Source organism: Mauremys reevesii, linkage group 1 (genome assembly GCF_016161935.1).
Source record: "Mauremys reevesii isolate NIE-2019 linkage group 1, ASM1616193v1, whole genome shotgun sequence".
NCBI lineage: Eukaryota > Metazoa > Chordata > Testudines > Geoemydidae > Mauremys > Mauremys reevesii.
The window spans coordinates 122,305,746-122,416,438 of NC_052623.1; the positions used below are offsets into that span (position 1 = coordinate 122,305,746).

At 43.6% G+C, this 110,693-nt stretch overlaps 1 protein-coding gene across 3 annotated transcripts; it reads left to right on the forward strand.

Moving 5' to 3' along the window:
- The first annotated feature begins 13,062 nt into the window (after positions 1-13,062).
- Positions 13,063-100,710, forward strand: CRACDL (CRACD like). 3 transcript variants are annotated; one of them, XM_039520712.1, is made up of 12 exons: positions 13,063-13,167; positions 50,663-50,894; positions 60,737-60,813; positions 62,204-62,372; positions 65,497-65,632; positions 66,371-66,535; positions 67,217-67,285; positions 70,671-70,901; positions 73,603-75,217; positions 96,012-96,214; positions 98,377-98,524; positions 99,046-100,710. In XM_039520712.1, the coding sequence occupies exons 3-12, from the start codon at positions 60,747-60,749 to the stop codon at positions 99,186-99,188; spliced, it is 2,946 nt and encodes a 981-aa protein (XP_039376646.1). In that variant the 5' UTR covers positions 13,063-13,167; positions 50,663-50,894; positions 60,737-60,746; the 3' UTR covers positions 99,189-100,710. The 3 variants fall into 3 exon arrangements, with proteins under 3 accessions (XP_039376646.1, XP_039376648.1, XP_039376647.1); XM_039520714.1 differs by lacking the exon at positions 67,217-67,285; XM_039520713.1 differs by lacking the exon at positions 50,663-50,894 and having other exon boundaries at positions 13,087-13,167.
- Positions 100,711-110,693: the final 9,983 nt, after the last annotated feature.

The window sequence follows — 110,693 nt, forward strand, 5'->3', positions numbered from 1 at the left end:
CAGCAGGGCTAAGGCAGGCTCCACGTCCCTGCAAGGTGGGAGTAGAGGCAGGGGTCTCTGCGCACCACTCTGCCTGCAAGCTCTGCCCCCGCAGCTCCCATTGGCTGGGAACTGCGGCCAATGAGAGCTGTGGAGTTGGTGCCTGCAGGGATGGGCAGCGTGTGGAGTCAGGTGCCCCCGCCAGGGGTCACAGCACAGGGATGTGCTGGCAGCTTCCAGGAGCAGTGTGGGGCCGGACAGGTAACGGCTACCTGCTGGGAGCCCGTACCCCAGCCCTGAGCCCCCTCCCAGAGCCAGCACCTCTGTACCCCCTCCTGCACCGAGCCCCTGCCCCAGCCCTGAGCCCCCTCCCAGAGCCAGCACCCTGTACCCCCTCCTGAACCCCTGAGCCCCCTCCCAGAGCCAGCACTCTGTACCCCCTCCTGAACCCCTGAGCCCCCTGCCCCAGACCTAAGCCCACATCCCAAACCACCTCCTGCACCCCAGCCCAGAGCCCCCTAACTCCCTCTCAGAGCTCGCACCCCTCACCTCCTCCTGTACCCCAGCCCCCTGCCCCAGGCTCAGCCAGGAACCCACACCCACACTCCAAACCCCTCAGCCCCAGCCGGTGAAAGTGAGTGAGGGTGGGAGGAGAATGAGTGATGGATGGAGGGGGGGATGGAGTGAGCGGGGTGGGGCCTCAGGGAAGGGTAGATTCTGGATTGCACTTAAATTCAAAAAGTGATCTTGTGCTTAAAAAGGTTGGAGACCACTGTTCTAGAGACAGTTCAAATTCTCCTGCTTGTGCTCAGCCAGCTTCTTTTAGCTTCAGCTTTTCACCAGATAAAATGCCCACAGTCTAGAGATTACTTTGGTAGCAGAATTCTGATGCCAGAACTAGGATGTCTACATCTCACCAACTAGTCCAGCCCAATATTAATGCACCTTCCTTCTGAGTACAAACTATAGAGTGTAACATAGCAGCAAGGCCTGCAGCAGCAAACAGGGCCACTCCAGGTAAGGTGCCTCTTCTTAAGCCTATGGAAATAGAAATATGTTTAGTTCAGAAATGAGATTTTTCAAGCCTTAAAACATGTTTTTTAAGAAAGCATTCATGAATGCATGGGGAAGGGTTTAAATGAGGGTTAATAACATGATATGGAAGGGGAAGCTATCTCAATATGAATAAAATTGTTTTAACAAAAAGACTGAGAATATATTATTGCCCTTATATAAATCCATGGTACGCCCACATCTCGAATACTGTGTACAGATGTGGTCTCCTCACCTCAAAAAAGATATTCTAGCACTAGAAAAGGTTCAGAAAAGAGCAACTAAAATGATTAGGGGTTTAGAGAAGGTCCCATATGAGGAAAGATTAAAGAGGCTAGGACTCTTCAGTTTGGAAAAGAGAAGACTAAGGGGGGACATGATAGAGGTATATAAAATCATGAGTGATGTTGAGAAAGTGGATAAGGAAAAGTTATTTACTTATTCACATAATACAAGAACTAGGGGTCACCAAATGAAATTAATAGGCAGCAGGTTTAAAACAAATAAAAGGAAGTTCTTCTTCCAGTCAACTTGTGGAACTCCTTACCTGAGGAGGTTGTGAAGGCTAGGACTATAACAATGTTTAAAAGGGGACTGGATAAATTCATGGTGGCTAAGTCCATAAATGGCTATTAGCCAGGATGGGTAAGAATGGTGTCCCTAGCCTCTGGAGGATGGAGATGGATGGCAGGAGAGAGATCATTTGATCATTGCCTGTTAGGTTCACTCCCTCAGGGGCACCTGGCATTGGCCACTGTCGGTAGACAGATACTGGGCTAGATGGACCTTTGGTCTGACCCGGTACGGCCTTTCTTATGTTCTTATGTTCTTATATACTTGATATCTAGCACCCCAAGGGCTTAAGGAATTACATACACTGTCTCACTGATCTGTACTAGAGGATCTGTGAGGAGTGAAATCTTTAATTCACAACTACTTTAATTACACAAGATGTAGGGCATTTGGGGAAAGTATATTCTTATATATTAAACAAATACTTTTATATGAACCTCTACAACTTCTAGCTTATCCCCAGCAGAGACACTGTATAAAAGGGAAGTGAATGAATTAGTAAATCTGGTGGCGGCAAGAAGTGTGATTGCCTGAACATGTGGAAAAGGATTCCTGCACCAGAAAGTTCAAGAAGGGTTTTGAGTTTGGGACATTTTTCAAAAGGAAAAAAAATTACTATCTGGATGAGTTGAAGAAAATATTCTATTTTTCTTATGTCATGGCACATGTAATTTGGGTTGGATTGGATTTAAAAACATGTATCCTTAGCTGACACATTAAGTCAATGTCAGTAAGGCTTTAATACAGTTGTGTCTTTCAGAAGGTAAAAAAGTAAAAGTCTGTGAATGTATACACTTAACATTTATAAATAGAAAAATTGAAAAAGTTATGATATATAATGTTTCCATCTAAAGACCTCCACTGCTAGATGGTCTTTCTTTCTACCATATTGTAATTTGCTTCCACCTTGGCTCTCTGCGGCTTGAGGTCTGATCTTACTCCCACTGAAGTCCATGAAACAATTTTGCCACTGATTTCAGTAGGATCAGATTGGTCCTGAAATTAGTCTGAGGTTTCCTACCTCTGCCTTCTCATATGGGAATGGTTAGCAATTGACACTCCCAGTGTTTGTTTTTTCCTTTGAGGTGTGAGGAAGAACAAATGTATTCATAACTGATTAAATATATATCCCTGCAATTATATATAGAACATAAAGAAAGCAAGAATCTTCTTTGTTGTCAGAGTTGCCCCGCAACTTGGCTGCTGAGCAATGTGCTTCTCAAGTTTACCTTTCTCTTAGATCTTCTGCTCCCAGGTGCAGGACAAGCAGATCCAGAGAAAATGGCAAAATAAACAGAACAGGGAATAAATAGCAGCAGTGAAGGTTTTCTGGAGTTGCTATTCATGTGATTTTTCTTTTTATTGTTATACTGTATTTTTGCAGTTGTTTCTGTCAAACTTAATTTAAATTGGCAAAGCCAGTTTTTGCTTGAACAAAGCAGTAAATAAACTTGCACCTTTTTATATTTTTTCTGTTGTAAAGGCTGTCTTAATTTGGCATATGCATAGTTCTTAATGAAGCCTTTTGGGGAGAAGATTGTCTGTCTGAATATGGATGAGCTAATCTACTTACACTACTGTAACATTTTAAATGTGGCTATTCCAATGGGCACCTGCCCTTAGACAAGATTGTGGCTATTTCCTATGCACTTTAATACTTTCTTTTTAAATGTATGGCCAGAAGAGTGACTGTGTAAAAAACGTAACTATTCCTTACTCAGCAGAACTGCTTTCTTGACTCATCTTTTGATGTGGCAATAGGGACGCCACAGTAAAGGTTGGAGCTAGTTTCTTGTTATGACTGATTTTTAAATGCTCCCTATCTTTCCCAAAAAGAAAACAATATCCCAGAAGGTAGAGCTGGGGCAGAATTGGGGATGTGGGAGGAGCTGTGGCTAGAGCCGCAGCTGGTCTGGGGCAGACAGGAAATGAAGGCAGAGCTGGGCTAGAGGCAGAGCAGGGGGTGGAATGGAGCTGCAGCTGGGGGCGGAGCCAGCCTGGGGGTGAAGCAGGGACCGGAATAGAGCTGCAGCTGGGTTCAGATCTGGTCTAGGGGCAGATAGAGACTGTGGGCAGAGCGGAGCTGCAGCTGGGGCATGGAACTGATCTGGGGGCGGGGAGGGAATGAGAGGAGAGCCTGGTGGGAGGAATGGAGCTGTGGCTTGGGTCACAGCTGGTCTGTGGGTCAGGAGGGAATGAGGGCAGAGCTGGGCCTAGAAGCACAGCTGGGGCCTGGGGGCAGAGCAGGGCTGGAAGTGTAGCACTACCTCCCCACCCCTGTGGAGGCTGGCTCCAGCCCTGCCCAGGGGTAGGTGCACCTCACAGTTTGGGAACCACTGATTTATGTGGTGCAGCATGTATTTCTACACCTCAGAGATATAGAGCATTGTGCAGCCTCAGTGTACTCACTGGCCCATCATCACGTGGACATGATGGTTCAAGCACCAACTCAGGTTTTGTCCTCCCTGGACTGATGGATAGAACTTATGAATATTTGTGAGGGAGTTAATTCATTCACAGGTCACCAGGAGTGATCTCTTTGACTGGATGTGTGTAGGTCCATTTTCCAGCAATGGGGAACTTCCTAGATGGACCTGTTTGTCATATTTTTGTTTTTGCATAGGTCACTGCCTGGGTTCACTGACATGCTTTCCTCTTTCCCTGATCAAAAGCCTGTTCCTGCCTATAGTCTTATCCAAAGTCAAGCAAGATTCCATTCACCTTATTCTAATAGCCCCAGCATGGCCTCATCAACTTTGATTTTTGACTCTATTAGCCCTATTGGTCAGACCTCTGTTGTTGCTCTGAAGAGAGATGGATGTGATCTCCCAGGACTATGTCCTTCTCCTTCATCCCAACTCTCAGGTCCAATACCTGACAGTGTGGTTTCTTTACCATGTGGGCTGTGCATGCAGCTGCCTATGTATTACATGGGCTGCATCCACACAATATATATAGTACCTGTATGGCCCTGAGGATGTCACATGGGCTGCAGCTGTGTGCCGATTGGACTGCAGATTGAGAACCACTGACTTACCTTATTAAATGGAAGAGATTCTCTATCTGATCCATACAAACAGGCATCCTCCCAGGTCAAGCTCTGATTTGCCATATCTTTCTGAAACAGCAAAGATTAGCTGTTAGTTCTTCTTTGAGTTCTTCCCGTGAGTGCTTCACTTCAGGTGTTGGTGTGTCCCTGCACCTTTGATCAGAGAATTTCAGCAGCAGTGATTGTCTGGGTGCATGTGCTCTCCCTGTCTTGCGCTGTTGTCAGCGCCTATCTAGTGCCACATGACCAGTCCCTGCTCAGTTCCTTCTCAGCTGTCCTCTGCCTGAGACAGAGCTCCCAGCAGTGTTAAGATTGATAGCTATACTTAGTGTTAAAATAGTTGAGAGTAGTCTTTAGTACCCTAGTTATATTTACTCATCCTTTTCTCCCCATTTATTTTTCTCCCCTTTTTACTCCAAGTTTGAATACCCCTTAGCTTAGTTACTGTTCATGGTTAGGGTTGAACCGCTATGACTTGAGCCATGCCCAGTTCACTGGGCTTCAAGTGTTGCCTTTCCTGCCGAGAGGTGATCTCAGTCTTGAACAGGCACTCTGTATCTGGTGTCTAGGGGAGACACACGTTCCTCAAAAATCCTCTCATACACCAATCTGAAGGACAGAGACCTGTGTCTCAAACTTCGGTTAATGGAGGCATCTGCAGACACCCCCTCCAATTCCCCTGGACAATGTTCCCCAGTGACTTCACCTGCCTCACAGCAGAAGGCTGACTCCTCCAAAAAGGTAGCGAGGAAAAGGGCTTTGACTTCTCCTCTTAGGGAGCCGACAAAAAGAACAGTCTCCAGCCTGCTCCTCATCCTCAGTACTGACCACACCACAGCCAGTGACCCTAAGTGGGCAGGCTTAGAGTTGAGGAGCAAACAGAAACTTATCTCCTCCACTACCACACCAACAAAGCTTCCTAAAGATGTGACACTGAAATGCTCCGTGCACGTTAAGGCATCACCTCCTGTCCCAATAGCACAAAGCACTCCAATGCCAGCACCAACAACTGCGACTACAACAGCACCGTTGGCACCGACCACCTTGGTACTGAAACCATCGGCACCACACCTTTTCCTACATCATGCGGACCTCCATGTCTCATCGATGCTGGAATCACCCCTCTTTGGCACCAATGTTTCTCCAGCATGCATGGCACCATGTCAGCCCACTTCACCTCTGCCCCTACCATACTCTTTCAAGGAAGAAGATAGTGAAGAGGAGGGTGGGTGCCCTCTCATATCACCACTCCTCTCCCATTCAGTCTACTGCAGTGCTGGGTCCACCTGTACAACCTAAAGCTCACCACAGGGCTGACACCCAGACCTGGTATGGCCTTCCCATGGATGCCACTGCTTATACCATTCCTCACTCAGTGGCCCTACTGGAACCCCAGGGGTGGGGGGCATACAGGTGACACTACCCCAGGCCCTTGAGCATATACATGGAGAGATTTAGATCTCCCCCACCACACTCAGTTACTGTACCTTCAGAGCCCCCTTAGGAAAGCTTTGAAAAACAGGAGGAGGCCCGGGAACAGGACACACCACCAACAACCAACATTTCTTCCTTGTCCCCAAAGGAGGACATAATGCCTGATCCCCTGGAGATCCCTCTAGAGGAGGTCCCAGAGTCCAAGCACAAATTAATGAACATACTCCATACATCCTCCTCATCAAAAATTGCACTTCCCATAAATGACACACTCCTGGAGCTGGTCAAAAACATATGGCAGACTCCGGCTACGATACCGCCCCCCTGCAAGAGCGTGGATTAAAAACAGATACATTCCCTCTAAAGGACTAGATTTCTTATTTTCTCACTCCACGCTGAACTCGCCAGTGGTCGATGCTGTCAACCAACAAGGCAAACAACGAGCCAGATCCCACCCTATATGACAAAGAGTGGAAATGTCTGGATCTCTTTGGCCGCAAGGGCTATTCATCCGTCACACTGCCCTAATGGTCAAATATGAACACACAAATTATTCAAAACTTGTTGAATTTATTGACATCTTACTGGAGGACAAAAGAGACCAGTTTAAGTGCATCATTTCGAAAGGCTAACTCCTATCCAGAACCACCTTACCGGCATCTCTAGATGCGACTGATACAGTGGCACACTCCATGGCTACTGCCATAGTTATGCTCTGGACTTTGTGGCTCCACCTCTCTGGCTTCCCATGGGAGGTACAATCCATCATGGAGGACCTTCCCTTAGATGGCCAGAAGTTTTTCATGGCAAAAATGAGTCCCTTCATACCCTGAAAGACTTGAGGGTGACACTTCGCTCCCTGGTTACATACACACCTGCACAAAAAAGAAATCAGGGTAAATATTATCCCACTCAGTGTGCCAGGTCTGTCCTGTATGCCTCACAACTGAGGCACTACAACACACAAAGGCAAAGACAGAGGCCTCTAAAGCATCACCAACCTCCAACTCAATCATCAACATCCCGCCAGCCCTCTGCAAAACATAAGAAGATAAGAACGGCCGTACTGAGTCAGACCAAAGTTCCATCTAGCCCAGTATCCTGTCTACTGACAGTGGCCAATGCCAGGTGCCCCAGAGGGAGTGAACCTAACAGGTAATGATCAAGTGATCTCTCTCCTGCCATCCACCTCTGACAAACAGTCTAGGGACACCATTCCTTACCCATCCTGTCTAATAGCCATTAATGGACTTAACCTCCATGAATTTATCCAGTTCTCTTTTAAACACTGTTATAAAACAATTTTGAGGGTTTGGCTGAGGGCCCAAAAGACCTCCCCCATTCTTCAGTGCTGACACCATCACTAACCATCCCCCATTTTGGATACCACTTGAACCCTTTCAATGCAGCGTAGCAATCCATCACCATGGACAAATAGGTTCTAAAAATAATCCATTCAGATTATATACCATTCATCTTCATCCCACACATCCACCCTCCCTCTTCAGGGACCCTCTCATGAACACCTTCTACAGAAAGAAGTAAACCACCTCCTACATCTGGGTGCCATGGAACAGGTACCATCATAACACAGAGAGAAGGGTTTTTACTCCCACTACTTCTTAACCCAGAAAAAGAACGGCGGATGGAGGCCTACTTTTTAGACCTCTGAAAACTCAATAAATTCGTAAGGTTCCAATGGCTCAGGATGATCACATTAGCAACAATAATACCAGCACTGGAACAGGGGGACTGGTTTTTAGCCCTTGACCTCCAAGATGCCTATTTTCATGTAACCATGCATCACACACACAGGAGGGTCCTCAGATTTACTCTAGGGACAGAACACTATCAGTACAAGGTTCTGCCGTTTTGCCTTTCGACAGCACTTCAGGTGTTTTCAAAAGTGCTCATGGTAGTGGCCGCACACCTCCAGAAACATGGAGTGACAATTTTTCCCTGTCCAGACTATTGCCTATTAAAAGCACCACCCAGACAGATGCCATAGACACTACACACACAAAAATCACCCTCCTCTTGTGGCTGGGACTACAACTTAGCGTACAAAAATCAGCACTGACACCTGTGCAGAAACTGGACTTCATTAGGCAGCATCTCAACGCTCTAGAGGCCACAGTGTCACTATCACAATCAGATTTCTCATCATAGTCAATCTGATCTCCACCATACTGAACAGCCCACAGGTATCAGGACAGACCTGCCTCCAGTTGTTAGGCCATATGGTGGCAACCACATTCATGGTACGACATTCATGTCTTCACATGTGCTGTCTTCAAGGTTGGTTAAGAACCATCTGCATACCACACAAACACAGCCTAAACAGAGGCCTCATAATGCCACTCAAAATCGAAGACTCATTAAACTGGTGGACGCAACCCAATAATGTGTGTGTGGGAGTCCCTTTCAAACAGACTCCAACGTCAATGATTCTCGCAACCGATGCCTCTTTGATAGGCTGGGGAGCTCACCTATAATATCAAACAATTCAGGGCAGGTGGTCTCCTACCAAGACATTGTTACACATAAATAGATCATCCATAGACCTCTTTGTGACTTCCCAGAATTGCAAATGTCTGCAATTCTGCGCGAGAGCAGGGTTGTGCCCCCCTTCCTTGGATGACGCCTTTCTCTTCAAATGGGACGTGCCTCTGCTATCAAAGGTAATACATAAAATAAGAGCCAACAAGGCCAAAATCATCCTGATAGCCCCCACATGGCCCAGAGAAACTTGGTACTTGTACCTGTTGAGGATGACTGTATGTGCACCATGTACTCTTCCACTCTTGCTGAATCTTCTCTCGCAAGATGCTAGATAGATTTACCTTAGAAACCTACAGAGACTTCACCTGAGAGCATGGCCCCTACTAGGCTACAGCACGACAAACGGATCTGCTCAGAACAGGTGAAAGACTTGTTAGTAAACAGTAGGACAACCACATGGAATACTCACCTGCATAAATGGAAGAGATTCACCATCTGGTGCCAAAACAAATGAGCCCAACCTGTTACTGCCCCCTTGCCAATGATTTTAGAATACACGCTAGAACTAATGAACTGCGGCCTATCCCTTAGCTCACTTAGAGAACACCTCACCGCTATTACTGCTTTTCACCACATGGTAGATGGGATATTGATATTTGCCCATCCTACTGCCAAATATTTTCTATGGGGCATCAGAAATGTCTACCCTGAAATACCTACCCCACCTTGGGATTTGAACTTGGTACTATGCTGCCCTACTGGGGCCCCATCGAACCATTAGCAACATGCTCTGTCAATGAAGATGGCCTTCTTAGTCACAATCACATCCGCCCAACGAGTGGGAGAGTTAGGAGCCCTCATGGCGCACCCACCATATAACATCTTTTTCAAAGATAAGGTCACCATAAGACCTTACCCTAAATTTTTACCTAAAGTACTCTCCTCTTTCCACTTGAACCAACCAAACCATCTTCCCTCGTTCTTCCCCAAACCTCACAGAAGCAAACGGGACTCAGTATTTACACACTCTGGATGTCAGACACACACTAGCATTCTACCTTGAAAAAACCAAGACCTTCAGAAAGTCACTGATATGTTTTATTTCAACTTCGGAATGATCTAAAGGTTCTGCCATTTCCAAGCAGAGACTGTCCAAATGGATTTCTGGATGCATTCACCTTTGCTACCAACAGCATGACATACAACCCCCACTAGGGATCCAAACCCACTCTACCAGGTTATTATCAACCTCAGTAGCTTTTCTCAACAAGGTGCTGATCATGAACATTTGTAAAGCAGTCACTTGAGTGTCCGCACACACATTTACAAAACACTATATGATAGATCAGAGCTCAAGATGGGACGCATTGGTAGGACTTAATGTACTATTGTCAATTACCCACGCAACTCCAAAGCCCCTTCAGTCCACCAAGGGGCACTGCTCCTCAGTCACCCAAAGTGGAGCACCCCCAGGGACAATCCTTGAAGAAAAGAAGGTTATTCACCCTGTGAAGTAACTGAGGTTCTTTGAGATGGTGTCCCTGTGGGTGCTCCACTACCCACCCTCTTTCCCTCTATTTCAGAGTTCAATCGATGGATTTGGTGGTGATGAAGGAACTGGGTGGTCTGGTCACGTGGCACTAAATAGGCACTGACAATGGCGCGAGATGGGAAGAGCACATGCACGACCCAGACGAGCACTGCTGCTGAAATTCTCCGATCAAAGGTGCAGGGACACACCAACATCTGAAGTGGAGCATCTCAGGGACGCCATCTTGAAGAACCTCAGTTACTGCACAGGGTGAGTAACCTTCTCTTCCATCAGAGTCCATTTGGTGGCTGTCTCCTCAGCTTTCCACCCTCCCATGGATAACGAATTAATTTTTTCAAACCCTATGTCCATCAGATTTCTAAAGGTTTTGCTTAGATTTTACCCATGGGTTCATAACCCGGTTCCACAGTGGAGCTTAAATTTAGTGTTAGTCCCCCCTGTGAGTCCCTAGTGACTTGTTCTCTGTTACACCTGTCTATGAAAGTGGCTTTCCTGGTTGCTGTAACCTCATCCAGGAGAGCAGGGGAGCTGTGAACTTTAATATCAGAGCCTTTCTATACACTTTCCTTTAGGGACAATATTTTCCTTTGACCTCGCCTTAAATTCCTGTCTAAAGTGGTTTCCAAATTTCAAATGAATCAAGTGATTTTATTTACTGAATATATTTCCAAAGCCCTTTTTGAGTAAAAGGGAACAAAAGCACCATACTCTAGATATTAGAAGAGTTTGGGCTTTTTACCTGGATTGGACTAGACCATTCAGGTCTTTGTCTCAATTCTTTGTCACAGTTTCAGGCAAAGTAAAGGGACACCCGGTATCCACCTAGAGCAGGGCCATATCTGGGTATGGAAATTGTATGGCGGGCCATTAATGCTCATGAAATTGGAGGTTGAGGTGTGGGAGGGGGGGAGGGCTCTGGAGTGGGGCCAGAAATGAGGTTCCCAGCCAATGGCTGCTGCGGGGGTGGCACTTGGGATGGGGGGGAGCGTGTGGAGCCCCTTGGCTGTCCCTACACATAGGAGCCGGAGGGGGGACATGACACTGCTTCCAGGAGCCACGTGGAGCAAACTCTGGATAGGTCCCCGGCAGGAGCTCAAGGGCCAGATTAAAATGTCTGAAGGGCTGGATGTGGCCGTCGGGCCATAGTTTGACCACCCCTGACCTAGAGGATGTCTGCCTGGATTTCTAGCTGTATTTGCTTATGCTACTGATTGGCTGATGTTACACCTCTGAGTAAAGCGGTGGCTCACCCAACCAGGTTCCAGGCAGCTTCCGTGGCCTTTCTGGATATTTATAGGGCAGCAACCTGGCCGTAGCACTATATATTTGCCTCTCACTATGCCATTCCCAGCTTCTGGTAAACAAAGGCTAAGGACACCATCCCTGCCCATCCTGGGTAATAGCCATTGATGGACCTATCCTCCATGAATTTATAGAGTTCTTTTTTGAACCCTATTATAGTTTTGGCCTTCACAAGATCCTCTAGGTGGCAAAAGTTCCATAGGTTGACTGTGCCTTGTGTAAAGAAATACTTCCTTTTGTTTGTTTTAAACTTGCTGCCTATTAATTTCATGTGGTGACCCTTTGTTCTTGTGTTATGAGTAAATAACATTTCCTTATTTACTTTCTCCACACCAGTCATGATTTTATAGACCTCTATCATATCCCTCCTTAGTCATCTCTTTTCCAACCTGAAAAGTCCCAGTCTTATTACTCTCTCCTCATATGGAAGCTGTTCCATACCCCTAATAATGTTTGTTGCCCTTTTTGGAACCTTTTCCAATTCCAATATATCTTTTTTTGAGATTGGGCGGCCAGATCTGCACACAGTATTCAAGATGTGGGTGTACCATAGATTTATATATAGTGGCAACATGATATTTTCTGTCTTATTATCTATCCCTTTCTTGATGATTCCCAACATTGTTTGCTTTTTTGACTGCTGCTGCACATTGAGTGGATGTTTTCAGAGAACGATCCACAATGAATCCAAGATCTCTTTTGAGTGGTATCAGCTAATTTAGACCCCATCATTTTATATGCATAGTTGGGATTATGTTTTCCAATGTGCATGACTTTGCATTTATCAACATTGAATTTCATCTGCCATTTTGTTGCCCAGTCACCTAGTTTTAGACTGAGCCGTCTCTAATGGCAAATACCAACTGCAGCTACCTGCCCCAAACACCCAACCAACAGCAACTACAAAACTCTAACTCAGCAGATTAACCACAAGGAGAGCATCAAACATGATTGAAGGCAAGGCAAGAAACTGGGTTTAATCTGCAGCAAGAGAGTTTTAGGTTAGCTATTAGGAACAACTTTCAAACTAGAAGGGCAGGCTTCCAAGGGAGATTGTGAGGTCATGTTACTTTTACCTTGCTACACTGCTGTAGTTACACCCTGAAGACGTTACACATGCCAGAAATCTGAGTGCAAAAGCACCAGCTCAGAACTAGCCTTTTCCTTTAAAACGGTCGGGCAGCCCGAGTCCCTGGCTTGGACTCTCCCGCTGCTAGGATTAGCGGCGAGGGTAAAATCCCGCGCTCCTAGCTCGGCCGACATTCCCACTGGACTTTGGGCCCAGCCCGGTTGGGTGCACGGGGACGGGGGCTGCCAGACACTCCCCAGCCCCCGCCGCTTTTCGAAGTAACGTGGCTGCTGGGCCGGTGCCTGGCAGAGGCTCCCAGGTTTGGCTCGCACAGAGGGAAGCGGCTTCCCCCGCGCTCCTTCCAGGGGAGGCTGGAGCCCCAGTTCTGCAGCCTTTGCTCCCGCTGCGGTGATTGCCGCCGCCTCCCCGCCCACAGCCCTCCCCGGGGACTCCTCGTCCCTGGCAGCGGCAGCTCCGCTTCCTCCTTGGCCCCGCTGCGCGGGCGGGGCAGGTTCTCAGGCTCCAGCGCGGCGAGCTCCCCACGCCCGCGGGGCGAGCCCGGCTGCCGCTCTCCTGCCCCCTGGAGGGCGCGAGCCCCGCGCGGGACGCTGATGCTGGCGAGGCGGCAGCCTTGGTCTGACAGGCTGGAGGCAGGTGAGTGCCGGCGCCTTCCCTTCCCCTGAGCCGGGTGACCCAGCTGCTGCTGAGCCGGCCGGCTCCCTCCCAGCACTGAACTGGCCCGGGCTGAGCAGGGGGCTCGGCTTTGCCACGCCACCCCCGATATGCTCTCAGTGGCTGGGCCAGAGCCCCTATGAGAGTCCCCCTGTCCCACCCCCCCCCCGCCTCTGTTCCTTACCCCGATCTGGTTCATGTCTCCCCATCGCTAGGGAGAGGCGGCTGCTTGCCCTGAACCTCCTTAGCCTCCAACTGTTGCATGGCCCTGTGCAGTCAGCAAGGGAGTTACAGCCCAGCCTGCCAATCCGGCAGAAGTGCTGGAACTAGGGGTGCTGCAGCACCCCCTGGCTTGAAGTGGTTTCCATTATATACAGAGTTTACAGTTTGGTTCAATGGCTCTCAGCGTCCCACTATACAAATTGTTCTAGCACCCCAGCTCTCTGGGAAAGCTGTAATGCAGGAAAAGTTGTGGGAGGGGGTGGTGAAACTTTGCTATATAGGGCTCTGTCTACCTTAGCACTTGTCTTGATATCTCCCACTGTTGCACTACCTGCTCTGAGCAGGACTGGGCATAGACAACATAGTGGTTACAATACCAGTGGGTGGGAGACTAAGAAAAATGTGTAGAGAAAGGGCTTAAAATAATGCCACTGTAAGAGATTGTGTCTGACGTTTTTTTCTGGAGTTGGTTATGGGGGCAAGAAAATAATGCAGCAAAATTGTTTACAAAGGGGGTGGTGTGGGAATTGCAGTTAATTGGAGAGGCTTTCTGCATTGTCAGAGGGTTTTTGTGTGTCCTTCTTGAGCACTTGCTGGTAACGCTCAGAACAGATGCTTTGGAAATGAACCACTCCTGTCTTGCTGCCTTTGTAATCATGTATACTTGGGGAAAGAGAGTGTAAGAGGCTACCAGTCTGATCTTGTAGCATTTTATACTCACCTGTATACATGTGAATGAGTGCATGAAGAGCAAGGCAGCAAAGAATGAGGTTAAAGCATATAGAACACTTTAAAGCCTTTGGGTCAAATTACTCCCTGATGTAACTCCTTTGAGAATTTACCCCTCTAATGTACTGTATAGTTTTTACATTGTCTAATGTATGCCTAAATTTAATTTATTTTGGAAGGATAGTGAAAGAGAGCTATATATGTTTATGACACTGATTCTGTGTTTCTTACAAACCTGGCACTTCCAGAGATTTCAGAGGGGGCGGAGTACAAGAAGTGCAGGCTCATTTGTAAAGTTTCCAGGAGGCCAGAAAGATTTTGTATTTCCTATTCTTTGTATGTAGCCAAAAGGCTTCAGGGTGATGGTAAAAGGTTTTTTTAATGCAAAGCATATAGTGAATGAGGTACTTACAACATTCTGAATTGCAACAGACATTTCAATTTAAGGTGTAGAAGAGACACCTCTTGCAAGGTACCTACAGATTTAATTTTCCATGTATGTAGAAGATTTTGGAGTAGTTTATATTTCATTGTTAAACATTCATAGTAAACATTGAAAGTTAATTTGTATGAGTCTATACTTCTGCTAAGTTTATACCTTCATCAAATGTTCTACATTTCGTTTAAACTGTGCAAGATATGTACAGCTCTGAGGTTTGTTTTGTAGCGCTGAAAAGCTATGGCTTTCTCGTGTTTGTATAACTACTTATAGAAAGAGTAAGTTGCGAAAAAAATTTACAGAAAAATCTGCATGTATCCTGAAACTGCCCTATAAGATCTCAGAGGTGGTTGTGTGCATGCATTGTGAAATATTGCTAATCAAGTCACTATTTCACATTCTTAAATTATTTTGGTGTGTCAGTTGCTAAAACCACTCACTTTTTTGTAATAAAATAAAAGTATGATGTAATTTAATTGCTATACTTAAATATTGGCTATGGTAAATGCAAACTATCTGTAGACAAGTCTGTTAGAACTTCCAATCAAACTTTTAAAAAATTCAGTGACAGAGGGTTTCTTTAAAAAAAACAACCTTTCTATCTTGTAACTATTAACATACATGAACAGCAAAAAAATCATTTAAATTATACAGATTTTTAACCTTATTACCACTCAGATAATAAATTCACATTTCCACCCAAGGATTTTAAATCATATTCATAATAATCCCCTTTTAATTCCACCTTTTTTAATCTGCAGAATATAATGAGGGTCTCAGGTCTGTAGCTAGTGACAATATGAATACCAGATTAGAAGGTCTAGTCTGTAGTCTTCTGCACACTTCATCTAAATGTAAATAGTTACTCTAATTTACACACATGAGACCTTCCAGAAATTTTCCCCTTCTACTTTTTTGCCTCTGTAAATCACATAATAAAATCACATCATAGCAGCAGGTTGTGTATGTTCCTTCGGATAGGAATCATGTGCCATGCTTCACTTCTATTTATTCCCTGTATTTGCCACCTTTAAAACACCCATTTATGTTTGGTCAACCTCATATTACTGTCTGTATATTTATTTTTTTCAAACTCCAAAAATGTTAACCATATATTGTAAATTCTGTTAGATAACCTTATATTAGGATCAATCATTTCAATTGCAATAATTTTCCAGATCTTGTTTCTCCATGCCATTAACCTCAGGGGGGATCAGTCCTGTTCCAAAAACAAGATATGGTTAGTTTTTATTTAAATTTCAGAGTAGAAGTAAGCTCTCATCAGCAGTTTCCACAGGGCAAAGATTAGATTAGCGGGGAGAAAATTTGCATTATTATTACAGGCACTTGCCTTTTAGCTTTTTAATCATTGAAAGAACGCAATTTCATGATATCTCTGTAGCCTTATCATAAGGAAGGGAGCAGGTGCATTATGTTGATTGGGCAATGAAGCAAGAATTCTGCTTGCTTTTATTGCTAGGTAATTGATTTGTTTGACTGTTATAAATATAAAGCAAGACACAATAGAAAATTTGCATTTTTGTTTCTTTGTTGTTGTCATCTTGCAAGCTCTCCTTTTAAATATTCTTAAAAAAACTTTTTTAATATCTGTATATATTCTTCCAAGTTATTGGGCCTGATAATTCTCTCACAATGATGTAGCCCGGTTGGCTTTGGTAGAGTTACTCCTGATTTACACATGCAGGAGGGTGGGAGTGGGAGGAGAATCAATGCCTCCTGATTCATGAACAATCTCCACCACAATAGAGGGGTTTGCTCACTTGGTGCTCATTGCAGGATCAGAGTACTAGTGACATTGCAAGCCATTCCCTCCAACAGGAGGGGATACCACCAGCATATCACATGTTACATAATTTACAGATATATTATTTGTAGTCATGATGGAAGTTTATTAAACAATTGATAGAAAAGAAGATATGTCTATAATGGCAAAGACTGAGTATCGAACTGTTGAAGAAGCAAAATATGATTAAATAATCAAAACATCTCAGCCAAATATTTATTGTAGTGACAAAGCTGCATTATAGATGCAGCAGTGTTAGTGTGGTATCATCCATAGCTAATGATATAGGGCCAAATTCTCCCTCTTTGTGCTAAGACTGAATACATGGCCATTGTGTATGAGTTCTCCAAAGGCATCAGATGATGGAGTCATAAGAACATAAGACTGGAAGGGACCTCCTTGGACATCGGGTCCAATCCCTTACTATCGCAGGCAACCACATCATGTAATTCCACCCATGCTGTCCCATTTCAGGCTGCAGAGTACCAGCAGGAGCTGATCTGTGGCATCCCCACACCAGCCAAAAGCCAGCTCAGAGCTACTGTGGATGGAGATCCTTCGGAGTGTACAGAGGGTGAAGATTCCTTCCCCCACCCCTGCATGGACCTTCCGCTGTCCAACCCCCTGCACAGCTGTAATGCATCAGTTCTGCTGCCCTTTGGAGTCTGCTCACTTGGGGGCAGGGAGCTAGATTTGGCTTAAGACAGATATCTGTCCACACCAAAATCATTTATCTTTCTGTATTCAGATGTCTAAAAGTCCCTTCTCCAGGCCCTAAGTGCTGTTGAACTGAACATGTTTGTTTTGGTTTGCTGAGAAACATTAAGATACAGTAACTCCTCACTTAAAGTCGTCATGGTTAACGTTGTTTGGTTGTTATGTTGCTGATCAATTAGGGAAGGGAACATGCTCGTTTAAAGTTGTGTAATGCTCCTTTCTAACGTCATTTGGCAGCCGCCTGCTTTGTCCACTGCTTGCAGGAAGAGCAGCCGGTTGCAGCTAGCTGGTGGGGGCTTGGAACCAGGGTGGACCGGCAGCCCCCTATTAGCTCCCCGCTCCCCTAGGTTCTCTGTGCTGCAACCACCCAGCAGGCTATCAATTGCCAGCAGGTCAGCTGTCCCTCCCCCCAACTGCCATGTGCTGCTCCTGCCCTCTGCCTTCGTGTTGCTCCCCGAGACTCCTGTTTGCTGTGATGGGGGAGAGGGGAAGAAGAGGGAGGGCTGTCAGAGTGTCCCCCTCCCCCCTGCTCCTGCACCCCGCTTACCCCATTTCCATAGAGCAGGGGGGACACACGAAAGGGCTCAGGACCGAGGGAGTTTGCTAGCAGCAGCTGCGGTCTCAGCAAGCTGATCTAATTAACAAGGCGGTATACTTAAGAGTAGGGTCAGCATACTTAAAGGGGAAATGTGCATCTCTCTCTCACACACATGGTGTGTGTCTCTGTCTCTGTCTGAGATGCTGTCTCCCCTCCCTACATTCGTGCTGCCTTGTAGAGTGTGAGAGTGTGAGAGTTAACGCTTGAGGGCTCAGCCAATTGCTAGATCATAATTTAGCATATTTAGCATATTTAAGGAAATATCCCACTCTCTGACTCCTCCACCTCAACCAAGCTTCACAATCATCATCACTGTGTACCAGTATTAAATTGTTTGTTTAAAACTTATACCGTGTGTGTGTGTGTGTGTGTGTGTGTGTGTGTGTGTATATATATATATATATATATATATATATATATATATATAGTCTTTTGTCTAGTGAAAAAAAAATGACCCTGGAACCTAACCCCCTCATTTACATCAATTTTTATGGGGAAATTGGATTTGCATCGTTTCGCTTAAAGTCACATTTTTCAGGAACATAACTACAACATTAAGTGAGGAGCTACTGTACGCTAATTTGAGCACAATTATTCTTGACTCAAATCAACAGACCAAAGCTAGTTCTCGCTAGGATTTTAACACATTCGTTTACTACACCAGTCTACTTCTATAACTTTGCAGACTCTGTAAATAATCCCAAAGTAAATGCAAACTTAAACATAAGTTAATTTACTGCGCTTCCAAAAATCACTGTGAAACAGCCCACAATATTAAGTATGTCTCTTCGTATTGTAGGGATTTAACGTAATGCACTATTACATAGAAAATAAAGCACAGCATAAGCTCAAACAAAATGTTCAGTGAAGGAGATCACTTTGGCACCCTTTTCACTATCATGTTTCTTAGGGTTAACTGTCCCTTAAGGAAGATAGATATATAGATATATGGATTTCCTGTAGACCTCTGTTTACCATCAGGCCAACAGAACTCATTTTGAATCTCCTCTCCATCGTGCAATTTTGGGCTCTGGGGATTTTATTTTCCTCACTCCACCCTTTAAATAGTGGGTGTTTAACTAATAGCCCAGGCCCAGTGCACTCAGTAGCAAACTTGATTTGAACTCTAGAGTTAGGCACTCTGGATTCTACTACACTACAGTGCAGAAGGCTAGAGATCCACTGACAGCTTCAGGTAAATTTAAAATGGAGGTTTTTCAATTGAATATAAATATGTAAATTAAATATAAATACAATCATTGTAGTAATCTCTGTGTAATTTAATTTGATATTAAATTAATTTTCTTCTACCCATCCATTTTAAATGTCCATTGTAGTGCAGAATATTGAACTGAAAATGCCTACATCTGTTGGATAAATTATCACAGAGGCAAGATGGAAATCTTGGCAGCTAAGTAAGGACCGTTGGGGGTCTCCTAGCACCTGGAGAATTGTGGGAGGCAATTTGGAATTGTGGGATTGTCTCATAGAAGTCAGTGGAACTATAATTGGTAATAAACACAATACCCAGCGATAAGTATTTGCAAGACCAGCAGGGGTGAAAATAACTTACAGGATTTACCTGTACTGCTGGAGTCCTGAGGGGGGCGTGGCCTCAATCGGAAGAGGCGTGGCCTCTCAAGATTTAAAGGCCCTGGGGCACCAGCTGTGGCTGGGAGACCCAGGGCCTTTAAATCAACCAGGGGCTCCCCGCTGAAGAGGTGGCTGGGAGCCCCCCGGGGCTCAGGGGCAAATTAAAGGACCCAGGGCTCCGGCCACCGGGGGGAACCCCGAGCTTTGCGGGGCTGGGGCAGAGATTTAAAGGGCCCAGAGCTCCTGCCGCTGAGGGGAGCCCAAGCCCTTTAAATCCTGGCCCCAGCCCGGTGGCCAAAGCATTGACCAGGATTCAAAGGGCTCTGGGCTGCCCGCAGCCGCGGGGAGCTCTGAGCCCTTTAAATACCGGCCCCAACCCGGCCACCAGAGCCGCGGCCGGGATTGAAAGGGCTCTGGGCTGTGCGCAGCCTCGGGCAGCCCACAGCCCTTTCAATCCCGGCCGTGGAAGTCGGTGCGGTTTAGCACGGCGCACTGGCTCCTGCCGGTACACCGGACCGGACCGGCTTACTTTCACCTCTGAAGAACAGGCCCTTATTCTAGAGCATAATAATTACATTACGGAAAATGTGCATACATTTATATTAGGGCTGTCAGTTAATGACAGTTAACTCACCCAATTAACTCAAAAATATTAATTGCAATTAAACAAGTTAATCGCCATTAATCGCAGTTTTAATTGTACTGTTAAGCAATAGAATACCAATTAAAATTTATTAAATATTTTGGATGTTTTTCTACATTCTCATATATATTGTATTCTGCGTTGTAATTGAAATTAAAGTATTTTTTATTACAAATATTTGCACTGTAAAAATTATAAACAAAAGTAGGTATTTTTCAATTCACCTCATACAAGTACCTAGTGCAATCTGTTTGTCATGAAAGTGCAACTTACAAGTGTAGATTTTTTGTTACATAACTGCACTTAAAAACAAAACAATGTAAAACTTCAGCGCCTACAAGTCCACTCAGTCCTACTTCTTGTTCAGCCAATTGCTAAAACCAACAAGTTTGTTTACATGTACAGGCGATAATGCTGCCCTCTTCTTATTTACAATGTCATCAGAAAGTGAGAACAGGCATTTCCATGGCACTTTTGTAGCCGGCGTGGCAAGGTATTTACGTACCAGATATGCTAAACATTCATATGCCCCTTCATGCTTTGGCTACCATTCCAGAGGACATGTTCCATGCTGATGACGCTCATTAAAAAAGTGTGATAATTAAATTTGTGACTGAACTCTTTGAGGGAGAATTGTATGTCCCTTGCTCTGTTTTAACCACATTCTACCATATATTTCATGTTATAACAGTCTTGGATGATCGAGCACATGTTGTTCATTTTAAGAACACTTTGCGTTTTATGAAATCTGCAGTGAATGTGATATTTTTTAAGATGGCTACAGCACTCAACCCAAGGTTTAAGAATCTGAAGTGCCTTCCAAAATCTGAGAGGGACGAGATGTGGAGCATGCTTTCAGAAGTCCTAAAAGAGCAACACTCTGATGCAGAAACTACAGAACCTGAACCACCAAAAATAAAATCAATCTTCTGCTGGTGGCATCTGACTCAGATAATGAAAATGAACATGCGTCGGTCTGGACTGCTTTGGATTGTTATCAAGCAGAACCCGTCATCAGCATGGACGCATAGTCCCTGGAATGGTGGTGGAAGCATGAAGGGACATATGAATCTTTAGCGTATCTGGCACGTAAATATCTTGCGACAGCAGCTGCAACAGTGCCATGCAAACACCTGTTCTCACTTTCAGGTGCCATCGTAAAAAAGAAGCAGGTAGCATTTTATTTCCTGCAAATGTAAACAAACTTGTTGGTTTTAGCAATTGGCTGAACAAGAAGTAGGACTGAGTGGACTTGTAGGCTCTACAATTTTACATTTGTTTTATTTTTGAATGCAGTTATTTTTTGTACATAATTCTACATTTGTAAGTTCAACTTTCATGATAAAGAGATTGCACTACAGTACTTGTATTAGGTGAATTGAAAAATACTATTTCTTTTGTTTTTTTACAGTGCAAATACTTGTAATCAAAAATTCAGTGAGCACTGTACACTTTGCATTCTATATTGTAATTGAAATAAATATATTTAAAACTGTAGAAAACATCAAAAATATTTAAATAAATGGTTTTCTATTATTTAACAGTGTGATTAATTGCAATTACTTTTCTTAATCGTGATTACTTTTTTTAATTGCTTGACAACCCTAATTTATATCAAGGAAAGTTCTTACATATTTTGTTGTTAATTAAGTTTAAAAGACCCTGGGTGAAATCCTGGTCCCATTAAAGTGGATGGGAATTTTGATCTCTCTGGAACCAGGATTTCACCCCATATTCACTTGGGGCCATATTCTAAAACTGTTGTTCATGTTGAGTAATAGCTTACTCCATCTGGAAGAGTAAGGCTGGACGTACTGTTGGAGTAAGGTACTAGTCAACATGATTAAGGGTTTCACACTCAGACCCTTAGATAACTAGCCAGGTAGGGTACAATAAAAATGAATAGATACATAATATTAACATCCACAAAATGGGAGGTGGGGTTGTTCTGCTCTGATATTTAATGTTTGATATTTAATAGCCAGTTGAATTGTAAACAGTTTCCCAATTAACCTATATTACAAAAATAATTTTTTTTAACAGACAGGTTCATTGGTTTCACACAGTGGGAAGTTGACTTCCCAAATAAAAAAACAACGTCGTAGAGCTCTTGAGCAGCAAGTAGGGCATTTTTTTAATAGCATCCATGATCTTGTAGAACATATTTACAACACAACCAGTGGTACGCTTCTCTTTATGTAGTTGAACTGGTTTAAATTCCTCCCTCTTTTGTAATAGTATGATTTAAGTGGAAAATTCAACAATGCACATTCAGATATATAATGGGCATGTCTGGGGTCAGAGTAATACCTATCTCTTTGTTGAAGATCAGATACTATTGTTTGAGATAATTCACGTTGGTAATACAAAATAGGGAAAATTATAACTAGAGAGATTAGGCAGTACAAAACTTTGCATTCTTTATATATAATTTGCAGCTCTATTATAATTAATGAGGGCTCAGTTCTTCATTAAACCAATTGTTAATTCCTGAGAGCATGAAATTTTTCAGTCAGTCCATTGTCCCTTCAGGGGTAGGGGTGGTTAAAGGGGAAAGACAAGTGTGTATATCAAGTAGTCATTTGTAGTATTTTTTTATTCCTATGGTAGGTATGTTTATCATAACATTCAAGAGTCAGCTGGAGCTGTGACCTCAGCAGCTACTTGTGCCCTGAATAGAGAATCCTTTCTTAAGTGTAGTCAAAGAGCTGCTCTATGCTCCTGTACTGGGCAGGACTTTTCAAGGACTACATTATATCCAGTCACAGAAAAACAAAATTGGGAAGAGGGAGAGGGGCTTGGAAACTCTAAGGTTCACTGTGCAGAGTTTCTGGCTAATCTTCCCCTTGTAGCCAGGGGTTTGAAGAGCAATAGTGAGGGCAAAGGTTGCAGCCATCAACTGTTTTACTTAGGCCTTATCTACACTGCAGAGTTAAGTTGACTTAAGTTACGTTGACATACAGCCACCACTGTAATTTAACCACTGTTGTATGTCCATACGACACTCCTTGTGTCTACACTGACACTGTCGCCCTGACTACATCGACCTAAGCGCTACACCTCTTGTCGAGATGGTTTTATTAGGTTGGTGTAGTGGGGAAGTAACGGTGGCGGGAGGAGCACTGCAGCGTTTACACCTCCATAGTTAGGTCAACATAAGCTGCTTTACATCAACTTAACTTTGTAGTGTGGACAAGGCCATAAATATAACAACTTACCTTTACTTAACTTCCCTGACAGCCCCTTCGTTAACCAATGTGTGGGCTAAAGTAACTTTAAAAATTCAACTTAAAGCAGCAAAAGTAGAACTAGAGAAAGCAATTAAAAGGCTATACAAAATCCTTCAACAATCTGGAAAGGCAGTTCAGAGCAGTTACCAATATTGTTTCAAGTACTAAAGAAAGCTTGCTACAAAAATATCTGCCATCTAAGTGTGTTTAGCCCAAGATTTAGTGTTTATTTTCAAGAATCACTAGTTTTCTGTGGCAATCAACGATATTTTTATCAGCACATCTGCATGGGTCTAAAAAGCTATTAGATTGTATTTGTAGTTTCTTCCTCCAATTTTTAAAACAATTTCTTTTTTTTTTTTAAAAAAAGTCCTCTTAAAAACACAGAATCAAGTTTAGAATCAAATACAACAAACATGATTCTAAATCCTGAACAGCTGACTCCATTGTATCAAATGATGATTTAGGAAGTGAGAGAGATTGTTCTCACCTCATTCTTTTTTTCTGTCAACAGCAAGAATAGACTCTAGGGCTGCTGTGACAAGAGGGGAATGAGATGGTGATGGGAGAACAAGGGAATCCCTCAATTTTACCCCAGGATTTTTAGGCATTGGAGATATCCACAGCTTTTTCTCTACCCAGTGCTTTCTTGAGTTTCAGATTATAAGCAAAGCGAGTCATTAGTTTTTCAAGGAAACGATATTACACTATGCTCTTCAAAACATGTTTATTTTCAAACAAAGTAATTCCTTTGCTGTTAAAGAAGAGCAGATATTGTATAGTGCTACCTGTAGAATTTAGGAAATGTATACTGCATGGGTGCAGTATTGTTCATGACCTAGAGCAGGCCTGCACAACATGCGGCCCACGTGCGCTCACTGTGCGGCCCGCGGGGGGTGAGTAGGCAAGCAGTGGGTGAGGGAGGGGGGCTGAGGAGGTGAGTGGGCAGGTGGGCAGTGGCAGGGGCTGAATAGGCAAGCCGGGGCAAGTGGGGGGCTGAGGAGGCAAGCAAGGAGTCAGTGGCTGACCTGTTCTACTGATCTGGTCTGGCTCTCATCCCCTCTCCAAGGGTTGCAGTTGTCTGGAGGTGCTGCCTTCCACGCCTTCCTCATTCATTCAACAGGACAATCGATTACAAAGTTGGGGGAAGATCTTATTCTACTTGTAGCAAAAAGACATTTTTCTTTTACCTTAATTATACTACCTTAGGGGCTCACTATAACATATTACCAAGGTTCAATACCTCTGTTTCGGTGGGGCAGTGCTGGGGAAGGAGGGTTTGTTTCCACGGGGCGGGCGGCGCTGGGGGGGAGTATTTCGGGGGGCTTGGCGGCGCTGGGGAGGGTGTTGTGTTTCGGGGGGGCTTGGCGGTGCTGGGGGGGGTTCGGCGGGGCCGGGGGTTCGGCCCTCAGCTGCTTTCTTTGGAGTAATATGGCACTCACTGCTTTACGAGTTGTGCAGATCTGACCTAGAGCCTTGAAATGGGCAAAACTGGGGAGGTCTTTAGAGGTTTAACTGAGAGTCACACAGGGGAAGGGTGAAGGGGAGGATTAGCTCAAGATAAATCTTGAACCTAGCTATCTTATGGGGGTAAGGTAGGGGTTATTAGAAGGTAAAAATGTCATTTTTATATTAAAAACAAGGAGGAGAACTTGCTAAAATGTACATGGTGTGTTGTGGTGATCAGCAAAACTAAGATAGTCTGCAAGCAGCACCAACATATAATGCAGTTCACCTAGAGCAGTGGTTTTCAAACTGTTTTTCTGGGGACCCAGCTGAAGAAAATTGTTGATGCCCGTGACCCAACGGAGCTGGGGACGAGGGGTTTGGGGTGTGGGAGAGGCTCAGGGCTGGAGCAGAGGGTTGGAGTGCGGGGGTGAGGGCTGTGGGATGGGGCCAGGAATGAGGGGTTCAGGTTGTGGGAGGGGCTCAGGGCTGGGGCAAGGGGTTCGGGTATGGGAGGAGGTCAGGGCTCTGGGCTGGGGGTGCAGGCTCTGGGCTGGGGAAGAGGGGGTTGGAGTGGAGGAAGGGGTTCCAGGTTTGGGGGGGCTCAGGGCTGGGGCAGAGGATTGGAGCACAGGGTTGGGGCCCAGACTTACCGGGGTGCAGAGGCAGGCTTCCCACCTGTCCTGGCACCGTGGACCACGCTGCACCCCCAAATTGGCCAGCAGCAGGTCCGGCTCCTAGGCAGAAGTGCATGACTCTTGCCTGCAGGCAACGCCCCCCAGCTCCCATTGGCCAGGAACCAGCCAATGGGAGTGTGGAGCTGGTGCTCGGTGCAGGGTAGGGTGAGAAGCCCCGTGGCCCCCCTGCCTAGAAGCGGGACCTGCTGCCGGCCACAGCGCGGTGTCGGAACAGGTGGGCACTAGCTGCCTTAGCTGGGCAGCACCGCCAACAGGACTTTTAACATCCCAGTCGGTGGTGCTGACCAGAGCAAGGTGACCCAGCGCCTGACATGCCGCAACCCAGTACTGGGTCACAACCCGCGGTTTGAAAAACACTGACCTAGAGATTGATTAAAAATTCTTTCAACAGCAAGTATCCTGTACAAACACATAAAAAGGAAATCAGAAGGGCAGATGAGAAACACGTTGAAGTTAATCAGCTGACACTGACTAAGCAAACTACTGTAATCAGTCAGTCAGTCTCCAGGTCAGTTTAGGTGTCCTGATTTTTTCAAGCATGGATGAACATGCTCCTACCTCACAAATAGGCATGGCACAGAGGGAAGGAAGGGAAAGGCAAATACCCTCAGTCCTTATTCTGTTTTGCTTCTTTTAAAGCAGTTCAGGCATTTCACCTTAACAGCTCTGTCATTTGCACATAAATCTTGGTCTTTGTATTCTCTCTCTAGCTGTTTTTCTGGTGAGGGTGGAAAATGTTTTCAGTGCCCTCCTTCCCCTTGAGTGGCTGAGCCGAAACCAAAAAACATACAGCTAGCCAATCAACAGAGGGGGGAAAAAATCAGAGTGAAGTTGGTGACCACTCTCCTCGCCCACCCCTAGAACTGGCCCTGCCTCTCTCTTGCCTGGTCCATTCACACTCGGTTAGTGATTTTTTTGGGTCCCCTGATTTTTGGATGCCCAACCAGGAATTTGAGGCCTGATTTTCAGGTGGTTGGTGCTCAGTACTTTCTAAAAATCAGGCCCCTTTCAAATGTCTCAAGTTGGACCTCCAAAGTCACTTCTGAAAATTTAGGTTTTAACATACAAAAGAGTGTTAATTCAGTGAAAGATCCATTTTCCCCACTCATCATGAGCAATCTGTATGTGGTCACAAGTAGTGCCATCAGCAGTTGTATTTGTGTGCTGTCTTTCTCTCCAAGTAGTTGGTTTGTAGGAAGATGGAATAGTGACTCAAAGAAAATATTGTCCAATTCAGTGTTCTCAAAAATCCATGTCACATAAAGTTACGTGACTCGTTGCAGGCTGATTTCCAAGCCCTTCTAAAATAACTTGACAAAGATAATGTCAACAGGATCAACCTGCTGGCCTGTTCCCTCGCTTGCACCTTTATCAGTCACATTCTTCACAAATCTCAGCCCTCAGTACCCCACGAGGCCATAAACTTGTGCCTTTGTCTCATAGCTTTAGACCTTTTTCACTTATTTCCCCAAAATGAGATGAAAGTAGATGTAAAATACCTTACTGACAGTATGTTCTACTTAATTATATATTGCTCTATAATATCACTGAATGCTGAGCTATATTATAAGAAAAAATATTCTTTAAAATGTTTGCTTTATTCCCCTAATACACAAGTGAGGCAATCAATGTACATGATGTTTTACAGTGTCTGAATGTTGAGAGTACAGAATGCTGAGTATATGGATCAGTGACCCTGTTCTCTTTTATGACTGGTTGTCTTTCCGTTACTTTCTGAAAAGCACTTCTACTGTGTGCCATTTGGTGTAAGTTAAACTACTTGGCCCCACTTCTATCTTCTGACCAGTTCACACTGTCATTTAAAACACTGCAGAATTTGGCTCAGAGGTTTCCAAGGGAGTTGTATTTATTTGCTCCAGTCTGAATTTGAATGAAGACCTTCAAGCAGAAATATGTGAAAATTATTAACATTTTGATTCTAGGGGAATTATTACATTTATGACATTTTAATCTTCTTATTCCATAAAGTAACCAGATGGACTAGGGGGCAGATATTTAAAGGTATTTTAGGTGCCTAAATGCAGGTAGGTGCCTAATGGGATTTTCAAAAGCACATAAGTGGGATCAGTACCTAACTCTTCCTTAGGTGCTTTTGAAAATGTTAGTAGGCACTATCTAAATCTTTATGCACCTAAATACCTCTGAAAATCTGGTCCTATATGAGTCGCTGGAGGTCTCTTCCAACACAAGTGATTCTGTTATTATATTGAAAGATGTCAGCATGGCTGGAGTATTGTTTTAGAGGGGGGAAAATGTGTGTCAGAAATACCTTTAATTTTTCTGGAGCTCCAATAACTCCTGGTAATCATTATTTGTGTTTTATGACACAGTTCTGTTATGAGACTATTGGGATTGATGCTCTGCACGGACAAATGAGAGACCTGTGTGTGATTTCTCACTTGTTAGCAGGGAGTGATTCAAGTCATTAGAGCAGGAAAGACCACTTATTACTATGAACAGATATGGGAGAGACCTTGTGGATCTCTAAAGGAGTCCCAGCTAATATTTATTGGGCAGAAGGCTGGTCACAGTGATGTGGGATCTTAAAGGGTGGGGAATAAAAAGTAGGCTCCCTGGGACATACACTCATTCAAAAGAGAGCAGACTTAACATCAGTCCCATCTTATTTTGTTTCCTATTAGATCATAACCATAACTCTGAGATGATCGAGCAAAATTTAGTTCCCACAGCTGTTGTGAGCAGATGACATTCTGGGTGTAATCAGGCTTTCCATTACTGATGGCTGCTCATACAAATCTGATAAACTATTATGACAAGGTTTGTGGCTTTAAGGTTCATTATAGAAGGCAGATTGGAATCTTACTCACAGTGAGACCTAATAGAATTACCCATTGATTTTTCTGTAGCCAGGCCCCCCAGGAGATTTATTCATTCAGGGATTAAAATTGCTCCACGCTTGTCTGATTTGTTTAAAGATCATGTGTTACCCTTAATCAGAGACCGTCAGAGATACCTCAAAAAAAGACATAACTTTCCATAATCCCTAAATAGAGGAACAAACCTTACAAACTGTTAATAATCTACCTGTTGGAGGCTTTTATACCTCTAGTATTTCAAACAGTTCCTACTTCTGTCTCATCCTCAGTCAAAAATGAGTTGAAATATCTGCATTGTAAATTTGTTTAGAGTGGCAGAAAGTCCAGAGTTAGTTTAACAATGTTTTAGCTAGATGCTGAACATGGAGGCTTAGATTGCCTGGTTTTTCATTTTCCAGTTTGGCAGTTTTTTAGTAAGGCTTATACTGGGAGTAGGTCGTCATCTCCAGTGCCAGATCTGATCAGCATTCTGAATTTCCAGGGGGAATATGTTCTGCCTTTCCCAGTGAATGAATTGATATAATCTTCTCATAAGATCCATAGTCCTCAGATTACACTGATGGGCCCTGAGGATGACCCGAAGGCTTTCCTGGTAATGTTTGAATGAGTGGCAATGGCAGTCCGGTGGCGACCTGATCAGTGGGCCACCCTTTTGACACCTCACCTGATGGGACTAGTGCAGACCACATACTGTTCCCCTGTTGATACTTAGAAGGCTCAATTGGACAAGCCTGAGAGTGACAATCACCCTCTTTTCCCATCTCCTTTGTGCCATACCTGCCTGCTGCCTCTTCAGTTCCAGCTTTCTGTTTCTGTTAAACACCTGGCAGTGCTTGAGGCAAAGCCTGCACCAGCAACAAAACATGGAAACTGGCTATACTCAAAGTGCTGTCAAATGCACAAAGTAAACTAACTGAAAAAAGACAGTAAAAACCATCAAGGTTTCTTATCACTTTCCATCCTAATAATCTTATGGATTACTTCCAACAACAGTACACACAACAGCTTCAATTGGAAATGTGATTTTTCAGTTGACAGTGCCCCTCTAAGGGCTTGTCTGTACATAAAAGTTTTACCACTTTAACTATGTTGGTATAGTTAAAGTGGTACAACTCCTCCCCTTCCTCTGATAGGGACACAGTTACCCATATATGTACTTGTGTACAGCATATTCACATATGTGAATATTAGCCTGATATAATGCCCCTTTGTACCGGTACAACTGCATCCATAATAGGGCTTGTACTGGTAGATCAGTTAAAAAAAAAATCACCCAACATAGTTATACCACTACAGCTTTGAAGTGTAGACCAGACCTAAGATTCAGAGTGTTATCTCACACTTCTCTATTACATACGTTTTAAAAAAAAAAGTTTTAGCTTCTCAGATCAGCAGTAACATTTCATAATTTGCCTATGAATTTTGCATGTTTTCATTAACTATGATTGATGACAGAAAAAATCCAGGTTGTCTTTTACATGCAAACCATTAATGTGAAATAGACAAGACAGCTTGGGAATTTCAGCAAATTTATTTCTCAGGGCCACTCCCTAGATCACACAGAGGCATCAGATTACTATAAGGGTTGGAGCAGGAGTCTAGTTCAGTTCAGTAGTGAAGGAATTTGTGTTGCAAAAGAAATTAAATGTCTTGTTCATGGGTTGCACTATAATCTATTTGGGCCTGATTTACCACCCATTGAAGTAATTCCGAATCTATCAATTGATTTCAGTGGGCATTGGATAGGGTTACCAGGTGTCCGGTTTTCAACCGGATCACCAGGTTGAAAAGGGACCCTGGCAACTCTGGTCAGCACTGCCATTAAAAGTCCGGTCAGTGGCTCAGCAGGGCTAAGGCCGCCTCCCTGTCTGGCTCTGTGTGGTTCTCAGAAGCAGCACCATGTCCCCGCTTTGGCTCCTACATGTAGGGGCGGCCAGGGGGCTCCGCACGCTGCCCCGCCCCAAGCGCCAGTTCTGCATTTCCCATTGGCTGGGAACCGCAGCCAATAGGAGCTTCAGGGGCAGCGCCTACAGATGGGGCAGCGTGCAGAGTTGCCTGGCTGCGCCTCTGCATAGGAGCTGGAGAAGGGACATGGCACTGCTGCTGGGAGCTGCTTAAGGTAAGCGCCACCCAGAGCCCGCACCCCTTATCCCTCTCCTGTGCCCCAACCCCCTGCCCCAATCCTGATTCTTTTCTCACGCCCCAACCCCCTGCCCCAGCACTGAGCCCCCTCTAGCCCTCCAAATTCCTTAATCCTGGCCCCCTCCTGCACCTCATTCCCAGCCCCACACCGAGTCTGCACCCCCAGCCAGAGCCTTCACCCCCTCCCCTGCACCCCAACCTGGAGCCCTATCCCGCACCCTGAACCCCTCATTTCTGACCCCATCCTGGAACCTGCGCCTCCCCCAGCCCAGAGCCCATTCCCCCTCCCTCACCCCAACCCCCTGCCTCAGCCTGGAGCCCCCTCCCATACTCCAAACCCCTCGGCTCCACCCCCTCGCCTGGAGCCCCCTCATGCACCCCAAACCCCTCATCCCTGGCCCCAGCCCAGAGCCCACATCCTCAGCCAGAGCCCTCTCGCATCCCAACCTACTGCCTCAGCCCGGAGCCTCCTCCCACACTCTGAACTCCTCATTTCTGGCCCCACTCCAGAGCCCTCACCCCCTCCCACACCCCAACCCCCTGAGCCAGCTCGCTGAAAATGAATGAGTGAGTGAGGGTGGGGAGAGTGAGTGACAGAGGGAGGGGGGATGGAGTGAGCGGGGGCGGGGCCTCAGAGAAGGGGCGAGGCAAGGGTGTTCGGTTTTGTGCAAGTAGAAAGTTGGCAACCGTAGCGTTGGATCAGGGCCATTGTTACCAAGGACATCAGACAACTGGGGGAGGTTGGTTAATAAATGTTATGAGCTGAGTTTAACCTTGTTATAGGTTCAGTAAAAACCTCATTGAAACTGGTGTATGAACTCATTGAAACTGATGCCCTTCACTTGAGATCGTTGTAAGAGACATTTAAGGGGGGCTACACTCCAAACAAGGCCTAATAGAGTCTGCCCAGAAAATTAGCACCATGTAGGCAGAGGGTTTGACAGAGCATTGTTCTGACCAGGGATGTATGTGTGACTGTATATGTGTGAAAAGAGAAGCGCAGGGGTGGGCAGGAGAGGTGAGCAGGCAAGAAACACAGAGACTCGGACCTGGTCTACATTTAAATATTAGATTGGCCTAGCTATGTTGCTCAGGGCTGTGAAAAATTTAGCACCCCAAGCACGGTAGTTAGGTCAACCTGACCACCAGTGTAGACGTGGCTAGGTTGACAGAAGAATTCTTCCATCAACTTAGCTACCACCTCTCACAGAGGTGGATTAACTACATCAGGCAACAATAATATAGCTGAGGTCAGAAGTCCATGGAAAATTTGAATCAACTGTGTAAGGTTCTTTTACCTAAATATTAAGAGATCTTCAGGGATTCTACTGAGGCTTCCCGTGTTGTTAACGTACTTTCACGTGTAATATAAAATTTACAGCAGTTACGCTGGACAGATGTCTATGAGCCACCAGAAAATACAGAAGAAAAAACAGTAAAAGACAATTTTATGTACTCCTTGAACCATACAGAGAAGCAGTCAGGTAAACCAGGATTTCTGAAGCATTAGTCTGTGGTTAATTTTGTGACTGCTGCTTGGGATAAACAGTAACTCTTTTGTGGCATGGAAATAGCACAGGAAGTGACTGCTTTTCTCTTCAAAATATCTGTTATGGGGACACCAATACAGACGCTCCCCAACTTACACAAGCTTTCCATCCCAGAACGCCTTGCATAACTCAAATTTTGCATAAGTCAGAAACGTATACCCACCATTACGCCCAACCCCCCCCCCCATTTCTAGCTTATGGAACTTTTTCCATAAGTGCAGATTTGCGTAAATTGGGTTTGTGTAACCCGGGGGGCGTCTGTAATGAAAAGATTATAAAGTTTAATTTTCAAGAGTGCTGTTGTGGATACAGTTTCTCTGAAGCCATGTTGGACCTTTTTTTCAGTTTGTGTCCCAAGTCTGTGTGCACAGCTGGGACAATGTCACTGAAAAGATCTGAAAGTGAAGTGAATAGCACAACATTTTTACCATTATTTATTTGTATTATAGTAGCCCCTAGAAGACTCAACCAAGATAGGGGCCCCATTATGCAGGAACTATATGAACACAAGAAACACATCCCTGCCCTAAAAGCTTACAATCTGAATTAACAAGACAGATAACATGCACATGGCATCCACTCAGTAACAACTTGGTTTCAGATCCTTTGTGCTGGCAGGCACTTAAAGAGTTAACATATTGGTCTCACTAGACTCAGAAGAATGGCTGACTGCAGCATCAGTTCTGGGTTTTCAATAATAGAGCACTTACCTCTCTTGGAGCCACGTGTGCCTTTCTGTGCTTCTTGCTCTGACGTGCAACATACCATGACTCCTCCACCATAAAAGGAAACACATCACTAATGGTTGTGCTTCCTCTTCACTGCCACTGGGACAACACTGTTTATTTCATCTAGATTTCTGTCCTTCACTCTGGCTTTATTTTTAATTCCCTCTCATGACTTTCCTTCTGCTCTCCTGGACAGCCACCTTCAGAGGACTGAGAAGAAGAGAATTCCCATTGCTGAAGCATAGCCTTGCACATATCTGCTGTCTGCCTGCCGCACCACTCAGAGGCAGAAACTATGATAAAAATGAATTAATACAGCTAGATTCAAAAGTATGTGGATCATTTATGTGATTGGACCAGCAGACGGCAAATGTAATGTAAAAGAATAAGTCTGAGGGCAAGGAACCAATCTAGGGAATATATGCTAAATTAAACCATCTGGCATATAAAAGATCATAAGGCCAAATTTTGCTCCCAGGTACTCACTACAACCACATTGAAGTCACTGGGAGCTCATCACCTCATATGAGGCAGAATTTGACACTTAGGAAGTTTTATGGAGGTTGAAACCATCAGCAGCATTAAGAAATCATAAGTAAAGCACTAGATAGCCTTGGTAGAGAATATGAAACAAGAAACAAAATTTGACTTTTTAGGCTGCTGGTTGTATCCTATATGGAGTGTGATATACAATATTGCTCACCCTAGCACAAAAATAATGTATAGGATGCAAATGTAATACCCCATCTGAAGAATCTAATTTATGAAGAAAAGTTAGTCATCTTCTCACTGGGGGGAAGAGGAAAGAAGGCTTGGATGTGACCTAGTATATTTTCAAAATTATGAAAGGGATTAGTAAAGCTGATACACATTTTTACACTCTTATCTTGAAGAAATATTTTTCAGTATTTCATTTGTCTGTTATAACAAACACGTAGGAAGAAAAGGGAAAAATTTAATAAATAAAAGGAATAAGTTGCTTATCATTGTTTGCTCATAAAATACTGTAATAGTTTTGTTACTTTTCATTCTGGTATATTTATTCACAGGAAAGGGGCAAGGTATTATTTTGTGTTTGAACTTTTAAACAAGAATTCAATGAGACAGGAAATTGTGTTTTACATGCGTGCAACACTTCCTATTCTTGTTGGAAGCTTGATTTCAGACCGTTTTATTTCAGTTTCAAGCAGTTTGATTTTGAAGCACAGGGATCTAGGGGAGATGGTTAGCATTTCTGTCATTTCACAGACAAGAAATACAACCAACTGCTAGTATGTCTTTTAAGTTGTCAAAACAAGAGTCAGGTTTTTCTTTAACTTTTATCTCATGCATGACCATTATATTTCTCTGCTATATTTCTTTTACATGATGAAGACATACCATGAATAGTACTGGAGAACCTGAATAGACAGTTTTATTGATGGAGCATATCTTCTTCACAAGTTATTCTATAATGGCCAACTGGTGAACATTTTACAATGTGAACTTTGTTTCCTGTTATCTGTACATGTAGCCTTAAGCAGTATAAAGCAGAAGGACAACAGTTCTGACCTCTATAAAAATCCAGTGCCAAAAAGAGCAAAAATGTACATTTGGTCCCTGCTTTGTTGCCAGTAAGGTTCATAAACATGTCATAAGAGAGAGCGTGACTAACATGGATTTTTTCATCACACTAACTACATTCAGACATTTACATTAATAATTATACCAAGATTTAGAATTAATCAAAACCATGCTCTTACTTTTAGTATTTTGCAAGTACCTAGTTCATTTCAGAGTCACATCTGTTGCGTTACTGGTTAGTTATCGTTGTCAACAAACTATGAGACAGTCTAGTCGTCTTTATTTTCCCCTCACATTTAATAACTGAGCTAACAAAAAAGACAATATTTCTGACCCATTGCTCAGATGAATAATTCATCATCCTGCTCTTCTTGTGTTAAGTATATTTGAAGTACTCCAGCTGTAAAGATTATTTATGAGACACTCACAGGCCAACAGAAATTTATTTGCTGCTGTCAAGCATGTCATCGTTTTATTGAGAGAGAAGCAACAGTCTATTTCTATTCAATTTTGGTTAAAGATTTTCCATATCTAGTGTTAGACTGGTGGAATTCCTTAATTAGGGTACTCAGAGTTTGGCAGGTTTTCAGTGCTATTCTTCTGACAACCAAGAGTAGCTATTCTTTCCAAGTCAGATTAACAACAGACTAGAGTGAAAATGTCAGTGTTGCTTGGTTACAATTCATCAGTGTGAATCAATGCTTCACACGGCTCATTCTGGATTTGAACAACCAGGAGATTTCTCAATACTGTATTAGCGATGTATGCTGGGATGTGACTAGATTATGTAATATCTCAATTTACTGTAAAGCTATCCCTTTTGATAGATATTTGGATGGCAGATTTTGACCTTGGAGGATAAAAACAGGCTATTTTAAAGGGTCTAGTTTTATGAAGCATTTATTTTAGTGAAGTATGCATGTTTTTTGAAAATGTATATAGAATCATAGGTCATCTAGTCCAACCTCCTGCTCAAAGCAAGACCAATCCCCAGACAGATTTTTGCTCCAGATCCCCAAATGGCCCCCTCAAGGATTGAACTCACAATCCTGGGTTTAGCAGGCCAATATTCAAACCACTGAGCTATCCCTTTGCCCTGTTTCATTATGTCTTTAACCCTTGCTTTACTTATCTACAAGTTTTATTCTTCATAAATATTTTCTTCTGGAAAGGACTGAAACCTCACTCTAACCTGCCTAATATTGTTTTAATGATTGTTACAGGAATATAGGCAGAGCTCATATGAGAGAACCATTTAACTGGCATGCCTTCTTTCCTTCTTCGAGTTGTCCCCCTATGGATGCTCCGCTGTGGGTGTATCTGCACCCCTCTCCCTCCAATCAGAGACTTTAGGTAGCAGTGTCTGCCTCAAGGCTATCTTGTACTGTGCAGGCAAACCCCCATCAGTTCCTTCTCAACTGCTCTTGGCCTCAAACAGAATGTGTAGCAGTCCCGTTGACTATTTAACTTTCTTTTTCTTGGTAGCCTATATATAGTTCAGCGTGATTCTTAGTTTCCTTTTCCTTTGTCGTACCATTAGGGCTTCTGGGTTTTTTTTATTTAAAAAAAAAACAAAAGCCTTTTTTCTTTTGACCATTTCCCCCCCAGCTTTTTGCTGTGGGATCACCCCTGTTAGGGGTATACCAGGTTCCTCCAGATTCAAGAGGTGCCTGTCCTGCAGGGAGGCAATTCTAGTGACAGTCAGACACTCTTGTTGAGTCCGGTGCGTTAGAGAGATGCACCTTCCACTGAAGTGCACCTTCTGCCAACATTAAAGGCTAGATCTCAAAAGACTCGGGAGCTAAAGTTAAAACTTCTCCTCATGAAGGGTGTTCTTAGGCCAGCATCTCACCCTGGCCCTGAATCCTCTTCAGGACAAAGATCTTCCCCAGAGCCTTCAATGTCCATAGAGATAGAATGTGCGGAGAAAGTTAACTGACTCCCTCCACAAAGCCTCCAGAAAACAGGCTGCAAGCCCTTTAGCTTAGTCCCCAGAATCACCAGCAGCATGAGCCATTTGGCTCCCGCACACCCATCAGACCCACCCTTCTCCAGCGAGGAGTCTGATAGTGACCAGGATGACAATGTCTCTCTGGTCTCACACCATAACCCACCATTACGACATCAGGGACCTCCCCAATTGCACCCACACTCCGACTCTCAATCTTCCAAGTACCTGTGGATTCTACCACCCATGCTTTTCCCCCACCCCCAGTAGTTGTCCTGGGATCCATGGGCAATCTACAGGCCCCACGTTTCTTGGGCATCGAGTGTGTCCCATAGAAAGTCCACTCCACTAGACATTCCCCTATGGCTTCTGTGTCCAGAGCCCCGGAACACGAGGAGGAAACTTTCAGGGAGCAGGAGGCCAGACTGGAGGTGGAAACTGCCCCACCGGTGAACATCTCTTTCTCCTCGCCAGATGAGGCAGTAATTAAAGCCCTGCATGGATAGAAAATTTATATCTACAGATGCAGCAGCAAAAGCAGCAGCATGTTGGACCACTGCTTGCAGGAGCCGGTGTGGCTCCGCCGTCCCCAGGCCTGCCCATTGGGGCGGGAACCAGGCTCACTGGCAGCTGTCCCTGGTCACGTTAGTGTGTGCAAGAGGCTCGCACGCTCCCGGACAGGAGTCCCTTCCATGCAGTGGTGTGCGTTTCCTGATTCCCCAAGACAAAGGAAGGCTAGAGTCCCATACTAGATGGGTAAGGGCATTAAACAGATACATGAAGGCACAAAAGTTCAAGATGGTCACACTAGCAGCCATTATTCCATCTCTGGAGCAAGGAGTTTGGTTTTTGGTCCTCGACCTACAAGATGTCTGCATCCACATTTCAATCCAACCATCTCACAAGAGATTCCTCTGATTTACCTTTGGGCAGGACCATTATCAGTACAGTGTGCTCCCATTCGGCATCTCATCCGCACTCAGGGTATTTTTCAAGGTCCTCTCCATCGTAGCAGCACACCTACACACATTAGGTATTGTCATCTACTCATACCTGGACAGCTGCCGTCTGAAGGCTTATTCTTTCCAAGATGCCCTGTTGGCCACCCGGACGACTGTGCACAGCTCAACACCCAGAAATTGACCTTGACTCCAGTACAATGTCTGGCGTTCATTGGGGCTGAACTCAACACAGTGCAAGTAAGGGCATTCCTCCTGTTGCACTGATCCAACACCCTAATGAGTCTCATAGAGACAGTCCAGGCCAGACCACAAATACTGGCCAGGAATTGCCTCCAGCTTCTCAGGCACATGGCAGTATGCATGATTGTGACTCCACCTGCCCAGTTGTTCATGAGATGTTTGTCGATGTGGCTCAGATCTGTCTATTCTCCAAACAAGGACGGGTTAAACAAGCCGCTATTAGTGCCCTCCAGAGTCAAACCTTCCCTGGACTTGTGGAAAGAACCATCCAACGTCCATGCAGGCATTCCATTTGCACAACCCCCACCGACACTGATTCTAGCCGATGCCTCTCTAATAGGCTGGGGAGCCCACCTTAGTAATTGCAAAGTCCAGGGCAAGTGGTCTCCCACAGAAGCAATTCTTCATATCAATCTTTTAGAATTAAGAGCCATCAGAAACGCCTATGCATGCTTTCTCCCATTTATCAGAGATATTCACACAAAAGTTGTGACGCATAATATAACCTGTATGTTTTACATAAATTGCCACGGGGTGTGTGTGTGTGCCAGATCACCCTCCCTTTGCATGGAAGCCCTGAAACTTTGGAATTGGTGCATCCACTATAATGTGCTCATTTCAGCTGTTTACTTGCCAGGGACACAAAATGTGATAGCCAGCAGTCTCAGTTGGAATGTCTCACATGATCACAAATAGGAACTGAACCATGCAGTGCTTCATAGCATATTTGACCTGGGGGGAACCCTGATAAAAGATCTGTTTGCTACTTACTGGAACAAAAAATATCTCTGCTACTGTTCAAGGGCCAGACTAGGGAAACAGTCCCTGTGGGATGCTCTTATCTTTTCATGGGACAGGGAGCTACTGTACGGCTTTCCCCCATTCCCTCTGATGTCCAAGATCCTGTTAAAGATACAGCGAGAGAAAGCAAAAGTTGTACTGATTGCCTCCTCCTGGCTGAGACAAGTTTGATATCCATACCTTGCACAACTGGCAGTATGTCCTCCGATTCCTCTTCAGACCGTTCCTCACCTGCTCTCCCAAAAGGATGGATGGATTCTTCACCCCCAGCTTATGGAACCACAGGTTCCAGGCTTAGATCCTTCTTGGTTCCAGTGCTTAGAGAGTGAATGCTCTGAGTAGATGCAATTCCAAACAAGTGGAACTGACCTCTTCCTCTCTCCCTCTAATTCTAGATTATATTCTAGACCTCAAAGGCCTGGGCTCTCTCTTATCTCTCTTAAAGTACATCTAATGTCCATAATGGCCTTCTATCATCCAGTGGACGGATGCTCAATATTCACCCACCCAACGACATGTAAATTCCTTAAGGGCATGGGAAACTTCTTCCTGCACATCAGGCCACCCATTCCAATCTGGGACCTCAATCTAGTTCTGAGAATCTTGACTTGACCACCCTTCGACAACCCTTTGGCCATTTGCTCTCTGTTGCATCTGTCCGTGAAGAGGACGTTTCTATTGGCCATTACATTAGCACAAAGGATAGGTGATATAGTGGCGTTGATGGCATATCCACCATTCACACTCTTCTTTAAAGACACAATCATCTCGAGGCCACACCCCAAGTTCCTCCCAATGTAGCCTCCATCTTTCATATGAACCAGCTAATTCATATCCCCATATTTTTTCCAAAACCACATCATGACAACAGGGAGTCAACACGTCATATGCTGGATTTTAGGAGAGCCCTGGCATTTTATTTGGACAGGACTAAGGTTTTTGGAAGTCCCTCAAATTCTTCCATTCATTTGCAGAAAGATCCAAGGGCTCTGCAATATCAGCTCAAAGATTCTCCAATTATATTAATCACTGTTACTGTGCACGTAATCTATTGTCTCCATTAGGGATCCTCATCCACTCCACAAGATCCGTTTCCGCTTCGGTCACGTTTGTTAAAGATGTCCTCTACTCAGAAATCTGTAGGGTGGCAACCTGGGCCTCTGCCCATACTTTCACGGATCACTGTACAATTATTCGGGACTCTTCCTCTGATGCCATCTTCGGCTCCACAATACTGTTGTCAGTAGCAGACTCTACTCCGAAGCCCCAGCCCTCCATGGGGCATACTGGAGTCACCTATAGTAAAGCACGCATGGGGACGCTACTTGAAGAAGTTACTCACCTTGTGCAGTAATGATGTCCCTATGGGTGCTCCGCAACCCACCCTCCTCCCCTCTACTTCAGAGTTCTCGCCAAGGGATTGTGCGGTGAGAAGGAACTCAGGGTGGTTCACCCATGCAGCGTTAGTTAACCTTGAGGCAGACCACTAAGAGGGTCTGAGGGAGGGAGCATGTGTGGGCCAAACGGACACTGCTACCTAAAATCTCCGATTAGAGGTGCCTGGGCACCTACAATGAAGCACCCATAGAGACACAACTCAAAGAACCATTGTTACTGCACAAGGTGAGTAATGTCCTCTTCTTCTCCTCTCATAATTATTCAGTACATTTGGCAAGATTCTCAGCTGGTGTAAATTAGAGTCAATGGAGCTATGCCAATATACACCAGAGTCTGATCTGACACATTATTTTTAATAAGAGCAATGGTTTTCCCCAATCCACCTTGTCTCTTCCCCCTCCCTTTCTTTAACTCAAGTCGTGAACATAGAAAATATTCTGATGGATGGAAAATAACAAATTCATGACATCAGGTGAGTTTCCCCTCCAAATCCTTTTGCTAATTTCTGTATAAATCACTTATTACTCAGTTGTTTTCATTGCTTTGCTGACAATTATAAGTTTTTATTCCATAAATCATTTTTTTTCTGTAGAAAAAAATGTTAAATTCCTTTTGGGTCTTTGTGGAATTTAGATTATATTTAAGCCTGGTCTACATGACATAATTTTTGTTGAAAAAACCCTGTAAACACTGAAAAAGCGCTATAATAAAAGTCAGTATTGCATGTTCACAGTATACTCCCTCTGTCGGCAGAGTGCGTCCACACTTAGGGCACTGTCATCGACAGTGCGAGCAGTGCACTGTGAATCCAGCTCAACACCTTCTGCCGCTAGGCCTTATGGGAAGGCGGAGTGGATTACGGCAAATCTTGGAACTGGGCTCAATGTCCCATGATGCATTGTTTTCCATCCCAGCATTCCACGGGCTTTCAGCTTTCTTTCACGGCATTTTTCAACTGCCCTTGTTTGCTGTGCACCCCGGCATCTCTGTGAAGGAATGGATCCTGCATTGATCTCCTATGCTCTGATAACTGTCATTAGCACATCGCAGACGGCAGTGCAGTGAATCATGAAGTTCCTAACTGAAGAAGACTCCCAGTTGCCTGACATGCTGTGTGATATGGATAGGAGCAACTTTAGATTTCCTTTGGCATTCATGGAACAGCTGCACATGATGGACCATCGCTTTTGGGGTCGGGAAACAAGCACTGATTGGTGGGATTGTATTGTTATGCAGGTCTGGGATGATGAGCAGTGGCTACAGAACTTTCAGATGCGGAAAGTCACTTTCCTGGAACTGTGTGCAGTGCTCACCCCAGCACTGCAGCTCAAAGACACCAGAGTCAGAGCTGCCCTATCCGTAGAGAGACACATGGCAATTGCAGTGTGGAAGCTGGTGACTCCAGACTGCTGCCGTTTGGTCATGAATCAGTTTGGAGTTGGGAAGTCATCCGTTAGGGCTGCATTAACACAAGCGTGCAGGGCAATTAATCGCATCCTGCTACCAAGGACCATGACTCTGGGAAACATGCGTGAAATCATGGATAGCTTTGCAGAAATTGGTTTCCCTAACTGTGAAGGGGTGATAGATGGTACGCATATTCCAATTTTGGCACCAGACCACCTTGCAACAGAGTACATAAAATGGAAGCAGTACTTCTCCATGGTGTTGCAGGCGTTTGTGGTTCACCATGGGCATTTCACTGACATCAATGAGGGGTGGTCCAGGAAGGTGCATGATGCACGTATCTTCAGGAACACCAGTCTGTACAGAAAGCTGCAAGTGGAGACTTTCTTTCTGGACCAGAAGATTATAGTGGGGGATGTTGAAATGCCCATAGTGATCCTGGGAGACCCAGCTTACCCCTTACAGCCATGGCTTATGAAACCGTACACAGGAAACATGGATAGCAGTAAGGAGCAGTTCCACAACAGGCTGAGTACATGCCGGATGACTGTGGAATGTGCCTTTGGCAGATTAAAGGCATGCTGATGATGCCTTTATGGCAGGTTAGACCTTAGTGAGGATAATATCCCCATGGTCATAGCCATGTGTTGTATGTTGCATAATATTTGTGAAGCTAAGAGTGAAAGGTTTGCTCAGAGGTGGAGTGCTGAGGTAGACCACCTGACTGCTGATTTTGAGCAGCCAGATATCAGGGCTATCAGAGGGGCACAGAGGGGGGCAATTTGAATCATGGAGGCTTTGAGGCAACACTTTGAGAACCAGTAATGTGTATCCCTGTGATTGGTGCTGCAAAGTTACATTACATGTAGTTTTCCTAGGAAGCAGTGGTAAAATTTGGGGCCTTAAATTCCAGTAAGCAAATGATTAAACTGCCTTTGCATGTCTTGGTAGAGCTTGCTATCTCAATTTGTAGGACACAAATAAAGATTAGTTATTGTTAAGGCTGTGAATTTGTCACAGAAGTCACGGATTCTGTGACTTTCTGCGACCTCCATGAAATTCTACAGCTGCAGCAGCCAGTTTGGCTGACCCCGGCTCTCAAACTTCTGAAGATTGTCGTATGTGGCTTGGAAGGCAGTAAGTTTGGCCACCCTTGGCATATACCATTTTACTAGCTGTAACTTACATTTAAATAACTATTCAGCTGAGTAATGATTAATTTTTTTTAAATGTTTGCATTTCTAAAACAATATACATTGTAAAATAATAATAATTTCAGTTGTTCTTTTACAGTGTGCACAAGCAAGTAATTTTTCACATTTCCAAAATAAGGCAGGAAAAATATTCATTTTTTTTCCTTAGGCTAATGATCATTTATTCAATTGTGTTGCTTTGACCAGCTTGTAGGTAATTTGTTAGTGAAACACAGAAACACTTAGGAGCAAGATTGTGATCATCTGCTGGTGGTGTCATAGCACTGGTGTAGCATCATTGGGGGCATTCAGGGGGGCCTCTGCTTTTGGGCTATTTCTATTCTTTTTTCATTGTAAACTATACTTTACTCCCTCTCCTCCCCAAAGTCAAATATCTTAAAGGCTAAAGTTTGAAACTGGATCTTTAGCATGTAAGTGGGGAGCATATGCTTTGCTAATTTTGAAAAAGGAAAAATGTTTTAAATTAACAAAGTTACCAGTGTTTGAGAACAACACAAACTTTTCACTTGCACTTCTAGATGCAAATGCATGCAAAATAAGATGAACACATTAAAAAAACACACAAGTTGAGAGCATAGCTGGAGTTTTTCAGACATAATCTGCACATCTCTGCCCCCCACCCTGCTAGCCCTCTCATACCCTTCATCAGAGTTTTTTAACTGTGTGATTATTAGCCCACACATCTAGTTACGAATCTTCTATGCCACAGAATATGCTTATGCATCTAGAGAGACATTTGGCTCTGCTGCCCTAGCTGGGGAATGGGTTCCCATACTAGCCTCTCTCCTACCCAGCTAGGAAATGGCTTTCTTGTTCTGGTAGAGAAAGGGTTTGCTTCCAAGCCCAGACCAGAGATGAAGTCCCCAGTCTGTTCCTGGGCTTCCTTGACAGAGGCCTCCGTGTGGTTCTTAAAAATACCAGACCATTCCTCCAAGGCATACTCCTTAAAGTCCACATGCATGAAGGAGCAAATCAAGTATTCTCCTCCACAGGTGCAGAAGCTTGGTTCTAGTCTATGGAACCAGTGCAGATCTCCTGTGAAATGAGGGAAATAGCTGGGTATGGGGATATGTAGTGTGTGTGGTGGGGGGGGAGGGGAGGTGTGGATAGGGCTGAAGAAATTGCTGTGTGAGGGCCATCCTCCTCACTGTGGATTTACTGTGTGAGAACCCATGAGGCTACTCCAGCCATTGGGTGGGCGTATTCTTCACTGAGAAGATACCTTCCTCTTTATATATTTGTGCAGTACACAGCTAGGTGGCTGGTTCAGGATTGGGGCGCAATTGTGAACTTCAAGGCATATGTGCTTCATAGAAGTCCTTTAGTAGCCCTTACAAGAAACATGCTGGTACATCTAGGAAAAAGGTAACTGTGGGGTTCTATTCCTCTTTTCTTCCTCTTCCTCTCATCTCTACCCCGCCCCTTTTATTTGTTTTCAACACACACACACACAATGAAATGAAATGAAATGAAAAATATAATAATACAGTGGTGAGATAATGGCTTTTAATATTTAAATGCATGAAATGCAAAAGTAAATGTTCTTGTGGAAACATTAATTTGTCTGCACTGCACGTATGCCGTATTCCAGAGTAAGAGCAACAAAGAATACTGGCTTACTATAGAGACTAACACACGCTCTGCAGCATGAGCTGTGGGTGGTCTTCCACCACTTTTTTTTCAGATGGAATCAAGACATCAATTTCATCTCTCTCTGATGAAAGAAGTGTGTATTTCAGTGGGTATCTCATGCTGCAGAACGCCTGTTGTCTGTCTAAGGTGCCAGTATTCTCTTTGTTGCTTTTACAGATCCAGACTAACACGGCTACCCCTCTGATACATATTCCAGAGTACAGCTTTAGAGTTTTAGAATGCCTTTTAACATTTTTTTTTTAGAATGAGGGCTATTTGGGCCAATTTATTTAGCAATCAGAACCTGTATTTCCTGATTTTTGTGTATTTAACTTCACTAGCGCAACATTGCGTTAATGTTGCATTCACATGGAGGGGTGTGTGGGCTTTTTGCATTTTCTGTAACAAAGTAATTTGGCCACCATTTAGATTAGTGAAGCAGAAAAATCTGATTATAGGATTAACACTTCCCCAACTTTTTTTGGCAAAGAAAATAGCAAATTCACCATAGATTTTTGCAAATTAGCTTAATGCTTTCATGAGTGGTTCCTTACTGTTACAGAGTGGTTTTATTGTTGTTTGCACCAGATTGTTTGTCTTTGCTGCTATCTTTTAAAAGTTCAGTGATAACATTTTTCTCTGGAAGATCGCTGTGTGCATATTTATCTCCTGTATTTTCAAGGAAGTCATCAGAACCTAAGCTTCCTGGGCAACATCAAACTCAGCTAAGAATTCAGGTCAGGAACTCCCTCCCTGTTTCCTAGCAACTCTGGGATAGTGATGCTTTCTCCTTTTGACTGAATTGTTCAGCGTCAGATATAGGGATCATCTGGTGCAGAGCTCAGGGCAGTGTTAATAATTCGTACTTTGGGAGAAGCTCATTGGCATAGCGTGGTGTCTGGTTGTTCCTGAGGTATATGATGTGTCACCCAAGTCAAATGGAATCAAGACATCTTCAGAATCCTTTCGCATGAATTTAAAAGTGCCTGTGTTGTTTTTGTTAGTGCTTAGATGTGTGGCTAAGTGAGGGATTTCTCTTGTTACACCAGCAACGGTTTGAATTAGATTGAATCTGGCAAAACAAGAACATATACAGGTAAGCAGTTAAAGTTCATGTTTGATTGGCTTGAAGGTTAATTTCCTTGTGTTGTAAAGTGTTTCTTGGTTACTCAGCTGAACAACATTAAATTGTGCAAATATTGCACTGTCTTTTTACTTATTAAAGTTTCATCAAGTGATAAGGAAAAATAGTTAGGTGGAAACATGAGCTGGCTCCCCACATTGCTCACTGCTTCTGTTTTATGAAGTGCAGAAAACAACCTTTAAACTTCTCTAGTTAATCTATTGTCAAATTTACTAATGAAAAATCCTTAAGTGATTGAGAGTTATTGTTGCCACGTCCTCACTGAAGTTGGCTATTATACATAGTAGCATGTTTACCGAATGAGAATTACTAGTTTTTCTAGCTAAGGGTTGTTTGCAGCCACTGACGTGCATTGCTTGTTGTATTTAAAAGCTTAAAATATGTTGCTGCTTTTTATGTCTATCTCGCTTGTGTACAAGTGGAAACTTATTAGTAAAGGAAAACCGACGATGCACTGTTCTCAAAATACCTAGGAACTAAATTATTTTGCCCGTCTTGTGCTAGTTTCCTTTCTTTTAAATTATTAATGTGCACTAAAGTCCATGAAATACATACCAGAACCCTTGTCCGTTGTTGATTCTTATGTGACTAGTCAGTGTTTTAAAGGACTGTTTCTCACAGAAAATCCTACTTTCACAAACCTGGAAACATATACCTCTAACTTTGTGCAGGTTAATTTTCTTTAGCAGCCTATACAGCTTGATCCGCAGCTGTTGTAAATTGGCATGGCGCCATTGATTTCAGTGGACGTATGCCAAGTTACACTAGCTGAGGACCTGGCCCTATATCTTTGGCGTATATGCCTTCAATATGTATTTGCAGTTCCTTTGCATGTGAATTTATAATGATTTCCATACAATCTGAGCAATGGATATTGAAGACTGGAAATCTTTAACTTGCAACCAATTTTTAAATTTTGGTCTCTAATTTGGGATTCCTTAATCTGAGTGCCTGATTTGAGACGTGTGCCACCTGATTTTCAGATGTGCTAAGTTACCTACAGCTCCTCTTTGCTTTTGCGGGGACTTTTGGTGCTCAGCAGTTCTGAAAGCAGGCCCAAGAGGTCTCAAATGGGGCACCAGAATAGTGGCCACTTTTGAAAATTTTGACCTGGATATCTAGATTCTGATCCCGGGGTCCCAAATCTTTCATTATCACTACAGTACATACTGAAAAGTTTAAGCATGGATTCCTAAGGCATATAAAATAACTTTTGTCTTTTAAAAAAAATACTTTCACAGGGCCTATCTTTTGCCATGACTTTTCTGTGTGTGAGAACATTGTTTACTGTAAAACAAACAAACAACCCCATCCCAAGTATGTAACTTCACACTGATGTGCGTCTGTGTTTGTAGTGACCGAGAGGAGGGAGGGGGAAAACTAGCTGACTGAGTGCTTTAATACTTCTGCTGTGCTGCTCCAGTGACAGACTCTTCCAACCCCCTCCTGTACAAGGGATGTGTCATTAACATACAAGTGACAAGTGGTAACAGGCTCTTCACCAGCATCATCAACATTCTGTGAGGGAAGCAAGTAACAAAAGAATCTTCATATGCTCCCATGCAGGGCTCTGGTGGAGCTGGCCTCCAGGTGGTGCTCTGTCTCTCTGTTCTGTCATGATCTCTGTAGGCTCTCTCTCAGCGTTGTCTTCTGGCTTTGTAGTTCCCCCTTTTCCTTCAGATCACTTGTCTCTCTTGTGTAGTCACGTTGTGTAACCTGGGTGCCCCTCCACCCTTCATGACTCGTTTAGTCCCCTCCTTCTGATAGGTCCTTAATGGCTAGATCCTCGCAGGAGTGCCGTCTCCAGGACCAGTAGGCCTTTGGCTGACGGGTCATATTCTAGTGCCTGCTTTCTCTGATTGATGGCCATCTCTACTCAGTGGTGTCTCCATCCTTCTGGCTGCAACAGGTCTCCCCTCATTGGTAGCAGGGTTTTGATCCTTTGTCCCATCAGTGCCTGCACTGGACTGTTTCGGTACCCTGTGATGGGGGGTTCCTGTGTGCCAAAAATGCTAACAAGGGATCTGACCTGCCTTGAATTCCTCCAAGGCAAACTGGAGTCCGTTGTCAGTGAATACAGGCCCTGGAATGCCATATCTCACAAAGTGAGCCTTCATTTTGCGAATTACTGACTTTCTTCTTATATAAGGAAGGGCATCAACCCCCCCAAGAATTTGACTAGTAATCCACTGTAATGAAGTACTGCCTTTCCTTGAAGATAAATAAATCTGCTCCCACTCTTTCCCATGGTCAGGTGGCCAGCTCATGTGGAAACTGAGTCTCTTTCTGCTGGCAGTAATCACACGGCTGGTGGCATCACACCCTCCTATCTCAAGGAGTGGAGTTGTGTATTCATTCTTGGCCAGTAAACACCCTCTTGAACCCATCTAAGACAGTTCTCAGTGCCTAGGTGTGAGGCATGTATTTTTTGCATGACATCCATACATAACGAACAGGAACAACAGTTCTCTGGTTTTGAAATATGATTCCATCCTGCACGCTCAGCTCATCTTTAATTTCCAAATATGGTTCTGCTCCTATTGGTACTTGGCTTTTATCTTCTGGCCACCTGGCTAGGATTGCTCTCTTGACGGCCTGTCCTTTTCCATAGCCTTGTTGATTTTCATCCGCCTCACTGCTGAAACCAGGAGTTAGATTCAGTGTCCTGATCCCCTTCCCACAACTCGCTGATGCTGGGTATATATGTCCTGCTCAGGGGGTCCACACCAGTGATCATCCTGGACAGTCTGATCTCTGCTTGGTGGCACTGGAGGCTCATCAACCTCTGCTGCAATCCATTGGGAGTACAAAGAAGGTGCTTTGCTGTGGATTGTCTCTAGGTGTTTGTGGGCTACAGAGCCGTCCCTTGGGTAGGGCGAATCGGGGCGACCGCTTCAGGCCCCACACTTTGGGGGGGGCCCTAGGCCAGTGTGACTGGCCGACACAGTCGGTCCCGGAAGAGACGAACCCGTCACTTCTGTCACGGGTCCTGCATTTCCCTAGAGATGGCCCTGGTGGGCTGATTGGGCTATTACTGGATGGCCATAGGTGTACTGATGGAATTGCTCCACTCCAGATACCACAGCCAGAAGCTCTCTTTCCTTTTGGGCATATCCCCATTCAATCTCTGACAGGGCTGTGCTGGCATACGCAATTGGCTGCTCCTGCAAAACAGCTACACCCAGTCCTTTCTCAAGTGCATCACGCTGGCATGTAGCTAGCTCTCCTGGCTGGTAGTACATCAGAACAGAGGCCTCTTTATCCAGGCTTATGTGCCAAAACACATTCCTCACATCCCAAGACTGTAAAGATTCTGGCTTTGGAAAGTTCTGGAAAGATGTCTGTGCAGATGTGTGATTTGCCTGATGGCTTCTTTACCTCTACCATGCTGTTTACCCAGGCTGTACTGGCCTCTACAGATGCTATGATACTCCTGCTCTGCAGACTTTTGAGGTTCTTGCTGGGTTACGTAGCGTCACTGGAATTTTCCATAGTGCTAAGCAGACAGGCTCCATTGTGGGGTCTACTTCCAGTCATAGCTTTCCTTCAAGGCAACTGCCGCCTTTGAAAACATCCTCATCCGCTTTTAAAATTGTCCATGTTGTCCATGGAACTCCTCTTTTTGCTTCTCGCACAGCAGCTATAAAATTCTGACGCTACACCCTGATCAGATCCATGGCTTGTAAGTATGGCTATAGTCCTCAAAGAGGGGTCTGTGGTCCTTACCATCTGCCACCACAAACTTCAGTAGGTACCGTCTGTTATTTTTTGAGTTACTGACTATGAGGTTCAATTTTCCCACAGGCAGCATTATGCTCTCCATTATACATTATTAGATTGTGTCTGGTCTTTGTAATGGGTGTTTGAGTCAATTCATCCTGAGGAATCACAACTGTAGGAGGCCCTGCTATCCAACTGAAATCACACAGGATGTTTCTCTGTTAACATTGTTGCATGCACGGAGGTTAGTATTGTCTCTTATTGCTTTCCTGTCCTGACAGTCTGAAACTGATAAGTTCTCAGACTCAAGGAGAGAGTCATGAGGTCATCACCGCTGTCTGATGTGCCAATCCCCCCTTGTACACATCTGACTGAGTCTTTCTGAGATCTTCCTCTGCACTCACTGCTAAAATGGTTCAGCTTGACACATTCCTGGCAATGCTATCGTAGTGTGGGGGCTCTTCTCCAGTACCTGCTCATGCTGTCTTCCATAGTAAATGCTGTCGTAGTTCCAGGTAATTGCACCTGTTATTTCCCCTTAGTTGTCCAGCAAGGGCACCCACTCTAGGCTTCCGGTTCCCCTGGTCATTGCCTCTCTCCCTCCTGACCGGGGTGTTTCCAGGCTGACCAGTTTCCTGCATTGACAGTGCTATTCCCAGTAAAAGACAGGCTGTCTAAGAGGGCTTCTTTTTGCCTTCTCTCCAGAGACCAATAACAGTGTAATTGCCCACAGTTATAAGTTACCACACAGTTCTTTTTAACCAAACACAGTTGATTCTTGGGTGAAAGCATTACAGAGAAAACATATAAAAACAATAAAAGAACCTACATGCACGCTAATAAGCTTACCAGAAATCAACCCAACACTAACATGGGCGCTAGTAGGAGCAGTTCTTCAAAAACCCCACCCAGGGGTTTTCCTGTGGTTCCAAGTTCATCACTCCTTTTGCTTAGACAAGAACACAGTTTTATGGGGCCTCAGAAGTCCAAAGTCCTTCCAAACTGTCCCTGATGATGGGGGTCTTCTGTGGACCAGAGGTCCTGTCCATTTGCTGGATCAAAAGAAGGCTATGAGCGATCTTAAACTCAGACTGTTAATTCAAAAGTCCTTTCTTTGTCTGTTAGTCCCTTGAGAATCCAGTTTGGGTCTTTGCACTGTCGTGATGTAACAAAAGGTCCCCCCTCAGGGCAAAGCATCAAAGGCTGAATTTGTAGATGGGGGTTTGCAATCGCCCTCTGCCCAGGAATCCCACTTCCCATGTATTGTCCCTAAAGATCAGTCCTGTCTGCTACATTGTTCAACATAGTCTTTGAAGTTTGCAGTACTTCCCAGAGATTGCATTACTCCACTCTTCCTCCTAAAGAAGTTCCATACAGTCCCACAGTTGTACATAAACACTTGTAATACAGCAAAGAGTCCTGTGGCACCTTATAGACTAACAGACGTTTTGGAGCATGAGCTTTCGTGGGTGAATACCCACTTCGTCGGATGCATGTAGTGGAAATTTCCAGGGGGCATCCGACGAAGTGGGTATTCACCCATGAAAGCTCATGCTCCAAAACGTCTGTTAGCCTATAAGGTGCCACAGGACTCTGCTGCTTTTACAGATCCAGACTAACACGGCTACCCCTCTGATACTTGTAATACAATGGACTGCTAAAATACTTCAAATCTCATTAGATTAATGAGGCTTTATTTAGTTGATAAGGTTTGTCCAGGAAATTGCTATCTGTCAAAAATGCATCTCACTATGGGGTATGGATCCCTGGCCACCTGCTCTTCTTTGCTGTTGTCTCACTGCATGTCCTCCTGGGGTATGATGCCTTCTCGAGCTTTCATCCTTTCTCTTGAGGTTTCCACTCTACACCCCACCTCTAAACATCTGTCTAATGTGAGATCATCTTCCTGGAGCAGCCGCTCCCACAGGTAGTGATCCCAAGTACCACAGACTGCCCAGTCCTGAACCAGGGGGTCTGTCAAGTCCCAAAATTGCATGCAGCAGCCAGTGTGTTTAAGGCAGTAACATAGGGGTCTATCTCTTCCCTTTCAGATTGGTCTCTATTGAGAATCCTGTGTTGCTCCAGAATTTCAGGTCTGTGAACAGCTTGAACTCCTTCCACTGGATCCATTGCTGGGCTAGGTTTGTGTCTGCAAAATCCATGGCTCCAGGGATTTTCACACTGAGTTCCATGGCTCACACTGCCAGCTGCTGAACTGCAGAGAACGTCACAGCTCAGACATTACCACCGTGTTCCATTAGCAAAGAGTGAAGCTGAATGCAGGTGAGTTGAACAAGTGGAAGTTCATTAAACCCCATGCACACTGTGCGCTGGTCTGTCTGTGCGGCTGACTTGTTTCTACTGCACCTCCCCCTTTCCCTGTTTTCCTGCTGTTCTGTCCATTCAGGGAAGTTGGGCCCTCTGACTCCAGTTCCACTGTTCGTGAGACAGTTTCCATTTAAACTCTGAGTTCATATCCTTGATCTGGAGCAGAGACAGTATTTATTTTTCCAAATGCAGGGATAGGAAAAGAATGATTGCCTGAAAAAAATTCTCTTTATTTCAAACATAAAATACAAATATAGTGAATGGCATAAACAGATATTAAGAATGAAAGGTTTGTATGTATATATAGAAAATGAGGAGTCTACCAGATCAACAGAAGCTGTTAGATTTGTGAAAAGCTCATAGTGCTTTTTCATTAAACTGAGGAGCAAGATTAAGCACAGGAGGAGGAACCATGGCAATGTAGCTTGATAGGAAGTGGGCAGAAAGTAGCCCTTCACACTGTCCACAAAATAAATCCTATACTTTCACTTTGAAAAGGTTCTCCAATTTAGATTGTATTTTGCAGAGACTGGTTGAAATCAGTTTAGAGGCAATTGTGTGAATATGGCCTTGCATGCAAAATCTATTGCTATTTTTCCTGAGCTGATGTTATCAGGTTGGCATCCATTCAGGATGGAGAAAGCAGAAAGACCCATGGAATGTAATCTCATCCACCTCCAACCTGGGCTCAGCAAAAGGAAGTTCACATTCAGTTGTGGGGAGGAAGGAAATTAAATAAAGTAGCAGTAATTCTCATTAAAAATCTCCTGCATGCACCTCTTTAGAGCGAGTCTAGTGCTAACTGCAAAGCAGGAGCCTGTTCAGCTTTGCATTTGGCCCATGGGTTTAGTGAAATGAGAGAGTGTGGAATGTGTTTACCGGATAATAGTTATTGTTAAGTAAGTGAACTCTGTTGCCTGGGGAGATTTCAGCAGTTGAGATTGCATTGGCAGTGGCAGCACTTCCTGGATAGTGTTTGTGTATGCGGGGGAAGATGCTGGTTTGCCGCTGAAGATCTAGGGAGTGAATGTGATGAGGAGTGAAGAATGGTGGAAAAGGTGCCCACTCTCCCTGTGGAAACAACTTTTCCTCAGACTGCTGCTGCAGCAGCAGCCATAGCCCACTTCCTTCTCACTGCTACCTGTTGCTAGGATTATTGAGGAGGACTGGTCCTGGTATTGGAAACATGGTTTCTTTTTACAAGTGCATCCACGGTGACTCCAGGTTAGAGCATAATAGCAGCAGGTTCTGCAAAATGATGTGGTCTAGCATGAAGTAAAACAGGACGTGCTGCAGGTAGGGGGACAGTATTGGCATCTTCAATGAGCAGATACTAGAAATCAGCCTTCTCGTACTCTGTCTAGTATTAGATGTCCGGCTGGTATAGCTTTCTACAGAGTCACAAAGGGTCGTCTAATAATTGTACTATTTAACTCTGTGTATCCTCTAATCACCTCCTTTGTTTATAATAAGCAATGTTTGGACTATTTCTGCATTGTGCAGACATTTACTTAGACTGTTTTTACCTTCGTACTGTAGGAATTCCTGAGTAATTCAGTAAAGTGTGGCCACTTCTCTGCTATGGCATGCACTTTTCCTCTTTATTTTGCAGTTTGCACTTTTCAATAAATTCTTGGCAAAACAACAGCAAGTAGCCCGGGAGATAACTGTGCAATGCAGGAAGGTATTGCATGTGATTACAGTGAAATGTGAAAAGGTTTTGTTATTGTTAGTTCCTAATGGAGCTTAACAAAATCACTGATTGAATCACACGTTATGTAGCTGGAAGCAAATAGTCAATGCAACATGGAAGGGCTCAGAATTGATGAAAATGTGCAGAATGTTATGAATAAAGGGCTGAGTTCAAACCTGCTGTATGCAGGTGCAATTCCTGTGACTTTATTGGCAAATTTGGTCCACTGAACTTTGTTAATAGCAGCTAAAACTCACTAAGGGCCTGACCGTGTGAAGTACAAAGCACTTCCTGCAAAAAGCCAAGCAGCGTAAACTCCCAATGATCTCAACATTTCAGAGGATCAAGCCCTAAACGATCTTAATTGATGTAGCCTCTTGCAGTACTGTATATACAATACTGTGCAATTCTGCAGGGTTTCCTTTGGTTCCAAGAGAGTTTTATTCTTTTTTTCACCTAGAAAGTATGTGTGTGTATGTATACAATATGGTATATTCATGGTTTCAAAGTGAAAGGGAAGAGCAATGTATGCTGTCTTGTGTGTTCTTTAATGAAGCCATTGAGATGCAATAACAATTTGACTTTCCACTCATTCTGCATAATAATAGGTCTTTAAACAATTGCTTTTGTAAAATAGTTTCAGGAATGTTACATTCAAGAATAATTGCAGTTACTGACTGTGGAGTTTAGATGTAATTCTTCTGTAATTAAACCAAGACATGCTACGTTCTTTCTTTACTGCTTTAAAGGATAGTTGCAATAAGTTTACGATACTTTCCTGAAACTCAGCTCTCAGTCATCTTAGCATGCTGATGTATGAAAAGGCTCCACTGTCCGTAGAACAGATTTCTTAGCTCAAATACTGTTCTTGTACATTAGATACTATTTTAATGCCATTTTAAGAGGAAAATATATGGTTCATTTCTTTCAGCGAAGAAGGCTGATGCACACCTGAAAAATGTGCAATTATTTATCTGTTAACTGTAGCGTAGCAACATTCTGACTTTCTGGGGTCTTGAAACTTTATACAAAGTAGCCCTGCCCTCATCATTCAGTGTTTGCTGCAAGAAAGGAAAAGAGACGCTCTCCTGTTATAGTACCGGACAGCCATACAGCCCGTTATGTTTTCTACTATATAAAATAAAAATAGGGTTGCCAACTCTGACTGAAGCTATTCCAGGAGATTTTTTTTGTCAACATGACATAATGTCATTATTTTAAAATATCCTATTACAATCTCCTGGATTGCTTTTAACAGTCACCTGGAGATGGATGCCAATTCCGGAAGTCTCCAGGCCAATCCTGGGGGGTTGGCAGCCCTAAATAAAAATGAAAAAAAAAACTTTTATTAAATCAGCAACTTTGTAAAGAGAAAATTTTATAATGTGGCGGGTGGAGGGATTATGTCATGAGTATAGTGCATTTTCTGTTTATTTTGCTATGCCTCCTAAACTCTCTCTTTCCCCCCATGGCCTTTTAGGCAGTGGTGTGCTTTCGTTTGCATCCTGTTTGGAGGGGGTGGAAGCTAACCCTGTCCCTTGAACAAGGCATGACCTTTTACAAGACATGTTCTGTTTTAACCATAAATTATTGAGCTCAATAGCTTTCAGTTACATGGTAGGAAAGAATAATTTCCTCCATTGCAGGAATCACTGGGTGCAATTCTACGGGCTGTGTTATAGGTCAGACTACACAATCATAGTGGTTCCTTTCTGACCTCAGCTGTATGACTCTATATATTCTTTGTTACAGTGTGCTCTTTTTTCCCCCAATTTACTTTTTAATAGGTGGCTCTGGAGGAATGTATATAAAGAGTTTCTCTCCTTTTGAACTCACAGCAAAAAGAACGGTCTTTGTCATAGTTTGAAAAAAAGAGGGAGAAGTAGCAGATTCCCCTTCCACCCCCCGTGGAAATTTGTTGTGTTTGTAATAGAGAATGGAATGAGCTGCTGACTGCTGCTGTAGCATTAGGTTTTCTGAGGATTCTACACAGAGAGTCTGCACATTCTTTGGAAATAAATAATTACAAATGCACTAGGGATGAGAGTTCAGGTTGTCTGGTGACTGAGGCAAAATGTACACAGCCAAATCAAAATAAAAGAATTAAACAAAGAAGCCATGTCCAGCATATCTGACTAAGAACTCTCATAAGAAAATGGAAGAGGCAGTCATGACACCACAGTAAGTCAGGCATGCCAGAAGACCTGGGCCATGGGACATCACCACTGTCCAGAGGCCCGTGAAGGTTCTGTTGGTTCCCCTGCTGCTGCTAGGGAAGCTCTACTGGCTTCCTGGGCTTGCTCCCTCCCAAGAGTTCCCACTTTTACCTTCCTACCCATCTATGACTGGGGGAAGGGACTGCACGGGGCTTAATGTCAGGACTAGGTCTGTGGAAAAGGCTAGGGAACCCCTCAGTTGTATACTGAAACTCCTGCTCTGGGTGCTACTGCTTCTGCTCTGCTGCAGGTGAAGTGTTTTATGGATTGGTGACCTTGCTTCATTCCTAACGTTCCTGCTTTTACCTTCCCTGAGTCATATGACTGGGGGAGGGGACTGTGAGGAGCGTGGCCCATGCATCCCTCATGTCAGGATTAGATCTATGGAGAGGAATAAAGAGACCCTCAGTTGAGTCCTTATCCCCTGGATCTGATGTGGCTTCTGTGGCTGTAGCTACTTGCAGCTAGGGACTCCTGGCTGTTGGGCTTCCTCCATACCCCAAGAGTGCCTGCATTTGCCTACCCTGAGCCCACATTAACACACGGCTGTAATCTAAAGGTACAAGTTTTAGTACATTTCACAGTATTTTGAGGGTTAAGGGCCAGATCCTCTGCCCACCGAAGTTATTTTTAACAATGCTTTTTTAAATGTTATTTATACTGAAGTTTTTCGCTAGCAGTAAAATGTTATTTTGTCTAATTGTAAAATATCAGAATATATCAACTGTAGGGAAGGGTGGAAAATTAACAGCTCTCACATTGCCACATTATCTCTTGTATTCTCTCTTCCTTCACCTTTTCTCCCCAAGTCTAATTCTTACATCTTAGCTCATTTAATTTGTAAAAAAGGGGTGTGGAAAGGATGAAAGACAGACCAAGAGAGGAAGAAACCATCTCTTCTAGGAAAATTCTGGTACTGAAAAAGATAAATTACAATATGTTACAATATTGACATGTGATATTTTAGGCCCATAATCTTTTATAATAAATTGATTAACTGAATAGCTGGAGCATTCCATTGTGGAAAAAGTGCAACATAAAATGTTTTAAAATGTTCAAGAAATACAGCTGTCAGTGGTGTGATCAGTCTTTCCCTAACTAAAACAGGATCTTATAGAGAGCAACTTAGGTAGTGCGTGGTATTCCTGAAGGATATGTATGGATTCTGGCTGAGTCTTCGATCCATGGTATGATTTCACTTACTGATAGACTTAACCAAATTCTCGGAGAAACAGGAAACTGGAAAACTAAGCAGTCCATCTGTGCAGCACAAAATTTAGGATTAGGGCCTATCCGGACAATTAAGCTACATAAGCGGCACATGAGCCTCCTTTGGGGAGGCTACGGAGCGCCAGAAGCTCCCTTGAATTGCGGGGGCTACTGGCGCCCAGACCCTGGCCCAGTCCCCCTGATTTCCCGCCCCCGCTCGGCCTCTTCCCCAGAGGCTCTGCCCTCACTCCACTGCCAGAGGCAGCTGTACGCTCTGCCGCGGGGCTCCTCACTGTACCCCACAAAGCCCAGTCCTCAATGCCCCCCAGGGCTCCCTACTGTCCCTTCCAACTTCCCTGTGGGCTTCTTACCTCCTCCCACCCCCTTGGCTATTTACTGCCCCCAACCCCACCCCCCGGGCTCCTTACGGCCCCCCTGGGCATCTTACTGCCCTAATCCCCTGGGGCTCCTTACTGCTCCCTGTCCAGGGATCATTGCTGCCCCACCCCCCAGGGTTCAGTCCTGTCCTTTCCCCCTGATCACACCCCATGAGGCACTGGGAGGGGAAGGGGAGAGGCCCATGCTGCAGCCGGGGGAGGCAGGGCAGCTCGGGGGTGCGGCTGCCCGGGGAGCTTGGGTTAAGCTGGACTCTGGAGCTGGCCCTCAGGAGGCAGGAGCTCCACCCCACCTGGCCAAGTGCACCACCACCGACAGCCCAGAGTTGGAGCAGCACGCTGGGAGTAGGTGAGTGGGGGCGGAGCACAGGTGGGACTACAGTTCGGGCACCAGTGGGCCTAAATGTTTTGTAGAATTGAGACCTTAGGACCAGATTTTCAAAACTGCTCTCTAAGTAACTTGTCCAAAGTCCCATAGAGCAGTGGTTTTCAAACTTTTTTTCTGGCGACCCAGTTGAAGAAAATTGTTGATGCCTGTGACACAACGGAGCTGGGGATGAGGGGGTTGGGGTGGGGGGGTTCAGGACTGGGGAAGTGGGCTGGGGTGTGGGAGTGAGGGCTGTGGGGCCAGAGATGAGAGGTTTGGGGTGCAGGAGGGAGTTCTGGATTTGGGGGACTCAGAGCTGGGGCAGAGGGTTGGGGTTGGAGTGCAGGAGGGGGCCAGGGCACTAGGCTGGGGGTGCAGGCTCTGGGGTGGGGCTGGGGACGCGGGGTTTGGAGTGCAGGAAGGAGCTCTGGGTTGGGGGAGGCTCAGGGCTGGGGCTGGGGCAGGGGACTGGGGTGCGGGGTTGCAGCACAGGCTTACCTCAGGCAGCTCCCGGTCAGCAGTGCAGCGGTGGTGCTAAGGCAGGCTTCCTGCCTGTCCTGGCACCGCAGACTGCACTGCGCCTCGGAAGTGGCCAGCAGCAGGTCCGGCTCCAAGGCGGAGATGCGCAAGTGGCTCCGTGTGGCTGTTGCCCGTAGGCATGCCCCCCCACCCGATCCCATTGGCCAGGAACCAGCCAATGAGATTGTGGAGCCGATGCTTGGGGTGGGGACAGCGCGCGGAGCCCTGTGTCCCCCCCGCCAAGGAGCTGGACCTGCTGCTGGCTGCTTCCAGGGTGCAGAGCTATGTCAGAACAGGTAGGGACTAGCCTGCCTTAGCTGGGCAGCACCACCGACGGGACTTTTAACAGCCCGTTCGGCGGTGCTGACCAGAGCCACCATGACCCCAGTGCCTTACATTCCATGACCCAGTACTGGGTTGCAACCCACAGTTTGAAAACCACTGCCATAGAGAGTCAGTGACTGAATGGGAATAGATTCCAGGAGTCCTGACTCTCTGCTAGACTGTACTCACTAGACAAAATTACATTCCACCCAACAGGTAATTCATAGTTTTCATTTTCAATCCATCCATTTGTTTGTGATTCCTGTTTTGCAGTTCAGCAGGAAAATGCAAATGCTCATTTATCTAAATAAATAGGCAAACAAATCTTTATTTAGTAATGCAAAGCTAAAACTCCTTCCCCAGTAGGAGTGAGACTGAATGGGACAAATTTCTTTGTGACATGTAATCATCAAGAAACGGACACACCTCGTTGTCCTAGTCACATAGTATGTTTTCATAACATAATTTTAATGAGAAACTACTGACCTTCTGCTCCACTGAGCATTGTGTTTGTTCATACAGATGAATGTAGATGGTTGTGATAGGTCTGTAACAGCTAAATCAAATGCCGGCGCTGAATCCAAACTGCAAATGATTATCATCTGAACATTCCCACGCCTTGGTGATTTGAAATCCAAATCAAAGCCTTGCTAAATTTTAGGGTGTTGGTATGCAGTGTTCAGATTTGGTTCATTAGTGTGCAGGCATCATAGGGACCCCTGTATTTAAAATAGTGAGATTTACTTCTAAAGCAGGGGTTAATACTTTGCTGAGTGTAAATGATATTGTGTATCTGCCCCAGATTTACAATGCTCCCTTTTTAGTACAGAATGGTTTTTCTGAAAATTGACAAGTAGTACTGTTAATTTCCTTATGAGTTTTTATAAACTTTCAAAGTAACCCTTTCTGACATTTTTTGGTGAGTCTAATTTTTTTTTCTGATCACTCTAGGAGATAAATTCCTAATGTTTGAGCTTTGATAATTAGCTCACTTGTAGACTGGAAAATGCTACTTTAAATTTGCCAATCTGAAACTTTTAAACATCTTTGTCATAAACATCTCTATGTATGAGAGTATTTGTTACCAAACTGGTTTATCATCCAAAATTTTAGTAACAAAATGACTTCCAAATATTCAGATAATGAGTGGTCTATACTCTATAGCAGTGTTTCTCTAAACAGAGGTCGCTGCTTGTTCAGGGAAAGCCCCTGGTGGGCCGGGCCGGTTTGTTTATCTGCCCCGTCCGTAGGTCTGGCCAATTGCGGCTCCCACTGGCCGCGGTGGGCTGCTGGAAGCGGCGCGGGCCAAGGGACTTACTGGCCACTGCTTCCCGCAGCCCCCATTGGCCTGCAGCAGCGAACCGCGGCCAGTGGCAGCCGCGATTGGCCAGACCTGCGGGCGGGGCAGGTAAACAAACCGGCCTGGCCCACCAGGGGCTTTCCCTACACAAGCAGTGTCCCAAGTTTGGGAAACACTGGTATATAGGATGTTTAAGCTCTATAATGTGCCTGATCTTCAGCTCATGTAAATCAAAGTGAATGGAGCTATGCCAGTTTGCACCAGCTGAGGATCTGAGCCTTAGTGTCTGTATCTTATACAGGGACTGCAGGATCCAAAGAGCTCACACTGTCTATTGATACTACCGAGTGTAAATAGGGTCTGGAGTTAGGATATGGAGGCACCGATTTGGGTCTATGCCTGTCCTTAGCGTTATAATATCACAAGGTGAGGCTGAGGTTTTTCTGGCACCCCAGAGCTGGAGAGCTATAACATGAATAATTGATTAGATACCATACACATTAATCTGTCACAAGCCATTGGGTATTTTAGTGGGTGTGTGGGTGTGTGTGGGGGTGGGGGTGTGTGTGGGGGTGGTGCCAGTGATTGAACCATACTATATATGTATGTATGGTTCAATATATATAGGCTAGTCTCTGCTGTATGGTTTAGTCACTGGCACCGCCCGCACATACACTCAAGCCAAAACCCAGAAACCTAATAAATGCCACCCAAGGTCAACAGCTGGTGATGTCAGCAGGGCTCTGCAGGTACTGAAGGTGGCACCCTGTGCTGCTGCCTTTCCTAGACCACTCCCTGGGAGGAGGCCCCAGAATCCAACATGCTTAACATCAGTTAAAATGTTCTCTGCCTCCTAGGGAGAGCTGGGCCTTGCATAGGCTGCACCTGGGAGTGGGAAAGCTCCTGCCTCAGTTGGTTCATTGGGAGTAGACATGGTGTGGGAGTCCTCTGTGGGACTGGGCATCAGGAGGGACTTCTCTGGATGATTCCCCCTATCTCCAGCTGCTCCATCACTGCTGCTGACTGCCTGCTGAGGAGATTTGGGGAGGTTCTGGTCCCATGTGCTCAGAGTTAGCCATCCTGCTTCCTCTTAGTTCTGTCTGTCTTTCCTTTTCCTCCACCCCTGCCCCATGTGAAGGGGCAGGTAGGCTCTTTGGACAAGACCCCTGGCCTTGCTGCTTCACTGCATTCCTTAATCAGGCAAGTTACTGCACTTGCTGACTAACCTGAGGCACTCCCTTCCCTCATTTGCATGTGTTGAGCCCACTATCTCCCCACTGTTTACCTTTATTGATTATTAATTATGCTAAATAATGACAATTAAAAAAAAATCAGAGATTGATTCTGGAAGGTTTTATTTTCAATGAATTTTGCTGTCCTGGTTGATGTAGAATGTAGATCCTGAATATGGCAGGAGAAGCATTCATGTTATTCTGTGGCGGCGCATGACGTCAGATGCATGGCTACCCCTCTGATACTTTCTGAAGAGATGGTTCACAAACTATGGAAAGTTTGGGACCTCGTTTTCTGTCAACTGAGGCCAGTGACAGAACTGTCATAGAATGAAATGGGAGCAGGATTGGAGGTTGTCTTAGGAAGTTGCAACATCCTATGGAATTCATTCCAATATTACCTAAAGCACTTTGCCCTATGACTTATTTTTATTGTTCTGGGTGTATACACTTAGGTGTGTCAGTTTAAAATCGTCATTTGATTATTGTAAACTAACTTTTCTTTGAAATTAATAAACACCTTTTTTTCCCCCTTATATTAGTGACTATCACATGAGTTCCACAAGGATAATGGATACTAAATTGCGAGAGGCTGAAGGATGTGGTGAGGACAATTCAGGTAGAGTGCCTACTTTCCATGTGTATATGAAAAGTATTCATTTACTGTTAAGAATTCTTGAGTTTCAGTCAGGGGCGGCTCTAGGTATTTTGCTGCCCCAAGCATGGCAGGCAGGCTGCCTTCAGCAGCTTGCCTGCGGGAGGTCCCCGGTCCCGCGGATTCGGCGGCACACCTGTGGGAGGTCCGTCGAAGCCGCAGGACCAGCGGACCCTCCGCAGAAATGCCGCCGAAGGCAACCTGCCTGCCGCCCTCGCGGCGACCGGCAGAGCGCCCCCCGTGGCTTGCCGCCCCAGGCACGCGCTTGGTGTGCTGGTGCCTGAAGCCACCCCTGGTTTCAGTACCATTTGGGCTTCTCACAGGAGTGATTCTATTTATTTAGGGAATGTGCTCACGTGCACTCTCTGATATATAATTCTGGGACATTTTCAGATGCTTAAATTAAAACACTTTCTTAGAGTGAAATTCAGATGTTGTGTAAGTGGCATAATTCTTTTCACTTCAGTGGACTTGCAGCATGTCTGATATTTGGCCCTTTATCTCTGGTGACTTTGTTATAATCTCTGCTGTTCAAAATGTGTGCCCATTCTGTATCAGTTTGCATGATGTCCCTGCAAGACACCGCCGCGAGTGTTTGGGTTTTTGTTGTTGTTGGATTGCTTTGGGTAAAATGCTAATTTTTATCACGAAAAAATTGCAATTATCCCTATTTAAGCTCCTGCCCCTCTGAGCAGCACAGCAGCACATTTCAAGATTTATTGCTTGATTCCTATTTTAATATTCTGAGCACCAATGAGTTACATAATTACCACTTAAAATATTTTGGATTTGTTATAAAACTGATATTATTAAAAGCATTAGCCTCCTGACACTGCATTTTCCACCTAAATGTGACATTTTTGCATTTAAATTAGTTTTGCCATTTGGAAACAAGACTGTCCAGATCTTAACTGTTTAGTTTGCTAAATTACAACACTGAGTTTCCAAACTGTAATTTCATCTCTGCATCCCAGTCAGTTAACACAGTGGTTTTTCTTCATGGTCTAATTCTATTAAATCTTATCTGAAAAGGCAGGTAGAAAAGGTATTAGAAAAGATCCTATTTACTGTATTATAGGTTATTTCTAACATGCCATAGGCATCACAACGCATTCTGCCAGATAATAATAATAATAATAATTTAATAATACCTTGCAATCAATTTAGACTTGAGAGACCTCTTAATACAAAAACAAAACAAACAAACAAACAAAAACCCCACAGGGGGCCAGGTTGCTTCTTCCAATAAAAACTTCTTATGAAGAAATCCAATGGAATTTCATAGAAAATTATGACTTTTTTCTCAGAATTTTAAAACTATCATATGGACTCTCCTTAATATTTCTTTATTTAGGAAAGAAAAAGTCAAAGTTCAAATCTTTCAAAAAGTTCTTTGGGAAAAGGAAGAGGAAAGAAACCTTACCATCTTCAGGAAGCATCACTCTGAAACCATGCCAGTCAGCTAGTGATGTCACAGTCCCAGAGTCTATGCACATTGACTATGATTCTGAAGATGAACATGAGTAAGTCTTACTTTTATTCACAAACAAGGAATTGCTTTTCCAAAAGACAGAATGTTGTTTATGAATTAAATATCCAAGTGCTTACTGTTACTCAAAAAGCCATATTCTCAGGCACCTCACTTTCTTTAGGAAAATACTGATTGTAATGGGAAAATTGCAAGTAAATGTGATCAAGGTGCAACAATTACTAATATCTCATCTGAGAAATAAACTTCATTATAAAGTTTTCAAAAGTGCTTAAGTCCCATTTTCAAAACTGACTCTCAGGAATTTAGGTACCTCAATCTCATTGAAAGTCAATGGAATTTCAGCTCCTATGGAACAGATTTGCAAAGGTATTTGTGTTCTTCAATATAGAGATAGGCACCTAGTGGAATTTTCAAAAGTGTCTAAACAGGTTAGGCATCTAAATGCCATTGAAACTAATGAGAGCTAGGTGCCTAATATGCCTAAGCACTTCTGAAAATCTCACTAGAGCTTCTTTCTGCATCTTTAGGAATGTAAATGTTGTTGAAAATCTGACCCAAAGTCCGTTTTGAAAATGGGACATAGACTCCTAAATCACTTAAGGCGCTTTTGAAAAGTTTTCCCTAATTTTTAATCTGCAACATTTAAACCATATGAGGCATATGGTATAAAATTAAAACATTTGATTTAATAGACAGACAGAGGGAAAGGCCCATTATTCTTTGCAATGCACTGCCTTAAGTAGAGTTGGCTGCTCAGAAAGAACGTTTTTGTTTTAATGGACAGTATTTCCTCATGAACAAGATTCTGGTTATTCCAGAGATTACATAGCAGAGGAAAAGAGATGCTATTTTTGCAAGTGTGGATAGGTGCTGGAGATCAGACCTTCCAAAACGTACTGTCCATTAAGGTGACATTAAACAGTATTGCCACTAGGCAGCGCCACACAACCAAATAATCTTTTAATAAAATAATTCAGGTTTCTTAGTATTGGCAGTAGTAACATTACTCCTGCTTGGTCTTTAATGTGAAGGCCTGGGTGTTACCCCAGAGCATCTAAACTGGCAGCAATAGGTACAGCAGAGTTGTTGCATTCTTGCTCAACAAGAATCCTTAAGAACAGTAATGGTCAGACCTTCCCAACATGCTCTGTAACTCAGCCTTATCGTGTTGCAATGTGTGTATAGCCCTCTGACCTCATTCACATGCCCTGTTTTTGTTACATTGTTGTTTTTATTCTTTTTTGTATAAAAACAAAGGCAATAAAATACTCTGAAAGAAAGGAAAATGAATTCTCTCTCACACCATTTTTTGGGACATTTGTAAACCTCCAGCGCCCATCTAGAAGGTTTACATGTCCAGAAAGAAGATGGAGCAATTAGAAAACAAGGATACATGTGCTCATACAACATTGCTTCTCTAGTTGTTTTAATCTTGTAAAATATAGGTGCATAAAGGAGCTGTAACGCCCCTGACTGGCACTTACTTAGAAAATTGCTATAGATTTCTCTCTGACCTTGGCTGCATTACAGGGATCACATTTTCACTTAGACAAACTGTTCTCGTTGTGTCTTTAATGTATTGGGCACATGCAGTAGGCTTTCCTTCCTTCTGCAGCTCGAATACAGATAATCTCTTTCCACCTATTGTTTTATCAAATATATTTATAGCTACCACTGCAAGGAAAATTTCACTCTTCGTTCATGTTTGTGTTCCCTTATGTCCCTCTGGCTGTATCTCAGTTTTGGGGCTACACAATTTTGTTCTGATTTTTTTATTTACTGGTAGTAGTGTTTTTTTATAATCTCTTCAAGATTCCAATGCCATAGAGAAACTAATAGCTGTGAAAGTTCCAAAATGTCACATTAAGATTTGCTATATTCTTTTGTTTGCTTTATTTAAAAAGAAAGAGGGGGAAAGAAGCAAATCAGTCCTCACACATTTCAGATCTCTAGGCACTGCGGTAGTACAAATGAATAATAACACCATCAGTTAAACAGAGGCAGGTACACAAGTGCCAGTATTTTGGATGTTACTGGCAGGGTTACCAGTCAGCCAGTGCTACTACCCTGCCATGCAATGAAACTTACCAGGTCAGAGCCTTACCTGTGAGACCCATGGAACTGCCCTACGGTTCTCTGGAAGAAACAAGGCATTTGGTTCACCCTTTGCAACATTTGTAGAAGCAGTTACTTGCTACTGCCCTCAAAAATCAGAAGTAAAATGCGACTATTAAGGGTCCCTATGTTAAGAGAGAAGAATTCTCACATCTCCTCTACAAGCCCACAAGCAGTGTCCATGAAAACTGTAGTTCACAAGTTCCACTGAGACTAGCAGCATTGCATTCATAGGTTCCAGTATTGCAATTGGTTCTGCAGAGGTGAGTCTATCCTAGCAGATCCTAGGGGATCCATGGGAGTCTAGAAACATGTCCTATATAGCCAATGTGGCAGCCCTCCCCTCCCCAACTCTACTGGAGTTGTGTCAGCAGGATTCCCCTCTCTTCTTTCCTGCCCCCCATGCCATGGCTTTCCCCACAAGGAAACAGATCGGTGAAGATGTTAGTACAGGCTGGTAGAGGGGCAGTCTGTACATGGAGAACCTTATCGGGACTCAGGAGTGTAAAAGGGAATAAGTAATGCACACAGATGTGTGTAAAAATTATTACCTTATAGTTTTAATAGAGAAGAAACTAGGAGGGTTCTGTAGAGACTATTCTAAAAACACTTAAAATTTAATAGAGGACAATATCCTTTCCATAGTGTTTTTTTTCCTTTTGTTCGGAATCCTATATAATTCTATAGGAGGGATATAATTCTTTATAAAAGGTAGGATTCTTAAAGAAAAACCCACTGTAGAAATTAAATTCTGTAGGGTTTCACATCCAGGATTTTAGTAGTCTGTTTTATCAGCATTACAGATGTCACTGCTTTTAAGTTGTTTTCTTTTTAAGCTACTACACAGGTTTATCTGAATGTTGTGACTATTGTTTTCAGTCAGCCATTTAGAATTTCAGGCATAATGAATGATATATGCAACATACATCTGATATCTCCATTTACAAGATCCTCTTTAGTTAATCTAGGAATTAAGTATCCGGTAAAAGGACTAAAACCACAAGCATATACATGTTCACTAGCTTATTATATTATCCTAGGACCCACACGGGTATTATGGGAAGCAGAGCGTTATCACATGACAGCATTTTCATTCCTGAGCCTGTGCAAGAGCCTGAGAGGCCCGTCCGAGTGTTTTCTCAGGAAAACGTTTCTGATCGGATTAGAGCGTTGCAGGTAACACAAGACATTCTTTTAAAATATTAGACATTGAGGTTCTTTCAAACTTTACTTTTTAGAATTGTCTATAACTGAACATTTGGTTTCTGCCAAATAACAATAATTACATTCGGGCGGTGGTTCTCCAACTGTGGGTCGAGGTCTCAAGGTGGGTCGGGACTCCCTTTGAATGGGGTCACCAGGGCTGGCTTAGACTTGCTGGAACCCAGGGCTGGAGTTTGAGCCCCACTGCCCAGGGCCGAAGCCAAAGCCCGAGGGCTTCAGCCCTGTGTGGCGGGGCTCAGGTTACAGGCCCCCTGACTAGGGGCTGAAGCCCTTGAGCTCCAGCTTTGGCCTCCCAGCCCAGAGCGGTGGGGCTCGGACTTTGTCCTCCACACCCCAGGGGCAGTGGGGCTTGGGTGGGCTCATGGTTCGGTCTCCCCTCCTGGGGTCGTGAAGTAATTTTTGTTGTCAGAAGGGGGTCGCGGCGCAGTGAACTTTGAGAAACCCTGCATTAGTGCATAATTGGTTAATCCAACAACATTACTATATCTTGATCCAATCTTAATTAGAGTGATACGGTATATGAGCTGTTTGGTACTCAGGGAGAACCTGAAATGGAGGTGCTCTATGCTCTGGCTCATTAAGTTGTATCTTGTATGTGTAGAGTTAAAATCAAAATAAATCATTGGAGTGGACAGAGTCAGATAATGTGGAAAAAAAACATTCAAAATGTATTTCCATGTCATATTGCAGTTAAAACTCCAACATAGCATGAAACTGAGGCCTCCTCCTCCATTTGGCATTCATGCAAAGCGGATAGATGATGCTGGAACTAGTTCTGAAGATGATGGGTTACCCAGGAGTCCTCCAGAAATATCTTTGCTACATGAAATTCTAAGTTCCAGCACAGCAACAAGGGTGAGTAGATTGTGATATTGACAATGTCAACACTTACTGGACCAGACTTTCCTATTTGAGCATCCTTTTTGTGTGAAAGGGCAGGATGAATACTTAGTTTTCTGTCCTTCATCAAGTCTGATCTCTCTTCATCAGAACTGGTTGGACTTCTTCAAACATCTGTGCATAAAACCATATTGGTGATAGGTTGTCAGCTGCAGTAACTCCTGGAGGAATATTTGTGTCCCTCTTCGATTTTGATTGTGGTTATGTACCAGTTATGTGTATTGGGTTATTGTAGCCAGCCACTGTAGCAATCCAGAGAAAGAGAGATTACCAAACAGCCAGAAAATAAAAAATAGCTGAAAAATCAGTAGTCTCTTCGGAATCAGTCAATTAAAAACAGAGCTCTCTCATTCTTAACACTGTGTCCTCCAGCCTGGGATGAAGAAACTTTCAAGAATTTGTAATTATTTTTAAAATGTAATTTTGCTATGCAGTATTTAATGAAGCCTTCATTCTTTTCCTGCGTCTCTTATGTTTTATGTTTGCAAGGTCCTCTCTAATTCTTAGAATTTGGTAGCAGCATTGGACAGTAGTTTAGATTGTGTGTGTGTGTGTGTACTACGTGTAGAGGTTTTCTGTTAGTAACCATCTCATTTGTCTTCTTTTACTGAATCTCTTCCTCATTCCATCCCACAGTTCTCTGACTCTCACAAGCACCCTAGCTCTTTGAGTTTAGCTGGAACAGGCAGTGAAGAAGAAGAACAGGTAACTTCCACCAAATATATTAAGAAGCAAGCAACATATATATTAGTCTTTTAAGGAAATTTAAGGCATAAATATGTTACTTTGTGGTCTGTTTGCTGCAAGAACAACCTTTTGTATATGTTATATCTGTTTGCTTTTTTTAATGCTTGTCCTGCTAACATAAAAAGTTACAGTTCTTTATCAACAGAATTCTCCAATGCCAAATAATTCTTGATGATAATAATAAAAAGTCAAAAAGACAACAGACAAGAGAACAGACACCTAAAATGCAGGAATTCTGCAGAGGATTTAACAAAATTCCCGACTGCCCTAATCTATGGAGTTAGTTCATGGTCAGGATTTATTAGTGACTCCTGGGCATGAATTTTAGACAGTGGCTTTCCCCTTTTTATGCTTAAAGATCTTGTATGTTGTGAAGGCTATTTGTTTTAAATGAATTCCCCATGCTGTAATCCTAAGGGATAATAATAATGGTGGTGATGATGATGATGATTAATAATTAAAGACCCCTTCTGATATATCACCCATCTCAAAATCTCAAAGCACTTTACAAACATGAATGAATTTAGCCGCCAAACACATAGATAAACTTAGCCTGTGAGACTGGTATCATTATCCTCATTTTACAGATGAGGAAACTGAGGCAAAGAGCGCTAAATGAGGTGCCCAAACAGAGGAAGTCTGTTGCACAACCATGAATAAAACCCAGATCCTCTGAGTCCCAGCTCCCTGCTTTGACTACAAAACCACCCCATCCTCTTACATTGGTGCAGTAACACTTGGCCTGGTAATAGTGATTAGCATTGCTACTTGGGAGACCTGGGTTCAGTCTTTAGTCAATATCTCTCTACCTGACACAGCATGAGCTGGGAATTCTTCTGGGGCGACGTCTGCAGTCCTTGAGGAGAAGTGAATAGATGCCTTTCTTCAATCAGCACTAAATCATTCTGGTTGATTGAAAAGTGGTTTTGACAGGTTCTGAAGAGTCTCAATTAGTCCTCCTCAGCTGCATTATGGTGGATGCAATGTGGGGGGTAAAGCGAGGAGCATTTTTGAGATGTGGGGAAGGGAATTGCAAAGGAAAAATAAAAAACCTGGCCAGTTCTAAACTGACAGTTATGTGATAATCATGCAAAATATACTTTTAAATCCCATTGAGATGACACAGACTGCAGGCAGCTTTTCCTCTTCACTATATATTCCACATAAAACTATTTGAAATGCTCCTTGTTACTGAGCAAAGTGAAATTTCAACCCATTTTAGAAAAAAAGGAAATAACACTTTTTTTTTCTGAAAACAGGTGTAAATTCTTTTGTAAATGTGTTTTTGCCAATTCAGGATATACCCAGAAAGCGGCACAGTGCGAATGCATTCCTGCCAGTGCAGGCTTTAGCTACAGCTTCTTAGAGATTGGGCTTCTTTAGGAGAGGGGAGGAAACACATCGCCCCAGTGACAGTGCAAGACCTCCCTCCTGGGCTATGGGAGGGCACATGCTGAGCAGCACGACCTGCTACACCTTGAAAAAGATGTAGCCAGAGTCATCCTCTCCCCATCCACAACAGCACAGCTTTGTTGGTTTGAAGGGAGAAGATGGTGTCGTGGCCTTACCTCCACTGGATACTCCCTCTTTGAGACTGGCTCCCCTGCAATGGCCACATGCCCTGTTCTCACTAGTGCAGCCAGCTGAATGATGGTTGTCCCCTACCAGTGTGCACTGCTTTGGAAGGGCTTTCTCAGCCTTCTCCCCCTCTTGTACACACGCACAAGGCCATGACCTGACGTACAATCTCTGCAGCAAATATACATCTGAAACTCAATTCGAACACTATTTTAAGTGAAGCAACAGAAACTGTGTTCTTTAGGTTTCTAATCTAATGATCAGTGTTAGTATTACGTAAAGTCTGGTCTCCAAGTGATCAAGGAGAAAGGGGTGGGGAGGGTGGGCATCGGGCATTCATGTCAGTCCTTCAGGCAAGCAAGTGCTGTGCCTTTGTCAAGGAGCTGAAATGTCAATGTATTCACCGTAAGGTACTAATGTGTAATGTACCCATGTATCATTCTTACACATTAGTCATGTTTGAACAGCAAATTGCAGATATCGTAGAGAAAACTTCAATCCAAATTAGTTAAAACAGCCCTTAGCTGGCATGATTGAGTTATCCCCCCCCCCTTTTTATTTTCTAATATAGAATGATTGGAGATCCAGCTTTCACTGAAGTCTTTGGGAGTTTTTCCATTGATTTCAATTGGAGCAGGAACAGATCTTTTATATACAAAAGATTACCTGTTTGACTGCAGTGCATGAAGCGGTTTTTTGGCACATTGGATACAAATGTTGATTTTTCTCCATAAGCAAAATAAATATTTCACAGCTCTTATTTGAGAGAAAATATCTATATCTGTCAGCAGCCCACAGTACTTGGATAGCAGCACAAAGCACAATGAAGGGGAAAACTGCAATAAGGGAATATATTTGAGTTTCAAGCTGCCACAGGACTACTATAAACAGTGATAAGAGATCACTTTAAAGTTATGACTGATACCTTGGCAATATCCTTTTTTTCCCCCTTATTTTGAAGAATTTAATTATTGAAAGAAAACCCACTTTTAAAAATTCATTTTGTAAGATGATCCTAATTTCATACCTGAGTGGGAATTGAGAATTATGCATAAACCTTGGGATTTACACATTACATTTATGGAAGGCTGAAAAGTTGAACTCCTCTGGCAGGAAAGTACCATATCCTAAAGATACCAAGAGTGTGATTTCTGGATAGATTGTTGTACTAGTTGGAAGTTCCAGGCTGCGAGCAAGCCATGATCTTTTATTTTGGAGTGGGCTGGGGAGGAATGAAATATTCTGTTTGTGGTTAAAAACTTCACAATTTTCCAAATGGAAATAAACATGCAAGTAGGTTAAATATTGGGGACACTAATCTTTGACATTGTTTTCTTAAAGAGAGGGTTGTAGGATTGGAAGGGGATGTGGCCCTGTATGACTGGAAGGCAGAAGGGTTCTAGCCCCGTAGGTTTGTGGGTAGGAGTCAGAAAGGGAGCTGACTCAGGATTGGCCTTTTAAAGTTTTTCCTAATTTCCTTTCTCAGATGTGTTGACACTTTTTTTTCATTTGTTTTAAGTCTGCTATTTAACGGTGACACATTCTTTTCCAATAGACTGGATATTGCAGTCTTCTAGCTGTTAAAATGCAAAACTGCTATCACAGTGTTTCATGTGCAAAAGCAGTAAAGTGTAATTGCAGTGCAACTGAAATAAAAGTAAAAAAACCCCAAACCCCAGGAAACAAGGTTTTTTCTCTGTAAAATTCTTATTTTCATTGTTTGGTTTCATTGTTTGATGTTCTCTTTGGGATTTTTTTTTTTTAGGTCACTTCAGGTCCTTCTTCTAGGCCCCGCTCTACAGAAGGCCAACTATTCCCTAGGCATGCAAGTGCTAAAACTATATCTCCCCGAACATCTGACAGCAGCATCTCGCCTGCAGCTGATTTTGACACTCCGCCTGAATTCTCCACTTGCTTAGATAATTCTGCTGCTAAACACAAGCTTTTAATAAAACCACGGAACCAGAGATCTAGTAAAATGAGAAGACTTCCTTCGGTAATAGTAAAAATAAACAGAGAACTCAGCACTGACTTTAAACTACACATTCTTACTTGACTTGCCATTTATTTCTTATTTCTGCCTTTATAAGCATTTATTAAGTAGTGCCAGAGCTGTGAGTGGATATTTCATTGCTTTCTAATCACTAATGTTTAATAAGCATTCTGTATGCATCTGGAATAGAACCCCTAAGAGCAATGTATAAGCTGCACGCTGCAAGAGGTGATTACTTGTTCATTCTCTTGATATAAGGATTTATGGCTACATTTCATTTCTTCTTAAAGTTACCATGAGGTGTTATTTCAGTGTTTAACAGTGATGATAAAGTTGAGGCTCTACTAGCATTTGTTACTCATTTTTTAAAAACCAGAGCATAATTTGATTGTAACACATTTTTCTGGATGGAAATTTGGTCTGTCAAATCTGACCCTTAGAAAGAATTTTGTTATTGGGCTTTAAAAGAATCCCCAAGGCAACTGGGACATTTTTAACTTTCTAAAGTCACATAAATAAGAGATCACATGGCCAAGAGATGGAGCCAAGTTCTGGTTCCTGGGAACATCGTGCATTCTAATCCCCCTTACACAACTATCCAATCACTTTATCCTTCTGTGGCTTAACCAGCAAAGGTAGAAAATTGAGCAAAAAATATGCCCTCCCAAAAAACCATTTTTTGTATCTCAGTGAAGTTTTTCTGAGTAAAAAAGAGCCATTTTAGAACACATTTTTCAAACTCTCAAATCTTGATTTTTTTTTTAATTGAAATTGTACATGCTCTTAATTATTCACATTAGTGTGTCTGGATATTTTGAACCTCTTATTAAAAAAAGGAAATTGTCTTGTTTAAAAACATAAATATCATTTTCCCCAACTGTGATGTCAAGAGGATTTGTTATTTTTTCAAAACCAGTGAGCAACTTTTGTGCTTCGGAAAGCAGTCTTGAGCTATGCATAGTGACAATGCAGGCTGTATCAGAGAAGCATGAAAAGCAGCAGTGGAAAAGGCTATCTAACCCATTCCTTTCTGCCAGTGCAGGAGTATTGCCAAAGTATATTCACTATTGCTTTGTCCAGTCCTGTCTTAAATAACCAAAGTGATAGAGCCTCTATGATTTCCCTTGGAAAGCTTTTGCACTGTTTAATAGATCTTTCCACTAGTAATTTTTTCCTCGTACAATTTTGCCTGAGTTCTTCTGTCCTGATCTACATCCTGTTTTTATATTCCTGGCCCTTTTTTTGGCATAGACTATATTTTATACTGAATTAGCATGGTAACTTTGTTGTTTGCAAAACTGGAAATAGGATGAGACATAAGTCACTTTAGAATGCAAGCTTTGTACTCCTCAGATTAGTACCTACATCTAAAATATGGATTTACACAATAGACTACAGTCGTTCAGTAAGATAACAATGGCACTCTATGAAAATGCATATTCCACAGGTTAATAAAATGCTTTGAAATAATCCTGTATATTCAGCCAGTTCTAAGGCTAGGACTCTTCAGTTTGGAAAAGAGAAGACTAAGGGGGGACATGATAGAGGTATATAAAATCATGAGTGATGTTGAGAAAGTGGATAAGGAAAAGTTATTTACTTATTCCCATAATACAAGAACTAGGGGTCACCAAATGAAATTAATAGGCAGCAGGTTTAAAACAAATAAAAGGAAGTTCTTCTTCACGCAGCGCACAGTCATCTTGTGGAACTCCTTACCTGAGGAGGTTGTGAAGGCTAAGACTATAACAATGTTTAAAAGGGGACTGGATAAATTCATGGTGGCTAAGTCCATAAATGGCTATTAGCCAGGATGGGTAAGAATGGTGTCCCTAGCCTCTGTTCGTCAGAGGATGGAGATGGATGGCAGGAGAGAGATCACTTGATCATTGCCTGTTAGGTTCACTCCCTCAGGGGCACCTGGCATTGGCCACTGTCAGTAGACAGATACTGGGCTAGATGGACCTTTGGTCTGACCCGGTACGGCCTTTCTTATGTTCTTATGTTCTTATTTACAAAAGCTTATCTCATGTCTGATCAAAAGACTTCCCAAATAAACAGATGCTTTATAAGCTTTCATGAAATATTTTAAACTCTTGAAAGAAAACAGAAGCTACAAAAGATTGGAAGGGTGTGTCACAATTTGACTAAAGATAAGAAGACCATCTGCGGTACATTATCATATTTAATACTTTTATTAGTCCCTTTGCATAGACTTGCTGTTCCAAGGCCAGGCCTTTCAAAGAAGGGTTTGTGTGGTGTGTAATAGCATGATGGGGCTGCTCTTTGCCACTGGAGCACCACAATGTAGTCAAATTGCACTGGTGAATCCGGCCCCAAAAACTGGTCTTCAGAGTCCTGCAGCTCCAGCTTTGCTGGATATTGGCTACAGATACAAAGGCATCAAAGAGGTTAATTATGTAGGGGCAGGAAATGACGTCTTAATTTGATTTCTTGATAGTTTGGTTAGAAAATGTTTACACATGTACGTAATACAGCTTGCCAAGCATAATACGATGAAATCAGCATATTGTACTTGAATATAAACTAATTTAGCTATGTGAGTTCAAGACAGGGACTGTCTTCCTCTCTGTTTGGAAAGCAGTTGCCAGACTGTGGGCTCTGCCACAGTCTAAACAATAAATGAAAGTGTGTGAAGTTATAAAGAAATAATAAAATCTTAATAATTGTTTGCTCTTTGTAGCGGACCCACTCAGAGTCTCTGAATGACTTGAGCTGCACCCCAGAAGAAGAGGAGCACGATGGAAGGGAGATGCTGACAGACTTAACATGTGAAGACTTCACCACCAGCCATCAGAAATTGACACACAGCACAGCTGTGACAAGTGATGTGGCCTCCTGGCAGAGACCTGAAATGCCTAAAGACTTTCCCCATGGCTTGAGACACAGAGATGAAAGGCCTCCCACACGGCAGTTCACTTCTGAGTCTGCCATTGTACAGGAAGCCTTGTTACATGAGAATAATCCTGACGGCTGCCAAACTACACTGGAATTAACACATTCTGCGTCAGATTATCCTTCTTCTTTAGAGCCTAAAGAAAACGTAATCACCCTGTATCTCCCTCTGGATAGAGAAGCACAAAGGGAAAAAGAGCCCCCGGGAACACCGAGTGTGTCCACCAGGAACGTGTGTGATGTGTCAGTTAATACTTTAAATCAAGAAAATAAACAGTTTCTTAATGGGTCTTCAGTGAACAACCTGCTGTCTGAAGAGTATACTTCAACCAATACTGGCAGTTTTTCTTGTTTGGGAGGGCCAGAAAAAAATGTACAGAAGGATGGTCAGATACCCATGGAAACTTCCTGTAATAAGGAAACAAAGGAGTCTGCTGCATTGCCAGCTTCCAGCAAGCAGTTACCTGAAGGGTCTTCTCAGTTCACAGACTCACCCTGTGTTTCCTCTGATATCCCACAGCCTGCTTTGTCATCGCAGCTGGGGTCATCTGATTCCTGGTCTCTGGAGCAAACTACGCCCAATCAAGAACTAGCTGCATCTGACAAGGAAAACAATCAGTTCCTGGGACACAGGGAGGCAATTCTGGGGAAAAAAACAGAGAAAGCTGCCAATGAACTCAGCACCTTGAGAAAATTTTCAGTGTCACCAGCACGGGAGAGACCAAGGGCTGGCAGCCTCCACCTGAAAGAAAACTCAGAATGTGAAAGTCCATTAAATGCCAAATTACCCCTGTCAAAAACCAAACTCGCCTCAAGAAATGAGAGGTTGAAAGAGGATGTGCAGGTGGGCTTGGATCTACAGGAGGAAAAAAATAGCATTAAAAAGCAGGTGTCGCTGGCAGATTCTGACTCTGAGGTCACGGGCAAAGCAGCAGACAAAATGGTGGCTGGCTGTGTTTCTCAGGCCATTGATGCAATTCCAGTGGTATCCCAGTGCCAACCAGGCAGTGAAGATAAAAGTCCTTTTCAAGTAAAACTTAGATCCACTTCACTGTCTTTGAAATACAGAGACAGCTCTTCACCAGAATCAAAGGGGTTTAAAAGATACAGTGCAGAGATTAATTTAGAAAATCAGGGATTGGCATCACTTCTAAAAGGTGAAAAGGCACAGATCAAAAAGACAGCTGATGTAAATATCAATGGCTCTGTGAATGACAACATAAAATCTAAAACACAGTCCTCTGAACAGCTTAACACAAAACCTCCATTGCCTAGAAAGCCTGTTTTGCAAAATGTAAGTAATGCCAACAGTAATGTGGAAAAGCAGGAAGTCACGAAATCTCCTGAATCCAGAAGTAAAGACAGAGACTTGGAGAAAAAATCATATCCTTCAAAAGTGCCTGGTAAGACTTCTGATACTTTATATAGTTGTCTAAGCTCATTTGAATTCAGAGAGGGTTTTTTTATGGTCTTGAAAGGTATAATTCTCTTTGAAACAATGAAGATGACTTCTAGCAGTAACACATTCCTTCCAGTTTACTGAAGCATTGTATACATGCAGATGCAGTTTAATAGAAATGAAATGTTGCAACAAAAAATGAGAAATGAAACCTCTACTACTTCTCGGAGGGAAACAGGGAATGATATCAGCAAAGTAATGTTTCAAAATCATTTGAGCTGATCATATCTTTTTGACTTAATGGAAGCCATGCGAGATATTCTGCAAGTTCAGTCTGGAGCAGCGTCCCAGCTGTGCTAATGAAAAGTTACACAGTGAAGTGGTATTTCTTTTCTAGTTCCAAACACCCAGGTCCTCAACTGTATTTTAGGAGCCTAACTCCAGTGAAATACCTTTGAGGATCTGACCATTAGGCCCCGATCCTGCAACTGGGTTGCCACAAGCCCAGGAGTCCATCCATATGGAGGCAGCTGCAGGAATGGGGCCTTAATAAGAAATAGTGAAACTTTTTGTAATGGCCAGGGTACTGGAAGTGTAGGGTTGCCAACCCTCCAGGATTGGCCGGGAGTCTCCAGGAATTAAAGATTCATCTTCAATTAAAGTTTATGTCATGATTAAATCTCCAGGAATATGTCCAACCAAAATTGGCAACCCCATGGAAGAGCCATGCTCTGATCCACAAACCTATTTAAAAGAAAGTTCAAGGGGGTTAGGACACTGTGCAATATGTGAGAATTTTTCAAAATCATCTCTTATACCAGAGCAAGATGAAAATATGACCATGAATACCCTACTGGCCACAGTCTGGTTTCTCATTGAGCTTTCTCTGGTAAAGTAACAGGAAGTCTAATGAAATTGTTGCACATTTTGAACCTGTGTATTTTAAAGTTTAGCAATATTTTTTATATTGACTCTAAAAAAGTAACTAGAGATTTTCACAACCAGATTTGTTGAAGTGCAGAGATAGGTCCAAATCTATATCTGAATGTGAACTTCCCCAGTTCGGTGCTATTTGGACTTTGTGGTGGTGTTTGGCCGAGTATAGAAAGACCTGAGACCCAAATCACCTACTGGCCAAAGTTTAGGTGTATGTGACCAGATCAGATGTAGTACTGTGGTCCAAATCTACTAAAGAGCTGATTTCTCCTAGGTTTAGAACAGGGGCGGGCAAACTTTTTGGCCTGAGGGCTGCATCGAGTTTCAGAAATTGTATGGAGGGCTGGTTATGGGAGGCTGTGCCTCCCCAAACAGCCAGTCATGGCCTAGCCCCCGCCCCCCCTGCTTCTCGCCCCATCCAACTCCTCCCCCCCCCCCCCCGTTCCCTGATGGCTCCCCAGGACCCCTACCCCATCCATACACCCCTGTTCCCTGACCGCCCCCGGAACTCCCACCCCTGACTACCCCCTGCCACCCCATCCAACCCCTCCTCTCATTCTTGACTACCCCTCCCCAGGACCAACCCCTTCTCCCTGACCATCCCCAGAACCCCTGCCCCTGACTGCCCCTTCTGCCCCATCCAACCCCCCGTCCTTCCTGATGCTCCGCTGGGACCCCTGCACCCATTCAACCCCCCCATTCCCCACCCCCTACCACCCTGACCCTTATCCACATCCCCACCCCCTGACCACCACCCTGAACTCCCCTGCCCTCTATCCAACCCCACCTGCTCCCTGCCCCCTTATTGCGCTGCCTGAAGCACTGGTGGCTGGCAGCGCTACAGCCACGCCACCCGGCTGGAGCCAGGCACACCACCGCACACAGGGTTTTTGCTGCCCCAAGCAGCAAAAAGGAGGAAAAAAAAAAAGCCGCGATTGCAATCTGCAGTTCTACCGCTGCTGCTTCAGTCTTCGGTGGCAATTCGGCGGCTGGTCCTTCACTCCGAGAGGGAGTGAGGGACCCGCCACCAAATTTTGCCGAAGATCCGGACATGCCACCCCTCACCGTTGGCCGCCCCAAGCAGCTGCTTGCTGGGGTGGTGCCTGGAGCCAGCCCTGACCGCACAGTACAGAGCACCGGGTCAGGCCCCGGCTCTGCAGATGCGCTGCCCAGACACCCAGAGCATTGTGCTGGCGGTGGCGTGAGGCTTCGGGGGAAGGGGAACAGCGGTGGAGAGGCCGGGGGCTAGCCTCCCGGGCCAGGAGTTCGAGGGCTGGCCAGGAGGGTCCTGCGGGCCAGATGTGGCCCACGGGCTGTAGTTTACCCACCTCTGGTTTAGAATGAATAAGGATTCTGTATTAAAACAAAACAAACAAAATCCCCACAACCAACAGACATTTTTAACATTCTTTTGTAAGCATATTTTAGAATACATAAAAAATTGTTGCCTGACGTGACATACAGCCACGTTCAGTCTGGTTATATTTAACACTCCTCTTTTTATCGGAAACTCAGGGTTTGCTAGTGACAATTTTGTAACATTTCATTGCCATTGCAGTAAAATGATAAATAATCTTACTGGAAAACTTGCAGAAAACTTTACTGGCTGCTCTTTAGTTATAGGGACATTGACACTTTGAAAATCACACCTCTTTCTGAAAATGTTATGCTTACTATAGGTGTTTGCAACTAAAAGGACTGTACATGAAAGAAATTAAAGGGAAAAATTGTTTGAATTGGTTCAGATCTTCCGCTGTTGTAAATCAGTGTAGTTCTGTTGACTTCCAGGGAGCTGTGCTGATTTATACCAGCTGAGAATCTGGCCCAGTGTGTTTACGTTGTGTATTTGACAGCCCTTTGTGTACAGCCCAGTTTCATGGCTTTCTTGAATGGCCTTTGTACTTCCTAAGTCATGTGCTAGTCTACTGACCACATTCTCAGGCAGCACTGGGGATGTGGGGGGGAGTTCAAGTGCTCGCTCTTCCCCAGTAACTCAGTAACAGAGCTGCTGCTGTTTCTCCATTTGGAGCCGGGACGGTGTCTCCTTTTCCCAGGACCCCTGCACTGAGCCAGGAAGCAAGAGCAGCTGGGAGGATTGCCATGGTGGTCCTCATCTTCCCTCTCCAGACTCCTGCACCAAGCTGGGGAGAGATGAAAGCTAAGGGGTGGGGGAGGGTGTACCTACTAGATTCCTCACTGCCCAGACCCCGGTAGTGGGCCAGGAAGCAATGGGAACCTGGTGGGGAAGCTCGGAGCTGGGGAGGTTCCCTGGAGCTGTTCTGCAGTTCCTGAAGTTGAGAGACCTTACCTCATTGCTGCTTAGGAGGGTGGCAAGCAAGCTTGAGTGCGTGGTTAGGGGTGGGGGTGGGGACAGATACATTTAGCAATGCTGCTCTCCGATCTGTCCTCTCTCCCTTGCTGAGAAGGCCTTTATGGACATTAGCATGGAAACAGAAAACCTCTTATCGAATATTTTTACTGGCTTTTTAAAAAAAAAGCCACATCATTGAAAAGAGTCTGTCACAGCACCAGTGAAAAAATCAGCCAGTACAAAAAAATTCAGGTTAACCATGTTCATTTAACAGGAAAAGAGCTGTTGTTGGACCTGCTGGATAGTGATTCCAAAAGTAACATTCTGCAGGTGCAAACAAGCCTTTCAGGGTATGGATGACTCAGACCTCTGGAAGACTCGTCCTTCTTTTTAACAGGGATATTGAAGGAGGTTTACTAATTGTCTAGCATGCTCAGCACATTATTTATTTATGGTCTCCCATAAACTCTTTTGAAAGGCTTTATCATTGCTTGCTCACTGTAAACAAGACTGGAATAGCTGGCCTAGGGTTACAAACGTATTTAGTGTAAGATATGAAATACTGATACAAGAACCCTGGACCATTTCATAACTGTATGAAACCTACTAAGCATATAAAAGAAGCCGTCATGCTATTTTCTCTGTATTCACTGAATAGCTGTGGGAGAAGGGAATATTGATTCTGTCATTTTAGCATGAGCTGACTAGGGACATTATCAGTTTAAATATGGAACAGACTGCTCTATATTGACCTGAGGTCCATAGTGTCTCATTGTGGACCTTTCTGCTTAGAAATCGGATCATGGCATTGTTTGTCCTGGTGTTGCTTATCATGTGACACTGGGTGGGCAACACTTGCTTGTGGATATGTCTTCTTCAGTACTATATGCAGGCTGTGCCCAGCTCACTAAATACCCAGAGCTGGCTGGGTTTGGAAGGGACATTATGCAGCACCCACTGAAGGGGTGTAGCAGCAGGGGTGCTCCCCCAGTGCCCTGAGAAGCTTCTGGGGCAGTGCACTACTGCACCAACCACGATGCTGTTCACAGCTTATAAGGTATGGCTGAGCTCTGGCCCCCATGGTAACCAATGAGAACAAATTAATTGGTGGAGCAGTGTGCTGACCAGTACTGCTAACTGATGACATAGTCTTCAGTTACTTTATACTGTAAAAAAGGCCTGCCCTCTACTCTCACTAACGTAGGAGCACATGCAAATTCATCATTCTCCTTAGCCACTGGCAGAGACAACTCAAAGAGCTGCTATCAACCCCCTCCAGAACATAGCTCTTGAAAGGAATGTGTGGCTAGATGGACACAATCTATTCCCAGGTATGCAGGGCCATCAGTTTTGCTGTTTCTCACTTGACATTGCATTGCATCCAAACCGCTGCCAGTGCTGGCAACTAGCCAATTCCATCCTTTAAGTTCATTAGACCTTTCAGAAAGCCGTGGCTGCTGATGAGACACTGCTGGGCTGGAAAAGAGTGCTGGTCTAATTATGCTGAATCATTATGATGAGGCGCAGTTCATGTACAGCAGTTTTGAGATAGTAAGATTGCTATGTTCAGTGTTTCCAACAGCAACTTGGTCCCTTCCATTCAATTTAATCTCTAGATTTTTCCAGTTACCTGGAGAACTGGTATTAAAGTGTTTAAGGTTGGTGGCATGCTGACTCCACACCCAAACATAACCAGCAGTCAAGGCTACTAGAAAAGCCTGTGGAGATAGTTGGAGATGGCTTGTTGGCTGCGTGACTTTAAATTGAACAGGAAACATTTTAAAATAGTGTGATTGCTATTGTCTTGGCTGGCCCTGGGGACCTCCAGGGTTAAAAGTGTGAGTCTTTACAGCTTGAGCTAAAGAGCCAAGCTCCGTAGCTTGGGGCGGTAACAGATTCACATCCTTTGTGGATCAGGTACAGAGTGGGACAAGTGGCACACACTAACCCGTGGGTTACAATAGCAAAAACTGTTATTAGCCCTTGTGTGAATGCACATGTGAGGATGGCACAAGCAGACTTCTGCTGCCCATTGTGCTCCCCGTCTCAGAAGTAGAAACAATGGAAGTCCCTGTGTTTAGGCACTGCACCCTCAGTGCACCCACAGAGGCACTATGCACTCCAAAAGAGGGGGGCAGAGGAAGAGAAAGGGCTATCCTCTTCTCATCCATACTGGCCAACAGAGCTGGGCAGGTGTACAGGGTTGGGAGCAGGCTGTATCGTCCACAGACAGAATTTCTCTCTCCTTCCCAGAGCTGCCGTTCAGCTCTGCACTGCCAGCGCCTGAATGCCTGTCAGGCCCTAACATAACATACATGTTGACTTAAAAATTACCAATACATTTTGAAAATACATAGTTGAAAATCCATCACCCGTCTTCACTTACCTTCCAAGACCTGAGTTCAAGGTTCTGATTTCCTCTGCCAGAGTCAAATCAGAGTTGAGAATCCAAGTTCTCTACTGTGATGACATCAGTTATTGCAAAGGGAACACAGAATCCTGAGTTGATTTTGGCAGCCAGGGCAAAGAGATTTTGAAATATTTGGGTTTCAAATCTATTGGCTTGTCATTTTTAAGTCAGGATGTGTTTTCCATTAGACTCTCATTTAGGATCTCCAGCTATTTTTAACATCTTAACACCTTTTCTATCACCCACCACGCACACTTAAAAGAAGTAGTTTATTTTTTCTCTATCTCACATGAATTGAATCAAATGTAAATACATTTTTTGTTTATATGTTCATTTTAAAGGAGGCTAGATCCAAAAATTACTTGTGTTTGTTGTGACATTTCTTTTCTTTGCAGTAGGAAATAATCTCTCGGGTGCTTCGTTGGCTGGTTCTTGCTCACATGCCCAGTCTAACTGATCACCATATGTGGGATCGGGAAGGAATTTTCTCCCACATCAGCATGCATGGCAATGACCTTGGGGTTTTTTTTCATCTTCATCTGCAGTATGTGGGCGCAAGTCACTTGCGGGGATTATCTGGTTATAGCTCACAATAATTTCCTTGCCGACACGGGGGCCTTTGACACTGGTGCACCTCAGTCCCTCCTGTTCTCTCCTGTGCACATAATAGTCTAGACTCCTGTGGACTGTAATACTTCGGTCTAACTTTGGATGTAGGGTTTACTATGCAGTACAGATGGTGTCAGTGGCCTGAGATGTACATGGGATCCGAATGGATGATTCGGTGGTCCCTTCTGGCCTTACACTCTATTACTCTATTTCCATGGAGATGAATTGACTGATACAGGTAGCAATAAAAATAAACATCCTCCAAACAGCTAAAATGTTGAAACACCCTATAACAGATCAGAAAGTCCCTATTTATGGAAAAATAGCAATAATTCATACACAGCCTGTTCCTTGTTCCACTTAAGTCAATGGAAGTTTTTCAGAATTAAGCTCATGGTGCTGATCGATGGAGCTGATGGTGCTGACGCCTACAAGGAAGTCATGTAATCTCCAGAAATAAGAGTAAACATGGTGTAAAACATTCAGATGATATGGAAGTCCAGTCTTCAGAACGCTTGCTACTCCTGGGGGCATTCTGCGCTGAAAAATTAAAAATTCTGCAAATTTTATTTGTAAAATAACCCTACATAATCATGCCAGTTTCAATTATTTTGGTAATTTATTTCAAAATTCCTGTCAGCAAGTATGTCTGTAACAATACAGACACACACAAATTCCCCCAGGAGTACAGAGTTAAAGAAACCCCTATGGGAAAACAGTTCCTGTTTCTTTGCACCCTTCCACCCCACCCCCCGAACCCAGCCTGGGAGCCAGACACCCACAACCCTTCCCCTACAGAGCCCAGCCACAGTGCCCCCTGCAGCCAATACACCCAAACCTCCTTCCCTCACAAAGCCCAGCTGTGGGCCCTCCCTTGCCCAGATACCCACACCCTCTCCCCCCGAGACACTCACCCCTCTCCCTCCAGAGCCAGGGATCCAGAGGGAGAAACAACCTGATGCTTGGTCCCAGTTTTGTATGGAGTTTCCTGCGCCCGCCGTCTCCTTCCCTTAGAGCATGCTGGGAACTGCAGCTGCCAGAAACCCTCGGGCTCCCTCCCCCCCAGCAGTGTCTTCTATCTGCAAGCTGGGCTCTGCCAGCAGCACTGCAGCCCATTTCTGTAGGAGAAAGGAAATTCTGCACGCACAACGTTAATTTCTGCAAAATTCTGGATTGCGCAGTGGTACAGAATTCCCCCAGGAGTAAAGGCTTGCAAATGTGTTACCTCAAATATGTGATTTGTTTTAAATGTGCTGTTTCCTTCTTTGGCACTGGAGTGTTCAGTGTCTCGGTTGCCATCCTCAAATCCGAACTAGCTTCATTTCAGTGAATTTTTTAAATTTTATCTATAGGAGACCCAATACTGCAGGCACATCGCACAAAGAACTCCCATTAATGGAGTTCCACACACACAAGCCTTGTTAGTGGCCTATGACTTCACACAAGCTTGCAAAAACACTTAAGCATGTACATTGCTTTATACATGTGAGTATTAACCCACCAGGTCTTTAAAATCTAAACTCACATGAGGGAAGTTATGCACATGCCTCAATATTTGCAAGGTCTGGGCCATCATTTGTAAAGTGACAAGGGATCCTTCAGAATGGCTGGCATGATATAAACATACAATGTATTCGCTTTTGTCTTTTAGAATAAATGACTGTGCACAAACCTTAAAAACAACCCATCGCTGTAGGAGAGCTTTGTTTGTGTGCCTTTTGGATCCACTGAAAAGTTATAAAAATAAAAGTAATTGACTTTTGTATTGAGAAATTTTAGTAGGAGTGACATTGTGGAAAGGAATTCAAGGAAGGAGAGCAAAATAATATATTGTCCAGAAAATCCAGGCTTTGAAATTACAAGAAAAATACTTCTCTCTGTCTTTCTGCATAAAAATGATAATTTTTTTTTATATCTAACCAGGATTGCATTAAAGCAATATATGTAAGAAGCTTACTTCTCTTCAAAAGAAGTTGTCTTTCTAGTTGTCTCAGACAATTTTTTTGGTAGGGCTGTTTTCCAAGAAAGCAGTAGACTTTTTGATGTAAAGGTAGCAGTTTTCTCTGTAATAAACTCTCTTGGCGATCTACCAACCAAAACTTACTGCTCATGTTGCACAGCAGCCTAGAGAAAAAAAAGATGTCAGAGCTGCTTAGCAAAACCTTTCAGAGATGCTTAGTCTGATATGAAAGCATAGGGTGTGTACATGGAGAGAAACATATGGTATGTTAAAAAACAAAGGAAAATATGTAGGCTGAGATATCCTAAATGTCATATACATTATAAAGCCTTTCTTAAAATAACTTGCTTATTTATGAATGAACAAAGATGAAGTAACGTGGAATGAAATATGCACCTACAAACAGCATGTTATAAAACAATGACACAGTATGGTATATGTGGTTCCCCTCTTCCCCCCCGCCCAAAAAAATTTGCATTAGTTCTGAAAATATTTGCTTTTAAAATATGCTTGGAATGCATGACTTTGCTTGAATATTAAGACTTTCAAAAAGGCCTCAAATTTAGTCTGATTTTGCACCTGCACGTTGTTGTGGTGATGAATAACTATAGACATATTTTACAGCCCTTAGATATGTAAGCACCTCATTTTCAGATACTTAGACATCTTAGTGCTATAAAATACATCTGTAATTTTTTTGTGCCTGCAAATATTTGTGGACACAAAAATGTGGGAGTAATATCTGAAGCTACCTCTGAAAAATTAAGCTTTACAGCTTCTGTTACTTTAACTTTTAGTGTTAGAGAAAATAATTTTCAAATATATGGCAAGTGATATAGGACTGCACATAGATAAGTGGCCAATGATTATTTAATCATTTTCCTTTTCCACCTCTTACGTATGTGCAAAATCACACAAGCTCACCTAGTAAGTATGTCAACAAAAGTTCCTTTTGTATCTACAGGTTTAATCTTATTGTTCAAACTAGAGATAAATATATTAAAGAATAACCTTCACACAAGGGTATGCAGTCTGGTCCTGCAGTCTTTATGCATTGCCAGATCAGGCCCATGGTCTTGAAGGAAGAGAAATTCTGTTTGAGAAAAGTTTGAAAGCAGACTAAGACCTGCAATTTCGGCAGATAACATGCCCCTTTCTAAGTGTGCTCTTGTAAAGCACTAGCAGAACTAAGGGATTCTCACCTCAATATAGATGCGGCTGGCGGTACTTTTCCATTTATTGACACATTTCCAAAATGAGGGCAAACTTCATTCAAGAGGAGGAAGGAAATCCCATAGTTCTTTCAAAACCCCTTATATCAAATTAGTTTTAAAGAAACAAATAAAAGATGCAGCCATGACCGTGAACATATTCTGAATGACTGAATATGATTCTGAATCACCGCCCAGTACCCTTTATTACTTGACAAAGTTATTCAATAACTAATTATTTTTAAATATCTTAAATTATTTTTTTCTACCCAGTGAAGCAAAAAGCAAAAGAATAGTACTTAGCATTAATATAATGTTTTTAATCCATAGATCTCAAAGTGTAGTCCAAAGGTGGGTATCTTTAGCCCTATTTTACAGATGGGGAAACCAAGGCCCAGGGAGGTTTTGTGATATGCCCAATGTCACACAACCCATGGAAGATCTAGGGAAAAAAACAAATCTTCTGACTTCCAGTCCTGTATCCTGCCCACTGGACACCCTGTCTCTCTAAAAAGCAGAATATACAAGTCTTGGAACTCTTGGGTGTTCTTCCTGTGAGTAATAAGCAGAAACAACAATTGAATTGTGCTTAAGACTTGCTACCAAGTTTTACTGTAACTTGGCCTTAATTAAAAAAAAATTACTAACAAGGACTCTTGGTTCCACCCTGACTCTCTCTATTCCCCAATCCTTTGACTTGCCACATTGCAAGTCATAAAAGCACATTGACAGCCCAGTGACTGAAAGAGATAAGAAAGAAAAGAGTTATTCAAGGTGAATCAGAAGGCCAGTGAACTGAAGAAAAAGGTGAGCGAAATATTTATTTTGTGGATAGCCACTGCATGCCAGGGCTACTGGGCCTCCATTGCCCCTCAGAACTCCACGCTTTTAAAGGAGAGTCTCAAATACTCTTTAGACTGCTATGCTACCTTGTCCTTCCTTCCCCCAGTTTCCATTCTTTGTTGTATCCACCCATTGTCTTTTATCACTTGCATAGACTGTAAGCTGTCTGGGACAGAGACTCTTTTTTTATTATGTGTGTAGCCTGTCTAGCCATCCCTCCCTCCAATGGGGCCTCCATCCTTCATGGAAGCCTTTGGGAAACAGAAATAATAAATAATCAGATACACTTGTTATGCTGCCTGCAGTAGCTCTGCCAAACCTGTTTGTGGAAAAGGTAGTAAATCCTGCACTGGCTATGTCTCATTTCTGAGATGACAGTACTATTCTGCCTCTCTCTTTCCTGCCAGACTTGGCTTCTGTCATAGCAAAGACTATCACAAAAGCAAATATACAGACTGGTTCCTTAAAACAGCCTCTTTCCCAAAGGATAAACAGATCAGCTATTGCTCCTAAGAATGCAATTGTCACAACTTTGCCATTCAGGGTCAGGGCCATACAGATTCAGATAATTTATTTGAAAATAATTACAAAAAGCTGCTTGCCATTAGTACGAGAGTGCTCTCTTCCCATCTTGTGAGGTGATAGCTGCCCCCCTAACATGGCTGACAGGGATGCTGAGTTTTTCAACCTTGAAGAAGTATTATAAGAAGAACATAACTGCTTAATGTCATCTTCTCCTATTTATTTATAAACATTATTATTATGGTAGCACCCTGGGATGGGGTGGACTAGACCCAGAGGCCCCCTGCTGGTGGCCTCAGTGTCCTGTCAAACCCTGTCCCAGAGAGGAGCCTAAGACAGTCTGCTGGCAGGGACCAGGGGAGCTGTGAAGGAGCTCCTGGCTGCCTGCTGGGATTGAGTAAGGACTGAGTCCAGGGAGGGTGACAAGAAGACAGTGTCTTCAGGGAGGAAGCCCTAGGGGTACAGCCCCATACCAGGGCCAGGACAAGGTAAAGACTATATACCCCGGAAGGGGTTTGTTCTGTCTCACAAACAGACCATGTGTGAGACTTGGCTGGAGGGCTGAGTCACTGAAAAACCACCCAAGAAACCACTGACAGGGGTCACCGTAAACTAAACAATTACAGATACACCCGACCAGAAGGTGGTGCTCATAAGAGGTGGGTACCACCCCATTACACACCCAAAGACACCAATGTATTACTATTGTGCTAGGCACTGCCTACACTAATAGCAAAAAAACATGGTCCAAATATATATGATGAGAGTCAGTAGATGCCTACAGACAAACTAACAGGAGAACAAGGTAACAATGAGACTATTATGTTTAGCACAATAATCAGTGGTCACAACATGTCAGCTGCCTAGTCATTGTACAGTGTTTTGTAGGCATCACTTTAGAGGTGAGTTTTGAGGGCAGTTGAAGAAGGACAATAAGGTAACATTGTGGTTTTTACAGAGAGTTTCTAGCACCTATAAGGAACAGTCCAGGAGAAAGTACAAAGGTGTTTGAGGGAATTCTGGCATCACTGGCAGCATGGAGGGAGAAGTCAAATGCTCAATATCCTATAAGAGATGTTAGATCAGAGACAAGCCACGAGGACCTTCAAAGTGAAGGCAAATAGTTTTTGTTTGATGCAGTGGGAGTCAGTGGATGAATACAAAGTGGGGGCGGGGTGACATGGTTAGAGCAATGAGCTAGGAATGATCTTTGTATCAGAGTTTTGAATGGGTTTAAGATGGCATTTTTCAAGGCCATAAAGGAGGAGGAAACAGTAGCGGGGAGTGAGATGAGGGCCTAAATTAGTGTGTTAGGTGTGTGGACAGAGAAGAGAAGTGCTGATCTTAGAGATGCTCAGCAGGAAGGAGCAGTAGGATTGAGACATGGCTTAGTCATGTGTGTCTAGAAAGACAGCTGCCCAGTTTATGCACCTGAGTGAGAGGGAGGATGGTGAGGGAGGCAGTGTGCATGATTACTGAAGTAGGGGAAGGGAGAGGGCTTGGGTGGAAAGATTAAGAGCTCAGTTTTGGCCATATTGAGCGTAAGTTGATGGATGGACATCCACCAGGAAATGCTGAAGAAACAGGTGGATGTAAGGTTATATGACTAAGTGATTTAGGATTAAACTTGCCACCTTGTCCATTATCACAGGGGTGACCTCAACTTATTACTGGGGGCAGGGGGAGAGGTGGGAATGGATGGTTCCGCTCCATGTGCTCTCATCTGGGCAACCCCAGATGTTAATTGTTTTATTATTAATCATGTTTCTGATAGTAGTGTCTAAGGGCCAGGCAAGAACAGGCCCTGTTGTCAGGGCCGGCCCACAACATTTTGGCACCTGAGGCAGGGGGCTCAAATGACGCTCCCATGCCCCCTTGCTTGGGCCAAAACTTTGAAAGGTCTCAATTCTGCCTTCTTCCTGTTCTATTCCTCTCATGGTACTGCTCTGCTACCTACCCCAATAAAGGAGAACTAGCAACTTAAAATGCCTTGTTCAAAAATTTTAAGTAACACTTACATTTGCTGTTCAGGCGTTTGAAAGTTAACTTTTCTTGTCTGCATAGTAAACACTGGCATTTTTATCTGTTTGAATAATCAAAGTGGTGCTTTCCGTGCCTTCTTGGTTGCAATGATTTGAACTGCTTCCTGAAGGTCCACAGTCTGGGCCAGCTCTTGCTCTATTGAGATGGTTGCAAGGCCGACCAGCCTCTCCTGTGTCTTTGTGGAGCGTAGATGTGTTTTTATTAACTTCAGCTTGGAGAAGCTGTGTTCTCCACTGGCAGCTATTACAGGAAGTGTTAGAAGTATGCGCAGAGCAACAAAAGCATTTGAGGGTGGTCATCTTATTTGTGCACATATAATCCAGAACAGCCTTTGGAGTTGATCCTGCTGAAATGTATCTTGAAAGGGCTTTCAGTTCATCACCTAAATCACTCGCATCAATATCGCGCATGTCCTCATGTCTCAACACTGTCTCTAGTGCTCTGCATTGCTGGTGTAGGTCTTATTCAGGTATAGTGAGGAGTTTTGGAATATCATACAACATCCCAAATATACTGCTGTGTTCCTTGAGCTGCATGAAACGTTTTTCAACTGACTGTATTGCACAATCTAGCACCTGGTTAAAGAATTCAACTTTGAATTGTGTTTGGGGTCTCTTATGGGATTATCCTGTGCCTCGTAATCAAAATGTTGTCATCTTCGGTGACTCTTGTATTCTTGAATGGGTGGGAAAATAGCGTCAGTGTGAAGTTCCTCTGCCAACTTCTGTGCACTCTTCAGAACATTTTGAAATCCCTCATCTGACTGATAAGACTGTAGGTATGACTTTGCTTTGTCCAGTTGTTCCATTGCTCCAGATATATCAAGGTCAACACCTGGAGTCTCTTGCTTACAACATTTATTTCAAACAGTATGTCATGCCACAACACTAAGCCACACAGAAATTTGAAGTTATGTTTGTTTCTGGTGATTCCATTTTCCTCTGCCACTGTTCTCCCACGAACAGTTCCTGTCATAGCATTATCCTCCATAATGGCAACTACGGCATCATCCATCTTCCCAATTTGGTGTTTAATAGGCTCTATCGCCTCCACTTGACTTTCCCATCATGTGGCACTCAGTAGTTTGTGTCAGAGAGAATGTTCCCAGATGTTGCTTCAAAATTTGCCATTGATGAGTTGATGCAGAGAAAAATACATAGATGCTTTGAATTACATTAAAAAATTCAGCAGCCTCACTAGAAGCTGATCCTGCATCACTGACCACCAAGTTCTATGAATGAGAACTGCATGGGACAAAAAACGTTTGAGGGTTTAACTCTTGGATCCGTGTCTGCACTCCTCTGTTCTTTCCTCTCATGTTGGCACCATTATCGTAGCCCTGACCTCTCATATCAGCTATCGCAATTCCAGTATCATCCAGCTTTTTAAGAAGCACATTTGTCATACCAGCTCCTGTAGTATTATCAATTTCAATAAATTCTACAAAATTCTCTCTGACAGTCACCATTGCAGGGACATTTTCACTAGGATTTGTTGTTATTACAAAACACACCATTAAAGTCATTTGTTCCGTATGGCTGATGTCAGGTGTGCAGTCCAGAATAACAGAGTAATATCTTGCTGACTTCAGGTCTCCCACAATCTTCTGTTTGACTTTTGTTGCCAGTAACTGTATGATCTCATTTTGAATTGTTTTTCTGAGGTAGTGGTGTGTGTACATTTCTTGGGTGGTGACTCTTCTTAGATGATCCTGGAGTACAGCATCAAACTCAGCCATCAGCTCCACAGTTCTAAGGAAGTTTCCATTGTTTGGCACATACAGCTGATCTGAACTGCCATGCAGTGCTAGGTTTTGGGTAGCAAGCATTCTCACAATGACAATGAGCCATTTCAGAACATTTTGCCATTAAAGAGACTCTGATGCAATCTTCTCTTGATGCTGATCATCTGTGGTGACTTTTAACATTAGTCTCATCTCAAGCTCTTTCCACTTATGGAATGCACTCTGGTGATTTGTTGCCTTCACATGGCATGCCAGATTTCTAGCCAGATTTTTCCAGTCCTTTGTTTCTGTAGAACCCAATGTGGCTGGAACATTAGACTGGAAGAGTTTGCAACAAAAACAGTATGCAGCATTCTGGGGTTTTGAGTACATAAGCCATGGCCTCTCCACTTTTTCACCATTGGGGATTTCACGCTAGTAATGTATTGGATGGAAACTTCTATTTTCATTGTCTTTGGGGAACATGAATTTTTTCACCAACTGTGGCTCATGCAGTACAAGGAAGTCCCTCAGGCTACAGCTCAAGTGGGTCCACAGTCCTGGATCATCTAGACTTAAGGAACTAAACTCAGCAGTAGCTGTTCCTTGCACCTTCACAACACTCTTCTCTGATCTACACTTTTCTTCAGGAATGTGCATGGTTACATCCATTTCAGATGGAGATATGGATGCTGCAGTAGCTGCCAGGTCACCTGCCCTCTGACTAACTGGAAGATCAGGCATCTGCTCACCACTCACATCCGCACTGAGGCCAGAAGGCTCACCGTGAACATTTGTGTCTATGTATCTCAGGAGAGCTCCTTCCTGCTTAGATAGAAGAGCTTCTTTTGCTTTCTTTTTCTTTCTGAATGCTGCCCCAGAGGGGCGTTTTCTTCTTTCACTCATGACTGCTGTTCTGTGCCAACTGTAGTGGCTCTCAACACTCAGTTGAAGGGGACAAATAAGCAGGCTGGTAGCAGGGCCTGACTGAGGGAAGATATCAGTGTCTTAAGGGCCTAACTAGCTCCTACTGCTTCAGTTGACTGCCTGTTCAAGTGGGTTCAGGGAAGCAGCAGGAAACAGGAAGCTCCCTGAGAAGCTGGTGTAAATCAGTCCAGGCTCCTGGGGGTGCTAGAGAGGTACATAAGAGGCTCCTCCTCCTCTTTCCCTGCAGCTCCTGCTGCTTTGTTATTCCCTTTCACCTTTTCTCCTGCCTGCCTGTTGTGTCTTTTGTGCCCTCCTTCCTCCAGCTCAGCACTCCACCATCTCTGTGCATCTAGAGCAGAGAGAATACATATGCACCAGCAGCAGACACAATTTTCTACACTCTGGGTCCTAGTGGCGACCCCCTCACCCAGGCTGGCACCTGAGGCAGCCGCCTTCAGTTTGCCTCATGGTAAGGCCAGCCCTGCCCATTGTGCTAGGTACCATACCAACACAAAGAAGCAGACACTCCCCGCCCTAAGGAGTTTACAGTCAAAACAGACAAGACAGACACAGGGTGGGGAAAGGCATGAAAGCAGAGTGAAGAATGTAATGGCAGCAAACAGCATGTTAGTGCCATGATTTTTTAGTTTAGTTTAGAGGGGATGAGTGAAAGAGAAAGGGGACATTGAAGGGGATGAGGACAGTGGAGAAGAGAGTAACGGGCAGGTGTGAAGTGAAGCTGAGGTGAAGTAACTGAGAGGGAGGGAGAGGGTTGGAGCCAGTCAGCAAAGGGCAGAGAACGTCCAGTCAGAACTGTAGAAAGATCTCTGAATGCCCAAATGCCCCTGCTTTGGCTGCTTCAATGACTGACTTTGTAAGTGTTTATACAAAGTGGAACAGCTTCAACCAGAAAGACTGAGAGAGAAACTTCAGAACTGAACCCAGGTCTCCCATATCCTGGGCAAGTGCTCTAACCACTGGGCTAAAAGTTATTAGGGAGGTGCCACCACCACCTCTTTCTCCTCCTTGTCTGGTGTCTTGCAAAACAAAAACAACACATCTTAGACTCCTGACTCCAGGAGAAGGTTCACAGCTATGGATTCCAGGCAGAGATAGGTGCCTCCCTCCAGCCTGAATTTAGGCATTCAAGTCCCAAAGAGGGGTGGGGCTTAGGATACACCTTCTCATTGGCATCTGCTATTGGCTAGCTTTGGCGGGGTGCCACCTCGCATGCTGGCTTTTGTGGATCCCATTCTTAGGCACCTCTCTTTTCCTATTCGTTGGATAGGGAGCCTGGGTGCCTAACTCAGATTTTGTTGATTCCAGTAATTTTTCTAGGCACCTAAAAGTTATGCAGTCTCTTTGTGAATCTGGGCTTTCATCTCTAGAGAGTGGTGAGAATCAATGAGAGAATCATCTGGTTCCAGTTGCAGTAGCACTGTCCCAAGTTACCCAGCGGTTTCTAAGCCTTTCTAGCACTTATGCTTAAGAAGCATTAGATAAATTTTGCTCTGCTAAACTTCCCTGTGAAATTTTCCTCACTTGGTGGTTAGTGGCAAACTGCCTGTTAAAAGGAATCTTTCTGTCAAAACCACAGTAGTGGTCACAGATACCAGTCATCTGGGCTGTGGGGCTCTGTGGGATGCAGGATGATTCAGAGGAAATGGTTATTTTGGGAGAAAAGAATGTATCAATATTTTAGAACATGGGGCTCATCAGATGAGCACTATTAGCTTTCAGGGAGTCCTGCATAGTGAAACCAGGGGTATCCTGGGCAGATAAGCAACCAGTGCTGCATTATTTGAATAAAACAGGCACCTGCAGTATTTTCTTGTGGGAGGAGTCTAATTTTGTAGGGGAATCCAGTCACCTGATCGATGATCTGAGCCATATTGCAATTCTCTCCGCAGAGCTTCCTGCTACACTACTACTGCTGGCCTGGAGTTGGAGAGATTAATCCTTGTGCATGAGAGCTTTTCCCCAAGTAGTTGACACTCTGTCTTAAGAGTTCAAGTACCACCACTGTTTGTTGGAGAGTATGGGAAATATTTTTCTTGGTGTCACCCCAAAGCCATTACTATTACCTCCTGCTCACATTCTGAGATTCTGGATTTTGTTTAAGATTGTTTTTCTGTCAGAATCCCTCAGATCTGAGCTTCCACCCTCAGAGCTTTCTGAGTAAGGGTGTTTGGGCATCCGGTTGACTCATGTCCCTTAGGGATCAGCTGCCTTCAGGTAGTGTCGTTTAACAAGCCCCCGGGTTAGACACCTCATCCTCGTTGTCTGGATTATTCCTTCACTCCCTTGGAATCCCTGTACTCTGTACACCAGAGAATGACAACTTCTTACAGTATTTTTCCTGGTTGCTGTGGTTTCCATGAGAAGAGAGAGTAACAGTTCTGCAGCTTTGTGTTTATCTTTTCCTTCTTATTTTAGACAGTGATCAGGGCCAGCTTTAGACCTATTCCACCAATTCCCCCGAATCTGGCCCTGCGCCTAAGAGAGCCCCGCGCCCAGTGCAAATCCCTTCCCTGGCTAGAGGTACCTTTTTAATTTTTACTCACCTGGCGGCACTTTGGGTCTTCGGCGGCACTTCAGCAGGTCCTTCGCTCACTCTGGGTCTTCGGCGGCAGGTCCTTCAGTGCCACCAAAGACCTGGAGCGAGTGAAGGACCTACTGCCGAAGTGCCGCTGAAGACTTAGAGCACCGCCCGGTGAGTACAAGCCCCACGTGTTTTTTTACATTTGTGTGGTTTTTTACATGTGTGTGTGGTTTTTTTTTTAGTCATCCCTGCCGGGGCCCTGTCGAAACTGTTCGAATTGGGCCCTGCACTTCCTAAAGCCCTGACAGTGATGACAATTTTTTTTAAGAATTGGCCTTTTCTTCATTCCTATCCAAGACAAATCATCTACTTTCACCTCTTCCAGGAGGTGCAATGCCCAGCTATGGGCAGCCTTGCCTAGTGGTCAGGGCAGGAGGGCAACCTAATGGTTGGAACAGGGACAGCCAGGCCCAGTGGTCTGAATCAGGAGCCAAGTTATCAAAGCTGGGGAGTGAGCCGCAGCCGAGAGCCAGAAACCAGGAGCCAAGGGTCAGAGACGTGTTCAGAAATTGAATGCCAAGTCCAGGGAGCGAGCAAGAGCCAAAATTCAGGAGTCAGAGCTGAAGTATCAACCCAAGCAGGAGCAGGGACAGGAGCCAGGAATGGGAATTGGGAGCTACGAGCAGGAATCAGGCACCAGGAGCAGGAGTCTGGAGAAAGGGCTAGGAGCAAGGGGGAGCTGAGAGCAGGACCAGAATCACAGCTGCAACCATGGAATGTTATGGAGCAGCCGGGGAAACAGGCCTGTTGCAGAGTTTAAAACTGCCTGCTGAAGTCTTCAGGCAATCAGGAGGCCATGTTCATCAGCAGAATCAGCTGAGGGCCATGAGTAGGGGCTGGGTGGGTCTTTGGAAGGAGGTAATATTACTCAGGCTTTGTTCTTCCCTTTCTAACAACCAGGAGTGCTTCTGGCACACACTTGGTGTCAGCCTGCAAAATTTTATCCTAAAAGAACCAAGGATTTTCAGTCTTTCAACCAATTGCATTTTTCATGGTAGGGTTCTAGGAGGAATGCAAGAGCCTCCAAGTTTACTTATGCCTCGGCTCATTGAGCTTGTATTTGGGAGTCGTATTTGGCTGAAGGCCCCGGATATGATCTCAAAGGCAGTGACTGGTGTTTGGGCCATGAGCACTGCCTGGAAGCCTTAGTCAAACTTTGCCTTTCTAATTCTTTTTAACCATTTCTGCACTTTCCCACCAGGCATTACAGGGCTGAAACGTTTGCATTGGCAGGTGCAGGTTTTCACCACACAGGGCTTGCCTGCACTTGAAATGCTACAGTGGCACATTGGCATAAGTTATCCTCCTCCCGAGAGGCAGTAGCTAGGTCGAGAGAAGAATTCATCCATCGACCTAGCACTGTCTACACCAGGGGTTAGGTCGACTGAACTACAACACTCAGAGGGGTGGCTTTTTCACACCCCTGAGCAATGTAGCTGGGTCGACCTAACTTTTTAATGTAGACCAGGCCACAGTGCTGACACCAGAAGGGTGACTCTTCTGACACTTTACTGTCTGATTGCTTTGTTCCCCACATACTGCCTCTCTTTTGTCATGCTTGTCTTAATTGAAAACTGGGTTGTGTTAGAACATGACCCTGAGGAATTGTGTTAACTAATACAGTGTTAAACATGACTTTGCAGGCAGTGAAGACAGGGACAAGTAATAGTAAACATCCTGTCCAGTGATTGTGGTTAACCCAAGTTTGGTTCCAGTAGAATTTACTCATGTCCAGAAACAACTATGTAAAACATAATGGTCCTCCCTGTCTCCACTCACTGCAACAGCATGTTGAGCCTCACATTAGTTAATATGTCTGCAAGCCTGAGTTCTAACACAACCTAATTTTCTAGTGAAGACAAGTCCTACAGGACTCCTTGACAGCTCCCAAGAATCCCAGACATTAGTACCAGACACTGCAGTTAGGATTTCCTCTGTAAATGTTGTTCCTGTATTTCATTCACCAATCTGAAATGACACTCTCTGACAGTGTTGATTTTTCACTTACTAGTGATACACAAGTGCCTGATCCTGCTGCCATCTACATCAGTGGCAAGACTTCCAGTGTAGAGGAGCAGGCCCACAGGTAGTTAGTGTTTTAGGATTAGTGTTACTTTTCTTGTACCTTTTAAGCACTGTGAGATTAACTTGTTGTTTACTTAGGAGTAAGAGCTATTTCTGCTTGATGGACCAAATTCACCACTGGTGTAAGTGGGTGCAACTATTTAAGTCAATGGAATTTTCACTCATCCACTTACCCCAGCAGTGAAATTGGCCTGTTGCATTCATTTCTGTGGCTTTCCATTTTAACATTTCCCTATTTTTTTAGTGCTATGGAAGCATTGCCTTGGTATTTAGGGGAGAGAGGCAAAATCAAGAGTGGTCAGCTGTTGACAGTTTGCGATTCACAGTTGCAGCATTGATGTAATTTGACTGGTGTTGCTTTATATCACCCATATGACAGGAGTGACACGGTGACACTCTCTGGACAAAGATACAGAAGCATTACTTACAAATAAAATTGTAATTTAGCAAAGTGAATAATGAACAGTAACATCAAAACTCCTCAAGGGGTCAAAATAAAATGTTCTTCAATCACATTTCCTGTAATAACAAATCAGTGAAATAAGACAGTGAAGGAGCTAAAATGAATTAAGGTTTTCTTTCAAATAACCTTGTTTCCAAATGAATCTGTCAACAGAGAAGACTGTGCCTTCCCCAGTGATTACAGCAGACTCTGCAGGAGGAACTGACAGCCAGTCAAAGCCAGCCTGGATTACTATAGTAAGACAGAAGCAGAGGGACAAGCAACAGGAGCCGAACCCTACTAAAGAAGAGAAACTTGTGGCTCAAGATGTTAAGTCAGACACAGAAAAACAAAATAAGGAGAAGGAAAGAATGGAGGTGCTTACAGGCAAACTTGTTTAATGCTTTTGTGTAAAATTGCCATTGCATTCTTGCTTTGGATCAGTTGCTATTAAATAATTCTGTAAAAATCTAATTATTGATACTTAATTACAAAGGCTTTGATTTTACAAAAACTTGTACACATGCATAGTCCCATGACTACTCATGAATAATTTTACACATGTGAGTGATTGTGGGATTGCACCTAGAATGTAAAATTACTCATCTGCGTAAGTGCTGGCAGGATCAGGCCTAGCTTTGTGTATATATACACTGAAGTAAACTGACTGATGTGCTAAATTGTGCAATCCCTACTGAGGGAATCTGTTCTTTTTGTGTGTATTTAAAACCCCCACACACATTTCATAGTAATCCAAAATCTTCTCAGTGATTTAAGCCTGACAGAACAGCTTGGTTTCAAAACCGCCTCGCCAACCATTTTCAGGGTCTGGAGAAATGAAATAAGGTAAAAATAACTTTTCTGTTTGACACTCAGTGACAAAACCAAGATCTTGTGAAGACCGAGTCTATAACAGGGTTCAAAAAAGAAGTAGATAAGTTCATGGAGGATAGGTCCATCAATGGCTATTAGCCAGGATAGTGTCTCCAGCCTCTGTTTACCAGAAGCTGGGAATGGGCAACAGGGGATGAATCACTTGATGATTACCTGTTCTGTTCATTCCCTCTGGGGCACCTGGCATTGGCCACTGTTGGACGACAGGATATTGGGCTAGATGGACCATTGGTCTGACCCAGTATGGTCGTTCTTATGTATGTTCTTATGATCTAGATTTTGGCTTTTTGTACTGTGATAAATCAGACTTATATGTGATGGTGACACTGGATATTAGCTAGCATTGCCTCTTAGAAAACTCATGCTAAATAATTCCTTACATGAAGCTCTCCTGATAGAAAGTGAGGTTAGTGTATTGTATTCTAAAGTTTTAAAAGAGGCCTCTCTACAGGACAACAAACGATAAATAACGGCAGTGTGATTAACCAGAAATGTTCCCTAATAATGTGTCCAGATGAGATTATAAACCATAATAAAGTTTGTACATGTTCACGACACTTAAAACATAGTATCAGAGGGGTAGCCAGGTTAGTCTGGATCTGTAAAAGTAGCAAAGAGTCCTGTGGCACCTTTTAGACTAACAGACGTATTGGAGCATGAGCTTTCGTGGGTGAATACCCCCTTCGTCGGATGCATCCGACGAAGTGGGTATTCACCCACGAAAGCTCATGTCTGTTAGTCTATAAGGTGCCACAGGACTATTTCCTACTTAAAACATAGAGGGTCAAATCATCCCCTATTTGAGAAATTCCCTTCTAAGTGCCAGAAATCTCCTGATTTCAAGTTGCATTGTATCCTGCAAATTGTGCCATGTAGATTGGTTCCATACAACAGCTAAGAGACATGACCCTTCTAGCCCGTAGGTACCCCAAGATCCTGCTGACCATAGGGCATGAGGCTCAGTGCTACTGCACTGCTCCCATTATCTCTGTCCCACATGGTAACAGGGCTCCTTCCAGAAACATACTACCATGGATTCCCATCATGGGGGAGTTTCACTGGACAGTAGGGGAACCCAAGGAAGAGTATGCTGATGTGGTCAGCATTGCCTTCCTTAAGGAAATCCATGAGGATCTGAAGGAAATGGTGCCTCAAAGAACATCTAACCCCAACCCTAGCCTTCTCCACCACCACAGAGTTCTGAACTCACAGAGTTGGGGAGAAGAAAGGGAAACATATTGTGAAACCACAGCTCCCGCAGTGTGTGCCGCAAATCATTTTCTGCCAGGCATGGCTCCTCTCTATTCACATTAGCAGAGGGATGCATATGGCCGAGAATAAATTTTGCAGTGAAAGTAACAATCTTCTGCAATCACTGTTGTAAATAAGACAAAATACAGAGGCACTCTTTTAAATTGCAAAATTAGAGTCCTGGAAACAAAACTCAAAATGTTAGAGCTTTATGAACTGGTGATAACTTGAGTGAAATAAATGGAACAAGTGTGTGACCAGACTTCCCATTGTTATGCAGGAGCATCTTGTTCACTCCTGTGTTGTTCATCTTCTTTTAAATTCCCACTATTGTTCTTTCTTGTTTAATTATTTAAAAAATTTCTACCTGCTTTTTTCCCCCCAATGTAATTAGGGGTCAATGAAGCAACAAGCAGACTTCATCAGGAGCAAACCTTCAGATTTAGCACCTAAAACGTCTTCTGAAGAACAGAGGAATGAGACAAAGTCTGACGTGAACGAGCCACTGCCAAGAGCCAATTCGCTGTCGCATCATGTCCCTGGTATGAAAACAAATGCTTGAAATACTGATGTAGGCTCCTATCCTCATGTGGATGACTTTGCTCATATGAGCAAAATTACCCATGTGCTTAAGTGTTTGCAGGATCTATGCCACAGTGACTTGTCTCTTTCCCACTTCTCACTGGCTGCAGTGAGAGCAAGAATTGTAGTTGTTTCTTTAACACTAGTTTCCACAGTTTTATTTTGAGGAATGCTGCTTATAATGGGCTAGTTCTGTAGCAACCTCAGGTCTCATTGAAATCAATGTGAGCTGAGGGCATTGGACACTTCACTGGATTGGAACCTACATGCATTGCCCCCATTAGAGGAAGTCAAATGCATGCAAATATTGCATTTGATCTATAGTACAATTTTAATTCTTTGCTAATGCACTGTAGAATAAGTTTCCATGTGGAATGTAAAGGTTTAATTTTGTAGGACAATGTACAGTTTTAAAGAAACAGGTGAGGTCTATAGATGAGCATCAAGCTAACATAATGTATATATATTTTTTTCACAATAGCTCAATCCTCAGTGCTGATAGAGAAAGAAGAAATGAACCAGTTTAAGAAAGTCAGTCATTCTGCTCCAGATCAGCCATCGTGGATGGAACTTGCCAAAAAGAAATCCCAAGCTTGGAGTGATATGCCACAGATTATAAAATAGGGTGATACATCTCAGACCAATAGTATATGTTATTTAGGATAATTGAGTAGTCCACGTAATTGAACTTCTAAAGATTAGTTAATCACAATGAAGAATCTATGGTACATCAGAAGGGTTTTGTTATAAAGCTTTGAAAAAACAGTGCAATAAGTGCTGTCAACAAGTTTACCTTAAACCTTCTGTAGCAATCAGGATGGTACTAGAAATGGTTTAAAAACAATCTACTTTAAGGACATACACACCAACTTAGAAAAACATTCTGCCTATATACATTGTGTATCCCCCCCCCAAATTAAAATTGCAAAAAAAAAGTATCTTTGTTAAATCTTGTTGAACTTTTTGTTGCAAACATTGTTACACTGCTGATTATCGATTTGTGTATTGTCCACTATCAGATCATGATAATATAAATCTCTTTTACTGGCGTTATCTGACAGACATTCTTTAAAGATGTTTGGGCCAATAATGTATTCATGACTTGTTTTTATTGAGCACTTTATCAGATATTCAGAATTTGCTGTTTGAACTGTGCGATTGGTTAGCTGAGTCACATGGTATGGTTTCTGTTTTTCTATTTGATTCCTGAGGCATAAACAAACTTGTTTGTGCGTGAAAATGAATAAAAATTCCTCCTGAAATACTTGCCTGAACAAAACTGGCTGCACAAATGGGCACAGAAAAGCAAGCAAAGAGGAAACAAATGTGTTTGGATTGAATTGGAATCTCATGTATGTATTCATGAATGCTCTTCTCCAGAATTCGCCCAGATGCGGGTGTTCTGTTTTTTATGGGAATTCATCATATTGGTTTGTGGCACCATATTTAGTGGCAATGGATATGCTTATGATATCAAAGATGAAGATTATGAATTCAGATAAAGATTAACGAGCTAACGTATGGGACTTGTTGAGCCCAAACTCAAATGTTACAAAACCAGGAACTGAACAGGTAAGATGCTTCTTCAAACACAATACAACCTCACAGCCTTAACTCTGCCCTCATCTGAATGGCAAAAGGGACTGGGAATAGCACAGTATGTTAACAAGCTGTAACAATATTATTTTCATTGTGCCCACTGCAACTCCAAATCAGGATCCCTGTTTATGCAGTTTCATGGGCACCTCTGCTGGTTGTGTAGCAACACTGACATGGGGAAGTAGTTGCAGCTGGTCGATAGAGATCACGCTGACCTTATTGTACTTCCTCTCGTCCTGCTGCACAAGCACAAAGAAACTAACAATCCATTCGGAAATGTCCTAAAATTAGTATCCTGCTGTTACGGGAAACAGTCTCTCCTCCCACAAAAACACTAGAGCAGCAGTTCTCAGACTGTGGGTCGGGACCCCAAAGTGAGTCGGGACCCCATTTTAATGGGGTCACCAGAGCTGAAGCCCAAGCCCAACAGCCCAGGGTTGAAGCCTGAGGGCTTCAGCCCTGGGTGGTGGGCTCAGGTTACAGGCCCCCTGCCTGGCACTGAAGCCCTTGGGCTTGGGCCCTCCACACCCAGGACAGTGGGGTTTTCGCTCTCTCCCCCCCCCCCGCCCCCCCCCCACACACATGGGGCAGCGGGACTCAGGCAGGCTCAGGCTTAAGTCCTCCCTCCTGGGATCAGGTAGTAATTTTTGTTCTCAGAGGGGGGTCGTGGTGCAATGAAGTTTGAGAACCCCTGCAATAGAGCAAGGCTGGGTGGTTGTGCTGTATGTGTTTAGCAGCACCTTGATGTTCACTCCTTAGTTTTTATAAATTTGTGGTTTGTTTTTTCCTGACAGGCTAATATTCTTTTAAGGGATATGTACGGAACCTTAACTTAGAATGTCCTTGTTTTCCAATCCATGAGTCTGAGATTTTGAAATCTCATGTTTCATAAGGGTCTGGGGAGCCGAAGGCAATATGTGTTTTAATCAACTTTAATGAAGCGTTTGTAAATCAACTTAGATAAAGAATAAGGCATTGGCGTATATGAACACTTGAGATAAATAAGCTATTTTCATCAGATCTCCTTAGTACTAGAAAGTGAGGGAAATAAAACAGAATATATGAGTAAAAAGCATGTTTTTGAAGATTTTCAATTTGGCATTAGTTGCTCTTTAGAGATTCTAGTAAGTATAGTACAACTCATTTATTTAAAGAATAAAAACAGACTAGAGCTTTTGTTACAAATGATGACATTTACCTTTTTATCATAGAATTTAAAATATTTGTCAGTCTTTTGAAAACATAAATATGAATCTGCTGTTTATGTGCCTAGTCTTGCAGTTCTTATTCTGGCAAAACTCCCACCAATCTCATTGGAATCATAAAATTCAAGACAATCGTTTTTGTAAATGTTCAGAAACCAGGAGTAGAAGGAGAAGTTTAGCTATTCAGTCTTAAAGGCAGACTCCTGTGAAAATCATCCTCATCAACTTTATATTGGTCATATTAAAAGTGGAAATGTATTCAAGCACAAAATTCAGATTCAAATCCAAACTGCCCCAAAATTGTTTGCATGAGCAACCTTCACTCTGCCCTTTGTGCTTGTGCATTTGCAATATAGTCTTTAATCACGATTAATAATCACTCATTTCTCAAAACAGAATATAAAATCACAGTTTAGTCTACAGTTATCTCTTAAATGTATTGTAAGACACTCTCTAATATAAACAGATGCACTTTTTAGGTACTGTAACACAATCTTAAAAAGCCCCAAAAACTAACATTAAGAAATAACTCATGAAATCACAATACAAAGTTTATTTAAGGTACTGCATTGCAATCTGCATAATTCTTGAAATAAACCCTTCTACGTTAAAGAGAAAATGTAAAACATAAAATTAAATTTTAAAAAAAAATCTATGTTATCCTTTGATGATTGCCTGTTCATACCCTCACTGAAGAGTAGAATGTTTTCTGGAAATTAACTTGAACTAGAGTTAATCGTATGTTATATTGCTTTAAAGTTTTCTCTCTGTTCTAAATTATTTAAGATGTATCTGATCTCACTTGAATTTCTGGGGAGTGAGCAGTGCAACTACATGGGACAATTCCAAATATCTTTAAGGAAATTCTGTTTGACAGACAAAGGTTCAAGATAAAGGAGATTATTAACAGAGTGTTCTAGGGTTTCCTACACAATATTCTGGGCCTCACAAACATACAAAGAATGGATCCCCACACATAGTTTTGCGAGATGAGCAAATGCAGCTATCTTATACCTTCCCACAAAGTGCAGCCCTAGCTCTAACGCGGGCCTGACCTTGCCACCTTCTGGATGAAATCCTAGTCCCACTGAAGTCAGTGTGAATTTTGCCATTGACCTCAGTGTGGCCAGGATAGCATCCTCTATGTTCAATACTCTCATTAACTTGACTTTGCCAGGAACAGTGACAATTGGCTGCTATGGGCCTGCTTGTGGATCCACTGAAATCAAACGAAAACTTCCAGTGATTTCCATGGGAGCAAGTTCTGGTTTTACAGGGTGGTTAGTACTATATGATATGTGCTCAGACCTTAAAGCATTAGTCCATCAGAATGGCATAAATTTAAGTATCTCAAATGTAGGGCCTGATTTTGCTTCAAATAGGTTATTGTATCAATAGTATCCTGTGCTGGAGTTTCTTTATTTTAGATCAAAAGGTCATGTGACTCAGCTATAGCCATTGCTAAATGCATATTTTCTCTCAGCCAAATGGATTGTACTTGGCAATCCCAGGATGTAATAAAATGTATTTAGGCAAACTGATTTATGGTTTATATTCTTGACTGTGGAAAGAACTGTAATCAATTTTACTGTAGATGCCATTGTACTTTTTCAGCCCACAAGCAATATGACTGACTCAACATGATCCATTTTGCTCAGCTGCAACAAGTACAATACAGTATCCAGTAGCAAATCTACTGAAATAATATTGGAAAAAACAAGGTTAATTCATGGCCTTTTCACATAAAGTAATAACGTTTTAGTTAGATTAAAACAAAAACAAACAAAAAATATGGAGGTGAAGACCAGAAATCCTTAGGAGTATTTTTTCTCTCCCCAAAGTGATGGACCCTATGTTGTTTAAAACCAATTCTTCTGCTTACTGTTTAATGATGAAGTTCAAGTTTTGGAGGTGCTATCAACCCCCAGTGCTAAAGTACTGCATATAGTGTAAATGAAATTGTGTACTGTATGTTTCTGAATGCAGAAAACTGTAGATTTTTGTGACTTAAACCGTGTTTACTGTTTTGCTTATTGTAATATTATAATATATCTTAACTTTTAGCTCAGTAATTTTAAGTAAAAAAGTCACAACTAAACAATTTTTATGTTGTATAGCAAAATGTAATAAATACATTTTTAAGGCTAAAACATCTCTCTGGACTTTACTTCAAAATGGAGTTATGCTGTCTGTCGTGTTTAACAGAGAAAACCTTTACAAAATCTGTTCAATTTTTTTAGAGACAAATAGATATTTAAAGTCTTATCAGTAAAAATGTTCAACAGTAGTTTAGCAAACAGCTTGTTATTTTGTGATACCATTAATAGCCTGTTAGTCTTAAAGAGTATAATAAAATTGCCACCATGTTTGCTTCATATACATGATGAGCACTCTACTGTGGGAGACAAGGGTTTAATTACAGGACTCTGTGTTTATGGTTGTAACTTTACAGGTTTGTACTGTGAAAAAAAGAAGCAACTCTGAGAATATTTGGCAGTGCAGCACCTTCCATAGAATCCCATAGAAATTCAGCCATTTAGAGAGCCAGAATAAGGTCTGTGTACTATTTAAGTCCTCAAAATAGGATTGATGTGGGTCTTAAGTGGTGCATAGGCTTTATGCTCGCGCTCTTCACATGGCTGAATTTCACCCTCACTTGCATATTCCCAGCATTCATTGATCTCCCAGTAATTAGTGTAAATTGGTGAGGTTCTACTGTATGATATTTTATTGTCTGACATCAAAAACTTGAAAATGCTATCAGAAGACTTTTATTGATTCTTATACCCAGATAATTCTCCATCTCATGAGTACCAAGGGGTACCAAGGTGACTGTGGAGATTAATGGAAGGAGGAGGCACTCATCAGGACCCTAATGGGACTCTGGGTGATCGCTACTTCACACCACCCAACACACATGTAATGAGGTTGAGTAGTGTCCGCAAAAGAGAAACTAAAAAACTAATTATTCCTCAAGAAAGGTTTTTTATGACTTACAACTATAAAGGCAACACAGACAGAGTAAGAAAAACAGAATTAAAGACCAACACTGAGTGAGGATTAGTATAAATGGCAAGTTATACTGAAGACAGGCACAGCAATGGGTAAAGCTATGATTGTTTACAAACTACTAGCTTTACCAGCATTGTGCCCATTCCCAGCAAGGCACAAGAACATATACAGTTATTATATATTGATTAACTATTGACTACTATTATCTTTAAACAACTCTAAAACACTTTACCAAGATAACTAAGTTATAGTATTGATACAGATTTAAGATTAACTAGCTTGAGCACAACCAGACCTCTTCACTCCAAAACCTTACCCTGCATTCTTCCAAAGATATGTTACCTTCAGTCAACTGCTTTCCACACCGGCCGGGCACAGATAGTCGGTGAAGCGCAAGTCCCTTTGGTTCAGTGGGGGTGTATATGAGCCTAACAAAGAGTGATCTCTTTTAGGTCAACACACACACACATACTTGCATCTTTACACCTTCTTTTATATAGTATTTGCTGGCCGTGTTTTGAAGCAGATCAACCAATCAGGTTAGGCCAAATCTTTAATGTGGTTAGCATTGTCGCTTTGACTGTATAATTTATGCTTACTTATTTTCTTGTAGACAATTGTTTTAAATATGGTTAATGTGGGTTAGACAAGCTGTGCACGGGGGGTACAACTTATCTCACTTTATAGGAGTCAGCATAATGTGTTATCTGGTTGCAGCACATTTTGACCACAAGTCTGTTTCCTTTTGCAAAGCTTGCTTTTTAAAGCTAATTTTACAAGGCTCGCTTTGTGAAACTTCCAGAAGTTTTAGGCCTAACACTGACAATACTATTGTTCATTTCAAACTTGACAATACTCTTGTTCAAATTATTCACAGTGATGTGTATGTCTGTAATCCCTTCCATATCCTCTTGCTTTGCAATATCTTTCAATGTCTAAATTTTACCTAAACATTCCAGTTCTTTATGTACATTGGCTTTATTTCCAGAACCTTCCCTACCTGGTTTAAAGCAGCTTAAATGGAAGTCATCCAGGAAAAAGTTAAACAATTTCCTCTCATCAGGATCCAAAATATACCCAAGAACTGTGGGTGAATTCAGTAAGGTCTGTGGAAAATTTTGTTGATACAAAGTAGGTTTTGAAATCATTCTATCTTTTACCTTTGCTCTCTATACCTTTCATTGTTGATTTCATTCTGTTTCAGTATCAGAAAAATGAGGATTTATTCAAATTTTTAATCCTGATGTGAACCTTTAATTTGTTTGTTTATGATGGATTCTTTGCAAATAAAATTGTACATGCTGTGTGTCAATAATTCTAATGAATGACATTCTGTTGTATTCAAGTTCTTATAACACATGCGTGTCATGGTATAATGGAGTACTGCTCTTTAAGGCCCTAGGGAATAATGTGAGAGCCCAGTTACCACATTCTTTGTGTCCAGGGAAGCAGAGGAAGGCTGGAAAATAACTGAAGCAGTAATTGGAAGAGAGGAAGATGGTTCCGGGAATAGTCAGCGTCTGGGAGAGGGAAAGTATGGGGGACATCCCAAATGATTGTTTCTTTAAGGGCCTGGGACCAGGAGCCTTGTAGAGAGGGTGGGGCAAAGCTCCTCTCTCTCCCAGGCAGTGCAGACAGGTGTTTGAGATAATTGGGGTGGATCAAGAGGCTGATTAGATGACTGGACAAGGGAATCAAGAGGATGCTCCAAGCTCAGTCAGACAGAGCTGCTGGAGGAGCTGTTTAAAAGGAGGAATTCAGCCAGGACCCAGGACCATGAAGGATGGCTGTGCAAGTCCTGAACTGAAGGGGAAGAGTTTACAGACCAGGATTTGAAGCACAGTCCTTAGAAGGGTTGTTAAACCCTGAATGTCAGGGAGGGGCTCTTTTGGGAGCTGCATGGTGTTCAATAAATTAGACTCCATGAGAAAGGGAATATTATTTTAAAGACTCTGTATGTAAGTGTAGGGTTTGGGGGTATTTTGGAACTTTGATGGGATGTGCAAGAGCTAGGTGGGGCCAGATAGGCCCAAGCAGCTAATTAGGCTGTGAGCCAGGGAGTAAATTGTTGAGGAACAGTGTCACCGGGACAGGAACAGGGGGGCCTGTAGAAAGACAGGTAGCTGGCTAGAGAGAGAGAGAGAAGTGGCTGCTAGGGAAGGACAGTCACTCCCTGGAAAGAGGGAGGAGTGTTTGTGGCTGCAGGAAGGCAGGCTGCACAGACTCCATAAGAGGAGTGAGTGGAGGAGCTGGTGAACCCAGAGAAGTGCGGAGCTAGTTAAGGGAAAAGCCCAGGGAAACAGCCACAAGGCCACAGGTAGTACAGGTCTAGGCTGCATGTTATAGGGTCCCTGGGTTGGAACCCAGCATAGAGGGCAGGCCTAGGTTTCCCTACCAGCCACTAGGTAGTGGCTCAGGACGTGGAAAACACCTGTCTGGACAGCTGGGCTGGAAAACCTGTGATTTCCCCAGAAGGGGAGGGACTGAGTGACCTGGCTGGAGGGCCAAGCCATGGACGAAGCAGCAGCAGCACCAAGAACAAGAGAAGCCGCATACAGAGAGAAGATGGGTGGAGAGACCACTGGGGAGGGTGCAGCTAAGAGATGGAGCTAATCCCCAGAACGACCAGCAGGAGGTGCCATGAGTGGAGAGGGAACCCTGTCAGAGGCACCTCAAAAGAAAACTGAAGCAGGGTGCCTGCAGGACCATCCCAGGCCATGGGGGGTGCCCTGGGATGGCAGCACCTGTCTACAGATGGTATCTGAATGCCTACTAATTCATACTAATGCCTGGTATACCCAGGGCCGGTGCTTCCATTTAGGCGGCAGTCGCACAGGGCAGGGGCATTTTTTTTGCCACCGGTGTGGCTTGGCGGCGGGGGGGGGTCCTTCTGCGCGCCCGGTCCGGGCGTTCTGCGGCAGGTCCTTCCTCGCCCGGGGACCCGCTGCCCGAGTGCCGAAGACCGGAGCGTGGAAGGACCCTCCCCGCAGAATTGCCGCCAACGACCGGGAGCGTGGAAGGACCCCCGCCTAGGGCGCCAAAAACGCTGGCGCCGCTCCTGGGTATACCCACTGAATTCTGGGACTCCTTATGGTCTGTTGATTTCCAGGAGTTTGTAATTAATCTGTAACTAACTCTACTAAGCTGTCTGAAAACAAAATCTACTGGAGATCTATCCTAATGAGGAAAAGGCAGTGAAAGAAAATATGAGCCATCAACTGCCTTGAGAAGGACCAGAAAATAAATCCTTGGTGACTGTCTACTAGAAAATTAAATTCTACTCCATGGATTGGGCCGGTTATTGGACTTGGATGTTGCCCCTTGTTGTCCATACTGGCAGGTGCTGGGAGCACAAGTGAAATGGGGTGCTCAGCCCTGGAAGGAAACTGGGGCAACTCATGTTGCTCTTGTGCTGGCACATGGAGCAATGTGGACAGATCTGAGGCTGAGAGAGGAAGTCAAAAAGGGAATCTTGGAAGGCCCTCCTAACCACAATGAAGAGTTATGTTGTCCTAGATGATTGATACTTGCCTACACTGAGATATTGCAACATGGTTTACTCATGTGTTTGGTCCCCTTTAAATCAATTGACTATTTGTATGAGTAAGTGAACAATGTGAGTAAAGGTTGCAGAATCATCAAGTAAACTTGCTTTTCTTCACACCTTAGAAGTGAATGAATTGGAGAACCAAGTTCATTCCAACCCCAGCTGTGGCAGGTGTGTCTCCTGGACTAATGCCACCTCCAAGCTCATTTGTTTCCCCCAAATAGATAGTGACTCTTGTTTAATGGGACTATCAATAAGCACCTCAAAAATTTTGGCCAAAGTAGCTAAATGAGCCTATATCAATAAACCAACCGGAATTTATATCATGTATTTAAAGGAGCAATGGAAAGCATCCACAGTTATATAAAAGGATTTCAGCCAATCACAGCTCAGAAAAAAACACATACTGGCCACTCTGTGTGCTGGATGGAGAAGTGGCTTCTGCACTTTTGGGGGAGGGATAGCTCAGTTGGCCTGCTAAACCCAGGGTTGTGCGTTCAATCCTTGAGGGGGGTCATTTAGGGATCTGGGGCAAAAATCTGTCTGGGGATTGGTCCTGCTTTGAGCAGGGGGTTGGACTAGATGACGTCCTGAGGTCCCTTCCAACCCTGATATTCTATGATTATTTTCTCTGCTAAAATAACCTTGAGGTCCTTATTAACTCATTGGACCTTATTCTATGCTCCCTGTTCAGGAGTGAACTTCTGTGGGTATGTTGCCTGCACAGAGAAAGGAGTAAAGAATAGGGCCCCAAGTAGATCCAATTTGGCCCCTCCTTTGAACAGTTATTCACACTTTTTTATTCACCTGTAGCATTTTGCATCTTCTTAGAATAACACTGGAAGGACACACTTCAGCCTGCCCTGCAAAAACACACGAGTAACTGTATACATGCGAATACAGTCTTCCTGAGTTTGTAAAGCTACTCACGTGCATAAGTGTTTGCAGGATTAGACCCTTTCTTTGGAACATGCCTTTATTTATAGTGGTTCATTCTGACTTTTAAGTGAGAATGACTAACACAAAGAAAGCAGTAGGTAGCTAGCTGTAATAGTTCAGGAGGGCAATGTGTAAACAAGCTAATGAGATGGATGCAAAGGAGAATACACACCCTCCTAGAGTTTATTCCTCCCATCCAATAAAATACCAATGGAAAATCCAAAGCAACATCATCATCCTCTTTCCAATACCCAGAAGGGAGGGAAAAAATAACACTATACGTTTAAAAAGAAAGAAGAAAAGAACGTGAGATGACGTGGCCAATTGCTTCTGGCTTAACAGAGCATAGTCTCAGTGCAGCGAAGCTTCCTTCAGGCTTCCCTTCCTATGTTGTTATTACTTACTTACTTATTTGTATTAATATAACCTTGGAGCCCCAGTCATGGACCAAGGCCCCATTATGGTAGGCACTGTGCAAACACTGACTAAAAAGACAGTCCCCCAAACAGCTTACAGCATAAGTAGACAAAAGACAACAGATGGCTATAGACAGACCAAGAGGGGGAGAACAAGCATGCAATCAGACAATATTGGGCAGCATGATGGGCAGTGGCCTAAGCACACCAGCAGCCTAAAAGTTGTCAAGGTTTTTGTAGGCAGCACAGCAAAGGAGAGTTTTAAGGAGGGTGGTGAAGTGGGTTTGCCAATGTTTACAAGGAGCTCCTCCCTAGATTGTCCTGTGTTGCTTTCTCCATTTTCCTGATATGATGCCACAGGCCTGTTGCTGAATAGTAATGTTATTTCTTTAAAGTCTGATTCAGATACTGAGCACGTTCCATTAGGGAAAAACAAAAACAGGACAATAACTGTCGGGGGCAACTGGTTTCAAAACACCCTGGTGGTGAATAGTGCCTCTGGCTGTCCTCCAGAGAGATTCCTGGGTTCTGAGTTTCCTTTTGACCCCACATTTTCCCTGTAGACTATTTGATTACAATGGGGTATAGAATTTAAGTTACCTTGAGATCACTGATAGCAGATCAGGGCAGATAGACCTTGCTTTGATCTATTTTACTGAAGAAGAAAAAGTAGTAAAGCAGGGTGTGATGGGGTGTATCCTGGAGGCCTCTCGGTCCTTCCACACCCCAGAAAAGGAGCAGTGAAGGTGGGTCCTCCAGGCCTGCCTTGAAAGGCTGCAGGGAAGCAGCCAATCAGAGTGCAGCAGGCCCAGTTAAAAGGAGCTGCAGGGCCTGAACAGCTCAGTTGCTGGCTAGGACCAGAAGGGTGAGGAAAGAGAGGAGTTGAGATTTTTCAGCCCTGCAGTAAGGGTGAAAACAAAGGGGCTATGTGGGAAGTGGCCCAGGGAATAGCAGCAGCAACTAGTACAGAAGGCAGCATGGAGCTGCTATTTATAGGGTCTCTGGCCTGGGATCCAGAGTAGTGGGCAGGCCTGGGTCCCCCCACAGGCCACTGGTAGGGTAGCCTAAGCCCTGAGAAGGGGATAAGTCTTGTTTAGAGACCCAAGCATGGGTACTGACTTTTCCTTTTTCCTGGGGGTGCTCAACCCCCACTTTGCCCTGAGGCCCTGCCTCGTCCCCCAAGACCCTGTCCTTGCTCTGCCCCCTCCCCCAAGGCTCCACCTTTGCTCTGCCTCTTCCTACCCCCACTCTGCCCCCTCCCCAAGGCCCCCCATCCTCTGCTCTCTGCCCTCCCCTAAGTCCCTCCGTGAGCTGCCAAACAGTGGTTGGGCAGTGCTTCTGCCCCCACCTCAGCTGTCGGGCGGTGGTGCAACCCCCATCAGCTGTTGGTGACAGCAGCGGTGCCTCACCC

Bases quoted from the DNA above. Each gene is read 5' to 3' on its own strand.
- CRACDL (XM_039520712.1), top strand. From the start codon at position 60,747: ATGAGTTCCACAAGGATAATGGATACTAAATTGCGAGAGGCTGAAGGA. The intron at 62,373-65,496 runs GTAAGTCTTACT...ATATTATCCTAG, and splicing joins GATTCTGAAGATGAACATGA to GACCCACACGGGTATTATGG. The intron at 65,633-66,370 runs GTAACACAAGAC...GTCATATTGCAG, and splicing joins ATCGGATTAGAGCGTTGCAG to TTAAAACTCCAACATAGCAT.